The sequence below is a fragment of the Talpa europaea genome, assembly GCF_964194135.1.
Source record: "Talpa europaea genome assembly, chromosome: 13".
In the NCBI taxonomy this organism is placed as follows: Eukaryota; Metazoa; Chordata; class Mammalia; order Eulipotyphla; family Talpidae; genus Talpa; species Talpa europaea.
Genome location: NC_140080.1, coordinates 80,437,537 through 80,581,228, shown reverse-complemented (window position 1 = coordinate 80,581,228; position 143,692 = coordinate 80,437,537). Strand labels below are relative to the sequence as shown.

The window sequence follows — 143,692 nt, the reverse complement described above, 5'->3', positions numbered from 1 at the left end:
AAAACATGCAAAGCAGTTTTGATTTCTCAGAGTCCTGAGTCATCACCGCTTTCTAATCAGTTCTGGCTCTCAACCTGGCAAGCCACACTCCTGGGATCAGGAGGGGCCTTTCCGCTTCTCCCTGGACCACTCTGTGCTCCAGGAGCTCAAGAGACACAATGGGCCACTGCCTCGCCCTGGGCCTCCAAGAGCCTCAGACACAGCCAGTCAGGTTTCTGTCACTGTGAGCGGGAGACCAGAGCGACTTGATAGAGGCATCACATGAAAGACCTTCTTCACTTTCAAGTTGGACAAAGCATAAGAGAAGTTGCCAGACCCGCTGAGGATGATGCGAGAGGCATTAGCTAATATGATTTTAATAGAATGAATAATAATAAAGAGCCCCAAGTGTCTCTCGGAACTAATTTTGAAGAACATGTCATGCCACGTGTTCTTCTAGTTGAATTGGGCTCCTAAAGCGTTGATAACAAAAGCTTTAAACCAGAAGAAAAGGCATTCCTCCATCAACTTTCTGTCTTTTATTCCCTTCTTGTAATGCTTCTCACTTAACAGTAACTTGCGAAAAGATGAAATAAAGTTGGAACAGGGAGCCATGAGCCCCAGAAGGAAGCCTCAAGTGGCCTTTGCTTTTGTTCTGCCTGTGAATATCCTCACGGTGGGATCCTTTCAGGGTGTGGAAATGTGGGCCTCTCAGGCAGACAAACACCAAACATTTACCGGGGAGGGTAAGCCTCCCTCCACAGGTGCCCACGTCAGGCCTGGCAGGCGGGAAGTGGGTGGGGTAGTCAAAGGGGGCAATTTGAAGGGAGCTGAGGTCAAGGCCAATGCGTGATATTGGGAACCCATAGCACCCAGTTCGGCACCCCAGGGAAGTAACAGTGGCTAGGGCTAGCCCTTGGCGCTGAAGGGGCAAGGAGGAAGCTGCCAAAAGTGGAGACAGTGAGGGCACGATGGAGGAGACCACCTCGCCTGGGCTGTGACCTGAGGCGCTCTGGCAGTCAGGGAGACAGGTGTTAAACACCGGACCCTCCAGGCTCCTCCTGGGGACTCAGTTGACCTAACCCACAGGAGGGAAGGTGAGGCAGTCTGTGATCTGTAGGGCCAACCTCTGAGCAGAGGGCAGAGAGTCAACTTGGAGGGGCAATTGGAGACAGCGAGCGGCTCTGTGCTTCTGCCTCTTCCCCAAATGCCAGGGGACCCCACTAGGGCAGACCCAGCGTCCTTGTCAGGGCAGGCCGAATATAAGGGCCCATCTCAGGGCTTCCAAGAGAGAAACCACCCCAAAGAAACTGGCCCCTCCTCAGCCTATTCTCTGGCATCACAGTTCTTTTCAGCAGAATAAAACTGTCCTTAAGGTAATGGCCATAGTGAATCCACGCTGAAAAGGCACATCTGATCCCTTAGGAGAAGGAGCTGAGATAGGAAAGGCCAACTTTCAAAAGGTGCCATGGAAGCCACTAGAAGTGAGCTCTGGAAGAAGCTGCCAGATAAGGGGAAGGGACTTCCTAGGTGAGGAACTATCTGGGCGAAGGCACAGACACAGAGCACTGAGTCACCCCCATGACACTGAGTTACCCCCAGATAGTTTGCTTGTCCCAGGCAGAGACCCCTGCAGCTCTTGGAACTGCAGGCAGCTCTCAGCTCCCTGCAGGGGTTTATGATGATAGTAAAAAACGATGCCAGTAGAGAAACAGCTTGTGTTGATCCAGGCTTTTCTGTGACCAGGCCTAAAGCAAGCACTTGCAGCATAATGTTTGTTATCCAACTGCCACATGGGGGATGGCCCTACAGAGGAGGAGCAGACAGAGGGGAAAGGCATTCTGAACCCAGATGGTTAACTTTCAGAAGTAAGCCCTTGGCCTGGCTGTCCATTGGGGCTCCCCCAGTTGAGGAGAGTATGTACCTGCAGAGAAGGGAATGTCGTTCAAATGTTGGAACATACATTGAAAAGGATTTTAGTTGGAACAAATTTCAAATTACAGGAAAAATTAAAAAAAATGATAGAACTAAAACCCATATGCCCTTAATCTCTAAACTCACCTATTGTTAAAATGTAACACTATTTCCTCTATCATTTACACTTGTTCTATCACACACACACACACACACACACACACACACATTTGTCTGAACCCTTTGAGGGAAGTCATCCCAAGTATTTCAGTACATGTTTCCTAAGGACAGGAATAGACTCTGACATAATCAGTGTGGTTGATCAGTGCATTTGACATTAATACACACTCATATCCAATTACTGCTCTAGCCCTTGTGTTTCAGTTTCAGCAGTTAACTTCATAATGCCCTTGATGACGCGTCCCCTCCAATAGAGTGGCCCTGGCATCAAGTTGGTTGGTCTCTGGTCTCCTAGAACATTTTCACAGCCTTTCTTTGTGTTTTATGACTTTGGCATTTTTGAAGAGTACAATGCTTCCTTCTTATTTTGAATAAAATACTCCTCATTTGGGGTTTGTCTGATGCTTCCTTGTCATTAGGTCTTATGCATCCTCCTGCCTATGCAATCAGTCACACCAGGAGGGGCTCACAGGTCCTTACTGGTCTTTATTGGTGAGGTTAATTTTGATTTCACAAAAAAGTATTGTTTGATTTTCCCACCTTATGATTTCTGACTTTTTTCCCTCTCTTATAATATCAATCTATGGGAAGGCACTTAAAATCACACAGATACCCTGCTCCTTGTCAGTGTCCCCTAGATGTAGCATTCATTGATTACTCTTGTCTGATCCCACTTTAACGTGGTGCTTGTCCTTGGACTTCGCTGTGGCGCAGCGGGTTGAACGCAGCACTGTGAAGCTGTCCGCAGCCTCTGCAGCGTGGGTTTGATTCCTGGCTGGCCAGGGAGATTCCTATATGGCGAGGCAGACCTCTCATGTCTCGCCCGCTGCTCCCCTCAGCGGTGTATTTCACTCAGTCTGCCTGTTGCTCCCCACTCTGTCTCTGGTGAATCCTCTCACCTCCTTCATCTCTGGCCTGTGCCCCAGCTCTTGTATGCATAAATAAATAAATCTTAAAAAAAAATAGTGCTTGTCCGGCTCCAGCGTTCCCCCCAGATTCACCAATCAGCTCTTGGCATTTTGCCACAGGAATAGGGTGTAATTATACTGTTAGCAATCTACATTTACGATTGTAAGCAACAAATGTATTTATTTGTCTGTTGTCTGCGTGGACTAGTGAATTTCTGTTTTTCCAATAGTGCGTAATTTCTCATTGTGCTCAATTATTTTAGTGCTTAAATAGTCCCTATTTTGACCCATGGGAACCCCTACTAGCTGACTCCATGTTATTTTGATACATCACCTCCCTGTCTTGGAGCGCTGTCTTACTTTTTGGCATAGCAAGAGGTCTTGTATCTGCCCTGCACTAGTCCTGTGATCAATCATTTCTCTTGGGAGCCCTGCTTCTTTTAGTGGGGAGTGTTACTAGACACCAAGATCCAGGCTCCAGGCGTGCGCATTGCTGTTGATTGGATATCTTGACCCTTTCAGGAGAATCAGCTAGGAAATACATTCCTACATGCAGACATAGACATACACATACCTTTCATACATAATGATATGTGCATATAAATATGCATGTAAGCATGCTTGTATGCTTACATATCATATGTTAGAAATCACGGTTGTAGAAGAATATTCAGAGTTATACACCAGTGTTACCTCAGTTGAAAAAAAAAAAAATCATGAGTCCACTCTGACATCTACAATTCCAACCCACCACCACAGGTTTGCTCTTTTCTTCGTCAGTCCATATTTACATATGTTTTTCTTCCACAGTGAAAACCTAGGCTTCCAAAACCATCAACACATTCACCCATTTGTGCAACCCTGTATTACATCTAAAATAGTGCCAGAGTTGCTTCAACAAACCCTCACCCCCAACCCACCCTACTGTGTTCCTTGTTGGTTATAATATTTGTTTGAAATAGAGCCAGGTTCATTTTTTTTTTCAGTTTGCTTTCAGTTTTAGGGGTATTTTTTTCTTTGTCATTCTTTCTGGTTTTATTTTATTTTATGTATATATAGAGAGAACACTAACATACTTTCAAAGGTCAAAACATCTTTTATTATAGGTAATCAGCTTAATTGGTTTAAACTTTCTTCTGTTGCTTTTTCTAAAGGTAAGCAAATTCTATTTTAAATATTCTCTTTTTTACACAAAAGATAGTATGTTTGATATGCTGTTTTTGTATTTTGCTTTATAGATTTAATATTATCTCCTGGAAATCACTCCATAGCAGTGCATAGAGGTCTTTCTCATTGTTTCTCTTGGCTACATAGTACTCCACTCAACTGCAAATCATGGTTCACTCTACCACGTACCTACCTGTGATGGTTCAGGGCATTTCTCCTATTTCACAGTTACAATAATGCTGCAGTGCTTGTGCATATGTGTTTCATATGCTTAGAAATGTGTCTTCAGGCTGAATTTCTGGGACTGGGATTACTGGGTTGCAGAACTAATGTGCTTATAGTTTTGTTAGGTTTGTTAAATATGTTAGCTTGGTTGTTCCCAGATAGTTCTCCACGGGATTGTGCCTGCTTGCATTTGACCTGTTTCCTTACCACCTTGCCAACCAAAAGGATTGCCAATTTTTTGGGTTTTTTGCCAATCTCCTCAGTGTGAAGTGGTATCTCAGTGCAGTTTTCATTTGCATTTCTTTTATTATGAATGAAGTTGAACTTTTCCCTTATGTTTAAGGAAAATATTTATATTACTTTTGTGAGGTGTCTCTTTTTTGCCCATTTTCCTATTGTCCACTTGTCTGTTGGATTTTTGGTTCTCTGACCTTTAATTTTAAAAAGTATTTTTAAAAATATATACCAGTGATATTAATCCTTTACCTAGACATATGTGGTAAATATTCTCTTCCAATTTATCTTTGGCTTTACTTACAGTGTTTTCCATATAATAAAAAAATCTTTCATGTAGTCAAATCATCAATCTTTTCTTTTACTGCCTGTAGATTTTCAGTCATATATTAATAGCCTTTTCTTAGACACAGGATGTAAGAGAATTCACCCAATTAAAAGCATAATTTTAATGGTTATATAATATTCCATTGAAAAGATAAATCATTTTTTAGACAGGGTTCCTCCCACTATCTGAAAGTAGAATATTCCTATTTGGTTTAAACTGGTAGGTTATTTTTTTGGATCTGGGAAAATGCTCAAAATTTTTTCCACATACATAAATGGTCATAGTGTTCCCAAACCCCCCAAATAACCTACCAGATCATACCAAATAGGAACATTCTACTTACAGATAGCAGGGGAACCTGTCAATGCTAAAAGGCAGATTAGTCCCTGAGCAAATGGGACAGAGGGCAGAAGAGTGCAGAGGGGAAGCAAGTGGAAGGTTGGAGGTATGGAAGTTCTACATCTCCTTGGGTTTGGGGTGGGGACAGAGGAAAGGAGGTCTCCCATGTGAACACCCATGCAAGGAATCAAATCCAGCCCCTAGGACATAGCCAGTGTCAGGGCCTGCCCGGGCACTATGGGAACTCCAGGGTCGGGAGCGAGAGGTTCTTTGGGCAGAGGGACACTGGAGCAGGACCAGCGTCCAGGGTGGTTAAAATTTCAGGAGGCCCCATTCTCAGGTCCATGCAAGTACAGGATCCTGGCACTTCTTTGGGGAGAAGCAGGACTAGAACTGGGGCAGGAGGAAAGGCAGAAGGTGGACGGTGGGCCAGAGGAGGGTACTTTCAGCCCTGACTGAGCATGCAGGAGGGGCAGCGGCGAGCTGTGGGACAGGTGGGGTAAGGACACTCATCTCTATCCAGCGCTCTGTCCCCTCTAGCCCCCAACCCTAGAAAGGGGGCATGCTTGTGAGCTTCTGCTCACAGTGTTTGCTCTCTGAACTAGAGAAAAAACAAAAAACGAGGAGGCAGGAGATGGGGAGAGAGCGGCAAGCCCTTGGCCTGGTCACTTCCCTGCCCTTCCCACCACCAGCAGCAGGCCTGGTGAAGGCCCAGCAGCACAGGGGCAAGTTTCTCATTCAGTTTTGAATTCCCCCAAATGCAGAGCACAGAGCATTGTGGACAATGGGCTGAGCTGTGAAATGCAAATGAAAGTCTTTAGAGACAGGAAGGATTAAAATTGAACTCCAGCTGGACTCTTGCTGAGTGGCCTTGAGAAAGCCATTTAACCTGTCTGAGTCATTATTTGTTAAATTCAAGGATCATATCTGCCTTTCAGGGCCTTTACACCAGATAAAGTAGACTATAGGCCAAGTACAGAGCCCAACAGCCAGTAGACCTGCTTTCATTCATTCGCAGACACTCACTTATGCCCACTCTGTGCCAGGCAGCCAGATGGCAACAAGCTGTGACTGGAGTTCAGGTATATGGTGATATTGGGCCTGCTCTGTTAAGTTCGGCTGGATACAAGCATCCCTGTGCTCAAGGTGCTAGAAGTCACTCCCATGATGGGAGTGGGTTTTCCAGGTCCTTCCAGCTATACAACTCTGAGGTGAGCTCTTAGAATTTGGTGGAGGATCTGGCTTAGGTGGGAAGTGAGGAGAGAAAAGGGGAATTCCAAAGACACACTATGAGATCAGAAATTCCTGATCTCACACTGTTCTCCATGGGTCACACCCATTGCTCTCTGGGGTTTGATGCCAGAGTGAGCCTGGGTTCCTCCTTTGGGAAGATTAGGTCCGGCCTAGCTAGGTGAGACACCAGAACACCTTTTCTGTGGGGCTTTAAGATGAGGGCATGGAAGTGCTGGAGCCCAGGGGTACAGGCACAGGCAGGGCCATGGGGAGAGCCAGGGTCACCCCACTACCTCCATTCTCAAGAGAACTTCTATGTCAGGCCTGCCACCTTGGGCTCTCTAACCCCAGTTCTAGTTGGTGGTTGGCAAGGGCCAGTGGCACATGGGTTGTGTGCAGAGCCAGATGCAGCTCTGGCTCAGGAAGTGAAGGTTGCTGCTGGAAAGGGGAGCACCACAGCAGGCCTCTACAGCCATGCGCAAGAAGTCTTCTGCCATCTGTCTGTGCAGAGAGGATGGGCATGGAGGGATCCAGGGAGCTGGATCTGAGGATCGGGGACAGCACCTTTGGAGCTGGGCATTGAAGGAGCCCACAGGGGTGTAGGCTCGCCCAATCCATGCTTACTCTGCTGAGGTGTCATGGGCTCTTTTTCTCCTCTGGGCCATGTCTGAATGTCTGAGGACCAGCAGGAGGGCCTGCCCATGAGCCTGAGCCAATAGCCAAAGCATGTGAACCTGCATGGATCTGAAAGTGCTACCTCTGAGCTGCTCCCTGTTTGGTGTGCTTTCCTGCAGGGAATGCTTCTTCATTGATCTTCACACCCTGTTCCTTCACAACCCAACATTCTCCAGGGGCAGGGACCTCAAGACTCGAGCCCTCATCTCAGCCTCTGGGGCCTGAGCCTCTGGAGAGGCTCCCAGGTCTACTGGGAGTTGTGCTGAATGAGTCCCAGCCCATCCAGATGGGCGCAGATGTCCCCTGAAGACTAGGAAGACTAGACACTAGTAATGAGCAGTGGAGTGGGGTTGGGGTTCTTCAGCACATTCCCAGGCAGGGCAGGGCCTCTGGTCCACTCCTAACTGACGGTAGAGTAGAGGGCAGTTAAGCAGTGAGGAACTCTATCACCCCCCATGGAGGCTGGGATTATACCCTTGATGGCTCACCTGAAGGGACCATCACAGTTCAAGTGGATCAATGAGCAGATCATAGAATGACACTGTAATTGCATTTCTGACAAGTTAAGAGAAAAGAAGGGTGGGGGAGTTGATGGAGCCACTCTCCCTCATAACAGGGAGAGCAGACAACTTGTTGTCCAAAACAGGACACTTAGAGAGTGAATGTGGCATTCTTACCATTTTAAGGGGAAACACATGTAAAATGGGACTTTCCTAGCAAACGTGAGACTTCAGGGGTCAATATAATGGGCTATTTTTTCTCCTCTCCATTTCCCCCATGGTAACATGGAAGACTTCATGACTCTGTCCAGGTAACGGATGAGTTGGGGAGCCCTTAGCATACCACTTCACCTTCCCGGCTCTTAGCTTCCTCATCCATAAATTTCATTCATTCATTCTGCAGATCTTGTTCTGTGCCTTCCATGTGGAAGATAACGTCTCATGTGCTTAGAGGTTCAAAAGTGACCATGACAGGGCCTGGCCTTCCTATGGCACCCTCAGACCTCTGGTGTACCCGCCCTACTCCAGTGACAAGCTCTGGTGCATAAAGTCATGTGGTCAAGTTTGGGGAGCCAAGACATAAGGGTAAGGCTGTCTCTGAAAAGTGTCCAACTGAGTAGGGCAGAAAATAGCAAGTAAAATACATAAGGAGATGGTGAACATGTGCCCATTTTATGGGCAAGCAGCCTGAGGTTCAAAGAGATGGCATAATGGGCTCAGTAGCATATAGCCAAGAGGTGGTAGTTGAGATATTTGTACCCTTATGCCTGACTGTTGAGTCTGTGATCTTTCCTTAAACATCAGCTTTCTATTGTCTAAACTTTGCTTGTGTTTTCTGGCCCCCTGTGACACAGGGGTGCCCTCAGCCTCCATAGTGACACTCACTGAGGGCTACTGGGGGGCTACCCTCAGCTACTTCCCCTCATGCTCTCAGACTCCACAGCTGGGAGGTGGATCCAGTAAAACTTCTGTTTCTAATCAGCTGGAGTAGAGGGGTGGTGAAAAACATTCTGAGGGGGTGGCAAACATACGGGACTGCTCAGAGAAGGGTGAAGTTATAAGGAGACAGGCACTAATGCAAAAGATACAAGACCAAGAAATACTATTTTTTATGTAACTTTCATTAAAATATTAACTAGAATATTATGCCAGAGCAAATGAGTTGTCTGGGGTCCCTGAAGACAGTTGACTAGATCTCAGACCTTTAGTTCTTAGATTTAGTGTCCTTCCTCTGAAATATCTGCCCCCCCCCCGCTGTTTCTTCATAAGTACCTAATAACTGGTTTTTATATTTTAAAAAATCATTAGTGAGATTGAACAGCTTAAATAACTTTAGTGGACACCTATGATTTTTCATGAAAAATCTTCATGAATTTTCTGATTTATTTTTTAGGAACTCTGTATATTCCAGATGTAAGCCTTTGTCTGTTACCTACAACAGAAATACCTTCTCCCAGCCTGTTAAATTTTTTGCTTGTGTGATATCTTTATCATAGAAAAGTTCTGAGCTTTTATTTAATCAAATCTATCACCTTTCTTCCTGTATGGCTTGTGGGGTTGAGGAATACCTGCACATAGACCATGTAAATTTGTCAAAAACAAATTTAACCAGAGTTTCAGGATCTGAAAGCTTTGGTATAGGGGGTTATCCAAGGGCCTCTTGATAGTCAACCTCAGACTAGTAGGTCTAGAGCAGCTGTCGACCAGTCCAGCCCTCATCCTGGACACCTTGCACAGTACCCCCAGTTCAGGGCCACACTCTACTCTTTGCTCCCCCCAGGTTGAGGCCTACCTGATAACTACAATGAAGGAAACATTGACCGTGCACCCCCACAGTGTGTTTTTCTGGTCACCAAGACCAAATGAAGGCCCAGGAACTTGTTTTCCCTTTCTGTCGTGCTGTGTTCCTCCCTTCCCTCATCCCCACCCACGGAAAGAGATCTGAAAATCTACTAAAACTGTTTTATGTGGGTGGGCACCTTTATCTGACTGTTGTTGCTTTCATAGGAAACTTTTCACAGAGCCAAATACAGAAAATTATCTCTTCAAACATACCATTCAGTGTAATTTTACAAGATCTGCCATAATTGCCCTAGCATCTTCTCAAAGGAAACTTGAAATCCAGTGGTTGCTGTGTTATAAAAGAAGCAAGAGGCTTGGGTAACCAGAAAAGAACCATTAATCCTGTTGCGATTCATCCCTACAAATTCATTGTTTCTGGCAAGGATGAGAAAGATTGCTTTGAAAAGCTTTTTGGGAGGGATCCAGTCTATTGGCACGTGTGCATGCACACACACACAAACACACAAGCACACATTTATAACACGCATGCAATGCTGCAATGGCCAGTATTTATTCCAAATAGGTAACTTAAGCATCAGGTCTACATTGAGTCTTGCTGCTTTGGTGTCTTATATCATAGTGTCCCTATATCTTTTTTTTTTTGAGCGGGCAGGGCTGAGTAACAGCTCCAAAGAGAACAGGCAAGCAATGGAGGCCCCAGTAGGGAGCAGCTGGCAGCAGGGAGGGGCTGGGCCAGAGGCTCAGAATAGCCGGTTCTAGCGCCAGAAGGTGAAAAGGGCAGAGGAAATGGGTGGGCTTGGCCTGTGGGAGGGGCAGCCTGGACTGGGAGGGGAAGCAAGGATGGGTGTGAAGCTGTGGCCTGGAGATCACTTGTCCATGGAAAGTTTTCAAAGTGGAGATTCAGGGGTGGGAAGGAGGCCTGTGAGGGTGGAGGAAGGTTCTGGACTTTCCAACCGGCCAAAAAGGCATGGGACACAGGGCTGCCTCCTAATGGCCATTGTGAGGTGGCACAGACAACACCAGTGGAAGGGTGGAATGGGGTTCAGTGGGCTGAGAGAGGCAGAGCTGAGCAGGGGTTTAGGGCTGCACTCAGGCCTGGGCTTTTAGCTGAGGAACCCTCCTGAAGATGGAGGAAAAGAGGGCTGGGCAGTGAGATCACAGGTTCAGGAGCTTCCTTGCATTCTGTACAGACACACTACCAGCCATCTCCTTGCTCAGTATACAGTCGGCGCCCAGCAAATATTGATGGCCTCATTGGCTGAGTCCCAAAGAGTTGTTCTAGCGTGAGCAGCGCTTTCAGGGTCACTTCAGCAAAACCATCACCAAGTGTTACTGAGCACCTCTGGGTGCTGTGTTCTGGACCAGGTTCTGCAGAAAGGACAAAGGAAGTGCAATAAAGAAACACAGCAAATATAAAATCAGAATCTTTGGCAGCTCCCCCCAATCTGATAGCCACCTAGAGTCCCAGACTATCTGGAATGAGAGGCCTTTCACAGATCAGAGGGTAGGATCACCCCCAGAACTTGGACCCCACCCTACCATCCTTGCCAACCCATTAACATCATAGGTGACATCACGGTTGAGGGGAGGAGCTTTGGAAGCTCCTGTGCAACAACAGGTGGGGTGGACGGGGTTTCCTGAGGTCTGCTGGCACACCTAAGCCAAAGCTCCAGCAGGTAGGCTGCATTATGTTGGTTTTATCCCTGAAAGGCCAGTTTTCTTTATTCTGCCCTGGTTTGATTCCTGAATATGCCCAGGAACCCAGGCTACAGAAAGTGGGCAACACTGCCCACCCTGGACCCTTTTGATCCTCTATCAGAAACCTAATTTGGAGGGTTAGCCCCCAATACATGGTTAACTGGAACTGCTGATGACTTTTTGCCCTGGATAGATCTGTTCAGCAGTGGTGGTATGGGGAGGGGCACAACAGGAGACAGACGCTCTCTCCCTAAACTGCTGTGTGACCTTGTACAAGAACCTGCCCCTTGCTGGTCTGAGTTTCTTTGTGAAATAAGGACAACAATCCCAATTTGGGGAAGGTTTGTGGTGAAGACTAAGCAAGGTAATAGGTATAAAGTCATTTGAATGGTGCTCAGCACACAGGCTCAGCACACAGTTGGTGCTTAATCCATGTCTGAACTCCTTCCATGTGCAGAGCACAGTACTGAGCTTCCAGAGGATGCAGAGATGGCAAAGACCTTTCTCTGCATGGGGGGGGGGGGGGCTTAGTGATGCAAAATGGCCCCTTACAGAAGAATAGCGTAGAAGGATGTGCATCACCCAAGTACATGAGTGCAAGTGCTGGAGAGGTTCTGGTGGGTCAGGAAAGGAGGAGGCAGAGGAGGAAGGGAGGAGGAAAAGTATAGGAGGAGCAGGAAGAGGATACATGAGCTGAGCAATGGGTAGACAGAGAGAACCAAAGTGGGGAATTCTGATCGCTGATGTGTGTGTGCATGTGAGTGCAAGGGTGTGTATGCACGGGCATGTATGTGTCTGCCAAAGAGCACAGAGTCTTGCCACAGAATAGGAAGTCTGGCCTCTGGTTCCCCAAGGCAGCACCACGTGTTGCACCTCTCCTACCCGTGGCTGAGTGGGAACATGCCTGCACGAAGTCCGGGGCAAACCCTTGTGCATAACCCAAGGTGGGATTAATTTAATTATTTCAAAAGCCCCTTTGGTATTTCATGAGGGTCATGCCCCTGGCTGTGGGCTTGAATACAACTACAGCAGGTTTCAATAAAATCAATTAATATAATTTGATTTGGTTTTATGTACTTGGAGCTAGTGCCTCTTGAACTCAGTATGAAAATCATTGCAGAATAAAAATGCATATTAGTACTCAAGCCCAGTGTCCTTGGACTCTGCTGGGAGCTGGCAAGGCTAATCACAAAAGCAAATCCCCCCTGGAGTGGCAGGAGCAGCTGCCCACTGCCCACCATTAACCCCTCCAGTGCCAGATAGTGTTTATGGAGACCGTGCAGGCTGCTTGTAGGCTATTGCACTTCTTGTAGGCTATTGCCGAGGCACTTTCTTACCTGGTAGTGAAGCAAATGCTTTTGCCTTTTGCTTTCCTGAAAGGAACTCTGAGAGGTTTGATTGACTTCGATGACCAGCTTACTGGGGTCTTCTGTTGTCACTAACTAACTTCATCAGAGGAATATGCTGCATGATTGAACCTCTGCTCTGACCTGAGAGACACTTGAACTTGGTCAAGTCCCTTTACTCCTCTGGGCTTTTATTTCCTTATCTGTAGTAAGAGGGCTGGACACCTGATTGCAAGGCTCCTTCCAGCTCAGTCATGTTCCATGAAACAGCTCATGTCCCTGCCTTATTTGACTCTTCTTGCCTTCTTCCAAGGCACCCCAGCCAGCCTTGGAAAAGTTGACAGGACTGCAGAACAACGCTGCTCTCCTCAGAGGTGCTGCTTCTCCCCCACATTCCTACAGATCAGAGTAAATACTGCCTTCAAGTGTGGAGGAGGGTTGCAGTTCAGCAGGGGCAGTCCTGGCCAGCCCTGTTACTTTACAGATGAGAGAACACAGTTCTAGAGTCACACAGCACAGCTGGGGACAGCAATGACATTCTGCCACATTCAGCATCCTTATCAAGGGTGGGTTTCCTGCCCTGTCCTCCTTTTCCGCCCGCCCTTTTCATTTTCCTTCTCCTGTCAGGATAGGAGAGAGATGGCCAATTAATCTCTGGGGCCTCCCTAGTAAAGCAGTTTTGGGCACCAGTCATTCTAAGCCCTGGATGTCCATTTGATCCATCCTGGCTGGAGATAGCTAGTGCCCCCACATCCCCCGACATTAGAAAACTCCCCCGCCAGCGTCTGAGAGCCCACCCTAACAGTTTCTTCATCCCATAGATGCTAAGGGTCTGCCCCCTCCCACAGCCCTTTCTCCTGACCTTGCATTTGGCACTGAGCATCGATGGCCTTGAGTTAGTAGTATTTTTTTCGCGTAAGTCTTATCTCCTCAGAGCTCCCATGTGGCAGACACAGTTGGTCCTCTCCATCCATCCTCTTCACTCTCCAGGCTCTTACTGAGAAGCAGCTGTAATGCCCTGAGCAGACTCTGCTCTCCTCTCCCTCATGCTCTCCTTGCAATATCTTCTTTAATCCCTGCCCTGGCTCTGCAAAGTGGGCATAACCTTCCCTGCTTTACTGCTGGGGGACTGAGGTTCAGAGAAGAGAAATAACCTTCTCAAGGGCACACTCAGCTGGCTGGGATTCAAACCCACCTCTCCCAAGATGCTGTGGCCTTCTTTGCACATAGTAGGTGCTTAACAAATTCTTAATGAGAGATCATACTCCGCTCACTCTGACAAACAGCAGATGTCCCCAGGAGAAATAATTATTACTTAGGAAGCAACTGTGATACGTCAGGCACCGAAACACACAACAGCTCACTAGCGGGTACTGTTAATACCTCCATTCCCCAAAGCAAACCAAGACCTAGAGAAGCGACTTGCCTAAGATCACCCAGGAAATAAGTGCTTCTAGCCCTGGCCTTCACCTCTCTGCCCTAAAGAGACCTCAAAGTGAATTGGGGTCCTCCCCCCTTCAGCTCCCCAAGGCTCTAGATGTCAGGTAGAAGGTTCTCCTATAATGGAAGCAGGGGTGGGGGTGGTGGGAGCGGTTCTGTGCCTCAGGGACGCCAGCAGCTGGCACTGCCCTCCACCCAGTCGATAGCTGCAGCCTGGCTGGCTGCCAGGCTGGCCCACATCGGGCCTTGGCATGGAGCCGAGCCCGGGGATGTGCGGGCAGGCAGCGTGAGGGGGCGGGGTCGGGTTCTGTGCTCCCCCCTGGCTGCCCTGGGGGGTGGGGGCGCCACCCCACCCCACTCGTCCCTCTCCCGGGCCAGCGCAGTCCCCGCCGGGGCAGGCGCCGGCCTCTCCAGCTCCAGCCGCGGGCAGGGGAGGCGCCCGGGCGCGGGGAGGCGGGTGGGTGAAGAGGTCGGGCTGGGGCACGGTGAGAATGCGGAGGAGAGGCCCAAAGAAACTGGATGGGGCCGCGGAGAGGGGCGCGGGTAGGACAGAGGAGAGGCGGGGTTCCGGGGGCGGGGAGGGAGGGGTCGAGGGCTCCTTGATGCCCTAGAGGTGGGCTGGGGCTTCGCGGCTGGAGAGGGGGTGCGGGTACCGGGCAGGGAGGGGCGGGGCGCCGGCGAGGGGCGGAGCTCCCGGGACTGGGGGACTGGGGGACAGGGGCGGGGGCTCCCCGACCAGACCTGGGCTGCGGCGCCGGGAAGGGGCATCTCGAGGGCGCGCAGTCCCGAGTCAGCGGCCAGGGCCGAGTGGCTGTGGTGACCTCACTTTCCTGACTCTGCTTTCTCAGGGCCCAGGCCAGGGGCCTGGCTGGGAGGGAGACGTGGGCAACCGGCCTGAACCGCGGGGCAACTCGAGGGGCGCGGCCGGCCAGCTGGGGTGCTGCCCAGCACCCACTACCCTCCCCGCGGGAGTTTTTCTGAATCCGCCCCACTGGTTTTACTGTTTCCCCTTCCCCCACCCGGGCCCCACCCTCTCTCCTGACTTTCCTCTCCCCTCCCCAACCCGTGTTGGCTCCTCCGAGGAATCTGTGAGCCCTAGGGAGGCGCCGAGCTCTCGCCCGCAGCTCCCCGCTCCCACCCCTCCTGGAGATGTCAAATCCCTTTCCCTTTCCCTGCCCCAGCCCCCACCACCAACTCTCTGGGGCTTAGTGGAGGAACTTTGGGAACCTGTCCTAGAGGCCCTTCCGCCCAGCAACTCCCTTAAGGTTTCTTCATGGTCCCCCCACCCCCACCCCCTTCCTTCTCTGGCCTCAGGCACTGGTGCACTGGCTGCTGGCAGAGGGGAAAACCCAGGCAACCTTAGCAGGATGAGAACTTCTCTCCCCTTCCCCCTTTGTGCATTTGGCTTGGGTTCCTGCAATGGAGTACGCCCTGCCCTCCCCCCCCCCCCCCCCCCGTACTTATAGTCAAATAGTGGCATTCCAAAGATAGATCAACAAATTGAGGAGGGGAGGGGCAAGAGAAGAGGATATTTGTGGCAGGGGAAGCCTGCAGATGTATCAGGGATCCCTCAGATCATAATAAGAAGACCCTCAGGGTCTCCCCCTTAGACCCTACTGTCTGGTCTCTGTCACCAGTGGCCTCAAACTCATCCCCAAAGCTGTGTGTTCTTCCATTTCCAGTTAATAAACCTGGAATCCTCCCCATGCCTTTGGGGAGCTTAGTGAGTTCCTGAACTCGCATTTTATAAGCTTGGAGTTCTTTGACCAAGATTGCTATTATTTATACATCAGGACTGTTGTCTAGTAGACTAATGACCAGGATCTTTAACACAACTGGACCATGGGGAGTATCATCCCGGTCCTGGTTTCTATGGGCTGAGGCCCTTGAAACCCAGAGAAGAAGTGTTATAGGGCAACCCCAATATGAAGTATGGAGTTTGCTCAGGACATCCTTTCCCCCTAACAGAAGTGACCTGCCCAGGGTTACAGACTGTTAGTGCAGTGCTGGAACTCTAGCCCATCTTCTATCCCATTCCAATGTGCTTTCATGTTAGGGTAGCTCTGTGTTAGAAATCTAGCTCAGCACAGTAAATATTGGTGAAAAGAATAAATGACTCCTCAATGAGAAATACATCCCATTTGGGGGAAGTGGGAATGTTACAGGGCAACCCCAATATGACTTGGGTTGCCTGATTGTGAGTCCTCACCTGCGCTTAAAGGGGACTTATTAATGCCAAACTGCAGGCACACACAAAAGGTTAATAAAAAGGTTATTTACAAAGGAAGAGGAAATGAATAACTCAGGGATAAAAAGGAGATAAATTCATAAATACGTCCTACCTGTTCCGCTGACATGGAATCCCTATGACCCGCGAGAGCTGGTGAAAAGCCAAGTGCCCTGTGGCCAAGAGGGCGACCCCAGCTCACATGGCTGGTTATATACCCAAACAAAAAACATGGGTGCTTAACTCCACCCTCTGGTCCTCACAAACCTCCCTTTGGTCATCATGGGATTTGTAGTTCCCAGTGTCTTGATGGAGTTGGGGTGGAGTCCATAAAGCCTGTATGGAGTTTGCTCAGGACATCCTTTCCCTCTAACAAGAAGACCCTCCAGGCTTCCACTGGCTTTGGACTCTAGCCCCTTCCTATGGAGTATGCTGGTGAAATGTTTCTTTTGGATAGTTGATCAGTGATGACACCATTAGGATCCTGGCATCAGTTTGGGCCACTTCAGTCCTAGTCACTTTGCCCAAGAAGATCATGGCTTTGGAGGTAGGTTCGAGTGTGAGCCAAATTGGCAGTTGTAGATCAGAACGATTAATGCTACCACTCTTTTCCATTCATTGCCCTCAGCCAGTATCTGAACAGCGTGCAAAAGAGCAAGGCCTGTCTATTCCTGCAGGGGCTCTTGTCATCCCGGGGGCCCTGCCAGGCATTATGTTAGAAGACCAGGGCCCCATAGATCTAGCACCTCGTGGGACCTGCTCTTGGGACCTTTAGTATCCTGCCTGCTGGGCACTAGCTGTATGTGATACTACTAAGCCTTGTAGGGTGGGAAGAGCCAGAGAAGGAGAAATTCAAGTCAACCAGGTTACAGTTATTAGTTTTATAAAGTATTTGAGGGGAACTAGGCTGAAATGAATGATTAAAATACTCTTGGCTAGTGTAGAAGCTCTTGAACTTGAACTTCTCTGATTTAGAATTTAGCATAGTAGAGCTTAGCTCTGCTGAGTTTCTCCTTTGCACTATGAACACAGGATCTGATGAATACATTAAAGTTTTATTATAAATAATAGTGAATTGTAAATAATAACTGTATTATGAAGATTTCACACAAGATTTACAATAGGAAGGGAGGTACATGCTTGTGACTTTTTTGTGATGACATATTTTGGCCAGAAATAGGTCAGACCCATCTGCCTTGGTAAGAATTTTATTTACAATTATGATTGGGTACCGCCTAAGTGCTTGGCATTGTGTTAAATGTTCTATTAGCATTAATTTATTGAATTCTCATAAGAATATGATGAGGCATGAGTTATTACGCTTCCTGCTTTACAGACAAGGAAACTGATCATTGGAAAATAACCAGATTTCATACAAGAGCAATTTGACTCTGGGGTTGGTGCCCTTGACTACCACATGTGTACATGTTTTAGTGTAAAGATGAAGGGGATAGAAAAGAAATAAAGAAAAAGGATAGGCCATCACTCCAACCCCACTCAGAAGCTTCTGATATCATTGGTTTGGTATTTAGTAGGTGCTCGTAAGTGAATTAATCAGTTAAGCAATGGTGGGGACATGGGTGGAAGTGGCTTGAATCTCTCCACGTACCCCCACCCCCACTTCAGTGCTCATGCATAATAGACATTGAATAACCAACAGAACTGCAGGAATGAGAGTGAGAGAAGACACCTAGTCTAGTCTAGGCATTTTTCAGATGAGGAGACTGGCCCACTAGAGGCTCCAGGGTTCCATCTGTGCAGCATTCTCATTGGCCACTTGGAAGCAGCTATGGGCTGAGAAAAACATGGTGGGGAAGTTGGGCTTCAATATTCTTAGGTACTTGGTTCTCACCCCCAGCCTTGGGGGAGCATTGGCTATGTAGGGAAGCCCTGGAAACTTGCCTCCAGCTTCATGGTCCACCTGAGCCTGCCTTCCCCCAACCTGAACCCCAGCACTAAAATCAGAGGCCTTTAAAGAGATGGGTGAACCTGGCTGTGAGGTGAGAAAGTGGGCCTCACACTCTTCTGCTTGGTATCTCCATGCCATACTTTGCAGTCCAGCCTCTTGTATTCCCACCAGGGCAGGGCAAAGGTCATAGGGACACTCACTGCCAAGTCAATTTAAAAAAACAAGAGTCAGTCCTCCCCTGGTTGCACAGTGGTTGAGCGCTGGGCTGTGAAGCTGCCCACAGCCTCTGCAGCACCGGTTCGATCCCTGGGCCCCGGAGAGGGTCCCACATGGCGCAACAGACCTCTCCTGCCATGCCTGCTGCTCCCCTCGGCAGTGTATTTCGTCAGTCTGACTGTTCTGTTCCCCACTCTGGCTCTGGTGAATTCTCTCACCCTCCCGCACTTCTGACTGTACCCAGTGCATGTATAAATAAATAATCTTTAAAAAAGAAAAAAACAAAAAAACAAGAGAGTCTTGCAGAAGAGCACCCAGGAGCCAGGAGTAGGCAGGCCTCCCTACCAGCATTTTGGAATTCTGCAGCTCTGGCCCCAGGACATTTCTTCCACGTTCACACTTCCACGTTCCACACTTTTTCCACGTTCTACCCCTTGATGGAGAGCCAAAAGAACCATCAAGTTCATCACCCCTCCCCTGTACCACCCAAGACCCTGGAAGAAGTACTTGCCCAACAATGTGCAGCCCCTGTAGAGGCAGAGCAGATCTAGAAGCAGGACACCTGCTCCCAGCTCAGACTCAATATGGGTCATTGGTTTTTGGGAAACACCATTTTATCCCATGGTTATCCCATAGCCTGTTAGGGCCAGAGATCTAAGACAGCCAGCCAGGGCTTGTTTGCCTGATCCTTTCACAGCCCTCCCCACAGGCAAACCACCCGTCACTTCTGATGGGTGCCCTTGGCAGCAACTAAAACAAATCTACCAAAGCAAAGAGAAGAAGGAGAGCCAGAACAGGGAGCTGGTGTTTGTCCCTGGTGAGAACCTGGGCATATTGAGTTTGTCAGCTCGTCCGGCCCAGATACCATCTCGTTCCTGCTTGGCACTGGTTCATCCTGCTTGAATGTTCCTCCTTGGCAAAGTCCTCGAAGGGAGAGGAAATGGGACTGTCCCTCAGGCTTTGGAGAAGGTTGCCAGGTGCCTGCCCCCCCCTCCCTCTGGCCTGGCCCCACACTCCACCCCCAGTGACGAGGCCTCTCAGCTGACTCTGAGTGGGAGGGGTTCGAATTTCTCTTGCAGGATGGAACACACTCTTGGAATCTTGCCCTCCGTCTGTTTTGGTTTAAGGACTGCAGAGTCTGGCTTTGAAGGGGATGCTTATGTCTTCAACCTGCTTATGTGGCCATTTGATATCTCAAGGGCTATTCTGAATGCTTTACAAATGTTGGCTCAGGTAATCCACCGATCGCTTTTACAGATGAAGAAACTGAGTCAGAGAGAGCCTAAAGAACTCGGCCATGGTCACTCAGCAAGTGCTGGCTGACCAAGATGCAATCTACTCCAGATCACACTCTCGGCCTCAATTGATTCGGGGCTGTCTTTCTACAGGGCAACCAGATTATTGCCATTTTGACAAATAATTAAATTAACCCAGGCCTCAGTTTCTTGATCTGTAAGATGGGGACGTCAACCCCTTGAATATAACTGAGAAATTGGTTCTAAGAGGAGGTTGATTCATTCCACTGTCTCCAACATGCGTACATATACACGCACACGCACATGTACACATACATACATATACATACACACACAGGTCAGTGGACTCTGGTACTGGTGACTTTGTGGGTCCAGTGACTTGCCAAGAAAATGCTGTCCCCCCCTTGCTCATGGGAACCTTCTCATGTTCAACTCCAAACCAAACATATTGTCTCTTATTTATATTTCTATTATTGGGTATTTATAAGATTCTTCTTTCTGTGCCTTTAATTACTGAAAAACTCTTTTCAGTGAGTACTCCCAGCTTATTATGTCAGGTAAAAGCCACTAGAGGAGGCCAGCTGAGGCCCCCAAGTTCTGCTTGCTTACTTCTCCCCACTTTGGAATCGTAGCATGCTTATTCCCAGCTGTGGTAATTGTCACCAAAATTCTAGCCTGTGTCCAGAAGAGGCCTTACTCTACCCCTAGCACTTACGATTGGGGAAGCCCCTTGACAGAGAGTGGCAGTGCCTGCCTAACTGCAGCTGGGGATACCCCTTAGGGGTAGAGTGAAGGTATGTGTCTTAAGGACTCTGAGGAGCCTTGCAGCTCTTGGTCTGAGGATGCTTCTATATCCAACCTGTTAGAGTCACAGCTCCACTTGAGATAAATATCTAAAAGCCCAATTCTTCTAGTCTAACCATGTTGGCATGAAATCAGTAGTTCTTCTGGGTAGATGAGCAAACCATGGAAGCTGGGAGCATTCCCTTCCCCACCAAGAGGACCACACCACACAAATGTTAGAAGCATCACAAGGGACTAATTTAAAAGTTCAAAGAAACAAAGCCTCACTTAACATCATAGATAATATTAGAGGTTCGGGAAACCTCATTTATTTGGCTGCCTTCTGTATCTGGGGCATAGGTAAGAATCCAAGAGGACAATAAAATAACTTTGTACCATAACAGGAGGTCACAGACCACTGCCCTGACACTCACCCACTGGGGTCCATGTCATCCTCTTTGCTCTTGTGTTATGCTTGATTTGCATATATTTGGTTTTCTGGTTTCAAACCTACCTGAGACCAGAGAGAGCAAATATTGGGGAGAAGACAGCTAACAAAAACTTGTATCAGTCACACCTGGTGGCTCTAGGAGGCAGCTTTCTGGCTGACAACTGGCAGTGTGGGGTGAGGGTGCTTCTGGCTTCCTGCCATTCAAACATCTTCTGATCATTTAAGCAATACTCATGAAGAGACTGGGACTCAAAAATTTAGCAGTGACAATATGACTCAGAGAATGTCTTGCTTAACCTGAGTATGCAGATGCCAGACGAGGGCCCCTGCAGGTAAGACTCAAAACAGGGAGCAAGATGTGCAGGGAGGGAAGCTCCAGCAAGTGCATCATGGGAAGATGTTCCCCCATGAAATGGTCAGTGAGGAAAACAGGGTAAAAATTGCTTTTTAATAGGATCCTAAACACAAAGTGACCTTGAGTGTATATTCAAGGTCAAGAAACACAAAGTTTTGTTTTCTGACATGAAAGAAAATGCGAGTCAGGGGCGTGAACCCTTTAAGAACTGAATGGGGTGGATTTTGGAGATGGTTGCGGACAGTCTCTCGGAGCCCGGCTCTCCTTGGTCAGCTCCGGTGCAGCCCTGGGGAACAGACCAGAGACCCAGTGCTGAGCGCAGCTCCAGCCCCAAGTGACTCCCTTGCTCGGGTGTCCCAAACACCTACACGCTCACCCTCTGCCAGTCCCAGGATCCACCCAAGACTGTTTTCTCCTGCCTGACTGACCACCTGGCTATTCGGATGGACTCCTGACCCCTCGTCATGACCGCTTGTCAGGAGCCCAGGTGACAAACCGGGCTGGAAATCGGGCTGGCCCTGAGCCTGCGTGCTGGCTCGAAGCACCGACTGTGTGCTCTGCCCCCACGGCCCCTCAGCACTTCGTCCAGCTTTGGTCTCTCTGGACTTGATGAGACTTGCACAGCCTTCCCCTTCATGTTTTCCCACCCCAGCCACAGCCATGACCCTGCCCACCCCACCCTCCAAGCCCCATTTTGGGGGCTGGCTGCCTTCACTGCCTCCTGCGTTTCATGCCTTCCAGGCCCTAGGGCATCCAGAATCCAGGTCAAAATCTGAGAGAGGGGAGGAGGTAAAAGGACCACTAATTTTAAGCAAAGGAGTGTGCTTCCACCTTCATCCCAGCCTCTCAAGAACATTTTATGAGGCAGTGAGCTTTGGCTTCAAAGACTCTAGCCAAGTTCCCAGAAGACGTGGGTCATGCCTCCAGTTGTATCCCGGAGCGGGTGGCACAGGATGGACACATAGTCCATACTACTTGGAAGGACCTTGTCACCATGGCACTGAGCCCCCAGAACTTTTCCCGTGCCCATCCATTAGACCAACCCCAACAAGGAAGTCAACACTTCGCACCTCTGTGCCCTATGTTACTCAGAAAGAGGGAGAGAAGAAGAAAGAGGGTGGACACAGTCTGCTCCCCGCCCCCCACTCTAAGGACCTCAGACAGGTTATCTATGTCTCCTTGGGCCTCAGCGCCCCTATCTGTAAAGTGGTCACGGTGATACTCATCTTGGGGGCTTGTTGTGAGGATGAAGTTAAGAAAATGACTTTCAAGTCTTTTGTGTATTGCCTGACTCATATTAGATGTTCAATAAATAAGAGGAATTACTATAATGACTACTGCTCTTCCTGTTTTATTACAAGTATAACAATCAGCCTGTGTAATTTCACACTAAACTATCCCTTTAAAGGCAGAGAGAACAGTAGGGTTAAGATTTTCAGGGCCCAGCCCTTTTGTGGGAGACTGAGATGGGCTTGTTCACTGACTACATCACACAGCTGCCCTCAAAGGTCTCCTGCCCAGCTCTGGGGTCTGCCAAGCTTCCATGCCAGCTGTTCCCCTTACAGCTGTTTGCTTCAGGGGCCAGTGACTTAACACTCCTAGGCCTCTATTTCCTCCCTTATAAAAGACAGAGTTGCAGTTCTGCCCAGACCACCAGACTCTGTGAGGGGGCAACAAGATAACACTTGTGAAGCACTTAGCAAGGCATCTGACACCCACAAAGTGGGGGAGAGGCTCATTGTGGCTATTTCAATTGTGTCCCATCTTATGCAAGAGATGGCTCTGGAAATGTTGTGAAATCAAACCCCATTTTCCCACTACTTGGCTTTGTCCCTTCACAAAAGCTTTATCTTTGCCTCTGATCATCCTTGGAGGGCAGTGACTTGAATACCTGGGCACCAGGTGTGCCATCTCTCCCAGCTCCACTGTCTCCCTGCCACACAGGGGAAACTAAGAAAACTCAGGTGGCATAAATAATGATTCTTTACTGTATGTATTTGCTAAATGTAGATTTATTCTATCTATGTATCTATCAGTCTATCTATCCATCCATCCATCCATCCATCCACCCACCCACCCACCCACCCACCCACCCACCCACGCTAGAGATGGCTCTGGAAATGTTGTGAAACCAAATCCCATTTTCCCACTACCTGACTTTGTCACTTCACGAAGGCTTTATCTCAGCCTCTGATCCCACCCACCCATCCATCATCTACTTATCTGAAAAAAAAAAAAACAAAAAAAAACTACCTGTAATTATTTTCTCTCTTTTTACCATGTGTAATATATATATATATAATATATATATATATATATATAACTCATACAACAAATAGTTTACATGTCAAGTTGACATCTATCTTTCAACTCCATTTTATTTTTTTAATTTTTAGGGTATTATAAACTCTTTTGAAAACTGATCAATGTCATGGGCCGTCTCCCCAGAAAAAAGGAACACATCATAAACTCTTACAACTGTACATATGGCTAAGCTGGAGACTGAAGGATCCTCTGAAGCTCACTGAGACACCCAGTTAAGGGCCCTTGCTGAAGCCAGAGCCCAGCTTTCCTATGGAAACAACTTGTGTTCCAGTAGCAGCAGATGGGCGGTTAGGCAGAGTCTTTTTTTTTTTTTTAAGATTTATTTATTTATTTATTTATTTATTTATACAAGCACTGGGTACAGTCAGAAGCACGAGAGGGTGAGAGAATTCACCAGAGCCAGAGGGGAGAGCAGAGCAGGGGCAGACTGACGAAGTACACTGCTGAGGGGAGCAGCGGGCAGCTGGAGAGGTCTGCGCGCCATGTGGGACCCTCACCCGGTGGCCGGGGATTGAACCGGTGCTGCAGAGGCTGCGGGCAGCTTCACAACCCAGCGCTCAACCTCTGCGCCACCAGGGAGGCCCCTCGTTAGGCAGACTCTTAAGGGCCCCCAGACTTGGACTCCTTAGTCTGGCATGGGGATCCCAACTGCCTTCCCACCATACCTTTCCCCATTGAGCACCCACTGCCCTGGCCAGTCTGGCTCATCTTTGTCCCTCCCCTTGGCTGTCACCTCACCTTTGTCCCACTGCTTCCCCACCAGCTTATCTACATCTAACCTGAAGTTCAAGTATGTAATGATCTCCTCTGAGTGACCAGAAAAGGGTTCTGGGAGGATGTTGAGCTTGAGCAGAAAGAGGAGAGATCCTGGTTTTAGAGACAGAAAAACGAGAAGCACTGGAACATGAGCTCCTGCCTCCTGAGTAGTGAAGTGTCTGTGTGTCCACTCAGTGGTGTTCTATGCAGTTTCTCAAATGGTTGATGGAGAGAACAGGCTTAAAGGAGCAATCCAGCCAAAATCTCCTCCTGCCCCACCCCACCCCAGCACACACCTGAAGGTCCCAGGTTGGTGACCTTGCTTCTCCAGCACTGACTCTCAGCCAGCTCCTCCAACCAGCAAGGTCAAACCCATTACTTGTCAGTCACCACTGCTCGGCCCACAGTAGCACACATCCCTAAGGGAATCTGGGAAGATGGAGATTTCAGGCAGAGGCGTGCCTCCGGATTCTGAATTATAAGCTTCTGTCTGGGACATTCTGGCAGAGGATCTGAGAAACATCACCATGTACCCTGTACCCCTATAAGCACTCAATTCAGACTCGTGTACCTTTTCTTGTCTTCAGTGAGACGTAAAGTCCTCATCAAGGAATTCAAAATTTTATGTTTCCTGGAATTCACTGCTAGGTGAACCTACTAGCTGTGCCGGGCATATGGCTACTTGTTCTCTCTACTTATTCCCAAACAGCATCACAGGCTAACAAGGGCCGGGCCTAGTGTTCTACCCGTCATAACTAACATGTCTTTCTGTCTCGCTCTGGTTTCTCCTATTCCATTTGAAGTCCAAAAATATTCTGAGCTACCTGTTTCCTAAGGTGCTCCCCATGGGGTTAGAGGGTGTGGGTGGGGGGTCAGTGTGGCCTGGGTTCAGATCCTGGCTCTGAGCTGCCATTCTGTGAAAGGAAAAATGATAAGGTACTAGTTTGGTAGGAGTGTTGTTGAGGATTAAAAGAAATAATGCATACAAAACTTTTAGCACGAGGCTTGCAGCTATTATAACTGGGATTATTTTCCTGTCCTTGGGGGTTAACAGTGAGTCTTTTCTTTGATGTGGTCCTGGTAGGAAGCCAAGGCCCTTGTTTTGATCTTTGTTCTGACCATTCAGTTCTGCCCTGTTCCCTCGTCCATCTTACAAGCCTAACCTTGACCTTATGGAACACACCAGCTTTAACATGAAGGTCCTTGCCACCCTCCAGGTATGGTGAAGGTCACTGTACTGACCTCCAGCCTGGCTACCTTGTCTGGCCCTAAGGTAAGACTGTGGGCTGGTCTAGCCATGTGCAATATCCCTGGGTCTTGCACACTGACCAGCACGAGGGGTCAGGCCAACCTCTGCCTCAACACACTAATGTCCATTAGAACAGACACTTTCTGGCCGTGTCAGAACCCTGGTAGCTGCTTAATCCAACAGAGAAATGGCTGGGGCAATATCTTCCCCATCTGGCTATCAGCCACCCTGCCCAGCTGCTGGTTCTTCTACTCCAGGGTCTGCCTTGCACATTTGCACCTACATGAGTGCTCATGTGCCCAGGTATGTACACACACACACACACACACACACAAATAACCCCACTTTCATCTTCCCCATCACTGTCACCACCCTTTCTCCTCCTGGTGAAACGCCCGCAAAGGGAAAAGTGGGCACCCTGGGATTATTTGTTATGCTCAAAGCATGCCCGTAACCTCGTTGGGTAATGAGCCCACAGAGATTTGCAGGAACCCAGGAGGGGCAAGACAACTTTCCCCATTTTTAACCAGGGGAACCTGGGTCAAGGTCATAGTTCACCTGTTTGCAGCATAGCTGGGACCTCAGCCCCCAGGCTACCGAGACTGGCAGTGTTGTGTCTTGCAGGTGTCCTTTAACATTAGGTGAGTTAATAGTTCATCCAGATGGAGGTTCTTGGTTCTTTTACTGTTTTTGAGTTTTCTGTGTACAAATGTCACCTTAAAAAAAAATCTCTAGGAGGAAGAAGTTAAATCCTCCCCTTCCTTTGGAGCTAAGTCTAGGGAAGAGGGCGGGTGTGGGCTACTCTGGGGAAGGGATCAGGCAGCTAAGGTTCCAAGCAGATAGGCCACCTCCCAGCGTGACCTTGGGCAAGTCACCTCCCCACCCTCCACCCCATTTCCTCATCTATCAGGAGCTATAACCCCCACTCTTCTGGTCCCTCGGGGTGGGGATCAAATGAGGTGAGAGGTTGATGGAGGTAATAAAGTGATTTCCCTAAGGAAGAAGATGATTATAAATTATTTGACTTCACCACCCGGGCTGCACGGTAGATGGTTATCTGTTTATTGTCTTTCCCCTACTAGAAGGTCAGCTCCTTGTGGATAGAGAGATGTTGATTTGTTCACCACTTTACAGCTAATGCCTAGGGTAGTGGGAGCACAGACATGCGGTCAGTACATAGGTGAGGAGGAAAGAAAGGAGAGGAAGGGAGGAGGAATGTGTCTCCCTGGCTCATAGTGTTGTCCCTTTCCTGTTACTACCCCACCTTGGCCAGGTACAGGCTGAACCCCTTCCACCCACCCCCCCTACCCTGCCCCCAGGCTTCCAGGCCTACCCTGATGGTGACAGGCTCAGTGGCTCAGCCAGGCTTAGCTGAAGCTCTTGGCACCCTCCTCCTCCTGCTGTGGGTGTCTGACTGAGTCACAGATACAATCTGGGAGGAGGGTGAGGCCCTGGCAGCCCTGGGGCCCTCCGGCTCTGAGCAGAGGGCTAGGACCCTGCTCGCTGGCCCTGTCTATTGTGTATTCAGCCTGCTCAGAGCCCTTCCCTCGCCCCAGGCAGGTGGATGCTTTCCCCTCACTTCCCAGAGAACAATCTAGACACCTTGTGCTTAGCCAGCACCTCCGCTTGCTCGGAGTCTCCCTAGTTGGGACAAGCACTGACTGGTCTCCCCGAGGAGTGGGAGGCAGGCTCCGAGGATATGGGTCTCCCCTCTGGGCCGGCGCCTCACTCTCATCCTCCAGCTCCCACAGGGTGGGGCACCCAAAGGCCAGGGGACCACAGGACTCCCCTTCTCTGGGTCACCTCTGTGTGCTTTGGGGAAGCGTGGTCAAGGAATTTGGCAAACTGCCTGCCCCTGGGTCCTGAATGATCAGTCTCCCCCTAAAACAACAGCAGAGATGTGTGTGGCACAGTTACAAACTGGTTTGGAGCACCTTGGTGACCACAGAACGGGCAGCTGGAGCGTTACTTAGACTCCACTGTACCTCCTCCTCGGTGTTCTTGCCGCTAAACAGCGAGGGGTTGTTATTTTAAATCAGCATTTTAACATGTTTCCATGAAATCTGATCTGTGAATCATCATGATAGAGCCTCGTGATTGCAGGAAAGCCCACTCCATGATCGTTCACAGCACAGACGATGGCCTCACAACCCGGGGCTGGGGCTGGCAATAGACAGGGAGCTGAAGGTCACCAAGGAAGAAGCTGGCACGTCCCCGAAGTGCCACCTCTTCCTGCCACTCCTGCTGCCTGAGTTTCTCTCAGTTTTCCTCAACATTTAATTAAATATTCGTTGAGCACCTAAGGAGGGCAAAAGTGGGAGTTCAGGTGACGTTTGTGGGAAATGCGGTGTGGACAGTTCACTCCAGTGAGTGACAGAGACAGAGACAAAGAGGGAGACACAGAGAGAGAGAGAGAGAACATCCAGGCAAGACGAAGAGGCGGGGGAGAGTTAAAACTATATGCCCTTGGTTCTGTCAAGACGCTGGAATTATTAGCCAACCTAGTGTGATATTCTGAGCGTCTTCCTCTCCATTCCATGATTTTCTCTAATGTGGAAGAACTTCATGTATTTTTCTCACATCCATTAATGTTCTCTTAAAAGTTGTATCTCTATATTATAATTTTTGAGAAAATATGAATTTCACTAGCATTTTCCATCATTCCAAAGGTCTCCCTTGTTCTACCACTCCCTTCCTCTCCCAGATTGTTCATATTTTTATTGTTACTAGAAGCTGAAAATAAAGTCATGTTAAAAACCATACATATTTTTAAATTTTCCATCAGTATTTAAGTTAAATTTATTTAAATATGAGGAAATTATTTTATGAAATTCATATATAGAAGAATTTAAATATGAAATTATGAATTTATTTAAATTTTATGAAATTATTAAATATTATTAAATCTTTTCTAATTGTAATATTTGTGTTTTAGAATGTCAAGAAGTACCACTCAATTATTTTTAAAGATTTATTTATTTATGCATACAAGATCTGGGGTACAGGCCAGAGATGCGGGGGTGAGAGGATCCACCAAAGACAAAGTGGGGAACAGAACAGGCAGAATGACCGAAATAAATACACTGCTGAGGAGAGCAGCAGGCAAGGCAGGGGAGGTCTGCCTTGCCATGTGGGTTTCTCCCTGGCGGGCCGAGGATCGAACTTGTTCTGCAGTGGCCAAGGATTGAACTCATGCTGCAGAGGCTGCGGATTGCTTCATAGTGCGGCGCTTAACCCCTTACGCCACCAGGGAGGCCCAATACCACTCAATTTTTAATCTAGGTCTCCCTTTCCTCATCTGCAAAGCGGGAATGAACCCCTTCTCTGTGGACTCCCTGGCATGTCCTGAAGTCCAACTAAGATAATGAGTTTACAAGGTCACCTGCATAGAAGTTGTCATCATCACAGGTGCATGGGGGAACCTGGCGATTGGGGTGGATAATCACCCCTGTTTTGGTCTGGTCCTGGTTCTCTCCCAGGTGGTAAATGCCTTCTCTGGACAAGCCTCAGTTTCCATGATTGTGTGGCAGCACATGCGTGGGGGTGGCAGCTGGTGGCGGCTGTGAGGATGCCCCAGTGCCCACGAGCTGATTGTCCGAGCAGTCAGCAGGACCAACCAGCAGCAGCGCCGTCGTCCCAGAGCCATCTCTAGTGCATTTGGCCAGGATTCTCTTCCTATTTGTTTATTGGCACCTGCAAGTTCTTGGAGGCTGAAGGCCAACCTGACTATGGCACATCAACCCTGGAAGGGCTCTTGTTTATCAGCTGATCCATTGCCCCATTTGCAGAAGGCAGAGACGAAGATCTGGGAGGGTATGTGGCTGCCCAAGAGCACATGGGCTGCCTTTCGCAGAGCCAAAGCTAGCTCTAGTCCTCCTGTCTCCTGGATCCAGGGTTCTCTCTACAAACCTTCATCCCCCACAGACCTGCCAGGGGACTGCTGTGTACCAGATACACACAGTGAAAAAGACACACGGGCCCTGCCCACAAGCAGTCTTTGTCCTAGTGGAGGGACAGTCAAAAAACATTTCAACAACTTGTAGTAAAAAGCATGCAGCTTGGATGAGTGCTTGAATCAAGGGTCTGAAATAGATAAAGGGTGCGGGGTGGGGGGGTTCCTAGTTTATTTGTGGTGGACAAGGAAGGCTTCTTTGAGGAGGTGACATTTCTGCCAAGACCTGAATTGGGGGAGAACATGTCAGGTCAGATCCATACATGCAGAATTCCACAGCAGGAAGGAAGAGGAACTCAGTGTGTCTGCCAGTGTCCGTTAGATGGGGGTGGAAGGCAGGGATGCCTGTGGAGAAAAAAGCCAGAATTTTACGGTGCCTTATGTAACTGGTGAACAGTTTGGGTTGCATTTGAAGTGCCCCAAAACACGACTAGATGCATGTTTTAGAGGATTACTTATGGCATTAGGCTGAAGGAGAGGATGGAACTGGGAGCAGGGAAACCAGTTAAGAGATCCCAACAGAGCTCAGAGAAAGCAGGGAATGGAAGCACAGCAGCCCAGGGCATGGGGGAGGGGTGGCAGGAAGAGGGAAGACTCAGATCTATTCTGAAGATGGTCTTGCAGATGGATGAATTGACTGGGGTGAGGGTGGGGTGGTAGGACAGAGAGGGAGGTGGCCGGGGTCACTTGAGCTTCTGGCTGGAAGACTTGCTCTGGTGCTTTACTGAAGTCCAGCCTCATCTTAGCCTCCTCCTGGCTAATAATAGCCTCTCAGGTCAGTAAGAATCCTTACCCTGCCTGTTCAGCAGGTGGAGAAACCGAAGCACATGTTGGCAAAGCAAACTGCTCCTTAGGGAACCAATTGTAGGAACTAGACAAAAATCCAGAGCTCAACCCCCGGGGCAGAGTCTAGGTACAAGAGTCTTAAATACCAGATGTCATGTTCAGTTTTTCGATTTACCAAGCTGTGTGACCTTGAATGAATTATAAGAACTCTCTGAGCTCCAGTTTCCTCATCAGTAAAATGGGGGAAGTAGTAAGATCTGCCTCTTGGTGCAGTCGCAAGGATTAAGCAGATATTGATTACTATGATTCCTCGATGGAACAACTGGTCTGTATCCCCCTCTCTGAACAGTTGCGTACAGACATCATGTCTGTGTGCACACAGGAGCCTTCTGTGTGCCTGTGTCACAGCAAATGACACTTGAGCACCACTGAAGTTGCAAGTTAAGGCAGCAGCAGCTTGTAGGAGTTTTCATCCTCCTGGAGCAACAGTGGGCTGTGGCTTTGGAGGCAGATGAGGAAGGCAAGGTGCCTGTACTTCCGAGTGCTCTAACCAACCTGACCCAGGGAGGGGATAGGAGTGGGAAGGAGGGGGCAGAGGAAAAGAGTGAATAAGAGGGAGGGAGCCAAAAAAGGGCCTAGGAAGGACCAGATCCCACAAGGAAATGCAGAATGACAGTTCCAGAGATTGGCCTGCCCAGAGCCCCTGCTGTGGGTGGTTAGGGGCGCCTCCCTGTCCCTCTCTCCTTACCCCTCTGATATTCCTGTATGTTCCTTGTCCCAGGAGCCAGTTGGCACAGAGGCTGAGAACAGGGAGGTAGTGCTGGAGGGACAGAGGGGAGGGATCCCCCTATTTTCACAGAGCCATTCAGAAGGGTGTGTCCCAGCAGGATGCACAAGTATGCTGTGTGCAGGCACTGGCACACACATACACACACACACAGTGATTAAGGGGGAGGGAGGCAAGATATTCACTGTCCACTGCAGGACCCAGCCGGTGGGCTGGATCGTGGCCAGCTCTCCCCCAGGCTCTTGGCTGTAATATCTTCAGCCCTGGCACCACCCACTGGCCTACTCAGATACTTCTTCATGCTAGCCAGGGCCTCTCCCGGGGACAGACTGGGCTTAGCTCCCCAACCCTCCTGGCAGCCTCCCTTCTCCACCATCCCCTCTGCCCACATCCAGCTCCAGCTGGGTTTGAAAGAGGCAGGCACGCCAATCCACCCTCCCTTCGGAAACAGGCCTTGCTCTACAAGCTCCTTTCAGCCAGAAGCTGCACCCGTAAACTGGCTCCTGTAAACCCCAACCTGATGCATTATCCGTTGGGGAACTCTAAGCCAGGCCAGCTAGCTGGCCCCCTCCCACAGCCTCCTCCCCAACCCCCCTCTTCCCCCAACCTTGAACTCACATGCCCTTCTGCTCACAGCAAGGCAAACTTCCAGGCCCCCAACCCACCTCCTCCCAGAACCCTCTCCAGATAAGCTCTGTCTTCCTGACTGCTCTTGGCCCCCTTTCTGCTCTGCAGAATTAGCCCCTGTTCCTTCACGGCCCCCCATAGTTCTGTATGGGGGCCCCATGCAGTCCTGTCCTCCTGAGTTTTCTTTCCTCACAAGACGTGAGGTTCTGAGGGTGGCACCCCACCACACTCACCCCACCCTGCCTCCACCCAGGCCGTTACGGCAAACCCCTATGGGCACACAACACACACTTCTGGATCGCTGCTGATTCCATCCAGGTCATGTGTTGGCATCTTTACCTACCCACCAGGTTTGGGAGTGGAGTATGGAGTTATGATTGATTGGATATTTAATTAGTGACTTTGTGGACAAAGGGATTTGACTTTTCATTCTTTGGTTTGGGTGTTCCGGGAGTGTGTGGTTTTTGATAAAAAGCTATGGAGTCATCCAACCTTGGAAACAGTCCACCTGCCCTGGTGAGCTCCTCCCCTGACCTTCAGTGCCCCCAATCCCTGATTTAGCACCCCTCCCCCACAGGCCTCACCAGCCTGGCTCCCAACCTCTCTGTCCCCTCACACCCTGCACAGCCCACCCACCATAACTTGGAGGGTCTGACAAACTCATTCCTGGCTCTGTGGAGATTCCTTTCACCCTGTAGATACTCACCAGGCTATTTGCAGTTTCAGAGAGGGCCCCTTCCTGAAGCAATTTGGGCAGGCTCTCCTCAGGGTGTGCCCCACAAAGAATGAATCACTAACCCTGGGATTTCAGGCAGGGGGCACCTGTTGGAGGAGATATTTTAATCTGAACATCTTCTCATTCCAACCTGGGCCTTGGCCTGATAGACCAAGGTAACTGCAGCATTTACCTTTGGCTTTGGGGTGCTCAAGGGTGTGCCATGGAAGAGCGGACAGAGGCCATAAATGGGCCTGTTCTCATTTGTTCTCATTTGTTCTATGCTGGTTCCCTCCTGGCACACGGGGGAACCTGGCCACCAGGGAAGATCACCCCCTCATCCCTCCTCTGCTTCCGAGAACAGCCAAGGTACCAAGGAGTTAAAGTTTCCCCCAGGTGAGGGACAGTTCCAGGGGAAGGGCTGACAGTAGCTGGAGCCTCCCTGCTGGCAGTTTTCTGAAAGGGCGTGGTGTGTGGTTTTAAGGAACAGTTTGGGAGAGGGTGCTCACCACGCCTCTGTGATTGGTGGTTGGCCCACCCCTCGGACTATTGGGTCTCTGGTTGGCAGCTCTGAGTCAGTCTTAGAAATGGGACAAGGCAAAGGAGAGCCTGCGTGATATGTATGTTTGCTGTGGGGGAGAAAGTGGGTGCCCCCACCTCAGACCTCAGCACCCTACCTGGACCGCCTGGTTCTTACCCCCTTTTTGGCTCGCCAGCTTGAACGCTTGCTGCTGTGACGTGTTGCATTTGGTTAAGTTACCCTTACAACCCCTTTAAGGAGAAAACATATTCTAGTAATAGTATTGGGGTCGGGTTTCAGACAAATGGAAATAAAATTGCCTCTAACAATAAAAGGCATGCAGAATTCAATAAAGCAATCATCACACAAAGCTATCCCTGGCTTGAGAGAGGCGGCAAGACATTTTGTGAAATATTAGAGTGGAAAAACAAACAAACAAACAAATGGAGAGACCCAGGGGGAAGGAGGAGAGAGAAAACCCTCCACCCACCTTGCTTTCATTTCTGCTTCACCTTTAGGAAAGCGCTTACTTTGCATGTTGCAGAGTGAGCCATCCAGCGCCACTGGTGAAATCGGTCCTTGTCCCACGCTTAACAGCACAGGTGGACGAGAAAGGGGCCGCCTGCCAAATACTTCTGGTTGGAGGGAGGGGAGGGAGTGCTTTCTCCAAACCACTCCTGGAATGGCTTAACTCGCCCAGCACGAATCAATGACAACCTCCCGCCGGCTGCGGCAGGCGCCCCTGAGCTGCGCTGCCGCGTGGACTCCCCGCCCGGGACCCTGGCGGCGCTCAGGACACCGCCCCGGCACCAGCGCGGCCCCGGGGCAGCCAGGTAGGTCTGCGGGACCCGGGTTCAGAGCCAGGGCTTGGTGGGGACCGGGGAGCCGGGGCGGCCGGGCAGTGGAGAAGGTGGGAGAGCTCGGGGCGCCCTGGGCGCTGCGGGGGGGTTCTCTTCTCGCTGGGTGCAGCGGGACCCTCTGGCCGCGAGTGGCAGCTCTGCGGGGTGTTCGCCAGGCGGGAGTGGCGGCGTCTGCGAGAAATTTCAAACCTCCGCCAGGGCTGGAGCCCAGTGTGCTGGGGTAACCCGGCCGCGAGTCCCTGAGCTAAGGGGGAGTGTGCACAGCCGCGCACCCCCCAGCGAAACGCAAGACGCAGTCTGGAACTCTGACTAAAGCAACGCAGTTGGTCATGGCCAGCGGCCCTTGGGGCCAGGCTTTTGGGGGTGGAGAAGGGGCGGCCAGGAGCGTAAAGGTGACTCTAGACCCAGGCGGCTGAAGAGAGATACTGTTGATGTAAATATTACTCCCCCGGAAAAACAAAACAACAACAGCAAAAACTTAGTTCTCCCCAATATCAGATCCAAAACTTGGGGAAAAGTTATCGTTGTGGCAACTCCTGGCAGATGTGGAGGTTGGAGACTGGCAGAATTAAAGGAGGCGTTGGCAGAAGCCACTCGGGAAGCGAGAGCCCGCCCAGTTGAAGTCCCGGCTCACGTCCAGGCTGAGCTGCATAGGTGGGGGACCTCCCAGCTGGGACCTGGGAGAGGGTAACTCTGGAGTCAAGCTGGGGTCTTGGCCCCAGAGGCAGCCAGGTGGGGAGGGCAGGGACCCAGGCTCCAAGCACCCTCCAGAGCACCTGGTTCCCTGAAGGCAGGCACCGCAGTTGTGGTGCTGGGAAGAACTCTGGCACCAGCTCAAACCCTCCCCCACCCCCCAACACACACACACACACACACGCATGCAGCCCCAGGAGGCACTGAGTACCCAGGGCAGTGTTCTTCCTGCTTGGGTGAGCTGGGGTGAGAGCATCTGATTCCCTTGTCTGGGCTTCTGGCTTCTGTTTGGCAGCGGGTGGGTGGGTGGGCAGGGGACTGGTGCCTTCTTTCTTTTAACCCCTGGTACTTGGCTTGGCACTGGAGGCAGCTCCATTCCCGCGGTTCATTGGCCAACTGGTGGCATAACCCTTCCAATCCCTCTGAAGGCAGAATTTTGAAAATGCAAAGGAAGTGGTTGAAACAATCGGGCAGTTTTCTCCAGATTCGATAGATTTTGTGGAAGGGGAGGGAGAGGAAGGGCAGAAGCCCTGCCAGGTTCAAGTTTCAGCTCCATTGCTCCCTCCCCCACCTTCACTGGTTAAGTCCTCCTGGGGATTAGAAGGGCTCAGGAACCTCCTATGGGTAGACGTCCAGGGAAGGAAGTTAGCCGAGTGCCACCCTCTTCAAGAACCAACATGGGCTGGAAGGGAAAAGACTCCCTCCCCCAAAAAGAGATCAGGGTTAATTGTACTGTGTCTCTGTGGGTGTGTTGTTTAGTGCTGTTTCCTAAACTCCCCCAAGGACCACAGCAAGGGCAGTCTCCACCCTCCTCCACCTCCTATTACACAGGTGAGGGACTGAGCCCTGGAGGGACAGCTGAGTCCAGCGCTCCTTACACAGAACCACATGGCCTAGTACCCCACGGGCCCTGTGGCCCCTGCTTGGGTCCCAGAGCTTCATGAAATTGGTAGATTTGTATCCCACCGGGCACCTTCTGAGCCCACCAGCACTCTGGCTTGAGCCACCTCGAGGGGCACCCGGCACAGAGAGGTGAGACTTGCACAGGGCAAGCAACACCTAGGCAGTGAGCAGGTGTCCACGACAGGCTGCTGGGAGAGCCACTTTGGGATCTGAGAAGAGCACTTCGGCAGCCAGAGAGGTCAAGAAAGATTTAAATAGGAGCCGGCGCTGGGGTAGAACCTTGAAGGGGGAGACCACAGGAGCAAAAGCCTGTTGTGTCAGTGCTGGGAGATAAAGCTGAGAGGGGCAGGGAGAGGAGGGAAGGCTTGGGACATTCAGAGACCACCTACCCTGTGCCAGATTCTGCTTGGCATGTGCCGTGTCCTGTAACCTACATATGAATATGTCAGATGGGAATCATTAGCTTTGCTGATGAGGAAATTCAAGAGTTAAGTAAGCTGTCCAGCTAGTTAGTGCAGAGCCAGGAATCAAAGCTCTCTATTATACCACACACCCTTTAGAATCTTGCCCTTTAGTTGGAGAAGCACCCTGGAATAATGATAATACAACACAAAATAGTATGTACGTGTGATATGCATTATTGCCCCCTTCGAACCTCAGTTTCTTTCCCTTTATTTAGTCCACCCATCCTTTATTTGACAACTATCATGTTGTCCACTGTGTACATGCAGGTGCCAGTGCTAAGTGCTGGGCATACAACAGTAAGTGAAGTCCCACCTGCTTGCTGGCCTCTGGCAATGGGCTTAGCAGTAGTAAGCACATCCCTCAATGGGCTTGAGGGGCAACAAGGCAATAGGAAGGACTGTAGTGCAGAAGGGTTACTATGATGCAGCAGAAGCAGCAGGAGGCTGGGTGAAGAGGCGAGGTGGGAAGATGAACCGTCTCCATGTCACAGTCACAAGGACTGGTCCCTGGCTCGAAGGACATGGAGTGCACTCAGTGCCTAGGCAGCTGTTTGAGCCCCTGTTATTCAGATTGTTTACAATTGTATGTTCCTCAATGAGCCTTTAGCTTTAACACATCTTAGCTGGAGGTGACAAGACCACCCCGCAGCTTCCAAGTGGACTGGCCCCTCCAAAGCAGTGCCCACAGCTGAGAGCTACCCCCATACACTCTCGGGGTACATCGGCTGCAGTCCTCCATGGCTGGGTTAGTCCTCCCACACACACAGGGCAGGAGCTTTGGCTCCAAACTCCTCATCTCAACACTGGGGGCATTTGTCCTGGGTCTCTTGAGTATCCCCAGTTATCAGGACAGCTCACGCCTCACTCCGGGCTGCCAGGTGCTGCAGGGCTCAGCTGTAATGACCTCTCTCTATGCACGTCCATCTCCGCAGTCAATGCCACTTCCACGCTCCTATCCACCTCTGTTTTAGCTGACCTGACATGTCTGTCCTAATAAAATGTTGTCACATGGATCTTTGAGACAGAGCAGCCATAAATATTCTGGGATATTTAGCCTGTTAACTCTCCTTCTATCTTGAGTGGTGTAATAGGTGTAAGATAACTACCTCTAAAATTAACTATCCTTCCATGGGGAAGGTGAACTGATAAATCTTGCCTGGAAGCTCAGCCCAGATGAGTGATGATCTGGGGCCTGCCTTCTCCAGAACTGACACCAGCTCTTGCAAGAAGGATCCTTTTTCCTTCTTTGGTCTTCCTTTCCCCCCACCCCCCTTATCTCTTGGGTTTGAGATTATTTGATGTTACGGTGACAGAGCAAAGATATTTTCTCCTAATATTGGTATTATCAGCTTCATAGGAGCATAAGCACCCAGCCCCATGTTTACAGCAATTACACAGGTGTAGCCTTGCTGGGGCGCTTGGCTTGCTAGTCGTAGTCCTTGCTCCGCCTTGCAGCCCTACACTTTGGGCCAGGAGGGAGCTGCTCAGTTTATTTTCTTTTGGCTGGGATCTGTGGAGATGAATAGAGGGAGGGGATCTGGGGTTGAGAGATTATTGCCAAGAGCAATTTGGAGTCTCCTTCATATTAGTCAGAGATTGTGTTTTTCCTTTCCGAAGCTGCCTGCCTCATAGTAACTTCCACAAAGGATTTTTACTGTGTGTGTGTGTGTGTGTATGTGTGTATGCACACGCTTGAGTGCTTGTTAGTTTTGTTTTGCTTTTTTAACTGGTTGGACTTTTCTTGACTTAGCCAAAAAAAAAAAAAAAATCAAAAAATAGCTTGGGGAGTGGGGTGATGAAACAAGCCCTTTATACCATATATTCTGCACATTATTGCTTAATAAATTTGAATACTGATCGACCCCAGGTGCCAGGATGAAGTGAGAGGAGTAATTCCTTTGAAGCGAGAACTTATCGTCAATGGATGAGTTTCACAATTAGAGCATAACTTAACTTTCTGTAGACTCAAGCCCGTGTTAGAGCGAGAGGAATGTCTGCTCCCCTCAGCCACACTCCCTTTTGTTCCCCTGGGAAGGCCCCCTCCATTGGGGCTGTGCTTGGCAAGGGACCAGACAGATTGGGCCTCCTTCTACCTCATTGTCACCCAGCAGCCCCGTCACCCCCTTCACTGTGCAGGAGGCCAGCTGGGGAAGAGGAAGCGTCCCTCTTGGGGGATGAGCCCTTCCCTGCTGGTGACCTGGCTCTTGTCCACACGGGGTGCATTATAGGAAAGTTTGCGTGACGGCAGCCTGCCTCTCCTGTGTGGGCAGGGGCCTGAGGCGGGGATGCACTTCAGCAGTCAAGAGTTAAGTCCATCCACAGAACAACTCAAGCTGTACAAGACTGAGACCCCGAACTGGAAAAGTTGCCTGATAAAAGCATGTGCAACCTTGAGTCAGCTTTTACAAATTAGATACAAACCAGAAGTGAATGCAAACGTGACCTTCCCACATACGTGATATCATAGAACAGGACTAGGTCTTCAGGAACATTCTGCCTCGCCTGCACACACATGCACACACACACCCAGGGCTCTTGTTTTCTTGGCCAGGGATTCTGGCTGACAATTCTGGTAAGTTGTTCTGGAGATAAGAGATTGGCCTAGGCGTCTTTGAGGAGCTACTGGTAAAGGCCCCTGCAGAGGGAACTGTGACCCCAGTTACTGTTGCCTTCCTCAAGCCTTAAGGGAGCCTAGCAGAGGATGGCTCTATTAAGCGCAACCTAAACAATAAGGAGCTTTTCAAAGGCTCTTTTTAATAGCCATATTATTGAGAACTAATTCACAAACCCTGCAATTCACCCATTTAAAGTGTACAATTCAGTGGTTCTAATATATTTACACAACTGAGCAACCACCACTATGATCAATTTTAGAATAGTCTCCTCACATGAAAAGGAAACCCCATGCCCATCCACAGTTACTCCCCATTCACCCCAAATCCCTAGTCCTATGTCACTGTAATCTTTCTGTCTCTGCATAGCTTGGCCTGCTCTGGATGTTCCCTCAGTGGAGCCCTACAGTACATGCTCGGGGACTGGCTGTCTCTTTCCCGCAATGTCTTTAAGGTCCATCCACTTTGGAGCATGCATCGGGGCTTCATCTCCTTTTATTTCCAGATAATGTCTCTTGTGTGGCTGCGTGGCATTTTATGTTGCCATTCACCAGCAGGTGGCTATTTGGGTGGTTTCCATGTTTTCCTTTTGCCAATAATGCTGCTCTGGACATGCATGTGCAAGGTTTTGTGTGAACATAGGTTTGTGTTTTTCTTGGATCTATACCCAGGAGTGAAATGACTGGATCATGTGGTCGCTTTGCATTTTACCTTTTGGGAAACTGCCAGGCTGTTTTTCCCGCGATGGCTGGGCCATCGCAGCAGCAGGGTATAAAATCCGAGTTTCTCCACAACTTCGCCAACACTTGTTAATTACATCTGCCTTTTTTAATTTTAGCCGTCCTATTCTCAAAGCGTTTCTGTGTTCAAGGAGTGGCACCCAGGAAATATTCTTAAAATGAGCTCAATCACGTTTGCTTGCCTTACCTATAAAGAACCATTTGAAATTCTTTTTTTTTTTTAATTTTTTTTTAAAGATTTATTTATTTATTTATACAAGCACTGGGTACAGTCAGAAGCGCGGGAGGGTGAGAGAATTCACCAGAGCCAGAGCGGGGAGCAGAGCAGGCAGAAGGACCGAAGGACACTGCTGAGGGGAGCAGCAGGCGGCAGGAGAGGTCTGCGCGCCATGTGGGACCCTCCTCCGGTGGCTGGGGAGCAGCCGGGGATCGAACCGGCGCTGCAGAGGCTGCGGGCAGCTTCGCAACCCAGCGCTCAACCGCTGCGCCACCGGGGAGGCCCACCATTTGAAATTCTTGATCATCCCATAGGGCTTGGTGTTTTCTCTGTATGTCCCGGACTTTCAACAGGTTTTTCTATAAGTTCCTATAAGACAGTGCAGGGTCCCATGGAGTGACCCAGGGGTTGGCCTTCCTTCTTACTTTCTTTTCCTGGAGAAGGCTCCAGAGAGTCAACAGTGTGGCCCACTCCCTCTGCCCCACTCTATTCAGGTGCATCCACGGTGGGCAGCCAATTTGCAGGAGGGGAAGCACTAACATAAAGGGAAATGTATGTGGCATTCATTGGACAAGCTGTTCGGTGTTTGGGGCTTAGAGTGGAGACTTAATTAATATCTCAGCCTTTCTACATTCTGTTCAATGACTCCTTTGGGACCACAGAGAAAATTGTTAGGGAGCCCAGTGGCAGCTGGGTGATGCGAACCCAACTTGCCCCTTTCTTGTTAGGACTGTGAGCCCCTGACGAGGTCTGGTGATCCATCAAAGCTACTTGGTGTAGCTAGGTGCCAAGTTCCATACCAGTATTTCAGTTCTGTGGCGAAATAACAAAGTTATCCCATTTTTATACCTGTGGGACCGAGTGGAGTAAACATTAGAAAAAAGATAAATTTGAGCCAACTGGTAGAGGGAATACCATTTGCTGAAAGACTGTCAAGGATGACAAAAAATTACCCTCACACAGAACATGCTGCAGTCCTGATGAGCGACCACTCTGTGGCATCACATTCAGCACAAGCAAACCTGGGCCCGAAATGAATTCCATTAGCTTCTCAGAAGTCCTTCTCATGGAATCTGACCTGGATGACCCAAGAACAGCTTGGACCTGGCTTTGCTACTAACTTACTCTTCACCTTCAAGCTAGTGGTTAATCCAGCAGTCCCTAAACCCAACTCCAGGTTAAAACCACCTGAGAACCTTTTAAAACATGGCAGGTGGAAGGTCTCACCCAAGAAGCCTGAAGTAGAATCTCTGGGGAGGAGACCAGGCGCCTGCAGGGGGTGTGATGAAGTCTGAGAACACAGGTTGATCCCTGCAGGTATCAGTTCCCTTTCTGAAAATGAGGAGTGATCCTCAAGGGGCGATCCTCAAGGGGACTCACCCAGCTGACTCAAGCAGAACAGTTCTGTGTGGGCCTGTTTAGTCGCTGAATTTGACTTGTACAAGGACAAAATTCAAACTGCTCTTGAGTAGAGTTTTCTGAAGTTCAGCTATGACAGTTCTGAGAGTCATATTCTCAGCAGACAATTGTCCCAAATTCCTGGGGGAGGATTTAGCAGGAGATGTGCCAATGCAGCCACTTGATTCTGGAGTCCTGCTTCTGCGGAGAGGCCAGGTGCCCCTGGCTAGCCACGTGCTCAACCTGATGGGCTAGAATTGACTTGCTACCTGTTTTCTCCCAACCCTCTCAGTGATGTCCCTACTGCCCTCCCTTGAAGCACCAAGAGCTGTTTCTACTACTACTTCTAATATTAACGTTGTCATTCATTCATCCATTTAACCAACATTTACCAAATACCTCTATAGATGAAAATTCATCTAATGCTCCATTTCTGTCCTCAAATAATGTACCAGCACATTTTAACCAGAGAGGCAACCAGAGGCTAATCCTCAGAGGAGCATCTGAGAGTTCCCTGATTTGGATAAAGGGGTGTTTGGGGAGGCCTGAGTTCATGGCACATTGGTAGGCCCACGCCGCCTCTCACCCTGTCTCCAAGCACTGTTCCCCACCCTCCCCCACTGGGGCTGCTCAGAAAATGCTTCTGTCATGCCTGGTCTCAGCCAGAGAGGTGCCCTCCTCAACTCCCACCTGCTAGGGAGGAGGCTCAGAGGAGGGCAAGGAAAGGCCAGTTTATTCGGAGATCTGAGCTCTGTGCGCCAGCCCTTGGCTCCCACCCCATAACCCTGACTGGACAATTCACAGGACAGCTGTGCTCTGAGGACTGAAATAATCACTGTTTATTAAAGCTGTTGGAGAGAGGGGGAGGGGAGGCCCTTGGGGAGGAGGGGATGAAGGGTCGCATTTCTGCCTTCCAACAAGAGAGACCAGGTGAGGCCCGTGCCCTCTCCTCCCTTCCTGGTGACATTAGAGCTGCTGCTTTGGGGTATTTTGAGAGGTTTTTTTTTTTTTTGTTTTTTTTTCCTAATGAAGGAAGAAACTTGAAGGTCCATTTGAATAAGGATTAATGTCTCTGTGGCCTGGACCTGCAGAGAAGGAGAAATTCTAGAAGGGTAGAAGTTGCAATTAAGGGAAACAAGCTTGATCTGCCTCCCACTGATCCGAGAGGCCTCCTCAACTGGCAGCATGGAGCAAACATGTTTAGGTAGTTTCTGGGCATTGCTGTGCTTGCCTTTGGAGTGTGTGTGTGTGTGTGTGTGTGTTTCCTTAGTGAATCCTCCACCCTAAGAACATTGACTGCATAGAGAGGCCTGGGAAGTTATGAAGATGTGCTAAGTGTCTCTTAATCCCTAGGTTTTCATCACTGCATTTTGGCCATTTTTGTGGAGGGCAGTAAAATAGGCATTTACAATGAACTTTCTTTCCTGGTGCCCTCATGCTATTCCTTCACTGCTCAAATTCCTCCCCCTGCCTGCCTCCTGTGGCCTGCCCATCCAGGAATCCTGCCATGTTCCAAAATCACCCCACCCAAGCTCTTAGCACCCCTTCAGAACTCTCACCTCATCCTCTCCTGGTGCTGATCCAACCTGGTTATTACAAGAAAGCCAGTGCTCTATGCTAATTCATACTAAGGTGTGGAAGACACAGGCACTAATTCTCTACTAGTTCTCTACTAATTCACACTAAGGTGTGTAAGATACGGGCACCACATCGCTCCTTCAAGAGTGTCTGTAGGAAATAGGAAGCTTGCCCGTGTGCAGTCTAATGGGATTTGAGGCCTGACTCTGGGCAATGTGTGGGGGCAGTTTACATAGGAATGGGGACGGCCTAGAACCAACTTAATCAAGCAACATTGGCAGCTGCCTATGAGGTCTGTGCATGAGAGGACCCAGCATAGGGGTGAGTTGATCAGAGGGCATCTTGGGGAGCATTGTCAGTTGGGGTGCATTGCAGGGGCTTCTGAGATTGAACTGAATCGACCAGAGGCTTGCGGTGGGCAAACCTCTCTGCGGGCCACTGGGTTTCCTCAAGATAACACTGGGTGTGACCGTCGCCAAGTAGCCTGGGAAACAAGTGGAGTAAAGGCAAAGCAGGAGCTTAAGGGGTGCTCCAGAGGATGTGGGCCTTGGGACAGTGGGCCCTTGGGGGGCTGGTGGCCCCTGGCTGCCCTTTGTGCACACCCGGCTGGCAGTGGCTCCCACTCCCTCCTCCTCCCTGCCTTCTTGGCTTGTCCGTGCTCCCCACTGAGGGGCTCTTCCCTTCCTGACCCCTCCCTCTTTCCGCCCCCACCCCTGTGGTGCACCCTCTGAGTGAACCTGGCCTCCAGCTCTTGGAAGCCTTTCCAATAACATGGTGGTGAACTCTCCACACTCCCAGCAGAGCAAAGAGACTGAGCTTCAGCCAACCCCGAGCTCACACTGGGATGAAAAGCCAGGCCAAGTGAACTCCATTGTGGGGGAGCAGAGGAGATGATAGATGGGGCCCTGGGAGGAGAAACCCCAGCCCACAGGACCTCCCCACAGCCAGTGGAACCGTGGAAGGTGTTGCCTCACCAGCCAGGACAGAAGCAGCCCCTACTGTGTGCTGGGCCCAGAGAGGACACAAATGCAGCCCTTTGCTGTCCCCCTCCCCCACCTGCCCCTTATCCTCCAAAGGGTTATCATACGCTCACCCAGCTAAGATCACAGTTTGAAAAACTAAAGCAAGGGGACTCCCTGATGGCACAGTCTCAACATCATCAAGCTATCACCAGACACTGCGGCATGAGTTATATCCTGGGAGCTACCCACATGGAGCAGCAGACCTCTCCTATCTCGCCCGCTGCTCCCTTCAACAGTACATTTCAGTAGATCCGCCTGTTCTGCTCCCTTCTCTGTCTCTGGTGAATCCTCTCACCCTCTGCCCCATACCTCTGGCCTACACCCCAGTTCTTGTATGCACAAATAAATAAAATAAATCTTTAAAGAAAAATAAAAACTAAAGCAAGCTTCTAGAGTCAAGTGTTCCACTCAGCTGAGGGGTCTGGGTGCTATTCAGAATCAGAGCAAAGGGATGAGGGTGTCGGGGCTCGGGGAGCTTCAGAACAGTTTTCTGAGGTGGGACTGAGGCAAAGCAGTCTCTGGACACAGACTCAGTCATGTTCAAGTTCAAGCTCTCACTTAATAGGCTCTGTGGTCTTGGGCTATTACTGACCCTCTCTGTGCTATGATTCCCCATTTGTAAAATGGGGGTAAAACTTCATAGGGTTGCTGTGAGGACCGAATGAGAGAGCCCCTCATGCCCACCTGTAAGTATTGGCCTCCCCTCAGGTGGACAGGGCCTTTGTTAGACCAACCCCCCTTTCACTGCCCTTTCCTGGAACATCGAAGGTTCTTCCTATCCCTCTTCTTCCTTCTCCATCCCTTTACTTCCCACCTCCCCCCCTCTTCAGGTCGGAGGGCTGCAGGTGCTTCATGCAAGAAGTTAGAGGTGACCTTCTGGTCCCTGGGGCCATTGAGGTTGTAGCTGCCTCTCACACATGCTCAGCCCCAGGACTGTGTCTACCAGACCCAGTAACTGCAAATCCGGAGGAGCTCTGCTCCCCACCCCTCCCCTCTTCCCTAAGTGTTATCCGCAAGGCATGACAAACTGTGATGATGCCTCCCAAGGGCCCATTCCAGCCAGGTGTCCCAGGTGACAGGAAACTAGATCAGGGTTTCCATTTGGCCCTGGGGGCTTGCACTGTCTGACATTTTGAAAGTAAACTGAGCTGTGCTCTGTAGAAGCTTCACAATTATTTCAGGGGATTGATTGGATTGAAAAGCCACAGGGGTCACAGTGGGGGGTGAGGGGCAGGAGGAGGGTGTTGGGCTCTGAGCCCTGCTCAGATGGGCATGGAGGGGGCAACACACCAGGGCTGTCTTCAAATCCCAGGGTGTTGGGTCAGGGGGATAGATCGAAGATACCATTATTCTGACGTGTTAATAGGACACTCCTTGGACCCGTCTACACTCCTGGGACAAAATGCTGGCCTGCTCTTAGACTAAGTTGATATACCAGTGATAGTGAAGAATTGCCGTATAATAGGTTTTCAAAGTAATTATTACCAGGCATCAATGGGGTGGGGGTGGGGGTAGAGGTTGGAATTGCGTGAGAGTTAATAAAGGAAATAGAAAACATCAGTATGTAAACTTTTAAAATGCTATCCTTTGAAGAGATCAAATGTTATAAAAATGACGTATCACCAAAGAATGGTCTTGGCCAAGTTTGCAAAGCTTCCTGGAGCACATGCTGCAGAACTTGGGTGCCCCTTCAGTGGCCCCCTGCTGGCACATGCTGGCTGCTCATCTCTTGGCCAGGCCCTTCGGGATCACTGCCCAAAGCATACTGGGAAGTGGTGTCCACAGCACATGTCCTGCGAACGTACTGGCCGTCCCACGGTGGCCAAACCACCCAGAGGGGCATCTGCTGGACCCTGTCTCCTGGGGCTGCTCTGGATGGCCTCACCCTCTGGGACCACCTAAAGAGAGGAACCAGGCAACAGCAGGCCCTGCCTGCCCCCAAGACCACACTTGGCCATGTTAGACCCCCTCCCGCTGCCACTGCATCCTCTCCACCAGCACCCGCCCTTGTCCTCCCCTAGGCTGCTGGCATCTGGAGGAGACAGGATGACTTTGAATGGGGTTTCCCAGGCATAGAAGGCTGACTATGTGCCCCATGATAAAGGGGTTCCCTAGCAAAATGACCTGCAGCCCAGGACTCTGGGTGCAGAAGCAAATGTCTGGGAAGCAGCCTAGAGGTGACATACCCCTCATGGTTGGGGCCTTGTTCCAGGGACACCACCTGGTCCCAAGTCTTGTCCCTTTGGACCTGAGTTCCTGCCTCGGCTCATGCACTTTCCACAAGATCATGCTCACTTCCTAGAACCTCTCAGCCTCGGGTTATCCATCTGTACAGTGGGAAAATTCACAGTTGCCTTCTGAGCTGAGGAATTAAAAAAATAAATTATGCTTTGCATCTGGTACAGAGTAACCATAATTTTGAAAACAATTTACAACTCAGAGCTCTGGTATAACAAATCTCTAGGTTTAGTCACCCTCCCCACCCCCCACTAAGAGCCTCTCCTTTCCCCAGTGGCCATGACATTTCTCCTGCCCCGCAGTGGAAAGCAGAGGGCATAGGTCTGCAGCTGCTGCTCCTGCCTGGCCCTGGCCCAAGATTTCCTCCTGAGTGTCGCTCTATTGTCACTGCTGCTTCAGTGAAGCAGGGGCCTGGGAGAGGGGGCTGTAGCACGAATGTCATAACCCTTCCCGTCCAGCTCCCAAAAAGGTGCCTCTACTTTCCTGGTTTCTCAGCTGCTCCTTGAGGACTAGGAGCCGCTCCAGGGCAGGCTCAGAAGCATTCACAGACAACCAGTGCCCAGTCCCAGCCCCCCCCCCCCGCCCCCGCCCAGCCCTGAGTGAGGCTCAGTGGCTCCTTACTCCCAAGGCCCTGGGACCAGCCAGCCACCACTGCTAGACTTCCCCAAAGACTCCTGTGGTCCTCAACAGCTGGAACTCCTGGTGCCTGGTCTTGCTGGCCAGGGCAACTGGGACAGGTGCAGACTCTCCCACCCCCACCCCAGTCAGCTTGTCTGCAGTATCAGTTAATTTAATCAACAATAAGATCAATAATAATTTAGTGGTAAAAGCCTCTGAAAAAAATTGATTACCAACAAAACAGCATGCTTTCCCAAGGTGGATGGTTGCCCTTTGTTTGGCTCTGAGGATCATGGCGCAGATTCTATTCTATTTTGCTGTTGGCTGCTGGTGAAGGTGCTTGCTGCCTGGTGTCTCCTGCCAAGTTCGGGGGGGACCTAGTCTCACCTCCTCCCATCTCAGGCTCGCTCGAGTGTCCCAGAGAGCCAGCTAGACATCAGACTTTGCTTGGCTTTTCATCAGGCCTGGGGAGTTCAACATCACTAGGCAGAGGCTACCACACCCCAAAGGGACAGATACCCATTAAAGGGGCCCTGTTTACCTGGAGAGTTGGGGCGATAGTACCCCACCTGTGATCCCCAGGTCATAGGGTTAATGTGACAACTAAAATGATTCCTCACAGACAGCTTTGCCTTAATTGGCATTTTCCCTCTCTGGCTGAGCCCCGCAGGGAAAAAAATCTCACTGTCCCCAGGCTACATCACCCCCTGTCCATCAGGGCCCCAGAGCCAAGCATCATTCAGACAATGCAAGAGAAATAACTTTTCATATTAAGAAGACTGTAACATATTTGTGTGTTTGTATTTTGCAAATTCATCAATAAACACATTCCTAAGAATTCCTAGGCAGAGCTGTAGTTTAAGGCTGCATCTAACAGCATTCGTTTCTACATCCAGCGCTTAGAGTCTGAACAACAGGATTAACCGTGAATGCAAGTGTGTGAACTAGACCAGGCAATGTAGCTGTTGTTTCTCCAAGGCTGGGCACTCTGAGCAGCTGATCAGAAGGCAGAGTTTAGTGGGAAGGTATTTGTTAATAGCATCCTAGGGACCACCTCCTGCAAGAGGTCAAAGGTCAGAGGAGGGGTAGGAGAGAAGTGCCCTGAGGCAGACCAAACAGTTCCTGCAACCCCTCAGGATTTCTGGAGCTGGAATGGCCCCCTCAGGTCTGTCCCTGTCTTTGTAGAACCTCTGATGCCGCAGGCAGTCAGTGAAAGCCAGCGTCCCTGGTCAGGTGTGACACTGGGCCAGGTGGCCCTGCAGCCCGGCAGATCCTGAAAAGGCTGTCCTGAGCTGAGGGTTGACTGCTCACAACACTGTCAGCCACCAGGGCCGCCATTCTTGAAGGGGGACCTTGGCTCCTCTCTGTGACCTCCACGGCTTCTATGTGATTCATCTTTCTCATTAGCTTGTAAATCCCCTGCTCACAGGAAGTGCGTGCTATACTGCTTTCTCTGTCCCTCATAGCCCCTAGCCTGGAACCGAGCACATTCATAAGAGGTGATGGTAGAGCAGTCAGGGGTCCCTGTTGAGGGGCAGTCCTCATGGGCAGCAAGCTTGCTGAGTTTGCTGTGCCTGGGATCACTCACTTATATCCCTACAGCTGCTAAGAGGCAGATGCTGCAGGTCAGGGTGTCAGCACCTCTGGATGGAACCCCAGAAAATTATCCCCCAGCTGCACAGATCCCTTTCCTTCTGCAGGGAGTCAGGATTCAGGAGGGAATATTCCAACTTTTTAGGAGTGGGGATTAGACTGTGAGTTTTTACAAGCTGCCCCCATCTCATCTATTCATTCACTCATTTACTGAGCACCTATAAGGAAGCTGGCACAGGGCCACAGAGGCACAGGGCATGGCATGGACAGTTTCTCTTCCTCATGTGCAGCTGGGTGGGAATCCTGCGCTGTGAAAAATACCCACCCTGGAGCGCCCCCCTCCCAGGAAAATCTCACTTGTTAAAACTTGATCTCTGGTTCCCATAAATCTGAAGTGGCTGGTTCTGTGCTCTCACTTGGGGTGTTCCCACGCCAGCTCCACCCCTTGTACTTTGCTGCCCATTTCAGATACTTTGCTAGAGGATGTTGTAATATATGGAGTCAGCCTAATCCCAGTGCTCCCAGCATTCACCAGCCTCGGCTGCTCTGGTCCACTCTGGAGAATCAGTTGCAGCTGCCCAGCACCGCAGGTGTGATGGCACCACTTGCTTCAAGGCCCTGAACACAGGGCCACTTGCCACGTGGCAGGAGGGAATATTTGGTCTCTGCTCTCCAACCCTGGCACCCCCAGCTCCAGCAGCTATGTGCCTATAAAATAGAGATAAAGCAGCTCCTATAACCTCACAATGAAAAAAAAATTGGTAACAATCTATGCAGCTAAAAGAATAGTAATATCAATCATCGGCTGTCCACTCACTAGAGCATTGTATGTCATAGTCAACTTCACAAAAGCCACCAGTTGTTTCACCAACAAGATAACAATAGGCAGTTTGGAAAGTGCAATTTCATGGTAAGACACGTGCACTCCCCCAGAACAAAAGCCAGCACCCCCTTGTATAGCTTTTAGAGAGGCAATTGCCTCCTCCTCCTTCCTTCTGCTGGGGAGAGGAAGCGACGTCACTTCCCTTGGGGAGAAAAGGCACCTCAGATCCTAGTTTGCTGATTGTACATCACTGGAACTCTTCTAGCTCCCGACCTCATTAAAATAAGATTTCTTTATAATAATTTCCCCACCATTAAAAGGACAAATGCAGACTTTGCACAGCAACGTGGAAGTGGATTTATGAAGTGCCATTTAATTAAGAAAAAAAAAAAGCAGAACAAAAATTGTGCTGCACTCGCAGCTGTGCCTCTACTGGACTGTGCTGGCCTGGCCGTCGGTTCATGTAGATCCAAACTTGATCCGATGGCTCCTAGGGTGAAGACCCTGGCACTCACCTTCACCTACAGGAAACCTCCTGTTACTGCTGTAAGTCACCAGGGGCCACTGTGTCTCACCTGGCCCCATGCAATGTTGGCCCAGATTGTAATTCCCAGGTTTGGCAGGAACGCTCCGTGGGACCACCAAGAGCCCTCAGGACATCAGAGCCACCATGCGCCCCAGAATCACCCTCTCTGCACCCTCTCTGGCATCACAGTCCCACAGTCCTCAGCCTCTTCTTGTAACCCTAATTTCATGGTTTGCCTGCCTCCAGTCCAGGCTGGGAGTCACACCATCCGTCTTGCTGTCTTTGCTGTCTATCTCCAGGCCTGTGGGCCAAACTCTTCCCTCAATCCAAAGCTTCCATGTGAATTACTGCCCCTCCATTCTGCACACAGCTAAGTCCAGAGTCCCACCTGTATGAATGGGAACGCAGGCTCCTAGGGCGTGAAGAACAGAGGAGGTGTATCAGTGTGAGCAAGGAGGTCTAGCGTGTGCTGTTTTGAATTACCCTTTAATACTAGGATACAATAAATGTGTACATTTTAAATGACCGTTAAACCAACCTCAAAAGGGAAAAAGGGAGGGCCAGGGCAGCTGTAGAAGGTTCACAGCAAGAGCAGCCTGCCCGTGCCTAGAAAGGGAAGACTGGCAACAAGGTGAAGACACAAATATGGGTGCCAGCGAGTTGTTTGCGTAATGATTTTGCCACCAGATGGGTGACCCACCTTCTTTTTCTTCCCCACCCATCATTGCCAGATCAGGGCCTTCCTGATGACCTGGATCTCTGTCTCGAAGGGACAGCTCTCTTTTAACCACAAGACAGGGAGGCCCAGCACTCCTGCGCATGGCTCTGCAGGAACCAGAGCAGGGGCCAAGGGAAGTACCATCCTCCCCAGAAGAGGCCCGGGACTAGGAGGTAGCCCTTTGAGGGCTGTGGGAGCCCTAGACCCCTGGCAGGGATTCCTGTGGCACCTCCCAAAGCCTGTTGTCCACTTACAGCCATGATCCCCCACTTCCAAGCAGGTGCCCCAGGACTAAAGTGTGAAAACTTACCCTATGTCTTCCTAGCATCCCTGCAGGCTAGTCAGGGGAGACCTGCAACTCAGGTTGTGTGTGCACAGTGCCAAAGAGCCCCTTAGTGCAGTCCCCAGGTGAATCCCTGACAGGTTGATGGGAGGGTAGGGCTTTGTGTGGGGTGCTGCAAACCTGCCTGAGAGATGACAGGTTAAATCTCCTTAGTTTCCCTTCTCTCACCCAGCATCCAGTCCCACAGGTGCCCTGTCAGACTCAGTTTCAACACAGATCCTGGACTGACCATCTCCCCACCCTCTACTGGCACCCTCACTGGTCCAGTGCCCTGGGCCTCCCTCCTTCTAACTTTGGAGCACCCCCCTCACATTCTCTCCCCTACCTACCTGATCATCTTTTAAAACACGGTAGGATCTGTCACTCTCCAGCTTCAAACTCTCAGTGGTTCTCCACTGTAATCACTGTGACCTAGGGGCTCACTATTCCCAAGGTGCTCCTTGAGAGCCTGGTGGGAAGGCAGCATCTCAGGCGTCACCCTGATCTACTGAATCCAAATTCCTGGGCTGAGTGCATGTCACCATTTGAGAATCACAAGCCTAAGGGATCTGGAGAGATCTGCTCCCCGACCTTACTTAGGACCAACACGGTGCAGATTCAGATAGCCTTCTCTGAGCCTCAGCTAAGGGAGATCCCCACCCTGCACTCTGTCCTTAGAGACAATTATATACCTCTGTTTTATTTTCTTCAGGGTGCTCATCCCCATCAATGAGGTCATTATGCTTTTGTAATATTGTATATCTTTCCACTAGAATACCAGCTTCTAGAGGGTCAGACCCAGTCAACCCTGCTCTCACCCTACCTTCCCAGCCTGGAACAGTCCCTGGGGTGCAGGCAAGACCACATCAAACCAACTCACATTTACGGGACACTTGTGATAGGCCTTGTGGGGTTCCCTGAGCCCGCCAGGATTCGTAGTGGGGCTGGGAGGACCCATCTGTCACCCTTGAAAGTTCATTCAAAATATGGAAGCTACAAACTTGTGAGAGATGCCCCCATTCTCCAGAGTTCGTTTGGTTAGAAATGAGAAAAGGGAGGTGCCGTGATTTCAGGGAAGGAATGTGTAGAACGTACTTCTTCCAAGAATGTGGGGCTGGCAGGGGGAGTGAGAGTGCTTGCCCCTGGGCTTGTGGTCATGTTCTGGCTCCTTTCTCACCTGGTATGAACAATTCGTCAATCCTCAAAGATTAAGAAGATTAGACACCAGCATTCTCGCGCTCCACACCTAGGTAGAAACAAGGGGAGAAAAATAGCCTTTAGTATATAGAGAGCCCTGGTTCTCACAGTGTGTTCCCTACACCAGCAACATGATGTGGAAATTTGCTAGAAATGTGGAACCTCAGGCCCCATCCTAGACCTACTGAATCAGAAACTCCGGAGTAAGGCCCAGCCATCTGTGTTTTTGTTTTTGTTTTTTAAGATTTATTTATTTATAAAGAACCGGGGTACAGGCCAGATGCACAGGAGGGTGAGAGGATTCACTAGAGACAGAGCGGGGAACAGAACAGGCAGACTGGCGAAATACACTGCTGAGGGGGGCAGTGGGTGAGACAGGAGAGGTCTGCTGCACCACGTGGGATTCTCGCCAGCCGGCTGGGATCAAACATGCACTGCAGAGGCTGCGGACAGCTTCACAGTGTGTTGCTCAACCGCCTGCGCCACCAGGGAGGCCCCATCCAGCCATCTGTGTTTTAAGAAGCCTTCAAGTGAGGCATCTGATGGGCACAGGATTTTGAGAGACTGATATGACAACAGTAAATCTCTTTTTTTAGTTATTAAGTAATACATTTGTTATAGAAATTTTGGAGAACCACAGAGTAAAAAGAAGATTAAGGTGTAAGTAATTCCACTACTCAAAAATAGCTCCCATTACTCTACTATTTTGAAATATCTTCTTACAACCTTCCTTAAAGCATGTGTATATTTTTTCAACTTTACCTAAATTGGCAGTAGGCTGGACATTCTGTTTTTATAACTTACCATTTTAGCTTTGAGCATTTCCTCATCCTTCACAGAAAAGCTCATTTTAATAGCTTCATACTATTTGCTTACATTAATGTCACCATAATAGTGATCTATTTGGGTAGTTTCCAATCTTCCTGATATAAATAGCACTAGGATGATCATCTTGACTCCAAAAATCTGATTATTTTCTTAGGAAAAATTCTGGAAAGGGAATGACCAGGCAAAGACTAAATATTTTAGGTCTCTCAATCCATTGTTTACTCTTTAAAAAGTTTAAAAACATATGTATATGTTTGTAACACATTTGGCAACAAAAAAAAGTCAATAGTTAGCCCTATAAAAAGAGCAATAAACCTTAACGGCCAGGCATAGCTCTCAGTGGAGTAAACGAGGAACAGGAACCCCCAGTTCACAAATATTGGATTGAATATAGCAAGTGGCCAATTCCTGTAGGAGATATCACTATATCTCATTATTAATGGAAAGAGCTCAAGTTAGAGTTCCAAGGTACCACTTTTTTAAAAAATTCATCAATTTCACAAAACTTAGTTTAAAAAAAAATTAGGGTAGCCAGGGTTGGCAAGCAAAGTTGCAGTGAAATGAATATTCCCATCATGCCGTCTGGAAAAAAATAAATAAATGGGTACTATCTTTCTAGAGAGCAGTTTGGTATGTTTTACTAAAGATTCATTCCACTTGGAAGGCTCCTTAGGCATCATACAGGCTTCATCCACAGTTCCGTGCTTTGAGAGGTGAAATGCATGAGTGAGTCTGTTGTGTAGTAAGAAGAGCTGCCCCTGGCAGCAGCCTTCTGCCCACCTGCGCCTGTGCTGGTGTTCCTCTCGCCATCCTTCTCCCTGGCAGCAGCCCTCTGGCCCCCTCTGACTGTGCTGGTTCTTCACTTTACTGACCTTCTCCCTTTGCAAAGGGACAGAGGCAGCTCTCCTCCCAAGGTGGCCTGCCTGCGACTATGCAGGCCTCTCCTCTAGCAAACTTGTCTTGTTTGGGGGCCCTCTTTCTGCCGGCTTATGTCTAAGCAAGTATCCTTTGTTCTTCTCTCCCTTCTTTATGATAAACCTGCCCTTTTGGATATTAAAAAACGAAGAAGAGCTGCCCCTGACTCAGGGTATATAAGGGTGCAGGTACCTTTGAAATGCTTCACTCGTGTTAATGTTGGGCCTTCACAACCACCCAGTGAAGACTATTAATTATTTTCACTCTATAATAAGAAATTGAGGCCAGAGAGGTCAAGTAATTTGCCTAACACTACACATCAGGAAAGTGACTGAATTAGGATTTGAACCCACAAATCTTCTATTACCCAAGTTCTTAATCTTCATGGCAGGGTGCCTTTGAATAGAGCAGAAGCTGAGGGACAGAGGTTAAGTGACCCCTCCCTGAGCCACTCAAGGCCAGGAGGGCCTCCTCTCCTGGATTAGTACCCCTCTCCCTTGCCTTCTGTCTACTGACCTCGCTGTGGGTCTGGTCAGTCTTGCCTCCAACATACCCTTGAATCATCTGTTTTCATATTGTGACTAGGAAAGACCACTGGCTTATTAAGCGCCAAAAACATGCTCTGTCCCTGGAGGGTCTGCTGTGTTCTGCTTACAGCCTCTGTTGCTTGAAAATACACCTGCAGTTGTATCCTAGCAGCAAAGGGTGGGGGCAGCTGGTTGGATTCATGGCTCTACCCCATCTCCAGACCATGTCCCCCTGGAACATTCAGAGAGGTCAAAATGAAGGCCTTTCTCAGGTGCCCAGGGATATGCTAAGTACCGTGGGAGATGCAAAAGAATTAGAAAGTAGAGCCACGGCCCTGAAGAAACAGTAGGCCCTCTTGGGCAGTAAGACCTGCTTTCACAACAGGGTCGGAGAAGAGATAGATGAACTGAGTGATGCAGGCCCCGTATTATCTCTGTCCAGACAGTTAGGCGCCTGGTGGGGCTAACCAGGAAGACTTAGTGGAGGAAGTGCTGCCTTGAATGGGCCTTGAAGGATCTCAGCAGCAATAGAAGAGGCACAACAGAAGCAGACACACAGCGGGGACAAGCTCTGGTACCCACAAAATGAGCACCCCAGATTGGCTGGAGTAGGAGGTGTACATAGGGGAGACATAGGATCCAGCCAGAAATGTGGGTCCCTCAATGGAGGGCTCGGAGGGCAGGCCAAGGTGTGTGGGTAGTGTTTTCTTGGTTACTGTGTGCCCCAGTGGCCAGCATGGCTGTCACAGGGCCTCAGACTGACTGAGGGGGCTCACCATGTGTTTGGGAGTGCATGAATAACTAAGTCACAGAGGTGACAGAGGATGCTGAAGGTGTTTGAGCCAGGGAGTACCATGATTAAAGTGAAGTTTTGGCAAGACAGGTATTGCTTAGCTCTTCGATATGAAGTCCCAGGCAGGGTGTTGAAGGACAGATAAGGAGATGCCCGCTGGGAGGGAATTTGGAGGCATCCAGACTAGAAGGAGAGCCTGCCAGCACTGGCAGAAGCCTTAGCCCATAGGAGACCATAGACAGGGGCGTGTACTGAACTGGCTCTCTGGGAGAATGACCACACCCCTTTGGGCTCTGCCATCCCAGCTCTGTTTGCAAATTGTGGGATTGTGATGGGCACCATTTTTTTAATTGTATTGTTTTTATTGCGGTAACTTGGCTTATAACACTGACTGTAATTCAGAGGTATAAGATCATACCCATTCAGGTGTTTGTTACTCTTGCCAATATGAGCACCATTTTGTGCTGCAAGTTATGTTCTGGCTCCGAGTGCTTCTAGGCCTCACCTCTGAACCTCTCCACCTTCGTGGGGCATGTACAGAACAGGTAGACTGAGATGGGAAGAGGAAGCGGCTCTCTCGGGGCTCCTTGCCTTAGTGTTAAATGAATGACTTCATCATGACAGGTAGGATGGGCGCGCAGCCTGATGGAGAGAGCAGCAGAGAGGAGAGGCGTGGGGTGAAAGCAGACCTAGCCACACGGAGGGCACTGGCTGTCCATCATCCGCCCCCCAGCTCAGTTGGCTCACTGTATTACGGCGAGGCAGGAGCCTGGCTTGCACTGGGCAGACAGTGGAGCACAATGGGAACATGAAGGGCTTGCCTAAACATGGGCTGAAACCAAAGACCGTGCACACAGAGTCAAGGTCCAGGTGGCAGGGAGAGTCAGCAGAGGTGAGGGGTGAGCAGCACCCTCTGAGGCTTTGGCAAGTGGCAGGAATTAGGAAAGGCTCTGGCTCAGAAGAAACAAGCCAAGGTAGCTCTAGGAAGGTCAGCACCTGGCTGACCCCAGTGTAACTAGCTTACAGATTGGCGGTGACAGTGACAGATAGCAGCAAGCGCAGCAGAGCCTGGAGACCAAAGCTGACTTTGCACCTGACAATCCCTATTTTCATGTGCCCTGAGGACTGAAGAGAGAAGGTGACCTCAAAATTGTGCCCTTTCCTGGGTCTCTTACAGTCCAGCAGGGCTGGCAGGAGGCCAGGGGCCAGAGGCCCTCCAACTAGGCCAGACCACTTACCCTCTTTGGGGGACCTCCTGACCTAGGGGGAGCCATTGTCATTTGAATCAACATCAAAAGTAAAGGACAGGTCTAGCAGTTCTTCCAGAATCTCAAAAACAAAACACATGCAGACCATGAACTCTTGTCCTCCACACAGATTTCATCTCGAGTTGCTTTATGGCTGCTGTTGGGGTACACTCAGCCCCATGTGTTGGGTAACAATGAATTCTGCTGCCCCTGTGACAGCTGTGCCCCTATCCACCATCCATGGGGCCTACCCAGGAAGCAGGCTGCTCACTAGCCCACTGGGGGGCTATGAAGACCTCACTGCACAGGTGCCTGAGAACTGCCTGCCTCCCCTTCACTCTGGGTCTGTGTTTACTTGTCTGTGAAAGGAGGGTTGTGTTGGTCCATGAAAGGCCCCTTCTGCCTTTGGGGTCCTGGGACCCTTCGCAGTCTGGAGGCAGTGGTTCTGTCCTTGAGAGAGGTCATTGTGGTGCTGGGGTTGGGTTCATGTAGGCTGGAGTTACAGACACTGGGGAATGAAAATGGGCACAACCCCATCGCCAGTAAAATACTTACCTATATTATTTTAATGGCTCCACCTCATTTCAGTATATTAACGTATAATTCAATTTATTCAACCTCTCTTTTTTTTTTTTTTGGACAGTTAACATTTTTTGGACAGTTAACAATACTGGGCCTCCCCGGTGGCACAGCGGGTTGAGAACAGCACGGTGCTGTCTGCAGCCTCTGCAGCGCGGGTTCGATTCCCCGCCAGCCAGGGGGATTCCCACATGGCACAGCAGACCTCTCCTGTCTGTCACGCCTGCTGCTCCCTCAGCAGTGCTTTCAGTCCTGTTCTGCTCCCCACTCTGTCTCTGATGAATCCTCTCACCTCCCGTGCCTCTGGCCCAGCTATTGTATAAACAAAAAATAGATCTAAAAAAAAAAAAGACCTAACAATACTGAGGTTAACATTAGGCAATAAAATCATGGCACATACTATTAAGATAACAAGGAGAAAAAGAATTGCTGGCTCAAAAAAGAATGTCCATAACAGCAATTTAGTGTTCTAAATTGCTAATTTATCTACCAAGGATATATATTTGCGTTTCCTCTCTTTTTTTCTTGACTGTACAATGAGTGCGCATAAGTGTGTATATATTTAGATTTCCGTTTTGACAAGGTTGATGTCCATGAAAATGAACACCCACGGGATTCCACACATCCACAAGGAAAGACCCCAGGCTCAGGGTCACTGACTTGGCTAAGCTTCCTCTGCAGCCACCACATCTTCTGTCATGTGTGAGGTTTCACAGCAAGCCTGTGTAACCTCCTGTCCACCCAGGGCTTCTCTCTCCTGCCTCCCTTCCTTGGGCAACTATGAGATCAAATAGTCCTAGCTAGCAGCTCACCTTGAATATTTTAAAAAGGGAAAAATAGCACCAAAGGACCCTTTTTGAAATTTCATATTAGCTTCAAATTTTTTTAAAGTAATGGTTGATGTCACAAACACTGCATACATTCGTGCTACTGAGGTCTGGTAGGGGAACTGCAGTTAGTTGGTGTCACAGATTGGTCTGCTAGCCAGCATTACCCCCCCCCCCCTTATTCCATGTTGTTTCCATTTTGTATCATTTTGAACTTTTAGGAGTTGTTGTAGCTGGGCTTTTTCTTTTTGCTCTGACTCAAATCCTCAAAACTTATTGAGGCCTCATGCTAGGTGCTGGGGACACAGGCCTGTGTCAGGCACAGTCTTGGCCTTGGGCAAGGGTGGGAGACACAGACAGACCTAGACACCTGCAATAAGAGCGGAAAGGCACAGAATAGCAAAGGGTCTTCTCATACCTCAAAGTTTGGGGGCCTAGCAGCACCAGATGTGTCCAGCTAGTGGAGGTGGGTTTGCTACCCAGACGGTTCCTGCTGTCCTTGGTATAGTTCAAATTATCAGAAAGTTGCATTTGAAACCCAAATGCAGCCTCCACACAATGTAGTCATCAATTCCTGCTCTGTCTACAGGAGCAAGGAAACAATGCCTGATTTCTGATTTCTCTTCTACCTGAAAGCCCAATCAAATTACCCCCCCCCCACTGCCCTGACCTCCCATCCCCACCCCAGGCCTCACCAACCTCCCAGGAAGGGGACCCGCCATCCTGGACCTGCTTCCTGGACCCTCCTGAGCATGCCCTCACCAGGCCTGCAGCTGCAGGTGCTCTCGGGCCTGGGAGAAAGGATGCTGCTTAACTCCATGCTGCTTAACTCCACTCTCCCCATGGCCCTGGAGAAAAAAGGCATTCTGAACACTGTATTCTAGGAAGGCCAAATGAAGAAGCGAATTACGTCTCAGGGGTTCTGATGGGAAAAGGAGTGATTAAGAATTGTAATTAATAATTTGACGCAGACAACGAGGCTGACAGCAAGGCGCCGCCTAGCACAATTGTTTCATGGGTTTTGCCTTATTATCAGCCTCATAACTTAAGCCTTCCTCTAGATGCACTAATTAGGTAATTAGCTCCCTAAAGAGCATGCCTCTTGAAAACGCAGTGCAGGCTGGATAAGCAGCACCAGCCAAGGAGAGGTTTCCAGAGCTCTGCTTTCCAACCAGGGCAGGGGACAGGGCAGTGGGTGTGGCCAGCACACACAGATGTGGTCAGAGAGAGTCACGGCACCCACCTTCTGCTCAGGATGGGATGGGACTGCGATGGGCCCCAAGACTATGTGTGAAAGAAAAAAAAAAAAAGCTTTTGTCTAGTGAGACAGTACTGTGCCCTGGTGATGGTGGTGGTGTTGCTAGCAATCAATTCAGTAAAGCAGTTTATAGAGTAGAAAAGATCACCAAGCTGAAGTTGGGGATCCATAGTCCCTCCCAATACCTACCATCCTTGGACCCATGGTGAAGTCACTTCACTGCTCTGTGCCTCAGTTTCCCCATCTGTGGAGGTCATCCTTCCAGCCTGTAGTTCCACAGAGATGTGGTCTGTGCTCCTTCAGCACTACAGTTTCTCTGAGGGCTCTCCCAGCCATTTGTCAAAGGATGGACCATCCAGGGGCCAGGAGGCAGGCAGGTTCCTGAGTCTGGGGGTGAGGTGAGAATATCTGTGGGCAGAGTGGCTGCTTGTGGTTGAGTTACTCTGCACAAGACGGTGCCTCTTGTTCTCTTTAAAAACAGTTTATTTTCCTCCTTGCAATAAATAACATGTGTTTGTGTCCATTACACCAGTCTCACATGCTTGGTATAGAACATCCAGAAAATATACACCCACAGTGATTGTCCTGCTCCTCCTCACCTTCCCTCAGCCCCTAGTCAGACAAGCTCATTCATCATCTAGCCCCCCTTTCCTTGCCCCTCCCCCTCCCATGCCCCACTAGTGTGTGTGTGTGTGTGTGTGTGTGTGTGTTTTGCAACACAGTGTGGGTTATGCTGTCTACAAGTCTGCACCCTGCTCTTTCACTCATCTTCATGAGCATTTTTAAACTGTAAACTGTGCGTAAGCAGCATCTTTAGTGACAGAAGTCACCTCTAGATCTTTCCAATTCTAGAAAGGGAAAAGGACCCTCCCTTGGGGGATGCATGCACCAGGTATTCAAAATAAAACACCAGGGGTGGGGCAGGGCTGGTTGCTGGGTGTCGTCCATCAGCTTGTGGGCTGCAGGCATGGCCTTCCCTCCCGCCTGCTGTCTCCCTGCACTTCCGCTCATCAGCCAAGACAGGCCCCTCTGAACTGGGGCCCCTGCCGTGCCCTGAAGCTACCCCCACCTTGACCTACACTCCAAACTTTGTGGTCCAGAATTTTCTGAAAAATGCCTCCTGTCAGGGCTTTGTCCATCTATAGTTCACAGCCCCTCCCCCCAGTGTCTCCCTCTCTCCATATTTGTATACAGCATTTCAGGGACATTTAACAATTTGAATAATTCCCTGATCCCCCAGTAAGGGGCACTCACTGAGACTAGGGCGTGGACCTAAGAACATGGAAGGCCTTGAGAGCTCACTGTCTGAAGCAAGCCACACAGTGCCTGGATCACACTGGCAGGGCTCCATGGACTACGGCTTCTTAACATTTCCTCAGTTTCCCCTCAGTGTAGTCTGGAGGTTCACCTGGCATCACTCCAGGACTGCTTCCTTATTTTGCTGCTTCTGACCTACTGGCTTACTCTGTCCCTGTTCCTGCATGGGCAGGTGGGGGTGGGGGCCCACAGGCATGGCTCCGGGCTGGGGTTCTGGCCTAACTGTCCAGACTCACTGTGGGTGAGTGTCCTCACTGGGCCTGCTTCGCCTGTAACAGGGGCCTTAGAGGAGGTGAGCCCTGAGGCCAGTGCAGCTCTGCCTTTCCCTGGTTCTCAGGCTGGGAAAGCCTTTCCTCCCCAGGCCTGCTCCCTCCACCTACTGTGGCTCCTCAGCCAGAGCCTAAAGCTCTGCATGCAAGGCTCTCCCAACACTTTCTTAAAGCCAGCTTTTCCACTCTAGATCACCGCTGCCTGAAAAACCCCTAGAATCTTGCAATCCCTAACAGCCTGCTGCTACTTTTCCTGGCTGCCTCACCCTAAGGACGTCCCACTGCTCCCCTCAGCTGGAAAGGTTCTGCAGCCAGACACCTATAACCATAAGCAAGTAACTCCACTGTCAGCCTCAGACACCACTCAAAGGAATGACTTCTAATTGTGAAATTTGACGTGTTCGGACAAATCTTCAGGGGGAGATTTTGTCTTTGTGAGGAGAGGAGGAAAGAGTGATATTTGGGCATAAAACCAAAACCCTGGAATATCTGAAGTCCTTTTGAGAGCAAAGGAGGTGGGGGCTGAGCTCTACCGGCCCCTTCAACAGCTAGTCCCGAGGTAGTGCTGGCTCCAGGTGGCTCACACGTCTCTGCGCACCTGTGGGACTATCCAGAGCTCTGGGCACCTGTGGAACTATCCAGAGCTCCATCTCAGTGCCTGAGTAAGCTCGTGCCCCAGGTCCTGGGATGCTCCTAGACACTGTTATTTGGAAACAACCCCGAGGGCGGAGGGGACACTGTCCAGGTAGGATCCCCTGAGCCATGAGGCTTCCTGTCTGGGGCACCAGGATGGCCCTGCCTGGGGCTGGGGTCCTCCCTGGCCCCGCCTCTGGCCTATCCTCCAGCCTCCACACACATGGTGCTTTGCTCTAAAACCACATCAGGACCCCTCTTTCCCTCTGAAGGCTGGAGGGTGTTGGTGACCTGCAGGAATCTCAGGAGCCCACTGTGAGGATGCTCCGGGCCTTGCCGCGTCAGCACTTTCCTTCCCACTGGTTCTCAGCCCTCTGCCCTCTCTCCAACTCTCTTTCTTCCCCCTTCTCCCCTCCTCTGCCCTTCCCAGCGCCTTTCCCTCCTCCCTCTTCTCCTCTAGGCTGTTCACCCCAAGCTCCTCAGCCTTCCTCACCCCTTCCTCCTCTCCTGCTCACCTTCACCCACCTCCTCCCTCCTCCCTCTCCTGACTCCACAGCTTCTCCTCCCTCCTCCTCTCCCGCTCTCCTATCCCTTTGGTAAACTTTGCATCCTGGTATTTAAATCTCCACTCGTTTCCTGGTTCAGCTGAGGCTCTGATTCCAATTATATCACCTTCATCCTCACAAACAGACAATTCCGGGCAGTCTGACGCGGGCTGAGCCGCTTATGTAACCATTTCCTCTCCTCCTCCCTCCACCCTCCCTGGGCCCCAGCAATCCCTGCAGTTTGGAGGGAGGAAGCCAGAGAGGTCCCAACCGCCTCCCCACCCTGCCCAGGATCCCCTTCCTTGGTGCCTCCCAATGCCAGATGCTTTTGTCCAGCGGAGGTCCTGGGTGGGGTAGAGCCCAGCTCCACAGTTTGCCTGGGGCTGTTCGGGTGGCACCTTTGTGGAGGTGTCACTGCCACACAATAACTGCGGTGTGCCAAGTGTTCAGGTTGATAGGTTTGAAAGCATCAGAACAAATCTTTGCCAGCAAGGTACCTCCTGCCCCTCTGTAACCCTCCCTCCGCCACACCTCCCCCCACCCCCAATAGTGCTACATAGACTTTTCCTTTAGTTTTTAATTTCTCACTTGTAGCATCTTCTCACCACCTTAGTGGAAGTCACTCTCCTTATGGCTGGGTTTGTACCCCCCCTTTTTTTTTTAATATTAAAGAACAGGTTTATTTGGAGAAGGGACAGAAGAGTAATAGACACAAGCGGGCAGGAAGAGCTGCCCCGAAAGGGACAGGTTGCTAAGAGAGGCCTGCATGGTTGCAAGGGGCGGCCTTGAGGAGAGCTGCCTCCACTGAGGGAGGTTAGTGAAGAGAAGACCCGGCAAGTACAGGTCACAGGCTGGGAGGAAGCTGCTGCCCTGTAGAGGGAGAGATTTGGTGAAAAGAGGCACCTGCATAGGCACAGGTGGGCAGATGGAGTGCTGCCTGGACCCCTTGTTTCTTACCACACCTCCCACCTCCCCACTGTGCTGGCCTGGCCAGTCTGTGTCCTCTCTGTGGTTCTTTGGTGGCAGCTCTGTCCTCCCCCTTTCATTGCCACTTGAAAATGCAAGTAGGAGGAGGAGGCACACTCTAAGTCTGTGCCACTTGGGGTGTGGGCTCGCTGGCCAGGGGCTTTCTGTAGGTGAGAGCTGGGAAGAGAGCTGGGAAGAGGTTCCTCTTGCAGGTAGGGAAAGGCTAGGAGGGAGGAGCCAGAGCCAGAAACTTCCAGCCCCTCAGAGTGTGGAGTGAGGACTGCCATGAGGCCGTGGTGGAGTTCCAGGAGGAGCTGGCTTCCGGCTGCTGGTTCCAGCCCTGCGCCCTCCTGGCATACACACAGCCATTCAGTGAAATATTTTTCCATAGCCTGGTACAGGTTGTAAGATGCTATCAAGATTTTTAATAGTAGTAGTATTCGACTCAAGAATATGACCGAAGAAAGAATATTCCAGTCAAGTTCTCGATTCAGTGCACCTTTTTAAATAGCACGTGGAGTGGCATATGAGGCCCATGGTGCCAGACAGGGATATACGCTGGGAGGGCAACAGCTGGCTATTAAATTTCAGGAGTTTTATGAACCAGTTGTTCAAAACAGGCATATTTGAAATCAGTGAGGTGGGAATCAGCACAGCCTACATTTTTTTTTGGGGGGTCCCCTCCCTTTTTCTTTTTCCTGGAGAGCTGGTTGTATGTAACCCTTTACCAGCACAACACTGATCAGTGCTGGAAGAATCCTGGGAGACCCCTGGCGACAGTATGTCCCCCACCCCTTGCAGCATGACCTTAAGGGGCATTTGGAAAGTACCTGTCGAGGGCTCATAACTCCTGTGCAGTCCCACAGCCCAAAGTTGCACCCCTGACGTGACAGCACCTCTGTTGAAAGGCACTAAGATTCTCTGCCAAGCACCGGCTTTGTAAGGGAGCTGGGAGAACCTGCTTCAGTGTTGTGAACGTGTATCAGCACCGTGTGGGGTGACAGAGAACAACCCTCAGCAACACCCTCCCACAGCCTACAATTGCTCTACGTGAAGGTCCGCAGTGGGCATGGGAGCCAAGGTTGCCTAGCTCCTAAATCCCTCTCCACACTCTTGCCACATCCGCAGAATTGGAGGCCAGAAGGAAGGGCTAGTCTTCTCACGAGAGGACAGAGAAGAAGGGGACACATTCTGGACATGGTTTGAGTGGGCTTTTAGGAACTCATCTCCTGCAGGACTGTAGGGGCATCGACCAGGATATTGCCACCAGCCCAATGAGAGTGTGGTTTTAGCAGAGGTCAAGGCTGAATTCTCCTGAGACAGCTGGGTGTGGGCTCATCTTATATAAGCCTCACACCCAGCCGCCCAGCACTGCAGGGCTTGCCTGCCCAGGGCCTGGGAGGCAATGCAGGTGTGCCCTGGCATTGCACGCTGCACCCACACCCTGCTGGGCTGACTCCCTGTTCTTTGTACCCCTTCATGTCCCTCTTGGGGAATGGAGCACCCAAGGAAATCTGAAACTTGCTGCCTGTTAGACGGCTGACGTGGGAGGGCATTTAGATCTCCACATTGCTTGCTTCTCTTACAGTCTCATAGCAAATAAATAGGGAGATAAGATCTTCTCTTACAGCTAATAATTTCCAAATACCTTCTATATGCCAGGTATATGTAAATCCTATTAGCAATCACTCCCCATATCTCCCTAGAGTCCCTGGCAGCCACTAATCTACCTTCTATCTCTATAAATTTGCCAATTCTGGATATTTCATAAAAATGAAATCATATAATACGCGGTCCTCTGTGCCTGGCTCCTTTCACTTAGCATGTGTTTGGGGTTCATTCCTGCTGTAAGAGGTACCAGTATTGCATTCCTTTTCATTACCAAATAATATTCCATTGTATGGATCCACTGCAGTTTGTGCTTCATTCGTCAGACAATAGGCCTGGGAGTTTCCACTTTGGGTCTGTGATGAAGAACATGGCTATGATGTTTAAGATGTTTTGTTTCACTTATGTATATTCCCAGGAGTGGAATTGTGTGGTCATAGGGTAGCTCTTCTTGATGTATCTTATCACCAATTTGTCCTACTTGCCAAGGCAGTTATCAGGGGTTACCCTGTTTCACAGATAAAGGAAGCAAGATTCTGAGAGATAAAGAAATTGCCAAGACCTTGGAGCAAGGGAGTTGTCCAAGTTGGGTTCAAACTGGATCATATGACTTTCCCACACTGTGGTCTGCATGCTGCTCTGGGTCAGCAGGCCCATATTAACTTGTACTTCAACCTTCTCGTCTCTCAACTTACTAATCCTTAACCTTCCATCTTTGTCAAAGGACTTGGTAGCTGATGGCTTCTTTGTGGCTTTTCCTGGAATCTTTGTCTTCCTGATGGGGTCACACTTGATCTCTTGTTTCTCTTTCTGAAAATGTGCTTTTCTGAACTTTGGAAATAATGGGCTGGTGATCCACTGGGAATGCAACACTTTAGCTTCTTGTTATCTTTTGATCTCCTACTGTTTGACAGTGGAGCATAGCATCTCTGTCAGGGCCTTGGTGTCAGAATTTGTCCGGGTCAGAAGCTTTTTTTATCATTTGTTTTTAAAGGCTAATCTCTTGATTTTTTTCCTGTTTTTTTTTTCCCCCAATAAAAGATAACATACTGGCAGCTTTTTGATTTGAGGAGGATCTCCTTGTAGTAGACACATACCCCTAGCCAGCAGCTGGTGGTTACCTGGGGCTTCCATGGCCAGGGGTGCCAGGCACACACAGGGAGCGAAAGAGCTGCTCCCAGATGGCTAGATTTGGTGGGGAATTTCATCAGCACATTTGCCAGGTCACTGAGGGCTCAGCTGAACTTAGAATGAGCGAGGGCAAGCTGTCTGGGCAGTAAGCATGCTGAGCCCCTAACTGCAATGCCCCGCACTTGGGTGGTGGGGCTCACAAGCTCTGTGACTGGGAGCAAGCCCCTTCCCCTGTGCTGCCTCAGTTTCACACTTATGAAATAGGCATGATTATAATATCTACTTTATGGCGTTTGGGGGATTGTTGAATGGATTAATAGGTGCCGATGGCTTGAACAGTGCTTGGCACAGAGGAAGTGCTCAGCAACAATTAGCTACTTGGAGAATTAGAGCTCAAACCTGCTCTGTCTAATATCCTCACCCTCATGTGGCTCTCAGCACTTGGCTGGTCAATCAAAACTGAGAAGTGCTGTCAGTGGGAGAGTTCGTAGGTAAAGAAGGAATGTAAAACAGCTCAGTAACCATTTAAAATATACTAATTGCATGTTGCGCTCATAGTATTTTGGATTGGCTTAAATATGTTGTTCACATTAAATCTACATGTTTATTTTTAAAGTGTGCCCATTAGAACATTTAAAATTACACATTTGATCCACATTTATGGTTGACAGTGTATTCTATTGAACAGACCTGGTCCACATCAATAAAAGGAACTAACATTGATTGTCAAATCTCTAGCGGTCAGTCAGAGAATGTGCAATGGGTTACACAGGCAGCTCTGAGAATGTCTCTCCCAGGAGGTAAGAGGCAGGAAAAATGCATAAGGAGGGGAGACTTGGAGAGGATAGGAACTGGGTCAGGCCTTCCGGCTGCCTCCTTTGCAAGAGCAGAGGACCACCCAGGCCAAGGACACTACCCAAAGGGCAACAACAGATCAGAAAGTTCCAAAATGATGCACAAAGAGACGAGGAGACCCCTGAATTGTCACCCCCGTCCCAGGCTGGGGTGGTGGTTCTAGACCCCCCACTGTCACGGTCTGCAGGGCCCTCCTGCAGAGCAGGTTCCTAGATTTGCTTATCTGCATCCCCCTTCCAAGGCTCGGGCTTGATTTGCGACCTTGTTTTCCAAAGGCAAGCCTCCTCCCCTCCCCCAGCCCCCAGGGGGTGGCTTCAGCCTCCATTACCAAACCAAGTGACAAGAAATGCAGCCCCCTTATTAAAATAATGTAATGTCTAACTAAAATAGAAACCCCAGATAACAGTTTTTGATGTTTTAATGACTGGGCTCATTAGACAGACTTCCCACTTAAAGTGTCTGTCTAGCAATTAAGGCTAAAAAAATCATAAATGATGACCACACCTTCTGTGGCTTAATGGTTACTCTGAAGGCTGGTCTTATTATCTCGGTGATACAGTCTGTGATAAAAAAGAATTTAAGATACTCTCCCAAGATTTATTTCCCCATTAGCAAGCTGGAGGAGGAAGGTTAAGAGTACTCTTAAGGTCACAACTGGAAAGGGAACGGGTGAATAATAAGATGCCTAGAATTTCCCTCCCTCAGAACCAGCCTCCTCCTCGCCCCACGGGGGAGGTCCTACTAGCGAAGGGGCTTTGACTTTTGCCTGTGACAGCGAAGTCTGTGCATCGTTACTTCAAGTGACCCCATGCAGTTTATTTAGTTAATTGTCAAGCATGCAGGCTGAACTATAGAATCACCTACTTCCAAGTAAATTATTTCCAATCCTAATCTGCTGACGATGGAGAAAAAGTAAAAAAAAAAAGGGAGTGCTTGATGAGAAAAGCCAGGAGAATGCGGCCAACTCCCCCACACCAAATGTCCAGGAGGCGGGTGGTGCAGAGGGGAGAGGAGAGAAGGGACACACAGCTAGAGTTGCGGTTGCCAAAGAAATGGGGGTGTGAGTACCCCATCCCAGCAGAGGCTTTGGGCTCAGGCTTCCAAGCAGGAACCTGAGAAGGTTGTAACTCAGCGGGTTAAAGGAGATACAAATGATTTAAAAGTGAATTGTGTTCAGAAGTAAGTATGGGAGGGAGCCCCTTTAGTCTTTTATTGGGCTTGTCTTAAGTGATGAATGATATTTGGACAACTGAGGCCATTAAGGGAGCCCTTGTACCTGTCCTGGTGGGGGAGGAGAGGAAGGCTGCCAGCTGCCTGAGATGGGAGGCTGATAAAGGCTCTTTATCGGAGGGGCCAACTCAGCACCAGCTGGGGCTCCCTGACCCCAGCTAGCGGGAGGGGTTGGTGGGAAGCTGCACCCTGGGAATTCATTTTCAGGAACCATACTTAATCACCAAACTTGCCCAGTCCTCAAAAGGGATCTGTCATCCTGTAACACCCCCCCCCAACCCCCTAGTAGAATAGGCCTGGAAGTTTCAAAGGTATGAGTGCAGGGAGTGGGGGTGTTGGATGGTTGCAAAGTTTAATCTAAAGCCAAGGGTGAGTGGAATCCATTTAAATGCTATCTACAGATGTACCTCCTCGGCCTGGCTTCACCTGGTCTAGAGAGATTGGCATATCAGTGGAAGGCATCAGAGCTATGTTCCTTCAGCAACTTTGAATACTTGGCCATTATTTACTAAGCAACTATTCTGTGCCAGGCATTGCACAGCATATTAATATTTTTTATGGACAATATTCAATGCCCCTTCCTATACCCACTTATCCAAGAGGTGTCATCATTTACTGCTAGGACCTGCTCTGTAATTAACAAAGCACTTTATAGGTCCTCAGTTATTCCTGGCAAAGTTCTACGCAGAGGACAGCAGTGGTTATTCCCATTATTGAGGAGGTAAGCAAGGTAGCATGTAATAGAATGCAAAAGAGAGAAATCCCAACTCAAACTGGCTAAAGCAAAATAGAATATGCATTGGTGATGTATTGCAATGATCCACGGGTGGGGTAAGCTTCAGATACCACTGCAGCCACTCTCAGCAAACTCAGGGCTGGGTGTCTTTGTCTCCTGGCTTTGCTTTCTGTATGACGTGACTTCATTCTCAGGTCTATAAGGGGGCAAGATGGTAGCAGCAGAGTCAGCCTCGCAGCCTCTCCACTTAAGTAGGGAAAAGAAAACATCTCTTGCTGGTTATGAAAGACAAAGCCTTAGGATTGACTCTGATGGAGACTGATTGGTCATCTAAGTCATATGTCCAACCCTGGTCAAGCCAGAGTATGGAACTCACTAATTGGTTTATGCCTGGTCACCTGCTTCATCTTGGAACCAGATATGGAATCCTTCCCATAGCACATGGACCAGAATGGCACCCAGAAACCCACAAAAAGAAATCAGAATTTGTAGCTTTAAAAGGTGGAATGGATTCTGGGAAGCCAAAGCACAAGATCCAACTGGAGAGAAAGCTCTGGTGACAAAGCCAGGCCTGGAAACACAGACCATCCGGAGTCATGTGCTCTTTTCCCAAGTCCCACGGCGAACTGGGAAGCAGGTGAAAGAACAAACATAGGCGCTGGAGGAGTCCAGCTTCTCACGTTGACTAGTGTCCCTTTTCTAAGTGGATCTTTCCAGAGCATCCTGGAGAATTGTAACAAAAATATTTCCTGAGACCCTGGAAATATCTGACTAGAAAGACCATGAAGTGAATCCTGGGTCCATGCTCCCCACAGTGACTTGAGCCAGAAAGATGGCCATGTCCCCCGTCATGCTTGAAGCCTGCCCCGTCTGGCTCTCCCTATCAGCATTCAAGACCATGCTCAGAAGACCTTGTCAGCATGGGTCAGTCCCTCTCCTCTTGCCCCTGTACACATTTTGGTGCCTGAGCCCATAGTAGACTTTGGATTAGCCACTGGTTTATGGGATTTGTTGATTTGTGCCAGCATTTTTTTAATCTCATCTGCTAACTTGGCCCAATGAGTAATGATCTTTTTTTTTCTTTTTTTTTCTTTTTTTTTTTTTGTGGGCCCCTCGCCAGTGGCCAGGGAACGAACCGGCGCTGCAGAGGCTGCGGGCAGCCTTGCAGCCCAGTGCTCAACCACTGTGCCACCAGGGGAGGCCCCCAACGAGTAATGATCTTGAGGTGCAAGTTTCTGAATTCTACCAGGAAGTCTCAGATTAAGGCAGGATGATAACCCTGCATTGTACAATCCTTTCGATTGTAAATGAAGAAACCAACTCACACTATCTCAAACTGAAAATTTTATTTATTATAATGATACAGTGTATATCATCAGTGAAAAGCAAGGGAAATGCAGCCAGATCTCATGAAAGATTAGAACCTGAAAAGCCATTGGCAACCAATGATGTCTGTCCATCTTTCTGGACCACATGTCTTCTCATCTCAGCATCTCTCTACACAATCCTTTCCTCTCTGCAGATCGTCTCCCTTGCACTTGGTAGAAGGTAGTCATGCAACATCCATGTTATATGACCAGATTTAGCTGCAGGTAAAGAAAGTGTAGGCTAGTCTAGCTTAATGAGTTGTCCACCTTTGTCCAATCAGCTATGGTCAATGAGCAGCGTTCCTTAATGAGCAGGGGAGCCCTATGAGTTGAGCGTTTTCAGAAGAGAGTCATCAAGAGCTGGAGAGACATTCCAAACGGAGGCTCCTTCCTATTTGATTTGTGCAGTTGCTGAACACAGCTTATAACGGTGGCAGAGGCCATCATGGTAATGGTTACAGCAACAAGGGTGCATTGGTGGCTGATGCAAAGATACTAAGATGAAACTCACTCTTCCTGGGATGGACTTACAAACCAGTAGAGAAAAATGACTTAGTACCCCACAAAGACTTTGATAACCACCAAAACGCAGATCCCGGGGGACAGACTCATTAAGTTGAATTGATTCAAACTCCACTGGAGATGGGCCAACATGTAGTCATGACTTTCATTAGCATGTTGTGTTTTAGATTTTTGACCTCAGGTGAAAGCATCTTGTCAACTATCCCTTCCCCACTGACTGCTGTCCCTGCTGATTAGAGCTGTATCCTGGCCCCCTAAACAACCTGATATCCAGCCGCACCCCTGTGCCCCTCTGCTAGCTCCCTGTCAGGGTTTTCACATCCTGATAGTTATTTAAAAAAAAGGATAAAGTCAGTCCAGAGCCAAGGAAGCAGTCTGTGGCTGCCCTAATATCATCAGGAACCCCATTTCCTTGTACTCTAAGTACCCTTCCCAGAAAGTACATTTGCAGTCAGAGAACTTAACATTTCAGAGCCTTTACAAAAAGTTACAGCTCAGCTTATGACCTGTCTTTAAGAGATCAGGCCTGTGATTCCTCTCTCTCTCTTTCTCTCTCTCTTTCCTAAAATGCTGCTTGCTTCTTGGTTTTCCAATTATATGCTCCCAATTGGCACTTTATCTTTTTCCCTTTCCTGCTAAAAGAATGTAAACGTGTTTATCTGCCTGAATTCAAAGAAATATCCATAAAAGGGATAGGAGTACAATCATAGGATCTTGGACCCAACACCCCCAATAAAGGTAGAGCTACAGATACTACAGAGCAGTGACAGAAGAAGAGCAGCTTTGAGGAAGGTTAGGTGATGGCCTGCCTACCTGATTGAAATTTAACTTTCTGGACATTGCTCGGTTCCGCATAAGAGGTAACCAGCTGTTTGTCATCTTGCATGCCACAGGCGTTCCCCATCTGGCTACCCAAGGGGAAGCAAGAGTAGGAGACAGCCATCTGTCTGCAGCCCAAGGACCCTCAGTGAGACCTGACTATGTGTTCATTCCTTCACCCAATAATCAGCTATTGAGACCCCTGGTTGGCCCTGCCCCCCCTCCCCCACCCCTCAGCTCTCCCTGCAGCTAACTCTGAGCCAGCTTGCTCTCCTTTGACTACCAGAACCCCAGCTTGAATGAGACAGAAGATCTGTAAGTGGCTGGGCCTGTGCAATCTCTGCTCTGCCTCGATAAAATGGCAGCACTGCTTCTTGCCACAGAACTGCCTCAAAATGGCAAAGTGGGACCCCCAAGGACTCCTTGTTTTTCTTCAGATGCAAGAAAGCCTGATTTCTGATGCACAGCATTTTGGAAGTTTGAGGTAATCTCTTAAATGATGGCTGCTACTTGGAGGGGGCTGGGGTTTGTGCACCAAACTTACCTGCCCCAGAGTGAGAAGAATAACCTAGAAATGCCTCACCAGCTTGAAAAGCATGTGAAGCATGGTTGAAAATACAATTACTGCTTCTCAGGCAGGGCAGCTAATGTATGGGCCTGGTTGAATGCTGCTCTCCATCACCTTGACCGCTGTTTCCCCAGAGCTGTATCCAGGTGGAACCATTCTGCTTCGTGTTCCCTCTTTCCTTTCAAAGTGTTCAATTTTAATGAAACAGATATGAGGTCAGGGAACAGAAGTCACTTAAGAAGTAACTGCATATGCAAACCGCTGTGTAACTCACTGCAATTGAAAATGCAGTAAAACCTTGATTAAGTGCACCCCAAGTAACCAGAACTCTCAATTAAGTAGGATTTATTTCTTAGAATTCTTCTTTGGGGGGCCATATGATAAGGGGAGAAATCTCATCTCAGGGATTTTTTTTTTTAATTTCTTCCAAGGTCTGCCTAGACTTAATCTCCCTTCTACCTAGAATTCCTTTCCTCTTTCACCTCCATTTAAAAGCCTATGTGATGAAAACTAACATTCAGAGGATGACCCCAAAATGTATGGTGTGTTCAGTGTCCTCATTCAACCTGAGGCCAAGAAAGGTGGAGTGATTTGTCCTGAGACACAAAGCTGGTGATTGTGAATCAAAGCCTCTTACATAAATCAAATGCTACAACTTTGTCAATCTACTGCCCCCAGCATGAGCTGTTTGATCTAGTAGTCACCAAAATGTCTGCACATAAACTAAAAAACATGATGGAAAAACCTGAGAGGGGTCAGCCAGGTGATGCCATCATTATCCAGGCAGCAGTGGCCTCCCTGCCCTTTGGCTTCACAGCATCGGACTTTGGACAACAGAGGGACAGTAGCCAAAATGGAGGGCGGGGCCTCTTAAAATGAACCATAATTTGAACTTGGGTTGTAATAAATAAGAAGTCTATTCAACTAGAAAAGTCTGCAAAATTAAGAAGCCGGGTGCAGCCTGGTATTACCTCCTAGCAAAGACTTGGTATTTGTCACCTCCCCTTCTGGAGGCCCTGCTCAGAACAGCAGTCACATCTGTAGCACAATAGTAAGGCACCAAGAAGACAGGATCTCCCCACTGTCACTTTTCTATCATCAGCTAGTGTCTTAAATTCCCCCTTCTGAGTCATTCTCTGGGGAGTTTGGGATTTTAGGAGGCCAGGCTAGTCCGCTTTCCAATGCACTTCTTCCCTGATCTGCTCTGCATCCTAGACACCAACCTGCCACCTACACTGACCAGGCTCCCTTGCCAGTGGGTTTCTGACAAAGTTTGGCAGTGGGAGACCCTCCCTCAGGGCAGGAGGGCAGGAGGAAGGAAGAAGTCAGGTATCTGCCCCCTACATCCCCCTCTCTAAATCAGGTGGTATCTCCACAGTCTCTGAGAAATACTCTTTGCAGCTCCAGCCTCCCCAGGTAGCCCCGCTAGGATTCAGCACTGGAGTTGGCGCTCAGTTAATACCATCTCCTGTCCAGGTGCTCTACCAGCTTCCTGCTCTTGTTATTCATGAGTTTCTTTGCGCGAGTCCACATTAAATTCTCTTGGCTAAATTCCCTATTTCTGAGTGATCTCTGGCCGTTAAGAGAGCCCTGTATTAAAATGCAAAACCCATACAGCATTCATTTGAAACCATTTGTATTTCATGGACCTCCCCCAGTGATCAAAATTTTCACTCCATCTACCTTTATCTACTTGATCAGAGCCTGAAGTAAATAGTCAACCCTAAAAAGCCATTGGAAACCAAAGGTATATGAATACCTTAAATATTTTAACTTAGAGCATATAAATGTATCTTTCTTTCCCATTCATTTGAGGTCAGCTAAAGGCCTTTTTTTGCCTAAGGGTCTGGTGGCTGAGCTTCTCCACCTTTCTTCTTGCATACAGCCATCCCCACAAATAAGGGGCCTTCTGAGGTTTCTACAATGGGTTTATTGAAGTGGAGTAAGAACTTTGATACATGCAAAGTATGCTTGAATGCAACATCCTTTGGGGTTTCTGGTTTGCTTTCCAATATTTCATTATCTCATTTATACCAAAATCAACAGCATTTCTTTTCAATAACTCACCTTTGATTCTATCAATTTCATTTGCATGAAACCTTCAGCCTCCTTTCTTTTTATCCTATTTCATCAGTTTACATTATATTTAATTAAATTGTGAAATAACAAGCGCCACTGGCATAAACAGGCTTGGGCACAGCAAGGCTGCTCCTTGCAAGGCATGCATCTCAGCAGATGGGCGCACGTCTGAGCTCACCAGAGAGAGAAGCTTGGCAGCACTGGGACTCCGAGTATAGAAGGTGTCCAGAGTTCCATAGATTGCAGCGGGGATGCAGAGTGTGGATTAACTCAGTGAGTCTGGGAAGTGGAGGCCCCACTTGGATATTTGGACCCACGATGGAGAAACAGGCCTTGTCGGCTGATTTGAGGGTTGATTCCCTCATTGTGGGTGATCATTGCATTCATGATTCTGGGAATGGCTTCTGCTGCTGAGAATTGATTGACTGATTGACTGGCATCCACACCCTTTTTGCCTGCCAGGGTTCTTCTTCTCTCCCAGGCCTTGTCTCTCCCTGGCTTGACCCACTACTGGAGATGTGGGGGGCAAAGTGAGGCACCAGCCTGTGTTCACACTCAGGGCACAGGACTCTGTCACATGGATAAATGGTGGCCATTGAGTGGCCCCTAAGTTATCACTGGGCACTGATCCATTGGCATTGGTTCAGAGGAGACCTCACAGAGACAGCACAGCACAGCACACAGAAAAATACCGGGATCTTGTTTGGAAGATGAGAACTTGTAGGGGCAGGAAGATCACAGTGCAGGTTTTCTGATCCAGCAGACCGGGTAAAGGAGGAGTCAGAGTCCTCAGTGGTTTTGCAGGTCTTTATTGGGATTACCAGGTACATGGCAGGCAGGGGTGCTGGGGGCTGGGTAGGCTGGCAGGCCTCCCAGCCCCCAGCAGGTCTTCACTCTGGGCTCTCTGGCCTTCTCTCTCGGCTTCTGTAGTTCTTGGCTTCTCCTGGCGTCCCCGTGACGCCGCCCTTATAAGCGCAGTCTTAGCCCAGGTGAATCCCATCTACCTATGCCCACACCCTACTCCAGGTGCCCGCCATCAGGTGTGCATTCAGGACCACAAAGATCCATTATCTATCCTGATGGCGGGAGGGCAGAAAAGCCTGACATTTTTCCTTACCCTACAGAACTCTAGCCTGGCTGACCCCCCTGGTCTCTTTGTGATCTACAGTGAGTCACTCCCTCAGGGTTCAGGCTGCTTCTGAAACACCTGGGAAGTGAAGGAGTTGGACCTGGTGGTGCTAAGGTTTCCTGCAGCTTCCCCATCTCTTGTGTTACTGGGCTCTAATGAACGACTCCCCCAAGTGTTTGCAGTCTAGAGAGTCAATAGCCACATAGTTACCTGTAACTCTCCAGCCCTTGAAATGTGGCCATGCCAAAGACTGGGGTGATGTAAATTGCCTAATTGCCAAAACTTACTACCAACAAACAAACAGACAGAACAATGTCATATATCTCAGGATTCATACATCTAAAAACAATCTTATCTTGGATACATTAGATTAAAATATATTAAAATTAATTTTGCCTGGGTCGTCTTACTGCTGCATGTGACTACCAGACCATTTTAAATTGCATTTGTGTCTGGCAGTATATTTCTATTGCAAACCACAGCTGCAGAGAGAAGCTGCACAGAGAAATATGGGGCACCCAGAGCCCTACCTACTGTGGGAGCTCAGAGAGGAAACAGCATGATGGTGGGAGTCATCCAACAAGATACAGAGATAAGGTGGGTCCGCCTGATTCTCATAACAGAGAGGTGAGGGGGACTGACTGGGGTAAGCAAGCCGGAAACCCCCACCCTGCAGCTGAGTGGCCTGGCGGGCAGCCTTTCTGGAAGTGAAGGCTTTGGAAGGGGACCAGAGGCCCCTCACTGAGCATGCTCCGCCTGGCAGGGGCTTTAGGACTGCAGCAACTGAGAGACAACCTCATTCATTTTTCCTGCTCATCTGTAAGTTCAGTTCAGCATATTCTCCTGGGGACCAAGATCGTTCAGGAAAGTTCAGAATTACTCCTAGAACTCAGTAAGTGTTCCTTGCAAACAACTTTTAGCATCTTGAGCAAAAGCTCTCTTCGATAGTTGGGTTTTCTAAATCCTGTTATGAGTGAGACCATACGGTATTTTTGTTTTTCTTTCTGGCTTATTTCGCTGAGCATGATCCCTTCCAGCGCCATCCATGTTGCTGCAAATGGCATGAGTTTATCTTTTTTGATTGCTGAGTAATATTCCATGGTGTATTTATACCACCAGGAAAAAGACTAATTATAATAAAGAAAAAATCAAAATCAACAAGCAACTATAAACCAGAGACACATGAGGGGGGAGAAGAGGAGGGATTAGGGTCACAATAAGGAGGGTGCAATTGTATGGGGAATATAACCAAAATGAAAATGCTTACATTGTGCAAAAATGAAAAATGATGTAAGAATTATATAAAATAAAATATATTAAACATAAAAAAATTAAAAAAAACTCACTTCGATAAAGATTCGAACCCCCAGAATGGGCCAGGTAGCCAAACACCAAAGAGAAAGCCCCCCAGCCAGCTGGTGGCGTTCCTGCCATCCAGAGTATGTTTGGCTCCCCTTCCCAAGCACCCATGATTCATATGCCAGCACAGAGTGACAGAAGGAGGGGACATGGAGCAGCCTAGTGTATGCTACTGCCTTGCCTTTCCCTTTTATGACCTGAGAAAATCCGGGGGCACATAGGAAAAAGCACATGCTGTCTCTGGATGTGGGTGTGCTCTCGTCATTTTCCATGCTTATGTCCCACCCCATGGGAGCTTTCCCGAATGCCGGCTGCTGGCCAAGAGTGGAAAGGGCTTGGGGCTGCCCACTTCACTGCAGTGCAATGTTTACTGGCCACCCTCCTGTCGCCTGCATCCAGCTCTGAATCAAGGGCCCACCCTGGCCCGCCGTGGCATGGCAGAGAAGACTGCTCACCTGTCAGAATTCGGGACAGGGTCTCTCTACATGGCTGTACACTGGACACACTTAGGAAGCTAAACTGCACACAGGACTGGCTCCACCCCAGAGATGAACTAGGCAGGAGTAGTTGCTCTCCATTCTGTTGTGTCAGTTGCTCTCCTTCCTGGAAAGCAAATTTAAAAAAAAAAAAAAAAAACTTCCCAGGATAGAGAGCAATGGTTCAGGTTTAGGGCAAAACTTCATCCCCCTGTCTACCAGCAGCATAGGTGTCACCCAGAAGCTGACTGGAAATGCAGCCTCTTAGGCCGCCTTGCCCAGGCCTCTTGAACCAGAATGCCCAAGGGTCAGAGAACATGGGGCCTCCTGAGAAGCGCTGCTCTGGGACATCAGCATCTCCCAAGCAGTCGGGAAATGAAAGCACCAGCGTTCCTCTTTCTGCATCTGACTCTTTGGTCTGGGCAGCAGGCAGGAGTCCTCCTTAACCAGCAACCCAGACAAGTCCAATTAATTGGAATGATGGGTTTGGGACTTCAGTCTTTTCAAAGCACTTACTTTTTCTCCTCCTGTGATTAGGAGGTGGCGAGCTCCCCACCACCAGGCAAATTGTATTTTCAACCCATCACTCTTTATCCAAGTATCTTCAATGCCTCTCCATTGCCTATCAAATTGAGGTCAAATTCCTTAGGCTGGTATTGAAGCTACATAATTTGACCCCTTGGTTCTTCGAATCTCTATCGAAGAAAGATAGTTTCTTTCTGTCAAGCATCATACTAACCAAAATGAGACCTGAGCACATCTTCTGTAGTCCATTTCTTTGTTCCTTTGTTTATAAAGGTTTTTTTTTTTTTTGAAGGACCATGTGCCCAGCCCCTTCCCTGCCTAAAACTTGTCCATCCTTAATGGTTGTCCATCCTTCAACACTGAGTTCCTCTGCCTGCCCAACCTCAGAGCAGTGGGTCTCTCCTCCAAGCTCCTGTAGAGAAAACATAAGAGAGCGCCTCTCAGTGGGTAGAATCCAGGACCACTGGAGCCTTGCTTGCTTTTCTGCACCTGTGTTCTTGCTCCTCTTGGTCTGTGAGACTGCAGGAAGGCACAGGCCAAATCTCTATGCTTTCACGGCCCCCACTTCTCTCTGCTGAACCTATTTAACTCCGTAGCTTATGCGTGGTCCAAGGTTTCGTGTGATTGAAGGTGGATGTTCAGAGTAAAACCTTGAGGAAGAGGATGTTAATGCTGGTGACCACACAATTATTTTTCTACATGTTTATGTAAATTTGCTGTTCTGAGTCTTTCTGAAAGACCGGTAAAAAAAATGGTAGTTTTAAAGAATAGAAAGGGAAAAAATCTAGTATGAGGAGGACGAGGACAGGAGGCATAGACCCTTCATCCAGAGCTCAGTGAGTGCTCCGTGCCTACCACGTGGGAACAGCAATGAGAAAAAGGAAAGCCTTGTGCAGGTGAGGCAAAGTGAATGCCAGGTTAAGGAATTGTGATCCCATGCCACAGGTGAATTGAGTACTGGTACTAATACTAGGTATACTAATGACCTGTCAAAGGTGATAGAGCAAGAAAAAGACATGATTCAAGTTCTCTAAGATGAATCAACCAGCAATGTTCAAAAAAGGCTAGTGCAGAGAGAAAGCACAGCCCTGGGGAGCCAGAGGCAAGTCCAACCGCTCAGCTGACCTCTGGCTGAGATCAGGGCAGCAGCAGGCAATCCTGGAGAAGGAGCCAGAGGCCCTCAGAGGCCTCCAGTGATGCCAGAATCACTGAACCTTCCCCCAGACACAAGCCAGGCCCCTGGTCAAGGGAGGGAGGGGTCTCTGAAGACCACAGACATCCATCAGGCATCCCAGAATCAGTCCATGACCACCATTCTTCCCAGTGACCTAAAAGTCCAGCTCTGCATAGTTAGCACTCAGCTTCCCCCTGAAAAGATTTACTATTAGATTCTCCTGCTAGCTAATGTCTATTTCATACTTCCTGCCAGCCAGGCACTGTTCTAAGTACTCACATCACCCAGCCCTTTAATCCTCACAACAATTTCTAGGATGTAGGCATTGTTCTTACTCTCCCCATTTGGCAGATGAGAAAAAAATGAGGCACAGAGAGGTCAAGTCATCTGCTAAGAGTCACAGCCAAGAAGGAGCAGAGCAGGAATCCAAACCCCGGTCCAGGGATTATGTTCTTATGTGTTCTACCCCTTGTCAGCTTGGTTTGTTCAGTGAGTACAAATCCATGATAAGATTAGCGGTTGCCAAACTTCCTTGGTGAGGAAAATTCTATTGGGAGAAATGTGATGGCTCCCTAGGGTGTGTATCACAAGACATGCTTGGGTGGAAAAATGGGTTCCTTCGCACTCTTATCCTCCTCATTTTTGTCTCTTCCTCCATGCCTGTTCTCAGGAAAGGGCCAGGGGTCTAGACTGCAGCCTCTTGAAAACAAAGACTATGTCTTCTTCCCTTTCCCTGCCCCCTAATTCCCAGCAGAGACCCTGACACAAGGTAGGCCTTGAGTTCAGCTGGGTTGATTTGAATGAACTCATTCATTCTAAGATGTAAATGACTGATAAGATTTTAATGACTCAAGTCCAGGTTTGGCTGCCCCAAAGAAATGAAGGTCTGATTGTGGAATGAGGGGCATAGCCAGTCAGGGAGGCTTGGGAGACAGTAGGAAGGGGGTTAGGCATCCAGATGCTATACCCTGTTCAGCAGCCCTCACCTCTGACTCTGCCTTGCCAGCTGCTGCAGACGATAGACTTCTCAGGTCCTGACACCCGAGAGTCCACACACAATGTGGAGCCCACCCATGTGCTGAGGCCTTTGTCCTGGCCTCGGAAGTTCATGGTTTTGACCATGCAAGGTCTGATTCTGCATAAGCCTGGGGCTGAGGGGAAATGTTGATGGGAACTGAGCAATTCCTGGTTCTCAGCTGACTGTAGTTAGTCTCCAGGTGTCTGCTAAACACCCCAGTGGAGGGCAAGTGTGATGCCCCCCATGAACCAGCTCAGAGGGGCCCGGGAAGGGAGGCCAGCTGGGACCCTGACAGCATCTTGCCACCTCTCCTAGGGGGTAACCTAAGGCCAAACTGGGGTAGCATCTAATATGACAAGGCAGTATAAAGTAGAACACAGGTCAACCAGCAGAGGTCACCATGCCCAGCAGGGAGGGGACAACACTCATTTGGCAGGACTCCTGCTTGCCCTCTGACCCCTGCTCCCAGATGCCAACTCCCTTCCTCAGCCTTCTGAAAGCTGAGCCTGAGCTGGACTTGGGCCTGCCCCCAACTCCTGTCACAAGCCTCCTTGACTGCTCTGGGGAGGGGCACAAACCCCCTTCTGGCCTCCCCCATGCCAGACTTGAGCACAGAGAGACATCCTCCCTGGGTAATGGGCCAGGAACCTGGATGTAGAGCAGACCTCTTGTCCACAGAAGCTTCTGTAGCTCTCGGGTGGCAACCTTCCACCACCCGCTGGCAGGAAGGGGTAGGGGATGAAGCTGTCCCTGCAGCCACCTCCCAGTGGATACCTGGGCTGTGTTTAAAGGTCTGCTTCGGCCAAGAGGATGTGGGTTAGGGCACATCTGGCTCTCCAGCTGAGGACACTGAAGGCCTCCCTTTCTTTAAGACAAGAGGAAAACTAAGTTCCTGACGGGCTGCTAAAATGCGGTTCTTTATAACTTCATAATCAAAAGGAACAAAGGGATTTCCTTACACAGGTAGCGTTTACAATCAGGAGAACTTCTTCTGCTTCATCTTTTCAAAGCTCTGAAATGCGTCTTGCTGTTCACTTGGGCCATCGAGCGGTTACAGCATATCGTGTTACTGAGAAGCATTTCATTAAAATAGGGATTCCCACATCCTGGCAAGTGGCCCATGGAAACCGGGATCTGTGGCAGATGGGAAGCCACACTGTGTATGCAGCAGGCGCCTGTCCTCTCGGATCCTGGTGTGCCCTTGGGAGGGGAGAAAACTCAGGTCTCTGGAGCTCAAGGGGCAGGAGAAAGGAGTTAGGATAGGACAGGGGACACTGAGAAGGAAAGAAAGCTGATCTGAGACCAAAGTACTTCTAGAATTTTTGTTTGGCATCAGAAACAGCTCCAGGGTAGATGCTCTGGAGGGCAGTATTTTCAAGCTGTAGATGGTAACCTATTATTGTGGGTCATTTGTTCAATCTAGTGAGTGACAATCCACCAGCTTAAAAAATAAAGGCAAGACTAGAAAATATCTATTTAATTTTTATGTTGTTAAAGTGACTGTTGTTCAGTCGAACTTCTTTTAGTTTCACACTCAGACTGGTCTGGCCTCCCAATACTTATATTTTCTTTTAAAGAAAATTGAGGTTCATGGGGCCTCCCTGGTGGCGCAAGGGATTGAGCACAGTGCTGTGAAGCTGTCCATAGCCTCTGCAGCGCGAGTTCGATCCCCAGCCTGAGAGAAACCCACATGGTGCAGCAGACCTCTCCTGACTCACCCGCTGCTCCCCTCAGCAGTGTATTTCAGTCAATCTGCCTATTCTGTTCCCCACTCTGTCTCTGGTGAGTCCTCCCATCTCCCACACCTCTGGCCTGTACCCCAGCTCTTGCATGCATAAATAAATCTTTAAAAAGGGAAAAAAAGAAAATTGAGGTTCATGTTGGTAAATTGACCTGTCCAAGGCCACCAACTCATGAAATCTGAATGTGGGTCATGGAATCTGATTTTCAAGCCAGATCTCCCCTGCTTGTCTTTTATGTGTGGGCAGCAGGAAGTGTACATATGTTTCTGGATCAAAGCAAACTGCATTAGACCCTAAGTGAGTCACTGAGCCTCTTTTCTCATTCTTGAAATGGGTCCACACTGTACCCCCTCCCCACCCCCAGCAGGGTGATGGAGAGGAGAGTGAGATTACGTAAAATCTGTGCCCAGCGTGTGGAAGGGATGCACATGTATTATTTTCCTTTATTTTCTTCTCCTTTACAAGTATCTAGTCATGAAGCACAGCTCTCCTCAGCAATACCTCACCTCAAGTAGACATTCCTGTGGGAAGGTGAGGATTCTCAACCAGATCCCCCATCAGTTTGACCTGTCCCCCAGGGGATTCCCCTCCCCGTCCCCTCTTTTAGGTATTGAGCACTTTCTCTGATTTTCTTTCAGGGTCCTCACCACTTTTAACTTTATGGTTGTGCATAAAGAACCTATTATGGCAGCTACTACATTTTCAGTTCCTTCATTTATATTTTAAGCTTCTGTATCCTCATCAATGAAACTAGGAAACTAGTCACCTACCTCACAAACTGTTGTGGAAATTAAATCAGGTTATGGGAGTAAGTACCTCACAAAGTACCTGTGACACAGGAGCCACTTAAGTGGGGTCCTGTCTCCTTAACCCTTCTTGAGGACAACATGTCTGCCTTTCCTGCTTGAAGCACCTAGCCAGGGCCCTGCCTGAATCTGTTGCATAGAAGGAACGCAGTGGGCATTTGCTGAATCTGCCTGAACCTATCTTGGGGAGGAAGGGGTTAATGGAGGGAAGGGTCAGGACGCAAACATTCCTTTTTAGCACCTATTTCTAGTGCCAGGCGCTGTCTTAGGTGCTTGGAGATGGATTATGTGTTCTGTCTGCAGAGGACAGCTGGGGTCTCTGGAGAGGCTTGGAGCCTCTTCAGTTAGTGTTTCCGATTTCTGCAGGTGCTAGGGGATTAGCTGATGGTGCAGGTGGGGCTGTTCTAGGCACCCCTGTTTGACCTGAACACCCTCCCATTCAGATGCAGAGAAGAGGAAACTGACTCTGGGAATGAGCAGGAAGGATTCTTCTGTCCCTCGCCCACTGGACGCAGGTGTATACTCCTTGCAGATTAAGACCTCAGATCCCATGGGTGGTAGCAGTAGGATTAATAAATCAACCTGGAGTGTGTAACTATCACTGACCGGTAATCAGGGTCACGGTCGGGGGAGAGCACTCTTGGTTCCCTGAAATGCCAGCCACCAAACAGGTCCCTGGTACTCCAGCTTCCTCACTGGGCACACTGTTGCTGAGTCTTTCTTGCTTCATTCTTGCCTCCAGGCTAGAAGCTCTTTCACTTCACCTCCTCACCCCAGACAAGAATGCAAGGAACTGAAACTAAAACCAGGGATCCCTCTTATGTCCCCCATCACCCATAGAACAAGGTGGGCATTTGGGAGGGGAGAGAATGGCTGCAAAAGGAAGTGTGTTGAGCTGTTGAGCTGTGCAACCTCCACAGCACACACACCAATGAAGGTCAAATATGTGTTAGGATGATACCTTAGCCCTCCTGGGGCGGGAGAAGCAGTGCTGGAAACACCTACACGGGAGAGTCCTGTGTACCAGGAAAATGGAAAACACACCTCTTTTCTCTCCCTGGACTTTGACCCACCTCCTTCTTCTCTGGGCACTTTGATAGATGACCTATTTTGATGCTGGCAAAGATGTAAGTCTAATTAACTAGAGGGGACAAAAGGTCAAGGAAAATTTGAGAAGTGAAAAAAAAAGGAGCCAGTATGTTAATAACTAAGTGAACCAACATGGAAACACCCCTGGCTTGGGAAGGACTGTAGACAGCAGGGCGCCGAGGTTTCCAGCCCTTTGAGGAGTTGAGTGTCCCCCACAATGGCATCTTCCTCTCTATTTCCAGGCTGCAGAGCTCAGAGATCTTCTGCTAAAAATGCTTTGATTCTATATCCGATGCTGGCTGTAGAAAGCATCTTTGAGAGTAAGCCCTGATTCCCCTCTACATTCCATCACTGGAAAGTTTGCAGGGGCTTGGAACACAGTGACTCTGTCCCAGCACCAGTCTGGGTTTAATTCATCTACGATATCATGGAAACCCTCTGTTTACACAAGGATGTCACTGAGCCAGCCTCTGTGCATCGTTATCCTCATGGGGGTCTGCTGTCCTCTCTTTGGGGGATTCCCTTGGTGCTCGGTGGTACTTATCCATTCATATGACAGACACTCACTGAACCCTACTCTATGCCAGACCCGCTGCTAGAGGCCTAGAGGGTCACCAAACTTGGGGAGGGATTAAGAAATAAAGGGGGGGGGGGTCTATACTCTAGAAAGCTCACATTCCAAAAGGTAGTGTCACCTGCCCCTGGCTGCAAGCCAATCCAGAGGCTACGGAGGCAAGGAGAGGGGCCTTTACCCTAAGGAGCTTTTACTTCCACTGGGACAGTGGAAGGATCATGAGCTAGGATGGAGGCCCCGAGCAGAGCAGCAGCGTGGCAGGGGCTGAACCGCATCTCCCCACCCCAAGCAGCAGGACAGCCAGGCCAGTGGGCCAGCAGGCGGGGAAGCCGGGTGGGGACCAGCTGGCCAACCACAGCCAGACTTAGCCCTGCAAAGAGGGAACTGCAAGGTCTTGTTGGGGGGTGGAGAGGGGAGGAGAAGAAGAGGTGAGGGGGGAGGAGAGACCTTCTTTCAGTTCAAATTCAGGGCTTCTTTGAATTCTTTGGCCCCTTACAGCAACCTGCGGGGAGCTTGTCTGCACCTGCCCGAAACACCTCTCCTGTCCCAGCCCCAAGGACTCTCCTGCTCCCATTGTTTCCCGCACCCCACACGCCAGCCCAGCATAAAGATAACCAGTCCTGGCCCCACTGCTGCGGGCCTCCCTGCCCGGCTGAGTCAGGCCGGTGGCTGGCAGCCGGGACCCTGCTCAGCTCGGCCGCTTACATATGCGGCGTATTTGCCAAACCAGGGGCCCTTTCATGTCTCTGCCACCTAAATTAGGGTGGGTTATTTTTTTCTGAATTAAAAAAAAAATGGTACCTTTCTCTCCCTGTGGTGTGCAGATTATTATAGTGTCTGCTTGCTGCAAGGGGACAAGAAAGAAAGTGAACTCGGACAAGTCCAGTTTAATTGCGATGTACAGCTGCCCTGGGTCTCCCGTCCACTCTGGCCAGTTCTGAGCCAAACCAGTTTTCCATGGCCAGACTGGGCCTGGTTTCCACAGCGTTTCCTGTCAGGAAGCTCCCCCGCCCAGTATGTGCTGTTAAATAGGATCCTTTTCATTCCTTTTCCTCTTATAAACTTCCCTTTCAGGTCATCCTGAAGCGAGAATGGATGTGTGACTGGGCAGGGGGAAGGGGACCTAAGGCTCCCTTTCCAGAAGGGAGGTGGCTGTGGCGGGAAGGCCAGGAGGGTGCTGGCCAGGTCACACACCTGGGTGCCCAGCCCCAGGACAGAGCAAGAGCGGCTTCCTCCTCTACCAGAGGGTGCCAGCTGCTCAAGAACAAAAAAGACTCCTGGGCATCCCCTCGACTCTCTTCTCACCCCCCAGGAGGCTCACGCAGTGGGGTTTAAGGAGTTATGGGAAGAGTACCCCATCCTAAAAATACCTCCCCCCTCCCCCCTCCCATCCTGAAAATATATCCGCCTCAGACTTCCCTCAGAGAATGCAATTCTACCTTCCTATTTCAGTCTTAGCTTGGTTGCTTGCCACAAGCACCCTGGTTGGGCGCGGGGGGTGGGGGGCAGGTAGGAGCAGCCTTAAGGTTTACCATGGAATATTACTCAGCATTCAAAAAAGATAAACACATGCAATTTGCAGCAACATGGATGGCGCTGGAAGGGATCATGCTCAGCGAAATAAGCCAGAAAGAAAAAGAAAAATACCGGATGGTCTCACTCATAGCAGGAATCTAGAAAACTTAAACAAGGGACCAGGAAAATGAATAACTATAAGAAAGAAAATATCAAAATCAACAAACAACTATGAACCAGAGACACTCTATGGGGGGTGGGGGGCGGGGAAAGGAGGGATTGGGGTCAAAATAAGGGGGTTGCCATTGTATGGGGAATATAAAAAAAATTAAAATTAAAAAAAAAAAGGTTTCATCTGCTCACCCCTGCATCTAGCCATTGAGTCCTGGGAAGCTGGCAGCTGCTGGCAGGAACGGGTTAGGGGAAGGCTGCTGGAAAGGTGAGCCAATGTTGGGCCCCAGTGGCAACCTGACCAACAAGGAAACAATTGCCGAGGTCCTGGTGGGAGAAGGGGGAAGAGAGGACGTCAGCAGAGGTCATTCTTCTGTGGAAAAATATACATTATGTGAAATTCACCATTGAAGTGTTTCATTTGGTGACATTAAGCACATTCTGTTGTTGTACAACCATCTCCAGAACGTTTTCATCATTCCAAACTGAAATAGCATGCCCATTAAATAAGAGCTCCCGCGCCCTAGCAATCACACTTCTACTTTCTGCCTCTATGAATGTGACTATTCTAAGTCTCTCATTTAAGTGGAATTTGATAATTGTCCTTCTGTGGCTGATTTGTTTCACTTATTAGCATAATGTTTGACTTATTTCACTTATTAGCATAATGTTTTCAAGGTTTATTCGTGATATAACATGGACCAGAACTTCATTCCTTTTTTAAGGCTGAATAGTATTCCATCATATGGATAGACCACATTTTATTCATCCTGTCACCTGTTAGTGGATTTTTGAATTGTTTCTACCTCTTGGCTACTATGCATAATTCTGCTATGAAGATGAGTATGCAAATATCTGTGTGAGTATTTGCTTTCAGTCTTTGGGGTATATATATCCAGAAGTGGAATTGTGGGCCATCTGGCAAGTCTATGCTTAAATTTTTGAGGAACAGCAGTATTGATTCCATAGCAATCACAGCATTTTACATCCCATCCAGAAATTCACAGGCCTTCCAATTTCTCCAGATACTCGCCAGCTCTTGTTATTTTGTTTTACTGAGAGTAGCCACCGTAATGTGTGCAAGGTAGTAGCTCATTGTGGTTTTGATTTGCATCTCCCCACTGATTAGTGATGTTGAGCATCTTTTCACATGCTTATTGGGCACTCGTGTCTTTGAAGAAATATCCACTCAATCCTTTGTCCATTTTTGATTTGGGTTGTTTGTGGTTTTTTGTTGCTGTATCATTCGTGCTTCTTTACTCAAAATTGCAAATAATTAGGAATCTAAAGTTTAATCTAAACTACTCATAGAATCTAGAGTCACCATTTATGTTCATAAGGAGCCCTGGAGGCTCTCTAATCTGCTAAACAGTACATGCAGTGCTTCTGTGTAAAGGTCTTACATTTGAAATATCCAAAAAGCCAACGCCCTGATTAAAGTTTCATTCATGTATCAGGCATATATTAAATGTCTACTGTGCATCAGACTCTGTGCTGTAGGCAAAGGAATATGACATGATCCTGCCCTTAAGGACCTTAGACCCTACCGGGGGAAATCGTGCCCACATTTTCTGAACCAGAAATCTTGATGTATAATCTAACGGGAACTTTTGGTGAACTAGGCTGGGCTCTGAGACAGGCTGCGGAGGAGAGAACAGCTAGGAAAAGGGTCAGCTCAGAAACATCAGGAAAGAGGATGGTGGGGGTGGAGGTTGTATCTCTGGTTTTCTCTCTTCCCGAAGCTACTGTGTCCATCCCATCCCCCAGTCCACACAGATCCCTGTTTCCCTTCATGGCTGCTCTGGGCTTCTAGTCTGGCGTAAACTTTTAAGGGAGCAATGGGATGTATGCACCCAATGCACCTAATGCAAAGTATGACTTGTGGGGGAGGGGGAACCTGACCTTTCTGGTGTTGTTCAGGGTGCTGGATTTCCTTTCTCCTGAATGCTGCGTGGGAGAAGGTATGGCCCCCGTGCTGAGGTGGGGCAGGTTCTTGCCAGCTTTGTTGGGGCTCTTGGCTGGCCTCCACTGGGGGGGGGGGGTTTCCTCCTTCCCTTCTTCCTGCTGCCTCTGGATCTCAGCCAGCTAGGTAGCACCAACCCTTTTTTCCAGATGACAGCATCTGATGCAGGTATCTTTGTGGCGTCCCAGCTGGAGGCCAGTCCTAGTCTGCAACCAGGGGTTGGTGTGCAAGGCCCTGCTGGGGCTAACCCTGGAACCATGAAGGCAGGAGCAGACTCATGACCTTCCAGGATGACATGGCCTAAAAGTATTGTTTCCCTTTCATGAGACTGGAATCCATTGCAGACCTTGGCTGACTGCTCCAGGCCCAGCAATGTTGAACGCATCATACATGTTTAACATGTATTTGTTGAGTGGGTGAAGGAGTGAGTACCTATCTGCCTCACATGGGTGCCCCCTTGAAATCTCACAGACCTGGGTTTGACTCCTGACCCTGTCACACAGGAGCATTGATGCCTCAGATTGCTCACTTACTTCATCTCTGTGGGCCTTAGTCATTTCACCTGGGAAGCGGGGTAGTGACTCCTGGAGCCTCACCAGACACCACACAACAAGCGTGCCTGGTATATCTCTCCCCTTTCCTGCCCACCTAGAATGTCCTGCCTCCCCTGAAGTAATTTCCCAACCACGAACCCCCTCAGGTCTCCGCTGTAATCTATCAGCTAGGTTCAAATGCTGCCTTTCATTCTTGCTTTTTGCAGGGATCGTGAACAGGCCTTTCTGCTGCACTCACAGGGCCGGGGCCAGGGGGCAGGGGCTTACAGTCTGGTGGTTATGAGCATAGCCCTGGAATTGGGAGGAATAGGGTGCAAGACGATGTACAGACAGCTCGAAGTCTTCCTGGTAATAGAACCCCCCAAATCACGGCAGACAGAGTGGTAAGAGTCAAGCAGCTGACTTGTTGCTGGGCCCCCGTGACCACACAGCGGTGATCCCTTCTGAATGAGCTCTCACGGTTCCTACTGTGCGCTGGCCCTGGAGGGACCCTAGAGGTGGCCCGCGCTCTGGCTGCCCACAGCCTGGGGGAACATGGGAGGAAGGCAGGTGAACTAACAGGAAGAGCTCATGGCAGGCCGTGCAGTGACAGGAAAGAGAAGTGGTGGAGGAACTTTCCAAGGGCGGAGGTGTAAAGTTGGACCCTGGGAAATGGCTGGGAACTGAGATGACAAGGAAGGGAAGGAGTTTTCCAGATGGTAGCAGAGGAGAATTGGGAAAAGGGAGAGGCGTGCCACCCACAAAAACACCTGGGCAGGGGTGAGCCCAGTGGTGATGAAACAATGCATTCATTTATTCAATCAGTGGAGCAACAAAAATGTATGAGCACCTCTCTAGGCCATGCCCTGCACCAAGACTGGCACACAAAGCTGGGTGGGACTCTGTGTGTGCCCTCCAGGTGCATAGGCAGCCTACTTGGCAGGTGCCATGTCCCCTGGTGGAGGAGAGCCAAGAGTCAAGCTCTACACGGTAGCTGTGCCACCTAACAGGAAACAAAACTTGGTCCACAGAATGGTAGATTGTCTGCCAAGAGGACCCTGAGATGTGGTCCATGCCCAGAGCTCTCCACCGTTAGAGAGCAGGTGACCTGTGTCCTGGAGAGATGCCAGGTGCCCACCCCAAATGTTCTGATTCATAGGCCCTGGGAGGATCCCAGGAATGTGCAGTTTTAATAAGTTCCAAAGTGACTCAACCATGGTTCTCAGACTTGGCTGCACACAGCGAGACAGACCCTGGAGAATTTAAGATACTGATGCCCCATCCCCATCCCTAGAGAATCTGATTCAACTGGTCTGGGCTTGGGATCCAGACACAGTGGTTTTTAACAGCTCCCATGGTGATTCTGACATGAAGCGTGGGTTCAGACCCACAGGACTCAAGTTTGAGGACTGCTAATTTCACCCAACCTCTTTGCATTAGTCAGGGCTCTTCAGAAAAACAGAGCCAATGGGGGTGTGTGTATGTGTGTGTGTGTGTGTGTGTGTGTGGAGAGAGAGAGAGAGAGAGAGAGAGAGAGAGAGAGAGAGAGAGAGAGAGAGAGAGATTTAAGTAAATGGCTTTTATGATTATGGGGGTTGGGGACTCTAATAGCCGAAAGGCAGACCTGCGACTAGAAACCCAGGAAGACTTGATGTTTTAACTCAACTTGGACGGTAGTTAGAAGAAAGAATTCCCTCTGGCTCTGGTGATCTCCACCTTTTTTTCACTTAGAGCTTTCAGTTGATTAGGTGAGGCTCACACACAGTATGGGGGGTGGGCATCTGCTTTACTCACAATCTGCTGATATCAATGTTAATCACATCTAAAGAAAATACCTTCACATTAGTGCAGATTAGTATTTGACCATTCAAAGTTCATAGCTGCAAATTAAGAAACAGGAACCACTGCTGGCTGCCACTCCCTTAAGATTCAAAGTCTGGCATCAACTGGCTAAGTCTGAGTTATATGCTCATGAACCTACTGTCCTGGGGTGGGAGTAGAAAGAGCCCCCTCTTCTCTGGGGAAGAATGCTCCTGCTTCCCACAAGGCCTTCATCATGGAGAGCCTCTCCCAAACCCAAAGGTCATATCAGATCTTGGCAGTTGAAATCTTTGACCAGGGAGTCCTTTTCGTGGGTTGGGAGAATGCTTAATAACACCCCAAAGGAGGCAATAATATGAGAAACTAGACTTTGCTGCTTGGGACTAGGCTGTCCCCTGACAGTTTCCTCCAGAGGTGCTACTCCTGTTCTTGCCCTCCTTTGAGAGAGAACTCGCTGCTTCAGCCCCCTGACTCTCCCTCTTCACGTCCCCTCCCTGAATGGCTAGTGGCCTGGAGAGCAGGTTCAGTGTCCTCAGTGCAGACTCCTTGGATCTTCCATTGACACGCTAAGTTGACTTGATGAGCTGACATGTCCTACTCTAGGGCTCATCCAGCAATCCTTGAAAGCTCAGGAGCAGGATAAAAATGGTCCCACCGGCAGAGAGTCTTGTTCAAATCTCCTCTGGTGGAAATTTCCAGGGTAGGAATGGCAAGCCAGGTGCATAATGTGGGGCTGATAGGAAGATAGGTACATTGGGGTGGGTAGAGCATAGTGAGGTACCCTCCAATTACCCATCCCAGCAGCCACCCACATGTGGAGCCAACCCTGCTTCTGTTTCCCAGTGGATTGGGGCCACCTCCTCATCCTTCATGGCCATATTGCTCAAATTTCCAAGATAATTATCCAACCTTGTGTTGACATTGACTCGGAAAGACCTACTTAAGAGGACTGGATTGCCAGAGATAAATATCACTATTGTCACCGTCCTTATTAATGAACATTTAAAAAATTGCCACATATAAGAGACCATAAAAGTTCTGGGTTGAGTGAGAAAAATATTGGGCATGACTTCTACTGTGGAGGCTCTTGCTTTTCCATCCTGTAGAAATTCAGCCAGGTTGTCCTCACAACCCCACTAAATATACCTTGCCCAGTGGACATTTGCTGGAACCTGGACCACAGCTGGCCATGACATTCGGCCATTGCCTTCTTTATAGGACCCCCCTTCCCTGTCCCCCTCTTCTCCCTGTCTCAATTTTATCACCACTTCCCTTCCCTCCCCTCTTTCCATTTCCATCACATCTGTCTCCCCCACTTCTGCTTCTCCCTGCCATGTGTCCCCCTGGGAGCCAGAGGCTGGGGGCTGCCCCTCCCGGGTAAATAAAGCAGGAAGGTGTGGTTGTTGAGCAATGCATGGTAAGCAGAGGATTCTTTCTTCGGCAGTGCCTGGCGTGGAGAAGTTCGTCGGGGGTGTGGGCTGGGGCCAGACGCCCTGTGCTGAGTCTCATGGAGCTGAGGCCAATGCTCAGGGAAAGCAGCAGAGGCGGATGGTTTATCCAATAGGGTGGAGATGGTCTCTGGTGACCACACCACCCACTTTGCCTAGGACAGAGGGGATTTCCAGAATGTGGAACATTGAACTTTCAATGTTCAAACCAGGAAAGTCCTGGGAAAACCAAGATGAGCTGGTCTCATCTCTTGGCTGTTAGGTGATGGAAGGAGGGAGGGTAATCATCAGCGTGACAATGGTGTGCTATAATCCTTTCTGGGGTGCTGGCTGGCACAGACTTCTCCCCACCCACTGTCACCTGGGCCTCCACCCCACAGTGGAGAGATGAGCAGCAGGAGGCAAAACTCAGCGGCCATGCAGTCCCTTGGATCCGCACGCCAGAAGGGGTAAGCTGGCCGGGACTAAGCATGTGATGAATATCCGGCCGTAAGTAGGTGGGTGAGTCTTTTTACGTCTCCAGATCACAGCAGCTCAACTATAAAAGGACCCATCCAACCTGACATCCTGGGAGCCTTCTTTCTAGGCTTTACCTCCCATTTCTTTCAGCCATTACCCCCATTTCCAGTTTTTGGATGCTCTTAAATGAAGCTCCTAGAATGGAAAGGGCACTGACTGACTTCATGTCCCACGACGTGTGGCTTTGTCACTCCTGCCTCAGTTTCCTCAGAGGAGAATGGAGTAGAAATAGCCAACTCACAGGGCTTTATCAGGAGTAAAAGGGAGAAAACATAAAACACATCCCTGGTAGGTGTTTGGGAAATGGTGGCCAGGAAGTGAGCATTTGTGCTGATCCACTACAGTCCCATCTGCACCCATTTGAAAATTAGCCGTACATGTGTGTGTGCAAAATTAATTGTTCGGCATAGTAATAGAGTTGGGAGTTCTTATGGGTCAGAAGGCCCCCCACTCCCGCCTCAACTGCCCAAATAGCTTGATGAGCATTCAGGACTGTGGGGGCAGACAGGCCCAGGATGGACAATGAGGTCATCTCTGACAAAGAAGGACAAGGCCAAACGCTCCAAGGCTGCGTGTCAGACCACGGCGAATGTTGGGGTGAGGGAGGAGAGGCAGGGGGGATGCTTTCTGGAGTGGGGGGTATACAAATAGTCCAATAACAATCTTAATTCTACTGCTGTGGCCGGAAGCCTTCCGCAGGGCCCTTCCCTCTGTTGAACTTGCTAAATCATCTGAGCCATTTCCAAGGTGTCCTGCCTCCCTCACTGCTGGGTAGATTTCTCAGCCTGCCTTGGCTGACCAGGGTCACGCTCCTGTCTCCATTGTGTCCAGTCCCGCCCAGCCCAGCCCTCCACAGCTGTTCTGCAACCAACTTTCAAGCACTGGGCTTGTACTGGTCCACATTTGTCTCCAATCCTTGCACCCTTCTCACTCCATGCAATATGAGGTCCCTGATACCCAGCACTCATCCTTCAGTACCCACATGGTCTATCTACCTGTACCCTGGCCCCTACCCCAGTGCCTCATGTTGGTCACAGTAGCACCCATTTTCCAGTTACAACTCCATGTGGTAAGAGCTAGGAGAGAGGGAAGGATGAGAGCTTGAAGGACAAGTCCCTAACACAGGAAGGCTTCCTGGAAGAGGTGATACCTAGGCTAAGTCTTAAGGGATGAGCAAGAGTTCACCCAATAAAATAAGGTCAAGAAAAGAGGCAAGACAGAATTGAGCACCAGCAGGCAAGACAGAATTAGTGGGGCTGAGGTGGTGGGAGGTGGGCAGGCTGGTAACCTTGTCATTGCAGAGGGCAGGGAACAGCAGAAGGTAGGTGAGCAAGGTAGGCAAGTGCCATGTGGTGGAACCCAATGTGTGCTTGCTCGGGGAACCTACGGTAGGAAGATTCGCCTCTGCACAAGCAGCAGCAGGAATGGAGAAGAATACCACAGTGAGGGTGGAGGTGCAGAAACTGTGTGTGGATGTCGGGAGCAGGGGAGTCAGAGGGAGGAGACCCATGACCTCCTTAAAACTTGGGGCCTGGATGGCTAACTTGAGGGTGGTGCAAGGAGCAAAGGGCAGGCTCCCCAGTCCCGTTCAACCCACCCCACGTTGTCTTCCCTGCAGGGAACCATGTATCCTATTTGTTTCTTCCTTCCCCCCTCTGTCTCCCCGGCTGGCACAAACTCCCCAGAAAAGCTAAAAATTCTTCTCATCTGACCCAAATCAGAGGGTGGATGAGCTGGGGCTTTATTACACACTGGTTAAAATGGGCCTCGTGGAAGAGGATGGGCTGTGTTATAATTGTATCTTTGGTTACCTCCACCCACCGGCCAAGAAAACAGTGGGGCTGCCTCGGTTTAGACACTGTTTTACAAAAGGGCTCCCCTCCCCTGCTTCAACTTTTTTGATTAGTCTTGAAAAATTGGCCCGCAGCCCTGGGAAAGCGATGGGAGGAAGGAAAGAGGGGAGGAAAGGTTGTGTCCTCACGCCCCGCTGCCTGGAGGGAAACAGCCTGGGCAGTCCGGGCTAGTGTGTCCGGGCAAGTGTGTCCGGGCAGGGGCGATGGGTTCGTGGGCTGGGTGGGAGCTGCTTTCAAAACAGCAGCAGCTCCCTGGCGAGCTTTTTCTTTATTATTCTTAAGTCCCTAAGTCTAGTTCTTTGGGCTCGGGCATATTGACTGTTTAGAATTGATGATCAGAAAATCTGGAAGAGGGAACTGTCATTCTGGCTTTGAAAGAAATATTTCTGAAAGAGTCCTGAGTGGCATTCAGTGTAGCAATGAGATGCAACAGCCTTTTGCAGGCTCTCCCCTCTCTCTGTCCCTCTGGGAGACCCCTGGAAGTGGGTCATGAGTCTGACACCCCAGAACTCCGGGAAATGCTCTGGGGTGCAGGTGGGCGTACAGGTGTCCTGAGTGCGAGTAGTGGCCCTGCTCATCAGAGTATGCCGGCGTGGTCCATTTGGTCGCTGTGAGTGCCCACTGTTAGGCACTCACCTGCCTCTCTTCACCCATAATAAGCTGGAAAGTCACTGTGACTTTCTCCCTCTGTTCTCAGTGCCCTCTAGGCAGAGTGGGAGATACAGGAGAATTATAAATCACGTGTTTGCTATTTCACTGGGGAGACAAGATCACACACATGAAAAGCTAAGCAGGAAAGTAAATGACAAAGGTCAAGGAGTAAGGACCTAACTGTTAGGATTGTGAGTAAGGGTTACAAGGAATCTTAATAGTTATTAGTTATGAGTTAGCTGTTGCTGCATAACAAAAAAAGGCCCCCAAACTCTAGCTGCTTCAGACAACAAGAAGCATTATTATCCTCATGATTTTCATAGTGAGGAATTCAGGAGCAGCTTAGCTAGGTTTCTGGCTCAGGATTTCCCATGAGGTGGCAGTCAGCGATTGACCAACTGGGGTTCAAGCTTAGGGCTTGATTGGGATCAAAAGACCTTCCAAGGTGACTCACTCAACAGTTGGCAAGTTGGTGCTCGTTGTTGCGGGACATCTTAGTTCCTCTCCTTCGAACCTCTCCAGAGGCTGCTTAAGCATCTCCCAACATGACTATGGGGATCCCCCAGAGCAAAAATTCTAAGAGAAAGCCAGGCAGAAGCAGCAGCATCTTTTATAACATAGCATTGAAAATCTCACACCATCCCTTCCCTGTGTTCTGCGGTCACAGAGATCAACTCTGAAAGAGCGTGGGAGTAAATGACACAGGGGTGGATACCAAGAGGTGAGAGTCACTGGGGTTCATCCTGGAAAAGTCACCGTGGGGTAGAGAGAGGGGGGAGGTGTCAGGGAAGAGGTGAGGCTCAAACAGGGTCTTCAAGAGACTGGGATGACCAGAGAGGTAGGACTGGAGGTGCGAGCAGTTAAAGGAACGGACCTAGAGGCTGAAATAAATGTGGTGAGTTGGTGGGTGGGGAGAACACCAGCTTTAAAGAGAGTGCAGGTCAGAGTGCATGGGAAAAAAGGTCAAGCTCAGACTGGGGAGGACCAAGATGGGGAGAGTAAGGTGGTGGATCCACTAAAGGGAGTCGTCAAAAGTTCTGTAGTAAATAAATGACAGGGTCCAGGTGAGGAGGCTCAGCCTATTACCTGTGAGTGGGTCATTTTAACCCTTGAGCACTCAGGACCCAACATCTGTAAAATGCGTGTAATGAATGAGTTTGAATAGATGTGAAATGAATGGGTGGTTGACTGGAAGGCAGTGACGTTTTAATTATTGTGATGATCACCATTGGCGACCAGAACCTCCAGCAAGTCCTGAAATTCAGATGGCATCAAAGCAACATCACGGCTCCCTTTTTTGCCTGTGTCCTCCATGCTTATGTAGTACATGTTGGACTAACAAATAGCCCGAGGTAGAAATCATGAGCTCTTCCACCATTGAAGAATCCAGCTCTCCTGTATGGCCTGTCTTCCTAGTGACAGGAATACTTTTGTGTAGTAGGGAGGTGCTGAACAGAACATGGGCCACCCCAATACCTGGCAGCTGTCTCCTGGAATGCTGGATGGCCACCAAAGTCTGCTCCCATCCAATTCTCATCTGATCCTCACAACCCTCTGAGATTGTCCAGTATTATTAATCCCATTTTACAAGCAGGAAAACTAAGATGGCTGAAAGGCCCTAGTAATCAGACATTACCAAAAAATTCTCAAAAAGGGTTTGGAAGTTTATTAACAAGTTTGAGATTCCAAATCATTCTACATGCATTTGACAAGTTATGGCTTTGAAATTCAAATATTACAGGAGTATATATGTGGGAATACAAATCTACATTCTACTACTCATTGGCAACTCTCCAACTCCTTCTAGGAAAACACAGCAACCACTTTTTAGTGTGTCTTCCCAAAGATAACCCATACTTCCACAAATAGGTTCATCTGAGTCATTTTTTTCTTTCCAAACATTGAACTAGCTGTGCACTTATCAACATGTTCTGCATTTTAATCTAAGAGATAAGTTCTCTGTTTATCCACACACAGATATACCTCATTCTTTTTCGTGGTTGTATAGTACTCCATGTTGTATCTGTTGAACCACCATTGATGAATATTGCTTCCTGTTTTTGCTGAAGCGATCATCATTGTACACAAGTTGGGTACATGTGATAATGAAACTGTAAGGTTAAGGGAAATTTCTTTCTGAATCATCAAAAGCTTTTATTTTTGCCCACTTGATAGATAAAAATCAAGTCTTTTTCATTTTTATGTCTTTTATACTGAGTGGTGAGGAGCATCTCCCACATGTTTAGATGTTATTTTATTTTTTCTGTGATATTTATGTGTTTTGTCAATTTCTCTAACAAACTGTAGATTTTTTTCCTGATTTAATATTGGCTCTATATAAAAGAAATTAGTTTATCATGTTTCACAAGTATTTTTCCCACTTTGTGTGTGTTTGATTTTGTTATGGAATGTTTTTATGTGCACACATCGTTAAGTCATTATTTAGTCAAATTTATCAATCTTTTGTGACTTCTGGATTTTCTGTCTTATTTACAAAAGCATTCTCCTTTGATAATATAAAACAATTCTTCGATACTCTGTTCTTATGACTCCATTTTTAAACTTCTAAATCTTTGCTAAACCTATCATTTATTTTGATGTAAGGAGTAAAAAAGAGTCCAGTTTTTGCTTTGTTTTGTTTCCTGCAGCATTGGCCACTTATTCTATTATCATTTATTTTAAAAATCCACCTTAAAATAAAAATGAAAATCCCACTTTTATTATTTGCTAAATTCATATGTACATGAATTTGTGTGAGTCTATTTATGGACTGTCCGTGACTTTCTATTGATCTGTCTCTCTGTTCATGATCCAGTTCCAAATATTTTATTTTTATGACTTTATGATGTGTTATCACATCTTTCTACTTCCATTACTCATCTGTTTCAAAAAATCTCATGGCTATATTTAAATGCTGATTTTCCTTTATGAAAAGCTTATCTAATTTCAATAGAAATTCTGGTTAGTTTTTTCACTGGTATTATATTGCATTTATTGAACCATTTAGAAGAAATTGGCATCTATATTCTGGCTTCCTATGCAAGAGCAGGGTGTATCTTTCCACTGCAGTCTTTTTAAAAAATAACTTTCTTCATATGGGTCTTACACATTTCTGATGTGCAAGGTGTTGTATCTATTTTTGTTGCCAAGTGAATGAGTTCCTCTAACATACTTTTGAGCTTGCCCATTGTTTCAATATGAAAGTATCCATCATAGCATCTGCAAATAATGATGGTTTTTCTGCCAACTCTTCTCTAACTTTTAAACCTTCTATTTCTTATTCAACATTTTGATCTTGATACTTCAAAGGCAGACTAGACTTCCTGGGTTCGAGGAAATCCCTGAGCCAGCTCTGGCCATCAGTGGATCCGCCAGGCTTCGTGAGGCTGGGGGTCACTTGTGGCTTGAGAACATTTCACTGTAATTTATGATAGTCTGGAAATTTATGATAGATATTCTCAGCACAAATGGGTGAGGAATGGCAGGGAGGGTGGAACTGGGCATGGGAGAGAAGGCTTCTGTCTCCAGAGATGTGCACCAGAATGGAGGGAGGACTCCTGGACTCAAAAGGGGGCACTTCTGTGCCCCATCATGCAGTTTCTCCTCAGGGTGGCTTGACACCAGGATCCATTTGGACTCCCATCTATGACGACTGCCTCCCACATCCCTGACTGTAGGATCCAGCCCGCACTGATTCCTTCTTGGTTCCTCTTTCTAATACTTTATTGAGGGTTAGTCTTACCTCCTCAGTGGAACCAATGCCCCTCAAAAGCAGATTTGGAGTCTTATTTAGAACCCCATGGACTGTGAAGCCCAGGTTAAACACATGTTGAATGATCGATAGCATTTGTTGATTGACTGATATTCCACGAGTAAACCACTGGTGACAAACGAGTTTCCACTCACATCCAAATTGCCCTTTCTTTGGCAAGCGCTCCTGGAACCAAACCATAATTCACTTCTGGGGGAGGAGGCGGGGGTTAGGAGTGGAGGAGGATGATAGCAGGGGAGAGACCAGGCTCCAGTATAAATAAGAAAGGAAATGCTTGGACTTTCTCAGTGCAATAAAACTTCTATATAATAATATTATATGCTACTGTGCAATTAAGCCTGAAAATTGCAAGCTTCCAGTGCGTTCTTCCCAGCCAAACACCAGGCAGTTCTCGTGGTGTTTGGCGTCTGCTTAGAAGAAAAGTGTAAGTTCTAAAGCAAATCTGAGGTTTCACTTCCTTTGGAAAACACAGGCTGGGTCCCAACCTTGAGGCCATCCGGCTGGGGCCGCAATCTGGGCCTTGTTTCCAAATGGAAGTGGACAAAGGCAGGCAGCAGAAGTGTTTTTTCAAGGACCAGCTGAGGCATAACTAGGACATCTTACACCTGGAAGGCCTAGGATTTCCATTTTGCCCTCTTTCCTCCCTCAGCTCCCTCCCACACTGGAGCCCCTCCTCACCCCCACCCATCCAACCGGATGACTGAGCCTGAGAGAAGGGCAGGGTTGTGGCAGTGAATAATGGGGAGCAGCTTCATAGGTCAGAAGATAGGATCTCCTAGCTGATTTTCAGCCATTCTTCTCCACCCCCTACAGGGCTGCCTGTTGCTGACACCATCATCATGTGCAATGCCGAGCAGATTCCTCTCCCACCCAGCACCTTCCCTGACTACCTTCCCATGGCCTCTTCAACAGTCCAAATGCTCCAGAAGCCCTTCATCTCCCTGCCTCATGACCCACCCCACAATCCAGGCAGTTGGGCAGCAACCACTCTCCCACCCCCCACTGCCAACCTCTGCCTTTGAACCCAGTACCCTGAGCCTCATTGTTCCTGTCTGGACATGCCTGCTAAGCTCAAGCTTCTGGGTCTTACTTTCCATACACTGTTCCCTTTGCTGGAATGTTCTCCGACTCCTACCACCCACCCCTGGCTCAGAGCTCAGTTCAAAATTCTCTTCCTTTTTGGAGTCCCTGTCCTTATCCCCGCCCCCCCAAACCCCCCACCCCGTCCCTCAGCACCAGCCCCCAAGGGGCCCTGTCCACACCAGTGGGCTCACACTTAGCACTTATTTCGCTCAATCTCTGCTCTCCTATGAGTTCTTACAGTCAGAAATCCCATCCCTTCCATCCCTCCTTCTCCAGTTCTTAGCAAAATGGGTAAATTGAACCAGCGCTGGGAGGCGGTCTTGCAGCCTGCTTATAAAACCTGGAGCCCGACTGCTGGGCTTCCGGTGCCAGCTCAGCTTCAGTTTTCTCAATTGAAAAATGGGTTAGCAATGATAACAGTAGCTACATCATGAGGTTTTTCAGAAAATTAAATGAGAATCCATGTAAAATATTTAGGACAGGACTGATACCAAAAGAACATTCAACACATCTGGCAGTTAGTTACCACTTGAAGTCTGTGAATAGCAGTTGGAGGATCTGAGAATTAACCCTCTGCCTCCCAAAGAGTGTATCTCTGTCAAGCTGTCTGTCCCGGACTCGGGCTATTTGTGGTGTGAGGTTGTTTGTAATGAGTTTGTGCACATTCTGGAAAAGCAACTTCCAGACCCAGCCCTGGCCACTACCCAGCTCCATGACCGTCCTTGGCTACTGAGTGCCAGGCAGATAAGCCCAGTCAACTCATCCTCTGAAAACCCAACGAGTTCACACCCGGAAAAGTGTGACACGTGTGACACCAGGGGAGGGTTGGGTGAAAGAGGGAAGAATCAGGAACTCCACCAAGGAGGGATCCAGCTCCAACTAGCAGAAGTTGAGCTGTTCACTACCTCAGAACCCAAGAGTTCACCCTGGAACCAAAATATTTAAATGGACTATCTGGAGGAAACCATACAACCAGCAAGTGCAGGAGCAGCAAGGGACCCTCACAACCCCTAGTCTGCCATCAAAGAAGAAATGGCAGGTCAGAGAGGGCACTTGGTCTGTTCAACTCAGTTTCAGGACAGACACTAATTGTAAATGCAAACTTTAATTGCGCTTCTCCCCAAAAGGGCATTAGCCTTTCTCTGCAGACTGCACACCTAGCATTCCTCAGTTCTTACTCCTCCTGTCTGTTTCTCAAACATAGCTTGGTCTTTCCCTGTTCTGTTCCCTGGCTTCTCACCTAGCATTGCTCTTTCTTCTCCCACTATAGTCCCCTGATTCAGTGGCACAGGGGAGCACTGAGCACAAAGGGAGCATGCAGGCAGAGGGCACTCAGGCTGGCCAGCTGTTCCACCACCTTGGTGCCTTGTAGAAGAGACTAAACTATCCCTTGGAGAGGTCAAAATAGAGTACCATTTAACCCAGGTGTCCACACACACCCGCTTAAATAACTAGCAAAATCTCAACTGTCCCCACTCCTTTCCAGGAGACAGCTACTGTGGGCAGAAATGCCAGTGTGTACCCCCGAGTGAGTTGCAGGCTGCAGTGAGGACGCAGACCACCGACACCTCCATAAAGGCAGCGGGGAGTCTGAAACAGTAATGTGGGACCTAATGCTGTTTATGGGAGACGAGTGATTTATTTTATTATCTAAATTTTCAGTGGTTTAATAAGGTTTAATAAGCTTCCCAAGGAGTTTTCTGGTACAGGAAATCGCCTGTAATAAAAACAAGTAGTAAATCCTTTATTTTGAACGTAAAGAGGTGTGCAATTTTTCTTAAAAGAAAACAAGTCTTTCTCCTTTCCCCACCTCCCCCTGTAATAAATAAAGGATGAGTAAATAACTACATAGTTTGGGGGGCACTGATTTATTTGTCTAGCGCAGACTCCCGTGAGCCTCCCAGCTGGTGCTCCAGCCATCAGCAATGGACCCTCTCCATTTAAAGATCCCACTTTTTCTGTCTTTCCGGCCATGCATGAAAACCCCTGGTCTCAGGGGACATGTGAGCTCCCCAGCAGACATTTTACCACATTGCTTTTTTAACCACAATTCCCTTTGTGTAAAATGGGTGTGCTACCGGCCTTACTTGCCATCAAGGAGGCGCAAGTGCTTTGAAGAGTAAAAGGCTCCAAGCCACCTCTGGGGGTGGGGAGTGTTTGGGGGGGACAGTGGCCCTGGCACACCCATGTTGGGTTCACCCAGATGCTGGCAGGCAGCTGCTGTGAAGAAGGGTTTCCCCTGGGGGTGGTCAGATAGTTCTCACGCACCACCAGATCCTCACCTGTTCTCATCCATCTTTCAGGCCACCTTCCCAGGCACTGGCAAGTCTGTCCTAGTGTGTTTCATCCCTTTGGCAGGGGGTGGGGTGTGGGGGGAGAAGCCAACCTTGGTTTTGTCACTGTTCCACACCCCTCAGCAATTAGTCCCAGACCTTGTTTTGATAAAACGAAACCGGTGCGTGTAGGGGGAGGAAGAGGAGGTGGTGGTTGGGGGGTGGGGGTGGTTGGCAGGGCATGACACAGTGGGCAGAGCTGGGCTGCAGGTTGGGAAGTCAAGGTCGCGGTCACATACCTGGTGCTGGGAAGCGGGCATGTCAATTCACCAGCATGGGCTTAGTTTTCTCATCAGCAAAGTGGGCCCCAAAATTCCTTCTGAACCCACGGATCCTAGGAAAAGGTCTGGAGGAAAGTGGATGTGAATGAACCTTTCCAAATATCAAGCTCAGCAGGCACGGAGTGTTGAGGAATCAAGGGATTCAGCAGAGAACAGTGGACGGGGGCTGGAATGCCTGCTGGCAAGAGAAAGAGCGCTCACGCCCCCAGACACAGGGCCACAGAGAAAACTGTCGGTGGCTGGTGTGAACCCACCAGTGCCTGCCTAGCCTTGGGCCCGCCCTCTCACATCTTGCCCTTGTTGTGGGTGGGGGTACTAGGCATTCCGGGGAAAGAAGCAGGGGAGGCACTACTGTCTGAGGCAGGGAGGGCCTGCATCCCTGCTGGAAGGCCTGGCTGTCACTTTTGGCAGAGAAGAGGGGTTCAGAGCGCATTTCACAGGAGCAAACCAGCTCCACAGCCTGAAGCCAAGCTGGGGACTGTGGGCTCCGGACGTGTCCTGGCAGGGTGACTGAGCAGGTGGGGCCTGCTTCACCAGCTGTGGGCGCTCTGCCTGGGGTGCTCCAGCAGGCGGGGCACAGGCTGGAAGTTGAAATGGGCCTGCCCAGCCTTCCAGCCCACATGTCTGGCCCCAGCTTCTAGGGCAGCTGAGGCTGGGGGCATTCCGGGGCTAAGGGGTGTGGCTGCCCTGTTTAGGGGCACTGCCAAGGGCGGGGTGGGGCACACCCAGCAGAGATCCCTGGGGCTGGCCAGCTGCTTGGGCCAGGCCCCCTGCCCTCTGTCCTACCCCGGCCCACTGTCCCCTTTCCTACGTCAATGCCTGCGCAGACCACAGGGAGCAGGAACCTACTTAAAGAGTGCAGTTAGCTGCTGCCCAGCCTCATTTCCAGGTCTGGAAAAGAAATCCACATCCTTTCTCTGCCCCTGTGCCACATCCCTTCCCCCTCTCCCCAGTAACTAACTCCACCAGGTGGCTTTGAATCTCCAGCCTAAGGCAAGAGAGTTGCTGGAGGTTAGGGAGCAGGTGGGAACACTCCCAGGGCAGTGGACATCTGCTGACTGGAGCCAGCCCACCCCAGGCCTTGGCAGATGGAAGCTCACTGAGCCCCAGCCTTGCTGAGCTGAATAGGATGCAGGGAGGCTCAACACTTGTGGATCATGGCAATAGAATTGTCCCAAAAGTCAAACCCCCATGACAGCCATCGAGGACAGGACAGAAATGGGGCTGGAGTAGAAATCAAGTCCCTGCCCCATCGGTTCCCTCATTTGCACTCAGTGCTAAGTCCCCCTGCACACCTGGGTCTCAGCCCCGCTGTTGCACACCCTTCAGCTCTGGCTCCGGTCAAATCTCTAAAGTAAGAGACAACCTCTGGGGCCGGGGTGGGGGGGATGGAGGGGGGGTGGTGGATAGCGCTAATCTTCCTGCCCCCAAATTGGACTTTGGGGGGGGGGGGCAGTATGATAAAGGGAGTTAACTTTGGCACTAAATGCAGCTGGGTTCAAATCCTGGCTCACTTGCTCGCTTAGGCACTGGCAACCGACTTCTCTCTCCTTACCTGTTGCTTTATCTCTAAGTTGGAATAAAACGAAGTACCTTTCAGAGATGGGTTGGTTGAAGAAAGATCAGAGTGTGCTGTGGGACAGGCACTAGCTAGATGGTGGCTAGTCGTGATTATTATTATAAATGCTGGCTTCCTGATGGATTGATTTAGTTTTAGAACAGGACACACAAACAAAAATCAAGTCACACTGGAGAAATTTCTGCTGCGGGACCTCTACAGCCCCTGGGTGTCTGCAGTTCTCTCCTGTGGGCCCCAGGCACTGGCCTCCCCACCAGTCACCCTGCCTCCACCCCAATTGAAAATTACAATGATGACAGTCATGTGACCTTCGAGATGATTAAATGAGAATCCACGTAGAAGGAAATTCACTGTTCCTCTCATAAACTAAGGGCACAATCTCTCCCCTTAGAAGGAAGGAGAATGCAGGTCAAGTACCTGCAGTGAGAAGATGTTCTCTTTTTATATTTGAATACACCAAGGCCCAGAAATGAGAAGTGCTGCCTTGTCAGATGGGGCTATTTGGACATACCTGGCTTCTAGAACATTCCACTGACAGTAGAGGTTCAGGGGAAGCTGTGGCAGGCCTCAAGTTCTCTAGACTGGTGACCACACCAGCAAAGGTTTCACTGTTCCTGCATTCTTCCTCTTTAACCTCCTTCCCCATTTCTGAGTCCTCTTGCCCTCTTTCCCTTCTCCTTTATTTCTGTTCTCTGTTTTTCTTTTGCCTTAGAACCAGAGGCTAATGTTTTGCACTGAGCGGCTCCTAACCTTTGAGAGTTTCTGTTTTGTTTTCACTATGTGTGTGTACGAGATTCTCTTTCCTGAGGGTGTTATCCTAAAAGGTAGAATGCCCAATGGGAGGGAGGGGATAGAATATCTAGACAGGAAGGTGGAGGCAGGGCAGGGCATCTCCTTGGGTACACTTGTCAACTGGTCCTCCAGACATGGAAATCGAGGGTCCCCAGGGAAGCTCCCAGAGTGCAGGGAAGAGCACTTCTTCCCAAAGACACCACAAAACATTAAGAAGCATCCCCCCACCTCTAGCCTAGAGAAAGCTCAGGCACAACATTATCATTACCAGGAAGATCACATTACCCTTTTATAGCCATGCCCACCTCCTTCCTGCCCCAACCCCCTCCTTACCCACTAACACCTCATCTGCTCCCCAATTTTATAATTTTGTTGTCTTAGGAATGCTGTATAAATGGACTTATACAGTTGACATTGGCCTTTTTCACCCTGATTCATTCATGTGTTTTCATGTATTAATAGCTCATTCCTTTTTTATTGCTGAGTAGTATTCCATTGTGTAGGTGTTTGACCATTCACCCACTGAGGGCCATCTGGGTTGTTTCTGATTATTAAAAATTATCCACAAAACTGAAAGGTACAATGCGGTAAGGAAGAGCCAGGCCAAGCTTTCTCTAAAGGAAAGGAAAATTTATTGCTCCCTGGCGGAATTCATTGACCCAAGATGGGGGTCTGTGAATTCGCACGCATTATCAGGGGAAGACAAGCTTTTTATAGAGTGAGGAGAGGTGACGTGGTAAACTGGGCAGGGATAAAGTTTGTAGGGCAGGTGAGGCTCATTGCCTGAATCCTCCAGGAAGAGTTCCGCATTCCTGCTCCCAGGTGAGCCTCCTGGTGGGGTTTTGCATCCAGGCTACCTGCGTCCTGCATCGACCTTTCAAAAACTGCTATGAGCATTTATGTACAGGTCTTTGTGTGGTCATAAGTCTCCATTTCTCTGGGATAAATACTCAAGAGTATGATTGCTGGGTTGTGGGGTAGTTGTATGTTTAGTTGTTTTTTTTTTTTTTTTTTTAAGAAACCGCCACGTTGTTTTCCAGAGTGGCTGTACTATTTTGTATTACCACCAGCAACATCTGAGTGATCCAAGTTCTTCTTGTCCTCATCAGCCCTTGGTGTCGTCACTAGTTTTTATTTTAATCATTCTGATAGGGCTATAGTGGTATCTTGTTGTGGTTTTAATCTGTATATCCCTAGTGTCTGGTGATGCTGAACATCTTCTTCAAATGAAATGGCATGTTTACCATCTGCGAATCCTCGTTGATATACCTTGCTATATTTTTTGTTATAGTTTTTATGTCCCGGTAAGCTCCATTACAGCAGGGACTTCTCGGTTTGCTCTCTGTGCATGCTGGAGCCCATGCCTGCCCGGCACAGAGAGAAATCCGGTGACCATTTTAGGAGTAAAGGCATAACCTGTGAGGTCTCTGGCCCTTTAATGATGAGAAATCAAGAAAATAGCGAAGCCTTAGCTCTGAGAAACCTCCTGAGCACCTGCCCAGGTGGATTGCTGGGAAGGCTGGGGTCCTCCATGAGTGAGAAGACAGGGTGAAGACAGACACCCCACAGCCTGAACTGCCCTCTGGGCACCTGATTCCTCCAGGCACATACTGTGAGCATTTCTCGCTCCTCCCCTTCCCCTTTATCTGCCTTCCTAGGGCAGAAACATCAAAAGATAAATGTGTGAGGATCCCCAAAGCTCTTCTCACTTGGGTGTGAGGCTTTTGGGTTTGGGTTTCTTTTTACTTTCTCCCTGCTGTAATTGCACAAGGGTCCGGGCCAGGTTTTTGCTAGGATTTTATCTATGGACCACGGTCAAGTTTTGGCCTAAGTAAAAGGACCCTCTTTGCTCTGGCATGAAACTTGAGGCGGCTTTTTGTGCAGGTTAGATCTGCTGATGTGGGCTATGAATTGGGGAGGGGCTGACTGTGGTCCTCTGCCCTGTACTCCTGTACTCCTCCCTCCTGAGGCTGTTCCTGCCACACTTCATATTTAATATAGACAAGGTGAAGAGCTTCTCCCAAAGGAGATATGTTTTCCTGAGGGTAACAGAATACAGACATGATAAAGCAAATAACAATGCACTTGACTTTAAAACTGACCTTAAATATTTATTTCTAGATGAAATGACTCACAGATACACATATCTGGGATGTCAGTATGTTAGGGGAAAAAAATCAAGAATTTCAAATAAAGGGAAACATCATCAACTAAGATGAAGCCACAAGTAAGGTCAGCAGGCAAAACACATGCCACAAGTCCCTAGTCCCTTGCTGAAAATGAACCCCAAAATTCATGATCCCTGGTAGTTTTACCCATTTGCTAGGATTGCCATAGCAAAGTACCGCAGAGTAGGGGGCTTCAAAGAACAGACATTTATTTTCTCCATTTTGGATGCTACAAGTCCAAGATCAAGGTGTCAGCAAGGCTGGTGCCTTAGGAGGCCTCTCTCCTTGACCATCCCCCTGAGTTTTCACGAGAACGTCCCTCTGTGTGTCTGTGTCCTATTCTCCTCTCATTAGGACATCAGTCATTAGGATGCCAGTCATACTAGACGAGGGACCTCATTTTACCTTAATTACCCTTTAAAGGCTGTACCCCCACAGATACAGTCATGACTGAGGTCCTGGCTGTGCACCCTGAGAAAACATCTCCCCTTTGGTCCTTGACTGGCAGGTGTGTGTGAGTGTGGACGTAATTCCCACGGCACACACAGCAGTTGTTTCTGTGCCTGTCCACCCCGGTGTCCACTCACACATGAACCAAGCAGAGTTCAGTGACATCACGCCCTGGAGAAGCCGCCCTGGCCTTCACTAGACACTATGGACCCCTGCCCATGATAAACTCATTCCAAGGACCCTAGGGGCCAGGCCAGGAGCCCAGTGATGACCCCAGCATGTGAGCCGGGCTCTGGACTGCAGGTGGGACTTGGAAAAGCAGAGAGGAGTGGAGAGGGAGGCCTTCGGCAAAGGCAGGGCAGGGCTGGTGAGCACGCCTACCAGCCTGGCCACCCGGGCCCGGAGTCCGAAGCCGGTTGTCCCTTCCTGGGCCCATGTCCTCTAACCCCGGTCTCCCTCTCTGTGTGTCCCCGCAGGGCTCTGGCTGAGAACATGGCCAATGGCATTGACGAGCTCATCGGCATTCCCTTCCCCAACCACAGCAGCGAGGTCCTGTGCAGCCTGAACGAGCAGCGGCATGACGGCCTGCTCTGTGACGTGCTCCTGGTGGTGCAGGAGCAGGAGTACCGCACCCACCGCTCCGTGCTGGCCGCCTGCAGCAAGTACTTCAAGAAGCTCTTCACGGCCGGCACCTTAGCCAGCCAGCCCTACGTCTACGAGATCGACTTCGTGCAGCCCGAGGCGCTGGCCGCCATCCTGGAGTTCGCCTACACGTCCACCCTCACCATCACCGCCTCCAACATCAAGCACATCCTCAATGCCGCCCGGATGCTGGAGATCCAGTGCATCGTCAACGTGTGCCTGGAGATCATGGAGCCTGGGGGGGACGGGGGCGAGGAAGACGACAAGGAGGACGACGATGACGACGAGGAGGACGATGATGAGGAGGACGAGGAGGAGGACGAGGAGGAGGACGAGGAGGAGGACGATGACACGGAGGACTTTGCCGACCAGGAGAACTTACCTGACCCCCAGGACGTCAGCTGCCACCAGAGTCCTTCCAAGGCCGACCACCTCACGGAAAAGGCCTATGCAGACCCGCCCCGAGACTTCCCCGACTCCTTTCCGGCCGGCAGCCCCGGCCACCTGGGTGTGATCCGGGACTTTTCCATCGAGTCTCTGCTGAGGGAAAACCTGTACCCCAAAGCCGACATCCCCGACAGGAGACCTTCCTTGTCTCCGTTTGCCCCCGACTTCTTCCCGCACCTCTGGCCAGGGGACTTCGGTGCCTTTGCCCAGCTGCCCGAGCAGCCCCTGGACAGCGGGCCGCTGGACCTGGTCATCAAGAACCGGAAGATCAAGGAGGAGGAGAGGGAGGAGATGCCCCCAGCCCCACCGCCGCCCTTCCCCGGTGACTTCTTCAAGGACATGTTCCCCGACCTGCCCGGGGGGCCGCTGGGCCCCATCAAGGCGGAGAACGACTATGGTGCCTATCTCAACTTCCTGAGTGCCACCCACCTGGGGGGCCTCTTCCCGCCCTGGCCGCTGGTGGAGGAGCGCAAGCTGAAGCCCAAGGCCTCGCAGCAGTGTCCCATCTGCCACAAGGTCATCATGGGGGCTGGGAAGCTGCCGCGGCACATGAGGACCCACACCGGGGAGAAGCCATACATGTGCACCATCTGCGAGGTCCGCTTCACCAGGTGCGCATCGCGGCCCTTGGGGTGGGGCTAGAGGGGCGCCGGGGCGAGGGCCAGGGTGCTGGGGAGAGGGCCATGGCGCTGGGGAGAAGGTCAGGGTGCTGGGGGGAGGGTCAGGGTGCTGGGGAGAGGGCCAGGATGCCGGGGAGAGGCTCAGGGTGACAGGGAGAGGACCAGGGCACCAGGGAGAGGACCAGGGCACTGGGGAGAGGTTCAGGGTGCCAGAGAGAGACTCAGGGCCCTGCGGAGAGACTCAGGGTGGCAGGGAGAGGGCCAGGGTGCTGGGGATTGGATCAGGACACCAAGGAGAGGAGCCAGGCCACTGGGGAGAGGGTCAGGGTGCCAGTGAGAGGGCCAGGCCACCAAGGAGAGGGCCAGGGTGCCAAAGACAGTCTCAGGGTGCAAGGGAGAGGGTCAGGGCACCAAGGAGAGGGCCAGGGTGCTGGGGAGAAGCTCAGGGTGGCAGGGAGAGGGCCAGGGTGCTGGGGAGAGGGTCAGAGCACCAAGGAGAGGGGCCAGGGCGCTGGGGAGAGGGTGAGGGTGCGAGGAAGAGAACAGGCTGCCCAGGAGAGGGCCAGGGCATCGGGGAGAGGGTCAGGGTTTCGGGGCGATGCCTAGGGTGCTGGGGAGAGAGTCAGAGGCCAAAGTGAAAACAGCAGACAGCCATGGAAGAGCAGAATAGAAGAGAAACCCAACTCAGGGGAGGTCCACCCGGACCCCAGACGCACATCAAGTTCATTGCCGGAAGGCCGGCATGCCAGGCATTGCCAGGTGCAGTGATTTTCAAACTCCAGAGCTAAAATACTTTCTCAAACACAATACTGGCTGCTGGAAGGTTGAGATGTAAAACAAGAGCAGAGCTGTTCTGGTTAAGGCAGAATTGAGGGGCTGTGGCACCCACCCTGCTGGCTTGACCTTCCTCTCCCTTAGTCACTGAGATCCACGGGTGCTAGTTTGAAGGTCTCCAGTGGCCACAGCCCCTTTACTGTATTTGGAGCATGTTCAGCCTGCCAGGGGCTACCCTAAGTCCACCTCACAGACACTCTCAGCCCAGCCACGTCCTGGTGAGGTGGCAGGTGCTGTGGCTTTTGACAGACCCATTTCCCAGTGGCTAGTGAACCACTGGCGAGTGCAACTGCCAAGTGACAGAGCTGGGACTTGAGCTCCAGTCCAAATGTGACTATGAAATCTGTCACCAGGAAACTATAGAGACCCCTAATCACACTTTCAGTCCTTTTTTGGGTTAGGCCAAAGGAAGGAGTCCTTGCCTCTCGGGTTAGGAAGAGGGTCAATTTCAAGCTGTTACGGAATTTAAAATCAGTGGATGGTAAACCCTTCGTCGTTCATGGCCGCCATCCCCTTCAGCCAGCGTGCGCAGCAGCCCGGCACAGCAGCTTTTGTAGGCAAAACTGAAGGGCAGATTTGTCTACTGCTAGGTCTTAGTGGGCCTCATTTGGGGAAGATATGGTCTTGTGGCTGGTGTGAGGCCAGTCTTCAAAGTTCAGTGAGTGGCCTTGCCTCGGGGGAGGTCACTTCAGTGTGTCAGAGCTGGACCACCCACTGTGACCGTGACGTGCTAGACAAGGTCCTTTTTCCACACTGTCACCGTCCCCACCAGAGAACTCCCCTGGACAGACCCACATCCTTCTGGTGGCGCTGACACAGCCCCACATCCTCTTAGGTATTTCTCTTTGGGAATGGCAGGGGCTCATTCTTGCCATTGTCCTCCTTGGACCCAAAGTTTTGGCCTCTGAGTGAAATTTTTAAAATCAAGTTGAGTATGAAGTGGAAGCAAGGCTTTCAGGGGCCAAGCAAGATGTATCCTATAAAGTAAAGAGACCTACTCTCTTGGGTGGCTTGAAAACTAGTTGGCAGTGCCCAAGACAGGTATCAGAAACATGTTGAGGGGGCAGTGGCGTTGCCATTCTGGTGACCACTTCACAGGACAACACTGATTGCTTCCAAGGTGGCCTTGGGGTTCCCCTCACAGTTGCTTCTATGAAGTAGAAACCCCAAATAGAACTTCTACATGCTCCAAGGAGAATCAGCAGGTGTGAAGGCTCCAAATGCCCAGGTGTGTCCCCGCCCACTGACCTCAGGTGCTGAGGGGGCTGACCTCAGGACCCTGTTCCTGTTCTTGCCACAGAGCAGCTGGACCCCAAGCCCAAGATTCACCTCCCACCTCTGGCCCTGCCACTCTGCCGTGACCTTAGGCAGTGCCACCCCCACCTCCCTCCCATTTCCGCATTCACCCCACCCCACAGGGACAGTACAACCGAACAAGACTTGGCAAAAACAAGGGTGTAAGGAAGGAAGATAATCCAGAGCATAGACCAGAGCTCAGCTCACTCACCTCCGGCCCGGGACCCCAGGCCAGCCCTCTGAGAATGAGTTGAAGAAAGGACCCTATTCACAGGCCAGAGGCAGGGAAGCCAGCCCTTGAGTTAGCTCAGAGCACCCCCTCCTGCTTTGCATGCCTGTGCCCTTTGCAGATGGCCGGGACTGGGACACTGCTCCCTTCTGGGAAGGTGCAGGTCTGTGGCTTCAAGGTTTGTGTGTCTCAGAGCTCTGCACCCTGAGCCCCTATTCCCTTCCCTCCCCCCTTGTTCCTTCCCCACACACAGCTTTCTGTGAGGGTCAGTCTGTGGTTCCTGCCTTTTTGAGGGTACATTTTAAACTTGTCCATCACTGCAGACAGATTGCTCTCCTCCTGACACTAGAACTTTCTGTGAGTGTGTCACCTCACTGGGCAGCCATGCTGTGTTGTAGAGGAGGGTTGCATTCCAGAACTGTCCCTCCCAACACATTCCTGATGATCACTTGGGGTAGCCTCTGTGTCTGTGTCTCCCCAGCCCTCCAGGCCAGACCAGCATGGGGTGATTACTATTCTACTGCCCTCCAGCTTCTGCCCTGCCTGCCCTGGTTTACTCCTGTTCAGCAGAATGGCCACCATCTGGGCCCCCAGGCCTGTCTCAAGAGGAAGCAGCTGCATTCCAGCCTCCCTCAGCACCTCCCCCTCGCTCCCCTCCCACTGGGCTCTGACCCTCCTGAGAAAGATCAGAAAGGCTCTTGGGTGCCCCCAACCCAATCTTCCCAGGAGCAGAGAAACCCCCTTTGCCCAGCAAAAATTCCATTCTGTCCTCGAAAATCTCTGCCACAGCCGGTCCAGGTTGCGGGGAGGGTTTCTGTAGCCAAGTCCCCTTGCAGCCTGTCCATGGGGACCTCTTGGCCTGACTCCCAGCAGCTACCATCTATGACTCCTCCTCCGTCTCCCCAGCGGGAGGGGCTTCAGCAGCCACTTGCACAACAGCAGCAGCAGCCTCTTTGAGTGGATTTCCCAGACTGCCTTGCCAGGCCAAGCCACTCCCTGAGAGACAGGCCCCCAAGAGTGAGGGGCCCCAAACCTGTGGCCCTCAGTCCCCTTCCTGGACACCATTTCCCTTTTGGGGCCCCAGTCTCTCCTTCATGGCAGCTGGGCTTCTGGCTCTCTAGCAAGGCCTCCTTTCTTCTACCTCTTATCCTTCCTAGAGGATGTTGGGGGGCTTGCCAACAGGCTGGCCCCACCAGGTGGCCCTCTGGCCCAGGCTCACAGTTACAGCCTCAGATGCCAAATCCCAGAATATCCGTGTTCCGTGGGGACAGCATTTCTGACAGTCACAACCACAGTTCGGGGGCTGGGAGTCCTTTCCATAGGCCCCTAAGGCCCTGCCTGCTGCTTTCCTTCTGTGTGTCTCTGGGAAGGCATCAAGGTCCCGCTCACAGTCACACCTGTGCCTTGGTGTCAGAAACTTTACCTCTGAGTCAGGTCTAGATGTCAGCCAGCCCCATCAGCGTCCTACGATGGATTGTTCCAGATATAAGACACCTGGAATCCTAGGCAGATCCTCAAAGCCTTTACCCAGATACTGCTTCCCTGGCCCCATGCCTCCCCTCCTAGTTCTGGTGCCCATAATTGCTTGGATGCTTAGTCCCTCTGCTGGGCCCACGTCTCCTGGTCTGGTTGAAGGTCACCTTCTGAGAGAAGCTGGTGTCTGTGACGGCCACAGAGAGACAGGTCCTGCTGATACAGGTCCCGTGGGCTCTGACTTGGGAGAGAGCAAAGATGTCCAGACACAGGGTAGAGGCATCTGTACCAAGATTCCTCCACACCCTCCTCGTCAGGAGACTTTACCTTCTATTCCCAGAAAGTCTGACGCCAAGGCCAAAAGTCAGGCATGCAAGCTTTTGTCAGAGGCAGCCCCTGGGACAGACCTTGAGAAGGGTGTGTGTGAGCCTGGCAAGATGAGAGGCTTGGTCGTCCCTGCCCTCAGTGGGTATTCCTCTGCCCATCACACCCAGCTTGCTCTAGCTGCAGCATCATTCCTGTAATCAGAGGGCCCATAAGACCTCCGAAGATTTTTTTAAACCGCGATAACATTAGTTTCAAACAGCATATAGGTTTTGGGTGTCTAGTTTCTCACCTCAGCAGGTGTACAAAGCACACCCTGCCACCACTCGCCATTCACCCCCACCCAACTGGCCTCCTCTCTTCGTTCCTTCCTCTCTCCGGCCTTTCCTGTAACCACCATTCTCTTGTCAGAGGCTAAGGGTTTGCGTTTTTAATTTATTTTTGTTTGTTTGCTTTGTTTATATTCTCTAGATGGTATTTGTCTTTCTCATTCTGACTTATTTCACATAGCATATCCCTTTAAGATCCACCCATATCGTCACAAATAGCAAAAGTTCTTCATTTATTTTTTATAGCTGAGTAGTATTCCACTGTGTGTGTGTATATTTACCACATCTTCTTTATCCAGTCATCCAGACAGCTGTCCTCTCCCCAAACAAGGGCTCACACACGCCCTTCTCAAGGTCTGTCCCAGGGGCTGCCTCTGACAAAAGCTTGCACGCCTGACTTTTGGCCTTGGCGTCAGACTTTCTGGGACTAGAAGGTAAAGTCTCCTGATGGGGAAAGTGTGGAGGAATCTTGGTACACATGCCTCTACCCTCTACCCGAGTTCTTGGGTTGTTTCCCTCTCTTAGCTATTGTGACTAACACTGCAGTGAACGTAGGGGTGCACATATCTTTTCAAATTAGGGTTTTCTTATTCTTTGGGTAAATGCCTAGACGTGGGATTACTGGATCATATTCATATTCTATTCCATTTTTAATGTTTTGAGGAACCTCCATACTGTTTTCCGTAATGGCTGCACCAAGTTACATTCCAGAAGACTCTTAATTCCTCCTAACTCCCACCACATAGTCTTGAATGCAATCAGCTTGCCAGGAAAGCTCAGAGAACATGCTGGGCAGTCTCCCCTTGCATCTCTCTAGTTCATTCATAGCTCCCTGCACCCCATCTTCAAGCTGTCTCTCAAAAATGCCCCTGCCATGTCTGCCAGACCAAGTGCTAAAGGCGAGAAACTACAACACTTGAGAAGGGACCAGATCCCAAGACAATTTAGACCCCCCCCCCCAACAAAGCCTTGGGAGAGAATGGTCCTCCAACTCTGTACCCGGAGAAGCCACCCTCTGATGAGCTATGGTTTCACCGGCTTCCACTGAATCCCCTATCAACATCGCAAAAAGGTTGAAATTTTATTCTCCAGCACCCTGCCTCCAGTGCCAAACACCGACCATCCTGGACTGCGCGACAGCTGTCCACTCCCCAAATAAGGCCAGGAGCCGCCTGGCTCCTGCTGCTTCTGGTTTGGTTTTTTTTTTGGGGGGGGGGTGCTGGTGGAGAGCATTTTCTTTTTAGTCCTCCCGCTCCTGGCAGCTCTGGGGACCTTATTAAGATAATGTAATGTCATTAGCAGTGGCGGCAGGAAGAGAGTTTGTCTCAGACCATCAGGTTACCAAGAAGTCGGGGTGGATGGTGCTGGGAAAGCATTATCCCGACTGGGAGCCTCAGTGGAGGCCAAGGACCCCAGCCCTTTCCTTTCACTTGGGGGAATGAGCTCATGAAGAGGGCTTGTTTCCCGACAGTGAGCCCTCCACGCTGGAAGGGGAAATGCAGATCAAGACTTGGAAGCCTGTGGCCTGGGCTGGGTCCCTGCTACAGAGTGAAGGAAGGGGTGGCTGAAAAGGGGACCAGGGTGAGAGAGGATTGTGTCCAATTTGGAGCCAGGGATTCTGACAGTTGGTCCCACATCAAGAGGTCATTTGTCAGTCAACAAACACACCACGAGCACCCAATCTACACTCAGGATGGTGCACCATGCAGACTACAGCGTGTCTGACAGGCTCTTCTGAAAGCAGGTGTGGGGAGCACGCGTGCCACCTGCCGAAGGAGGGCTGAGAAAGCAGCGCCTGCTGCCCAGTGAATGCATATGGGGCTCGGTGTTCTTAGCAGACTGTGGCACTTTGGAAGGTGCACCGGAGTGGGAATCGGGAGGTCCAGATTCAGGGCCTGGTTCTTCCTTTAGCTGTGTGACTTTAGCTAAGGCTGCCCCCCCTCTCTGGGCCTCAGGGTCCCCATTTATGACATGAGGAGTTGGAACAGATGTTCCGAAGGTTGCTCCCAGTTTTCTGACTCCCTTAACATAGGGCCCCAGAGCAGGAAAGCTATGGACACATTACTGCACCTCTCTTTGCCTCTGTTTCCTCATGAGCATGTTGATGACACCTACTTCAGAAGCTTCCACGCACAGCAAGTTCCCAGCCCACATGAATGATTAGGACTGGGAGGAGTGTCCATGAGCCAGTACCTTTTGGGCATCAGCCAGGGTCAGTATTTCCCTGCCCATGAATTTGCAGCCTCCTGCCTCATCTTACTATTTAGGCTCCTAACATGACAGGGCTCCAGGAGCAGGGACAGAATGGTGGCTCTGTGGGTAGGAAGGACAGCTTCAGGAAAGCACTGGTAATGGCCCCCGTTCTCAAATAACACACACATGGGAAATAAAGGCAGCCCATGCAAAGGCAACCTGTGAGCCAGTGTTCCTTCCTGCCAGGAGCACGCGTGTGCTTGGGGAGGGGCCACAAGATCTCGCACAAAGACACGCTCGACCCCAGAGCTCTCCACCTGCTGGGAGGGCAGTGCTGACACACAGGGGCCGTCAGGGGGCAGGAGAAGATGACACCAACACATCATTTTCTGTTGCTCCTTCTCTTGGGTAACCTGCCTTGAGGAGCACAGTTCAGATCACAGGTGCTCTGGAAGGCCAGGGCAAAGGATGAGACCTGGGTGGACAGGGTAGGGCTGTGGAGGACTTCCCTTGAATTTGACCTTGAATGTCCAGAGGGATTTGGAGCAAGAGAAAATTCAGGCAGAGCAATTTGCAAGCTCAGAGATGAGGCAATGGGTGCAGGGAGGAGGCTGCTCATAATGGGGGTGCAAGGAACATGCGTGCTGACATTTGGACTTGAACCCCTGGTCTTACCCTGAGGTCACTGGTATCTGGACACAAGGTAGACACAGAGGAGGACAGGAGTCAGACTTTTATCTGGCACCCATCCCATAATGTGGCAGATTCATGCTAGAGGGACAGCATATCCTTGTGGTATGTGGGTGCAGAACTATAGCGATGGGTGGGACACTGGCAAAGTAGATGGGTTATGTTTTTCCCCAGCTTCATTGAGATATATTTGACATATAACATTGTGCAAGTTTAAGGTGTAGAAGATAATGATGACTTGATATTCCTAGATATTGCAAGATAATTACCACAATCAGGGTAGTTAACACATCCATCATCTCACATAGTCACACATGGGGGGTGTCATGTGTGTCTGGTGAGAATATTTAAAATCTACTCAGCCACTTTTAAGTATATGCTAACAGCACTATTAACTATAGTAGCCAGGAGTCCCCAGAACTCATTCAGCTTAGAACTGGAAGGGGTGAGCTTGAAAAGAATTTGACCTTGACAGTCATGCCAAGGGTAAGTAAACACATAGGCCAGTGGACAGAGGAAGGCTCAGGAGATTTTCAGCAAGACCATCCCTGGAGGGACATGACTAAGGACTCCACGCCTGAGATACAGGCTGGAGCACAGTGCAGCCAAACTCACAGGCACCATGAGCTGATCCATCTGTGAAAAGGCAAGGAAAGAAGCAGCATAATAGATAAAGTCACCCAGGCAAAACAAGCTCCAAAGCCAGATTCTGATAAACCCCATTATGCAGATGCAAACACTCACAGAACACCAGAGAGCAAAATGATGCAGCCCACCCATGCCTGGAGGGTCAGAAAGCAAGGCTGCCCTTGCCGGGGCAGCCAAGGGCCTGGCCCAGCGTTGACCTGGACCTGGCACTGGCCCAGCTCTGCAGTGCACATGTGCATTATATCCACATGAAAAGATGATCTGAGGAAGAAGGAGGCTGTGTGACCTTAGAAAGCTACTCCCTCTCTGGTCCTTGGTTTCCTTATACTGTAATTGATGGAACTGGACTAGGTGAGTATTGGCAAGGTCGTGGAATGCACACTGCTAATAATGCAGGTTACTGGGCCCATGACTCAGGCTGTAAAGCAGCACATATTACTTAACTTGCGGCTGCTGGTAAGCTACATGATCTCTAAATTCTCTTCCAGCACTAACTGCTCATGTGCTTTGCCCACTCCATTGCCCCCTCACCCCTGTTCCCATGAAAATTCTCCTTTAGGCAAAGCTGGCTTCCGCCTGGGGCTGAGCTCCTCCCAGGCATGCCCTGGTTCTGTTCTGATTGCTCTAGTCTGCACTTCCTGAGAGTGCAGCGAGACCTGAGAGACCACAGGCTGGAGTCCGCTGTGTGAAAATCCATCTCTTCTCAACTCAAGAACAGCTTCGAAAAAAAAAACACACCCCCAGAGAGCCCTCCAGCCCTCTGCATGTCACCTGCTGGATATCTTTGGGAAAGCTACTCGACCTCTCTGAGCACCACAATTCTCTGCCCAAGTGAGGAGCTTGTTTCAGGTGGTTGAATGTAGCTGTCATCAGCCCGAGCAACAGGAACTAGTATCTGGGAATAGGTTAAGCACTGCACAGAGAGATTGTCACTTGCCTAAAACTCACCAGCAAGTTAGTGGGTCTGCAGCTGGAGGGAGGTGGGGAGTAGACAGAACTCTCTCTCCCCATACCTTGCCTCCAAACAATGACTTTCCAGGATTTTCAAACTGGTGTATTCACCGCCTATCCCATGACTCAAAATTTTTTTCTCGGCACATCTTACACACTGGGGTCAATCACTGCTGAAATAAAATTTCTTTTAGATGCCCTAAGAGAGGCCTAGGAGGTACTGTGGATACTATAAGCCTTTGATATTTGAAGATTTAACATTTGCATGGTCCATTATTTGAGGGTGGCCCTCAGGGTTAATACTACTAATAATGTGTAATAATGATTTTTTAAAAAACTCTACCTTACAATGTTGTAGTGAGGAATTTAAATGAGTTGCTGTACTGAAAGTCCCACTTATGCCTCCACAAGACTTCCACCCACACGGTGAGGGCACAGTCATACAGCCAGCCAGCGAGCCTGGTCTACTGCCCGGTATCAGTTCTCCATCAGCAGAGTCAGGGTTCCGGGCCCCAACACAAATCCATCAGGACTGTTAGCATCACTGTCGGGGTACATATGGTGCTATGCACCCCACTCCTACATTTTTATACAGGTCACAGTGCAGATGTAAGGAAGAGGCCTAGGCTGGGAGCCAGCAGGTCTGTGTTCTAATAAAGCTTTGTCTCCCCCTCCCCCTCTGCCTCCCATCCCCCTTCCCCCACCCCCCACCCCTTCAGTAGTAGCAGCATCTGGCAACTTGTTAGAAGTGCAAATTCTCTGGATCCTCTCACCCAGACCTGCTAAATCAGAATCCCTGCGAGGGGGCCCTGGTAACAGTGCGGTGCGGGTGCCAGTGAATGCTCAAGTTGACACCAACAACCTAATGACCTCTAAGACCCCTTTGTTTTCAAAACTCCAATCATCTGGATGAAATGTGGGTTAGGGATACCCTCAAGGCAGCATGCTGGGATGGGGGATGGGGGATGGGGGCGTCATGATAGAGTTCTCTGCACCCTGGGGGGCTGGCAGATTGGGGGAGGGTCTGGGAGGGGGTGGATGTGAAACAGGAAACCTGTCAGTTTCAAGCAGCAGCACTCCCTGCCCATCTCATTGCACACCCCCACTTCACTTCCCAGTTGCCTCCAGCCTTCCGTGAGCACAGGTGGGAGGGGGGGACCTATCCTTTCTGGTGCCATTGTTGCCATCCTCATCATCATCATGGTGGTCACTGGTTGTATATACCTCCCCTGCCCCCTATCCCTGCCAGTGTCTACATGACAGCCCTTTTCTCACCTGCCCCACCTCCGGGAACTGATCTGAAAATGAAAGCCAGTGAGACCTCTAGCGGCCAGGGGACACTAGGCGACCAGGACCCTCTGCCGCTGCCGCTGCTGCTGTCCTGGGATTATGTTGAATATGGTTTAAATCTGGCTATTTTAGGGCAGATGCCTGGGCTCCACATCTGCTCCAACCTCAAACCCAGGCCAGAAATTACAGGCAGAGACACTCCACCCAAGCCACACCTGCAGGCAGGACTGGGAGACTGGGCAGGGCCACATGACTTGCCAGGCCTGGATGGGAGGCTGCAGGGGACTCTGACTGGGCTCCTTGCAGCCCACTGACTCCCTCTCAGTCGGACTGAAAGTTTCCTTCAACTGGTTTACCCAGAGCTCAGTATTTAGAGAAGCAACCCACGATGTCAGTTTTCCTTCCAAGACCACCAGGAGGTTTAATTGAATCTTGTTCAGCACAGACCTAAATTCTCTCCATCAGCTCTGAACAATAGGATCTGGTGTCTAGCACTAGGTTCAGCTCTGCACAGAGAGGCTATGTAACTTGGTGCAGGTCACTCAGCATTTCAGTGGTGGGTCTGCTGCTGGAGTGGGGGGGTCTCAGACCCCCAAAGAGAGCCCCACCTCTACACCATACCTTATCTCTGAATAATACCAGTTAAACCCTGAAAAGCTTTGCCCTAGATTAGGCTGCATTCTTGTTGCACCTGGCTCTTTTGTAAATCCTGGAATTGTCTATAGACAAAGAGGAGGGCCCAGGGCTTGGGATAAGAAACCACAGTGCAGGAGACTTGAACAAGGTGTGCCTTGCTTCTATAGCCTCCCAGATTAGTGCTGAGGACAGACAGAGCTCAACAGCCCAGGGGCTGGGACAGGTTCTGGGGAAAAAAAACATCAGGATGAATCTGGAGGGAAAACTGTTGCCTGGAGAGGGGGCATGAGATTAAGGTGCAATCCAGTACCGAGGCTGCTGCCCATGGGAGGACTCTGGGCAGACTGCTGACTGGCAGGGACTTGTGTCCCCATCATGTCTACTTTCCTGCCTGTGCAACAGACCTCTGATAAAGAGTGTGAGCTTCTGATTACTCTGAGCAAACTGTGAAAGAAGTTCTGGAAGGGAAGAGGCCTTTCCAGACACTGCTCCATCTATAGCACTCTAACACAGCTGAGAGGGGTGGGGCAGCAGTTGAAAGTAAATCTCGGCATGGGTTCAGTTCCTGGGGTTTGACTCCATGGCAATAGGAAGCTTTAGCTGGTTCTGAAGCAAGGGAAAGCAAAAGATTAGGATGATTCCAGGTGTTCCCGGCAGGATTGACTCCTGGCTCTGCCTTGCAGGCAAGACAAGCTGAAAATCCACATGCGGAAGCACACGGGGGAGCGGCCGTACCTGTGCATCCACTGCAACGCCAAGTTCGTGCACAACTACGACCTCAAGAACCACATGCGCATCCACACCGGCGTGCGGCCCTACCAGTGCGAATTCTGCTACAAGAGCTTCACGCGCTCCGACCACCTGCACCGCCACATCAAGCGCCAGAGCTGCCGAATGGCACGGCCGAGGCGCGGCCGCAAGCCCGCCGCCTGGAGGGCCGCCAGCCTGCTCTTTGGGCCCAGCGGCCCAGCCCCGGAGAAGGCGGCCTTCGTGATGCCGCCAGCGCTGGGTGAGGTGGGCGGTCATCTGGGTGGGGCTGCTGTGTGCCTCCCGGGCCCCAGCCCCTCCAAGCACTTCTTGGCGGCGCCCAAGGGTGCCCTGAGTCTGCAGGAGCTGGAGCGGCAGTTCGAGGAGACACAGATGAAGCTGTTCGGGCGTGCCCAGCTGGAGGCCGAGAGGAACGCCGGGGGCCTCTTGGCCTTCGCGCTGGCCGAGAACGTGGCCACCGCGCGGCCCTACTTCCCACTGCCCGACCCCTGGGCGGCGGGCCTGGCCGGCCTCCCCGGGCTCGCAGGCCTCAACCACGTGGCCTCCATGTCTGAGGCCAACAACTAGCTTGGTCCTGGGCGACCCTAGTCCAGCAGCCCTGACTCCCCTCCCCCACAGGCCCATCCTGGCCACCCAGCGGGTCTGAATTTTTTATTTCAAATCACAAAGGGAAAATGAAAAAAAAAAAGAAAAAAGAAAGAAAGGAACCCTATGTGTCAGCAGCAATGGTTTTTCCCAGCCTCCTGCGGCTGGTGTCTGAGATCTCTGCCCAAAGGGCCTGGGCCCAGGGGGCTGACCTGCCCCTCGCTGTGTCTCTGGCCATGTCACAGAGGAGGTCACATCTGGGTGCCCAGGAGCACTTAGGAGCTGTGTGGGGAGAGAGAGCCAGGGGGCTTGGCCAGAAGCTGGTCGGTGGAGCAGCGGTGAGGGGAGGGCCTCCGTGCACACACCCTAGGTGGAGTTATGTGGTGGAGTCCCCGCTGACCTCTCTGGTGAGTTAGTTTTCTAGTCTCCAGGTGCCCCCTTCCCAGGGTCCTTATGAGAAATGCCCTCATGGCAGGGAGGCCCACAGGAGTTAGGGGCACATTCCCTGGAGTCCAGGCCCGTTCTCCTCTCTGTCCAGTTACCTTGGACAAGTCAGACCTCTGCACCCTATGTACCCCAGCTATGAAGGGGGACCAGTAATTTCGTTTCCCCTCTCCCGAGAGTAGGAGCTCTGCACTCCAAAGCCTCTGGTGAAACTGGCTGTACCACTGGGTTTAGTTTTACTTCTTCCACATCTGTATTAGCACAGATGAGAAATGTGGCCAAACTGGACAGGGATGACAGACAGACAACTGGGATGGGATCTGTCCACACCCACAGGCAGCTTTGGGGAACTCCAAATCCTGCCCCCCTCTCTGAGCCAGTCACTGCGCATGCCTGGGCCCTGGGGAAAACTATTGAGCATTTACCCCAAGTCCACACCCCCCCCCTCTGATGCTGTACAGAGTCTCGTGGGACTCCTGGGGCCAACATAGAAGGGATGGGGCCACCTCTTAACACCTGGATACTGCCTCCCCCACCCTGATTCCTGGAAACAGACAAGGCCTGGCTAGCCAGGGTTTCTGTTTGCTTTGTGAGTTATGGGTTTCTCAGGGCTATGACATTGCTGGTGATTGCCCCCTTTGCTGAACTTGAACACTCAGCCCCTCTCTCCTCTCTCTGGGAAGGGAGATGGGTGTTTGGCCCCAGTTGGGTGTAAAGGGCTCTGTGAAATAGGACTGTCCTGGTTCTTGAGTTCATAGCAGGTCCTGAGAAGGAAGATGGCTCTGCTGGTCCAGCGCCTTCCTTGCCTTCTCTCCCCATCCTGCCCTGTCCTCTCTTTTCTTGCTGAGTTTGCTTTTGTTCCTCAGTAGCCCCAAAAGGAGGACACTTCATCTACAAAGACTGCCCGGAGCTGGTGTCCCCAAACCCAGAGCTGTGGGCACAAAAGACTTTGGTTCTTCCTCTTGCCTTGGCTTCTTCCTGAGCAAACATAAAGACAAAAACAAAAAGGCCAGAGTAGACCACAAACTCTGTCACGCCCCAGCTCCCCAGAAGAGACCCCTGATGCCTCACGCCACCAGATGCCATTCCAGCCGGAGGGAAGTGCTTCTCACACCTCTTGTCTTCACAAGTGATCTGCTTGGGCAGCTGCCTCTAGATCCCCAACTCCATGTCAGACATTTGCTTCTGGGACCCAACCTGCCCATGTCTCCCGTCAGCCAAGGGGTTGGGGCTGCACCAGACTTTCAAAGCGAACAAGGGGAAATGAACAAATTAGAATCCAGTGGTGTCGGGGCTTTTGTTTTTATTTTGTAAAGGTAATGACCTCTTATAAACTCAATTTTTCAGACGACTGGTTAGTTATTTTTGTTTTCTCTTGGCTGCAATTTGGAGTTGTACATTGTAAAATATCCAAAGATGTTGAGTACTGTATGATCAAGAAGAACTTGAAGCAAATGGGTTGTGGGGGTAGGGGTGGTTGTGTTTTGTTTCGATTTTTTTCTTTTTTTGATGTTTCGATTTCCCTGTCTGTCTGTCTGTGGGAGGACTTTGGAATTTTTTCTATTTATAACTCTTTTTTTATGTGATTGCTTTATGTAAAATGACACTCAGCAAAGTTTGCCTTAGTGATTCAAGGGACAATCTTCCATAACTTTGGTCGCACGCCGCATCCTGCCGAGAAAAAACTCAGCTAATTTTCTGGCCTATTTATTAAACAGTATTAATTGACTTGATTAAATTATATTGAGAGTCGCACTTCTGTGAGAGCTGACAGCAACAAGCCAGTCTGGAGATGTTCGTTGCTTAAGGCTCTGAGAAGGGGGTGTCATAAGCTTACAATAACATCAAAGACTCATTTACCCAAGAAGCAGAAAACTTCGACCAATATTTAATAATTTGGAGGACAGTGTCTTGAGTCAAAGAAAGTCACACTTGCTCAGTGCCCCGCGAGGTTGATTTCCCCCTGCCTATTCTCATTTCAGTTGTGTGTTGCATGGTGGGAAGATCAGAACACCATTCTTAAACCGTCTTTCACCTTTCACCCATGGGAGGTACTGTTTGATCATAAACCTTAGGCACCTGTGAGCCTGAGAGTGAGAGTGAGGTGTGTGTGCATGGAGCCTGTGTTTGTGCACACACATGTGCAGGCACAGCCTGTGGTATGTGAACAAAGAAAGTCACAAAGTAGATGAGTCCTACCAGTTCTCTAGCTTAGCATCCAAAGTGACCTCCAGGACTTCCCTGGTGGCCTAGGGGTTAAATCTCAGCACTATCACTGCCCCAGCCTCAGTTTGATCCCTGGCCAGGGAGCTAATGCATATATGGTGCAGCAGAGCTCTCGTGTCTCACTGCTGCTCCCCTTAGCAGTGTATCTCAGTAAATCTGCCTACTCTGCTCCCTACTCTGTCTCTTGTGAGACACAAGAGACACCCCACACCCCTGCTCCTCAGGCCTACACCCCAGTTCTTCTACATAAAAAAAGGTGACCTTCAGCTGGCCTGACCACCATCTTGGCCATCTTTTTCTCATTCCACAGCAGTGGTGTTGAACTTCTCTTCCTCTTACACACCTGAGCCCTCTCCCAACCTGGGAATGCAAGATCCTAAAAGAGGTAAGGAAATAACACTTCTGTCACCAAATGGGGTCAACTCCCAGGGCACCCAGAACCCAACACTGAGTAATATTATTCTTCCAACTGCATTTTCTTTACCACTCCAAAGCCCCATTTCTGTTTTAATCCCTTTTCTTGCCTTTCTTATATACCAAATGCAACATTTCTCGGTGCAGGGCAAAGGAAAAATCTGGATTTCAAATCTGGGCTCCTCCAAGCCGAGTATCCTGAAACTAATGGCTTCTCTATTCTGGTCCTCACTCTCCTCACCTCTAATTGTGAAGGAGAGTGGGTACACCAGAGAACCTCCAAGCTCTCTACCTAAACATCCCTCAGCCAAGGGGTCAACCAGCTAGGGGATTGGGACTAAACTAAAAGAGCCTGAAGCAAACTTCCCATGGTGTAAAACTCCTTTGAAGTCTTATCTTGTGGCTTGGAAATCTGTGCCTCTTCATCCTGTTGCATAGAACATGTGCATTTGTCTTAATACACAAATTGTCTGGAACTACTTTGCCAGTTAAAGTACTTGACTTTCCCACCAGAATCTTCTGGTAGTCAGTGTATGGCTACTCTGCGGCTTTGGGAGGTCCCAATTCATGACTGAGGATGGGGATAAGTATAGTCCAGTGAAAAAAATACAACATCAGCTACTATTCAGCTCGGACATTCTATTATGGGACCACCGGGTCCTCATTCTGGGAGTCTAGGTGAACATGGAAAAGGGGTAGGGAGTTGTACCCAATGGGCCCTGACACCTGGTGCTCCTGAGCATTTGAGTAAATTCTCCTCTAGCCCTGGCCAGCACGGGTATTTCAGGCATGGTCTGCTCCCTCAGGTTCCAAGGGCCTAAAGGAGTTGGGGCCTGAGTAGAGGCAATGGGATAAAGGTAGGACAACGAGACCTGAGAACAGGCCATGGAAACATGGGCCTCTTAGCTAGAAAAAGAAAGCTAAAGGGATATAGTAGAATTTCTAGAAGTCTAGCAGGTAAAGGAAGATTTTTACCAAGTTTGGCCAAACTGAAACAATAGGAGAGAGATTTCAAGAAGTAGCTGAGTTTCCAGATGAGGAAGATAACTCCCTAACATCCGGAGTAGTCCTAAGAGGACTTGTAGGGAAAGAGCTTCCAGTCACTGGAAGGGCCGAACACACATCTCTGTAATGCCAAAGAGGTGCTTCCTGCATGAAAGAAGGGCTTTCTGGATGGTATGTCTCCTGGGTTCCTTCCATCTGATTAGTAAGAAGGCACACAGACATCCTCGTGTGCCCATGGGGAGGACTGTGCCGGGGAGGGTGGTTAAAGCAAGTTCACAAAACTGGACTTGGTGATCTAAGGCTCCCCACCACCGCACTTTCAGAGACCAACAACAACTTGGGGTCAGAGAGCAGGACTCTGCAGAGAAGATCATGACTCTCATTTTGAGACCACAAATATGTGATCGGAGAAGAGTAATGGGCCAACAGGAAGTAAGTCTCTCAGGCCTTTATCTGATCCCAGAGTCTGTCCCTAAGAGGAGGACAGAGGTGTCCAATTACAGGACCCTGGAAATCCATGCCACACCTCAAGAAACTCCATCCTAGACCTCAGTGCTCCTCTCCTGGGACCATGCCAGCAATTCCTCCCTGAGGGTCCTCTGAACTTACCCCAGAGGGGCAACTGGCATTTCCAGAAATGGGCACAACTGGTGCTTGCACTTCCCTTCTGAAAGCCAGCTGTAGTGAGGGCCTCATAAGGGGAAGGAGGGGCCAGAAAGGGACCATCAGGACCACAGATTCCCTTCTCTGCAAAGTCTGTCACTCAGACAGAGGTGAGTGGGGAGAACCAGCAGGAGACGCGTAAGGGTCAGAGGTGACTCCAGGCACCTGGAACAAATTCTGGAAGCAGACATGTTTGTGTCTACTGACGCTCCTCCTAACACCACCCCCATGTCTGCCTCTCCCCTTCTCTGGTGCCCCTTCTGACCCCAACCGCCCTTCAGAATGTGGGTGGCCTCTCTGCTCTCTGGCCTCCCTGCTGTCCAAACCCTGAGCCACTGAGGGCGAACATGACTCACAGGCTCCCTCTCCCGGCCCTTGCAGTCCCCTGCATCTCCTGCAAGCAGAAAGAAAGGCAGGAGCAAAGTGATGTCAGGCCACAAGCAGCAAGCAAGGGTGGTGGCTTTGGACGGATGGGCTTAAAACCATACCAGTGGGCAGTTAGCAGTCTGCCCAGGGCCTCCCATTCCCGCCACCTCTCCCCCACCTGGTTTCCAGGCACAAGAAGGGGGGGTATGCGGGAAACAAACTCATTGCCTCTTTTCCTTCTTTCAGTCGAGAAGCACAGAGGACTGAGTCAAACATGCATTTCCAGCAATTGATGGGGAGAGGATTCCCTGGGGAGGCCCCCGTCATTGTCCCTCCTCTCCACATCCTGGGCAGGGGCTGATGTGACCTTTAGGGATAGTACCTACATGCCCTAAATCAAAACTATGGCCCAGAAATTATATGACAAATAAGGACAAAATATCTCAAATTTGAATAATCCTGGAAAAACTGGAAACCGATCACTTTATCTGTAGCCAGCCCTGTGTGCACCCACATGCACTTGCACCACACACATACACACACTCACACACATGCACACACACAGTCATCAGACAAATATTACACAGGCTGATGTCATCCCTCCTTGTAACAATAGGAGACATGGCAGTGAAGGAACAGGACCTAGCAAAGCCATTTCCCCCACAAGTCTCCCTGCTGGAATATTTATAACACACTCTCCTTCCATCCTCGCGGTTCTCTATTTAACCATGAACTCTGACCCTGACAACAAAAGCATTAGAATAAACAAATGGGTTTCTGGAATAAGGAGGGAAGATAGAGTAAAGCAGACTTCATGCCCATGTTCTTCTAGAATTAGTAAATTAAGCACAACCCTCTGAGTAACATCGGTGCTTTATGCTTACTCGGGGACACTTAGATCCACAGACCAAGTGTTTTCAGCCCTATACAGCACAGATCATTAATCCATATCCCTCGTGGTGTCAGTCAGGGTTCCAAGTCAAACCCCAGACTCTCCAGATAGCTTAAATAGAAAAGGCGTTTATTAAAGGAAAGTCAGTATCCCACAGAATTTCTACAAGAACCAAAATTAGGCTTGCAGAGCTGCCAAGCCCAGTTGTACAGGTTGCATACTGCCCAATGATACACCTTTGAAGGATGCTGTTCACACCCTACACAGACAAGTGCATGAATTGTATTATAATACACTGGATTCATAGATCGTAAGCCCTTCCCAGCAGATGGCAGTCAAGTGTCTCGAAGGAGTGCCCTTGTCTAATTTGCAGAAACTCCATGTTCCTGGAATCCAGGAGGCCAGAAACACCCCTGAACCACACAGCACCAGATGGCTCCCACAGAGATTTGATGGCTCCTGCTGCTGCTAGGTTGACCTCAGAGCTCATCCCACTGACACTGGGCCCGGACCCTGGGACTCTGTATTTCTCTTCTCCTGGGAAACAGATTCCACGAGCCTGAACTCACTTGCTTTGTTCTCGTGCTGATGCAGCTGCTGAACCTGACTGCAGGCCGGATGGAAAAGTAAGCTTCTGGCTTCCACCCTGACAAGGGAGAATTCATGAAGTCACTTCAAACAGAAGAGTTCCGTTAATGTTGGGTGGCCTCAAAACACAGCACATATCCGTGCAGTATTTTGCTTATGAGGATTCTGAAGTTCAATATGGCAAACTAGGCCCAGGAGGAGACAGGGCTACAATGCAAATCTGCTGTCTCTAGCCACTGAGCTGAGTTGTCCCCTTGATGTGGAGGCCCAGAGTGACAGAAGGTCCACTGGGGGCAGAAGTCGAATTAGACGAGGCTCACGATGACAGTTTTCCTCCTGACACGTCACCCCTGCAGCTCAGGTAAGCACTGGTTCATCCTCACCCAGCCCCACCAAGAAACCCTTAACACCCCCTTCCCAGGCAGCAAGCTGGGTCATAGAGGAAGGCCTTTGTCCCCTCCCCCGCAGCAGACATAGCCCCTCAACTTTTTCATCACACCCAGGAGCCAGAACTTGACCCATATTTTTGCGCCACTGCCCAAAAGTCGGTTCCATATTCAGCCTTCCCCTCAAAATAGTCTTCCTAACGTAGTCTGCGTGTGTTCTAGCGAAACTGGTTTCTCCTTTTGCCATTGTATCACCCCTCCTCGTGGAGCTGTACTCTGAAATGCACAAGTGCATTTTCATTTCCTAATGACGGGACTGCCCCCAGAAAATGGGCCCTGGTGGGATAGGAGGTGTAGTAGCTGGGAGCAGGGAAGGGTGGCATAGCAAGAAAGAACTTAGCAAAATTTGCCAACATGGGGACTGGGGGATGCAAGCTCACTACCTTTCTTCCTCCTGAGATGGGCCTCTTGGTACCTAGAAAGGACTCAGGAGGCTCCTCCGGGTCTGCTGTCTGACCTGCTGCTCTGCCCTGGGGGCACTGGCCCTGACCCGGGCTGTCAGCCATGGAGTTCCCATGGTACTGAGCATCCTTGTTTTTGTCCAGAACGAGGAGGTGAGGACATCTCCTGGGACGTCTCTGCTGGAGGCAGAGGGGGCAGCCCTGCCTACCTCTTAGTAGGTGCTCCATCAATGTCGGCTTCCTTCCTTCTTCTGGAGTCTATCAATAACATTTAAAATACTTGGGCTTATTTATGCTTCCTTACCCTTTTTATTTTGTTTCTCTTTTATTCTTCAAGTGGAAAAGGAAGGAAGGAAAGAAAGGAAAGGAGAGAGGAGAGGAGGGAGGGAGGGAAGCAGGGATGGCAGTGGAGATCTGCATGCACTGTTTATCCCAACGATGATGTCCGAGCTGTTGTTTTGGATAATCTGATAAGGATGCTTAATCAATTGACAGTTCCTTGGGAAAAAGCTAGGAGAAGGAAGTGACAAGTACATCCTCATTTTAAATAAGAACAGAGAGCTGGCAGTTTTTCAGGGGCTGCCTGGCATGAAAGGCTGTTTGAAGACACCCGGGAGACCCATTCTGATGCAGAACTTTGATTACTAGTGGCTGGGTCCTCCCTTCCAGGTGCTGTCCAACCTTCCCAGCCTCCCCAGGGCACAGCTGCACCACTGGGGCTGACAGTGGCTGACTCATCCTTGAGGGGTAGGGAGGCCAAGAGGCTGCTGTACATGTGCGGAAGGAAGGAGTGGTGATTCAGAATCAAGTGCTGAAGAATTCAGCTTGGACAGATGAGAAGTGACATCAATATTGCCCTTCAGCCTGGTGATCAGTCCCTTGTCCTCATCTCTGGTTCTAAAGGGCTCCCCTCTGCCCTCCTCCTGTGATTGGCTCCCCATGGGGCACAGAATCTAAGTAGCCTGTACCCTTCTGAAGAAAACACAGACAAGGTAACTGAACCCCTAATTCCCTGCCCAAACAGCTTCAAGGCTGCTCCCAGCACTGGTGTGGACCTCTCCCCAGGGGCAGATTACTTATGGACACCCCTCAGCCCCAACCCATGCTGAAGGATAGCAGGGGTGTCTGTCTGTTTATCGGGAAGAGGGACAGAGCTTAGATGTGTGGATCCAGACGTTCATGCTCAAGACCTCTCACGATACCGGGCAGAGAAGGGGGTGCCCATGAGCCGCTTCTTCCATTCCAGAACACCAAGGAATCTGAGGCTCCAACTGGCGTCTGGCTTTGCAGGGCTTTATGAAGGCATGCTTGTCAAGATAAAAAAGCTAGAACATAGTTTATTTAACAGCGTGTTAGCTGTACTTACATGCTTAAATATTTAAACATGTGACATGTGGGCCTCTGTCATCTTACCCAAGTGTTAGGGAAACTCTGATGTTGGGGCCCAAGAGGTGGTGGCTCCAGAGCTCTATAAAGGAGGATCACAGGGCATGGAATTCCTGGGGGGGGCTGCTGAGAAACATTTGCGTTTTAACGTCACAGGAAGTGGCCTGCACTTTGTTGAAGGAGCAGCTGCAGCAGGGTGGCAGCAAGAAGGACAATTGCCCCCACTACTTCCTTTCATACCTGCATTACTGGATCTCCCAACTCTTACTCCATGTTGCAGAAGAATCCCATACCTTTCCTGGTGACATTCAGATAGAAGAAAAGTCTCATTTTCAGTTATCTAAGCAGTGCACCCCAATCCAACACCAAACCTCCCCTCCCTACCCCTGCACCCCCTGTCTACATTCCTTCATGCAGCTCAGGCTTGAAGCTGGCTCAGGCCCGCCGAGAGTGGAGACCAGTGGGGCTCTTCTAGCGCCTTCAGGCTGCTGTAGTAGCAAAGTATGGAGGCTCATAAACAACATACATTTGTTTCTCACAGTTGTGGAGACTGAAGTCTAAGGGCAGGTTGGGTCACGTGGCTGGATTCTGGTAAGAACTCTGTGTCCTCACATGGCAGAGGGCAGCGAAGGGAAGGAAATACACTCTTTTATGACTCCACTGAGGGCACTAGTCCCAGTCCTGGGGGCCCCATCTTCATGACCTCATCTAATCTTTTTCTTTAAAGAGTAATTCATTTATGCATACAAGAACTGGGGTGCAAGCCAGAGGTGCGGGGGTGGGGGTGTGTATATGAGAGGATTCACCAGAGAGACTGGGGAGCAGAACAGGCAAATCCACTGAAATGCACTGCTGAGGGGAGCAGCGGGCAAGACAGGAGAGGTCTGCTGCTGACTGGCAGGGAATTGAACTCATGTTTGATTGAACTCGTAGTTTGATAGCGCTGTGTCTTCAACACCTGTATCACCAGGGAGGCCCCTCATCTAATCTCAACCTCCTCCCAAAGGCCTCACCTCCTAACACCATCACATAGGAGTAGGATGTCAACCTATGGATTTGGGGGGACACAGCATTCAGTCTATAACAGTCAGCTTCTATTATTCACACATATCCTCTCACATCCATAGCTACTGTTTCTGGCCCCCCTAGGTGTCAGCAGAAAGGGGGCTGCAGGAGCAGGACAAGGTCACACTGCAGGTGAGGGTGCGGAGTAGCAGGTGTCTAAATGCTGACTTGTTCTTTCTTCCACTGGGACCTCCAGCCCTACACCATTCCCTGAGTAAACAATGGGCTGCCCCGTATTTCGTATTTTTTTTTCTTCACTATTCCCAAAAAGAGCCCCTCTGGCTGCTTTCCTACAGCATCTATGGTATCCCCACAAACCAGCCTCAGTCCTGATGGAAATTACAGAGGGAAGGATGGCTTACGCCTCTCCCTCATGCCAGTTAGAAGTACAGTGTATATTCCTTGGCCTGGAGGAGAGTCTCTTCAATTGTACGTGTAGTCCTGAGTCCCAGTGTTGGTCACTCCATGAATGGGGGAGTACAACAGAAGGGGGACTCACACAAGTTTCTGCAAGCTCCATTGGGTGACCATCTAGACAGTGAGAATTCTGACCTTCAAATTGCCTTTCCCTAGGGCAAGACTATAAGTCCTTGCAAAATTTAATTATAGTTTCCAACTTTATTTTATTTGGACATCAAGGACAAATGCCTCCCTAATCTTTATGGTGAGACATACGTAATAAAGGACGCCAACAAGAGCACGACATGCCAGGACTTGTATAGGCAATTCATTCTCCTTCTACTGCATCAGTCAAGCCTCTTTATACAAACCAGGGGAACCCAACAATGAAGCAGAGAGAGGATTTATTGAAAGGATGTTGTAGCTCAGGGGACTGACAGAAAGTTGGAGAGCCAACTCAAAACACAACCAGGAAACAAAAGAAGCAGAATATTAGCAAAATTAGCCCAGGGCATGCCCTAGTAGTGGTCTCACCAGGGTGCTGGGGGTAGGGCACTACCACCACCAGCCCAAGAAGCTGTCACTGCTTGATATTGCCTCACCCGGGCATCACTCTCTTTAGACACAAAGTCCCAGGCAGGAGCCGAGGGTACAGACCAGGTCGTTCAACATCAGCTGCAAAGAGACAGAAGGTGCATGTTCTGGGCCTTCTTGCTTTTTGCTCACTCTCCTACTCGCTTATTGGAGGTGCCTTCCCAGGTGGGGTTGACTGAAGGTGGGGGTCATCAAAAAGTGACAGAGGTTGACTGTAGGCCAAGTGCTTGGGCTGGAGAAACACTCACATTCCATTACCCTCATCTGTTCATATGAGAAAGAAATGTCACTGTGGCTTCTGATGCCAAAAGAGGACTCAACCGTTGGTTTAGAGTTTTGTATTTTCAAACTCTAAAATCATACCCATTTATTTATGGTTTAGTAATTTTTTGAAAGCTTCCTTAATTGTTTATTATTTTCAATTCCTTTTCACCACAGCTAAGGATAGCTTGATGGGGTTACCAGAAATTAGCAGGCAAGCTACTAGAATCCCCTACCACTGATTCTCTCTGTGTGACTTTGAGAAAAATGACCTCAACTCTAAATCTATATTTTATCATCTGGAAAATTGGATAGTTGATTTCTCAACAGAAGCAGAGTAACCAAAAGTCAACAGAAGTGTCTTCTTCATTGCTGAAAGAATGTAACAACCAAATTAGAATTCTATACTCAATAAAATATTCGCTAAAAATAAATTCATTTTCAGATACCAAAATCAGAGAAAATGTCACCAGTAGAACAACACTAAGGAGCTTCTAAAAGGAGATAATTTTTCAGGGAAAAGAGAATCATCCCAAATAGAATCAACAAATGCAAGGAAAAATAATATTGGCTGTGGAGAACAGCATTAATAACATTTTCTGGAGGGATTTAAATATAAATATACAATAATATGCAAAACGCAAGATGAGAATAAATGGAATTAAAGTTTTCTAAGCTCTTTGCATTGCCTGGGGATAGTAAAAATACCAATTTATATTAGACTTGGGGATGAATTTTTTATCTCTAAGGAAACTGATAAAATCATAAAATATTGCATAACTGACAAGTTACTAGAGGAGAAAATGGAATAACAAAAATCATTAATTCAAAAACAGCAGGGCCTCCCCTGGTGGCCCAGCAGTTGAGCACTGGGCTGCGAGGCTGCCTGCAGGCAGCCTCTGCAGCGCCAGTTCATTCCTCGGCCACCGGGGAGGGTCCCACAAAAAACAAAAACAAAAACAAACAAACAAACAAACAAAAAGCAATAGACATAGTAGGAATGGAGAGTCATAAAGCAAAATAAGGCCGGTTGCAGAAAAAAAATTAAGAATTTTGAACATTTGAATCTCGATTTGTAAATGTTGACTGTCCTCTTCCACACCAACAAACAGGGAATTGTATTAAGCGTGATTTGGGCAAATTGAGGTGGATTTGTTCCAACAGATAAGATTAACAAAGGTCCCCAGTGACAGCCTCAGTCTTCATTGTGTCTCAGCTTCCACATTAAATATGTATTTTTCTATTAAAAAAATGAGAAACTCCTGTTCATCAAAATCACCATTAAGAGAGTGAAAATAAGTCACAGAGCAGAAGACATTTGCTACACATATAAGAGACAAAAGACTTGTATCCAGAACAAACAACTCTGTAGAAAAAAGAACATGAGAATTTGGATAGCCACTGCAAAAGAGGGTCTCAAAAGGCCCATAAAAGTAGGAAAAAGTGCTCGGCATCTTTAGTTATGAGAGTGACACAAATTAAAACCACAATGAACCACCACTGGAATGGCTAGTTTTTTTGTTTTTTTTTTTTAGCAGAAAATACCAAGTGTTGACAAGAGTATAGAGCAAGCCCAATTCTCACACACTGATGGTGGAAGTGAAAATTGGTATGGCCATTTTTAAAAATTGCTAATATCAACTAAAGTCAAACACATGAAAGCCTTGTGAGCTAGTATTTCCATTCCCAGCTGTGTGCCCAACCAAAACGCATGTCAATTCATATACAGCATTATTCATAATTGTCACAAACTGGAAGTATCCCAATGGCAGAGTGGATACATAAATTGAAAGTGGGGGAGGAGCAGGAGGAAAGCTCTGGTCTAGAAAATGACTTCCTGATGATTTTGGTAGCACACAAGAAAAATACTGAAAACACGCATCAAGCACTTCACTATCCTACAAAGTCGGCATGTAGGAAGTAGAAGTTGTTAGCGTTCAGAGGAGGGACGACCTCAGGTGGCTAGGCTGTCAGGAATGAATTCAGACAGAACTGAGCTCTTGAGAGCCCAGGGACAGAGATTTCAGGCCACCACTGAGTCTTAAGGATTCCAACTCCAACATAGTAGGGACTTGCCATCTCCATGCCAACTGCCGCTGCCTCTATGGAGTCCCTCTGTTTGCCCACCTGGATCACAGCAGTGCACCTCTCGGCTCTCCCTGCCTCTCTCCCATCATGGGTCTCTACACCTTGACTTCAATAGAAAGTAGAGTGCTTCCTCAACCCCTCACACTGATGCTGGTACTTTCCCTGCTACCTCCTTGTCTGGAGGAACAATCCAGCCTCGTGTCCAGAAGTTTTGTGCCGAGATCTCTGCTCTTGTCTGGCAGCTCCAGTCCGAGCTCAGCATCTAGCCTCCCTTCTGCCCACCATGTTGAGATGCCCTATCTCACCCAGCTTTGCTCCATTTGGCAACATTACCTCACTTTAAGGACTCAGCCCAGCACTACCTCTAATTCAGCCCAGGACTACCTCCTCTGGAAGCCATTCCTCACCTCCTAGGAACAGGAACCACTCCCTTCCTCAGATCTCCTTGGGGTACCCTGTCCACACCTATGTTACCTGATCTGTCTTCCCCACCAGACCTGAGCCCTTGAGAACCATCCCCATTCTCAGATTGACCCAGGGCCTGGCCCCTTAATTAATAAGGAAAGACACCCTGTATTTACAAAGCACTTTCCCATTTGCAAGTTGTTGTTAGGTGTGAATTCACTTGATGCTCTTGATAAACCCACACAACTATCACATTCGTCAGGTTTGGAGACTGAAGCTTAGAGAAATTGAGGACATGATCCCAGCCCTTTGGGTGGGTTAAGAGAACTCCTGCCTGCTGAAGCCTTGTCCAGGACTGGCTCTCAGGGCAGTGGCCTTTCTCTGCCAGGAAACCCCTTTCCAAGCCACCAGGCAGAACTGAACTCAGCTGCTCAGTCTTTCACAAAAGGTCATCAGAAATCATTCTGGAACATTTTCCAGCTAGTTCTTCCTTCCATAGCTCTGCTTGTGACCCTGAGCGAGACCACAGCTGGTGGATCCAGGTCAGAGCCATGGGCACCGACACCAGGCCAGCAAGAAGCTTAGCTCTGTTCAAGGCCGTCTGCCCTGGTTTCCATCAAGTCCAGCCTGGCCCAGGCTGCTAACATCAGAGCTGGGAACGCAGACCCCACAGCCACAATGCTATTCACCACCAGGTCCAGGGCCCCCCTCCTCTCTGCCCTAACTGGGCCCAGCACTTCCTTTCCCTTACCCCTGACCTTCTCCAGCCTTCTTGGAGGGACAGTGATTGTTGCCATGGCTACAATCTCATTTTTCTGTCCCTTCATCTGCCTCTGCCCCAAACACATGCATTTCACACAGCCCTTCCCCAACTGGGTGGAGCCAGCTCTTGAAAATGACCTTATCCCTGACATCTCCAGAATGTGGGACTCCGCAGCCAGTACAAACTTATCTCAGATGACTGAGACCCCTGTTCTGAGCCTGAGTCTTTAGAGGGCACCCCACCTCAGGCCTTTTCCTGCTGCGTCTGTCCCCATGGATCAGGAGTTCTTGGTGTAGGGCGAGCAGATAATACACAAGGCACCAAATTAAATTTGAATTTTGCATAAACAACAAAATGTTTCTAGTTTGACTATGCATTTGGGACATACTTATACTTAAAAAAATTTTCATTGTTTATCAGCAATTCAAACATCACTAGTATCCTGTATTTTAATTATATCAGCCCGATAACCCTATCATGTCATAGCAGCAGTGCCCACCAGAGGTGAACCCTGAGTACTCAGGACTCTGCCCAAATGCCTAGAACCCACTTCTAGGGCCTCAGCAGGTCCCTCTTCCTGTGGATATTTGGTCCCACCAGCACCTGAGCCTGGAGGTAGCTGGCACTGGGCTGAGATGGGAGCTTGAAGTGGGTGTCCACTAGTGGTCTAGCAGTCCCTTGTGGGAGGTAGGACCCCAAGGTGGGGAAAAGCAGGGGCCAATCACAGACTACACTTGTGCTTGAATGCCAGAGCACAGTGTCAGACCTGCCAGCAGCCCACTGCTAGAATGGCGGGTAGGACAGTGGGTCCCCGTGTCTGCAGGGGATGAGCTTGCTCAGGCTCTGCTCTCAAGCCTTTCCTGGCTTAGTTGTTCAGATTGTCTCACCAGAGGACCTGGTGGCACATTTAGTGACCCTCCTGACCTGGCAACATCTCTGAGTCTCAGTTTCTTCAAAATTACCACGGGAAGAGCTCCCCTGCTTGTGTAGTTGTGAAAATTAGTTATGATTTTAGAAAACAATAAGTGACCCATGGCTCCTCGGGGGCCAGCAGAGGGAGAGATGAGTAGGCAGAACCCAGAGGATTTTCACAGTGAAACTATTCTGCACGATGCTACAGGGGAGGAACATCTCATTACCCATTTGCCCAAACCCGCAGACTGTGCAACACATCTAGCGTCACCCCTAGGTAAACCATGATCCTGGGGTGCCAGTGACCTGGTGGTGGAGGTTTGGCCAGGTAACCCATGGGCCCGGCTGCAGGCTGTGCGGATGTGTGCGCTTCTCATTCAGTTTTGCTGTGAAGTCAGAGCTGCTCTAAAGAAGAAAGTTTATGAAGTTTTTAAAAATTCGGTGTGATAATGAGTGCACCACACCTAACGCAGTCCTCGGGCAGGCACTTCTGCAGCACCTACCAGGATCTAAACATTTCTAGGTAGTCAGTGTGAGTAAGGCAGGCATTTCCTCTAACGCGCTGAGGGATGCTTGGGCACAACATCTCCCAGGAGAAGCAAAGCCCCCGCTCAGGTTCCGGGGTTTGCAGGGTTCGCAGCGCGGCGGGGGGGGGGGGGTCTTCAGGTAGGGCCGCGATCAGCGGGGCCGCACCCCCCAGGTCCCCCATTCTGTCCCAACCCAGGCAGGAAGCGGGCTGGGCTTGCAGGTGGGGTTCTGGGGAGGCCGCTGCTCGGTCAAATGTGGAAAGACTCCGATGGGAAACAAACCCTGGAGGCGCCCCAGCCCCCCGGCCTTGTCCAGCGGCAGCCCCCGCGCGCGCAGCGCTGGCCGGGCAGGGCCGAGGCGGGGCGGGGCGCGCCCGCGGGAAAGCGCAGAAGGGGAAGGGGGAGGGACAGAGGCCGGTCCCGCCGGCCGCGGCCCGCCCCGTCGCGCCCCCGTGTGGCCGGCAGGTGTAGCTGCACCGTGCGGGGAACAAAGCCCGCGGCGGGGCCGGGGTGCTGGGCGGGGTGTCCTGGGGGGCGGGGCCGGAGGCTTCGCGAGCGCTGGAGCTCGAGCTCCGCAGCCCTCGGGGCAGGGCGGAGGGGCACCTTCCCTGCACCCTGGAGGACAGACCACCTGAAAGAAAATGAACCGTGATGCCAACCAAGCAGGACTGCTGGAGTTTATTGGTAGCGGAGGGCAGGCAGAGGGCGGAGGCGCTGCGATCACCCCCACCCCGTCCCAGCAGCTCCAATCCAAGCGCAGAGCAGCTGGGAGACATCTGACTCCCGGCCGAGCGAGGAGGGCAGGAGGAGGAGCACGCTGCGGTGGAGCAGGCCTTTTGGCACTTTCAGCGAGGTCCAGCCTGGGTGGACAGCACAGAGTGGTCACCCCTGACGTCCTGCCCGCAGAGGCCTCGGATAAGGACTGAAGTGAGTGGAGGTGCAGGGAAGCACGTGGGAGAGGGCCCCCAACCTGGGCTCACGTACACACACAGCCAGGAGACCGTCCACACCATCCCTACCGGGAGTACAAAGGGAGCCTCCTCTATCCGGGACCACCTGGTCCTTGCCGTCTCTTGCCTTCGAAAGCTACCAGACCAGGGTCAGCACCACCTCCTTATGGCAGCAGGAGGAAACGCCAGTCTCCCCAATAAAACAAGACCTAGAGAGGGCAAAATTGGCAAGAGAAGTCCTTAGTGAGGGCATGTCATGGGTGCCATCACTCCTGCTTGGTGCTGTGGCCCCAAACTAGGCACAGGACCCTTCTGTTGACCCTCTTCCTTGCTGAGGCTGGAAAGGGGAGAGGGGTCAAGGATCCCGAAAAAGAAACAGATGCAGACCCTTCTGAAGGTAGCTTTCTGCCTTCAGAGATCCAAGAAGGAGAGGTGCAGAGAAAGAACTTCCTGGGAACATACACCTTTCCCCCAGAAACTGACACCCTGCAGGGTGACCTTGTAGACCCCAGCAAGACCATCACTTCAGCCCAGGGACAGACACACACACACACACACACGGCCAAGTTCCAACAGTCTGTTGGGAGGGAGATGTACTCGTTCCTTTCAGCCTTTGGCCGTGGGTCCCATCTCCACCTGCCCTGCCCCTCTGCCCCAGATAGCATCCACAAAGTTCCCTGTGACCAGCACCCCCAACAAGGATGCTGATGGAGCACCCACCACCTGCAAAGCCCTGTGTGAGTACTTTGCCCTGTACTATCCATCCAGTGACTTCCCTCCCTTGCAGGAGCCTAAATCTGCTCTCACCCCAACCCTGCACCCTCCACCCCATCTCCCCAGCTTCTAGCTTCAAAAGTAGCTCTCTCGCTCGCGCGCTCTCTCTCTCTCTGGTGGTTGTTTCCTCAAAGTCACCACCCCTGTGTGTATTGGCCCTACTGAAGCTGTAACTTAAAAACTTTGAATGAAACACATGCAGGTATCATTAGCTGTTGATAAAACACAAGGGCTTGCATTTGTTGGCATCATTTCTGTGAATTCGTGGACATCAGCTCTTTAGTCACCCCTGATGATGGTCTGCTCTTGGGGAAATCCATCTTGATTTATATATTCTAGATCAGGGTGAATTTTTTTTCTATAAAGGGCCAACAGTAAATGTTTCAGGTTTGGTGGGCATAGTCTCAGCTAAGACTACTCAACTCTGCAAATGGAGTGGAAGCAAATGCAGACAATATGCAAATGAATAGGCGTGGCTGTGCGCCAATAAAACTTTCTTTATAAAGATTAGCAGCAGGCTAGACTTGGTCCCCAGGCTGTTGTTTCCTTACCCCTCTTTTAGACCTCTAACATGTATTTGGGCATCACAGCTTAATGGAGTGCATTAAGTGGGTAAGAAAACCTCAGCTTGAACTCAGAATGTTTGGGTGGCAAGGTCAAGCTTGCACCTCGCAACAGGTGACTTCTGAATTTTGGGAGTATCAGATGAAGACACTCCAGGCAGCCCTCTCTGAGAGGTCTCTGATGAGGGCTACACTGCACCAGTGTGACCCCCCAGAGAAAGGGGAGGTTCCAGATTCACTGCCCCACCTATTGGAGGGTGGAGCTGAGCATCAAGGAGAAGCTAAAAAGGACCCACAGAGAAGATTAAGAGAAGGAGACTAGGAGACTCAGAGGAGGCACATGGAGCAAAGAAACATGTCACAAAGAAGCCATGCTTGCTTCTCGGCCTTGGACTTGTACAGAGACTTGGGGGACATGGAAGGAGACATTTATCGATAGAAGAGATGTGGGTGAGAGATCCGTGGGGAGGCTGGCAATGGAAGCCTTTATCTTGACTTGTATTTTGATTTTGCTCCTTCCCTCCCAGACTTGCCTGGCCCCTTCTGCCCCTTTCCGATGGCCCTCACCAGAAGCTGCCTTAGATGTATCACAGGTTTTTTGGCCTCAGTAGTCCTGCTTTGGGATAACCCTGTTTGGCGGGGTATTTACCCATGAGGAGATGGGTAACTTTGGGTGTTTCATGAGGAAATTAATGAAGATGTTAACTATTTTCTTTCTCTTCTCTCCATTGCACACTAATTGTATTAAAGTTCTTTTTTATTGAAGATCTTACACTCTAAGAGTGTATTTTATCTTTATGTGGGTGGATGTCAGAACTCATTTAGAGCAGGCACGTTTGGGGACTCCAGGGTGCCCCTCATTCTGCCTGCTAACACAACCAATGGACACTTCAATGCTGTGTGCACATTTACAAACTGAAGTGCTCTACGCAGATAAATTGCTGTGTAGTTTTTGGGCTACATGATATGGGGGAGAGGGCAGATATGGACCCTGATGTACCAGCCTAGAGGACCGTGCTAGGGTGGTAGTAGGCGGATCTACTGAGTTGCTGCAGGAGCTGAAGACTTTAGAATATGATCACCTGCGTTTTTGCATTCTTTGAAATATTGGTCAGCAGACTGATGATTAGGCACAGCTTTTTAATTGCTCTGTTCCTTCTGCTTCCACTCTTTCAGTTCCATCTGGGTTGCCTGTAGCTGCTGGCCAGATCCACTTTCCAGAGCCCAAGCAATAGCGAGCACAGGGAGATCACCTTCTGGTGTGGATGGCCTTGGGCACCGGACCAGCTGTCTCCGGCTTGAACATTGCGGTACTCCATCTTGCCACTCCTTGGGGCTGGAAGGGAGGGTGGCCTCTGAGTCCCACGCTGCCTCTTGCTCAGTTCCTGGTCAGATAACTCAAAGATGCTGTGTGCCCAGCAGCAATTCTGGGAAGCGTGTGGGTACGCTCTCTGTCCCAGAGGCTGGGTCCCCAGAGCCAAGGGTTTAGGCAACATGGGCATTTGGGCACCACTCCAGAGGCCGCTGCATCATTTCCTGGTGACTTTCAAACATACAACAGTTGTTGGGTGGAGCAGCCTCTACTGGGCCAGCCTCTCTGGGAACCCTAGTAGCATCTGAGGAAAGGCCTTGACCAGCTGCCCTCAGTTTTGCCTCTAACCTCAGAAGGCCCCACACTCTCAGCTGATTACACTTCTCAGTTCTAAGCCAACACACTCATTCTATAGAGGAGGAAACTGAGCCCCAGAGAAGGGTCCCAGCCCTCTGGTGAGCAACACGCGTTCTGGCAGCCAGGTCTCTCAACCCACCAGGGCAGGCAGCTTCATGCACCAAGATTAATGATGGTATTTCTTGCTCCTGCCTCTGCTCTTCCACACCCCCTTGTTTTAGTGGACACAAGAGGCAGGGCCCTGCAGGGCAGGGTCTCAGAGCTGTTGACAGAGCCTGGGGAGGTAGAGCTGCCCAGCACAAAGTAGGGGTTCTGTCATCCAGGGCAGGTGATGGCAAAGCCAAGGAAAAGTTGAGATCAAGAGGAGCAGCCTTCCAGCCTGGGCCTGCTTGCACCGTTTCTTTAAAGGGATGTGGCAGGATGTGTCAGCCACCCAGGGAGCCCTGACAGTCCAGCCCCTAGGGCCTGGGTGCAGTGACCTCACCAGCATTTCCAGCTTTTATGATCTGCCAATGAGGCCTTTAAGTGACGCCCTCAAGTGAGCAAACTGACCTCTCTTTGCAGCCTGTGCTCGGTGACCTTGCCCCATTGGAATGCCACTGCCCTGTGCATATCCCTGCCCGGACCACAGGCCATAAGGCTTAGCCTGGAGCATGGAGCAGATAAAGTAGGGTGGCCTACGAGAGGAAAGGAAGTGAGCAGGTGAACTGATGACCACACGCAGGAGACAGAGCTCAACCCTGGAGAGACAAGATTGAGCTTGATGTGTAGAGCTTTGGAACAGCTGCTCAGTAACCCCAACCTTGGAATCTTCAACTGGCCCATCTTGTTCCCCTTCCCACTGCTGCTCACTCTCTGCTTGCCTCCCTCGGCCCAGGTGTCTCTGACAGCCATCATTTCCTTCCCCATAACCCCACCACACATGCAAGCATGACTTATGCATCCTGGTGACAAATCACTGAGTTAAAATCCTGATTGGACACTTTATAATGGAATGATCTTGGGCAATTTACTTGACCTTTTGGTACATCAGTTTCTTGAACAATAGGAATAGCACTACTAGCATCTTCTTCATAGGGTTCCTTTGAGCCAGTAAACAAGGCGATACGTAGGACATGCTTAGAAAAAAAGGCAGTTATTACTGTCACTGAATAATGAGACAGGCTAGAGGACATTCTGAGCCCCCCAACTTCTCCTTGCTCCCCAAGCCAGTATGCAGAGATTCCCAGCAAAGCAGAAATCTCAAAACTAGATTAGGATGTGCTGAATACACACCAAAAGACTCCAAGTGTGAGTGTTAGTAAAAGGCAGCAACATGGAACTTGGTGATCATTGGTCCACTACGTCAGACTTGGGCCTTTGCAAGAAATTATTATCCCTCTTTTAACACATTTCATAATTGAGGCTCAGAAAGTATAAACAGTTACTCATAGTGGCTCAGCCAGTAAATGACAGAATCAAGGTTTGACTCTCTACCCAAAGCCCTGTAGTTCAGTATTCTCTACTCTTCTAGTATTTTGGACTCAATCATACACATGTATATTAATTCAGAACATATTAAATGAACATTCACTTCCAAAATGACTCTGATCTAGGTGTTGTTTATATACAAGGTAGAAGAGATGGTTGGAAGAGATGGTTGGAAGCACAAAACTGTTTACATAATTGTACAAACAAGACAATAAGCTATTTCTCCCTGAATGTAGTAGTTAGGGTATAGACTAAGCTGTTATAACAAAGAGATCCACTTAAAGTTACTTAAGTATTACAACATTTGTCTCTTCTCCATAATAGTCTAGAGGTGGACTAGTGGACAGTTTTGTTCCATGTGGACATTCAGGGATCCAAGTTCAGCCCATCTTTTTTGCTATACCACCTCCTTAGTAGAGATTCTCAACCTGGAATCCTTAGATAGAGCTCAAGGATTTGTGAACTTGGGCAGAAAGAAAAATTACATTTGTATTTTTACAAACTTCTAAGTGAAATTTAGCAATTCCTCCAGTGATAATAAACCACTGTAATAACAGCATCAGGAAATTTGTTGCCAGTGGAGAGCACAAAGATTTTCATAATCACATGACAGTGTTACAAATCCCAAACTATCATTTAATGTAATGTTCATGACTATTTCCAAATTACAGTTGCTATCCATCCTGCTGCTGAATTTTATTATTTAATGCTAACAAAGCAGCACATTTTTATTATGTCACAAATTTGTGTGTGTGTTTAGTTGTTTTGACATCCAGATTTCAATACAATTCATTCCTTCTGTAATCCTATGTATTTTATTTTTTTAAGATTTATTTATTTATGCATACAAAAACTGGGGTACAGGCCAAAGGTGTGGAGAGTAAGAAGATTCACCAGAGACAGAGCGGCAGATCGACTGAAATACACTGCTGAGGGGAGTAGCGGGCAAGTCAGAAGAGGTCTGCTGCGCCATGTGGGTAGATCCCTGGCCAGGGATTGATCTTGTGCTGCAGAGGCTGCCGATATCTTCATAGGTAGCATCCTAACCCCTTGCACTACCAGGGAGGCCCTCTATTTTATTTTTATATATTAAAAAGAATTATTCCAGTAAATTCCATAGACTGAAACTGCCCCACGGATTGTCTTCACAGGCATGGTCAAGGGTGAGTCCTACTCATTTGTGACCCAGCACCTGGGAATACTGAAAGAGAGGTAGGAAGGGTTACACTTTCCTTCGAGGCAAGCAGTGCAAAACTTGCCATATCACTGCACCCAGGCGTTGCTAATGAGAACTCAGTCAGACTGAGGCAACACAGAGCTAGCTGCAAGGAGAGCAGAGTAGGTCTCTCTAGTTTGGAGACCATACACCAAAAACTCTGTTGTATGGAAAGAAGGAAGAAGGAAGGCTAAGAAATAATCAAGAATTAGGACCTCCCCTGGTGGCGCAGCGGTTGAGCTCTGTGTTGTGAGGCTACCTGCAGCCTTTGCATTGCCAGTTCAATCCCCGGCCACCGGTGAGGGTCCCACAAAAAAAAAAAAAAAAAAATCAAGAATTAGTGTTTTCTTATCTCTAAAAGTAGAAAGTAGAAACAGGGTAATTGTTTTTTATTTTTTGATCATCTTTTTAATATCTTTTTTTCCAATGAAATCCCATAATACAGACAGAAGCAGGACATCTTGGTTAAGTAGAGCAGGGGGCCCAGGGCCCTGCCAGCCTGGACACCCCATCCTTCCCTTTTCCCTACAGGAACTCTATGAGTCACCTCCTAGGAGGCCTCAGGCCCAGAACAGGTTGCCACTCGTGTCCTGGGTGGTGATCTTCAGCCCTTCCAGCCCTGCCTTGCCCTGCTGAGGACCACTCAGAGTCTCAGCTAGATCTATGGGATCTCCCAAAACAGAGACCGAGCATTGGGAGTGAGGTAGGAAAGGCAGGGAAGGCTTGGGGAGGAGGTGGGAGGAAGATACATTTTGAAGAATTAGAATCGAGAGTATCTGAAGGGGTGATAGAGAATGGCATGAGAATGCAGGTGTGGACCTCAGGGGCAGGAACGCAGAGGCCTACTGTCATGTGGGGGCGAGAGGCATCACCATAGCCTCGCTACCAACAGCTATGACTGACCTCCAGGGCCTCCTGACTGAAGACAGCAAGCAACAAAACAAGCTTCTTTCTGGAAAAACTAGAACTTCATCATGTTGGAGGAATGCTTTAATCAAGAATGATACTCAATTTTTCTCCCTTGATAATGAAGCTCCTATTTTGTAGCAATCACTAAAAGAGACTTTCATTCCAGTTAGGAGAGATATTTGAGCTATAAATAGACATATAAATAAGCAAGCAATTAACAGTGACTTTGCTATTGATATGAAAATATAGTAATAATTAGTATTAAATAGATACAAAAAAAGACTCAGCTATTGGTCTAAGGAGTCCCAGTGAACATGAGAAGAATGTGCTATATGTTGGAATTAGCTCACAATGCTTTCAAGGGACAGAAATTTAGAGTCAGTCACAGCTATTTCAAATCTCAAGTCCACCACTGCCAGTGGGGTAAGCCTGTCTAAGTCACCTGTCTGACCGTCAGTTTTCTCACCTATGAAATATGTTACTGGTAAAATTG

At 49.7% G+C, this 143,692-nt stretch overlaps 1 protein-coding gene across 1 annotated transcript; it reads left to right on the top strand.

The window, feature by feature from the left end:
- Positions 1–33,592: 33,592 nt before the first annotated feature.
- ZBTB7C (zinc finger and BTB domain containing 7C) lies at positions 33,593–119,785 on the top strand (the record flags this gene model as incomplete). Its single annotated transcript, XM_084252111.1, has 3 exons — positions 33,593–33,753; positions 106,325–107,548; positions 119,134–119,785. The coding sequence occupies 3 exons, from the start codon at positions 33,593–33,595 to the stop codon at positions 119,783–119,785; spliced, it is 2,037 nt and encodes a 678-aa protein (XP_084108237.1).
- Between the last annotated feature and the right edge of the window lie 23,907 nt (positions 119,786–143,692).